This window comes from Lactuca serriola, chromosome 7, assembly GCF_051521515.1.
Source record: "Lactuca serriola cultivar US96UC23 chromosome 7, Lser_US96UC23_V15, whole genome shotgun sequence".
NCBI classification, from domain to species: Eukaryota; Viridiplantae; Streptophyta; class Magnoliopsida; order Asterales; family Asteraceae; genus Lactuca; species Lactuca serriola.
Genome location: NC_136414.1, coordinates 31,344,902 through 31,489,080, shown reverse-complemented (window position 1 = coordinate 31,489,080; position 144,179 = coordinate 31,344,902). Strand labels below are relative to the sequence as shown.

Sequence of the window (144,179 nt, the reverse complement as noted above, 5' to 3'; positions counted from 1 at the left end):
AACATACTTTTAGATGAAAACTATAGAGCCAAAGTAACGGATTTTGGAATTTCAAGGTTTCTGACAACCTATCAAACCCACTTGACTACCCAGGTGAATGGGACGGTTGGTTACATGGATCCACACTACTAGCAAACTGGCCGCTTCACAGAAAAAAGTGATGTGTATAGTTTTGCGGTGGTTTTATTGGAAATATTGACAAGAAAGAAGGCAGTTATGACTATACCTGATAGTTAATCTAGAAGTTTAGATACATAATTTGTAAACCTACATATATTTGGAAAATATTGTGTTGTGCATTATATTTTTTGGAATGATTTGCCATCGTCGATTATCAATTTAGGCCCTGTAATTAAGGCATAAGTTTAGTCCTATAAATGTGTATTTCCTTTTTTACCCTTGTATCTCTCTTATATATATATACTCATAATAAAGACACAGGAAGACACGCTGGGTTTTCTGTTTTTCAACCTTCTTCTCCAATCTTTCTTGTTCCCTGTTTCACTTTATATTGTTTGCTGTTGTTCTACACAGTCTTTCATGGTATCATGATATCAGAGCTGACCATGGACTCTGAATCTTCCATGACTACCGATTCTGGTTCATCTTCCATGATTAAATCATATTCTCTCCCAATCTTCTATAACCCTAACGCCATCATGGCTCATACTCATCTTACCAAAGATAATTATGTAAACTGGAGTACACTTTTCAAAACTCTTCTTCGTGCTCACCAGCTATTGTTTGTCATTGATCCTACCCCACCTCCTAAAATCCTTGCTGATGGCAAAAATAACCCAGATCATGAAACATGGCATAAGGCTACAGATTTGATCTGTTGTTGGATAAAAGGAACCGTCACCCTAGCAATTTAACCGTACTTGAACTCATGTGACACAGCCCCAACAGCGTGGAGTGTCTTGGCTAAACGATTTGGCTCCACATCAACAATCAAATTGAAAACCTACAAGATCGTCTTCACAATCTCAAGAAACCAACGGACCTCTCTGTGTCAGACTATCTTCTCCAAGCCAAAACCATATCCGACTCACTGACCGCTGTAGGAAAACCACTTGAAGACTCAGAACTCATTCAACGTATCCTTGGTGGTCTTGGTGCCGAATTCAAAGAATTTCTCACATCTACTGCTTCATCTCATGTAAGACAATCCCTTAATCTTGAGGAATTGACAGAATTCCTTCTTAAAGAAGAGATGTTACAACAAAAGTTTGCAATCCCAATTGAGCAATCCACAGCCCTAGATGCTACCTAAACCTCTCCCGCTCAACCTAACCCATCTTCACGTTCCAACAACAACAATGGAAATCGGGGTGGCCGAGGTCGTGGTAATAATAACACAAGTAGAGGTGGAAATCAAGGCAGAGGTAATTGGGGGAGTCAACAGTGGAGCAACAATTATAATCGTAATAACAGAGGTGGTCGTGGCAATAGTCGTACACATTTAGAGGAGGAAACTCCAATGGTAGGGGAATTCTACCTACACCCTCTCATATGGGTCAGTTTTTTGACCCGAATACTACATGCCAACTGTGTTACCAATATGGACATAATGCCAGAGTATGCACACAACGAAACAATGCAGTTTACTTCTCACATTTTGAACCATATGTCTTGGACTCGGGTGCAACAAACCACATGACATCAGACCCCACCAACCTAACTGAGTATTCTTCATATAGAAGTAAAAATGCAGTGATTTTTGGTAATGGCACAAGCTTGCCTATTTCTCGAGTTGGTAAATTTTTTTTTCATCATAAAAATTGATCTTTTCAACTGAACAATGTTCCTGTTTATTCCTAAGTTGCAAAACCTCTATTATCCATTCGTCAATTCTCTAAGGATAATAATTGTTTCTTTGAACTTGACTCGTGTGGTTTTTGTGTTACGGACATTCAAACGCGGGAGACTCTTCTTTCTGGCAATAGCAGTGGAGGTCTTTATCAAGTATCATTTAATCCAAAGACATCTCATAGCCCAGTTGCTCTCTTACACGAACGGTCAACTCCTGATACTTGGCATGCTCGCTTAGGACATCCTTCTCCTAATATTCTTAGAGTTCTTTGCAGCAAGTTTAAGTTACCAATAAATGGCAAATTTTCAGAAAAACGGTGTTTCCATGTTTGTCCTATGGGAAAATCATCCAAATTAGCATTTGTTCCTAGAAAATTTAATGCTTTACATCCTCTTGACATGCTTCACCTTGATGTTTGGGGCCCTACCCCGGTTTATTCTACGAATGTTCATCGTTTTTACGTATCTATAGTTGATGATGGCGTTATGTGTGGCTTTTCCCATTATTTCATAAGTCTGATGTTACTAATGTCTTTTCTACCTTCAAAACTCAAATTGAAAATCAATTATCTCGGAAAATTGCAGCGGTGCATTCTGTTAAAGCGGTCCAAACTGATGGTGGTGGTGAATTCACTAGTCGTCATTTTACAGCTTTTTCTCCAAATATGGAATTAAACATCAATTCACGTATCCCTACACACCACAACAAAACGGCGTCATAGAACGAAAACATAGACACATTGTTCAAATGGGTCTATGTCTTATGGAAAAATCAACACACCTTTCAAGTTTTGGCTCGAAGCCTTTAATACTGATGTGTACCTGATAAACAGATTGCCCATGCGTCAACTCAATTATCTCTCTCCTTATCAAAAAATTCTGTTGCGTGACCCTGACTATCATTTCCTTAAAGTCTTTGGTTGTTCTTGTTTCCCGTACATTCAATCATACAACTCTCACAAGCTTATGCCAAAATCAGTTCAGTGTATTTTCCTTGGTTATGATAATTCACGTAAAGGTTATCGATGCTTGGATTTAAAGAATGGTCGAGTTTACATTTCTCGACATGTTGTTTTTGATGAGTTGGATTTTCCCTTGAGAAATAATATTGCAGGTTCTTGACTCGGGCAATCACAACCAAAGAATGTTGACCACGTCATAAACCAAATTTCTGGGGAGGTCTATTTGCAGCCAAACATTACCATAAATCAAAGAGAGGTCCAAAGGTCAACTGTTGGGCAGCCACCATGCACGCCCAACCCTCTGCCACCACCTACTCCTAAAACTCCTACCAGACCTATCAAGAATCGAACTCATCATCAACACCCTGTAATTAGTTCAAATAACCAAGTACTTTTCTCTCCTGGTGATGTTACAGAATCTTCAATAGCCACCCCTGAGGCTTTTCCCTCTTCACCCCCACTCCTGGTGTTTCTTCACCTGCCAACCCTGTACTTTCAGAACCGACCACTCCATCCTCTGAAAGTCCAAATGATTTAAATCCAGTTCTCAAGGTTAAATCTTTAGCTGATATTTATCAACAACACCACACTCACTCCCACATGGTTTGATGGCAACTAAATCCGATGAATTATTTTGTGAACCTCGGACTTTTAAACAAGCCTCCAAGTTACCTCATTGGCAATGTGCAATGCAAGAGGAAATTACATCCCTACACAAAAACAACACATGGCATCTGGTTCCACCTCAACAAGAAATGAATGTTGTTGGATGTAAATGGATATTTAAAGTCAAACGCAAATCAGATGGGTCTCTTGAACAGCACAAAGCTCGTTTGGTGGCACAAGGGTTCACCCAACAGGAAGGTCTTGATTATGCAGAGACATTCAGTCCGATGGTTAAACCATCAACCATACGTACTGTTCTTTCAATCGCTCATGCTCAAAGGTGGGATATCAAACAACAAGATGACAGAAATGCTTTTCTTAATGGCATACTTCATGAAGACGTTTACATGAAACAGCCACCAGGTTTTGTTTCTAACTCCTTTCCTAATCATGTGTGCAAGCTAGATCGTGCACTCTATGGTCTCAAGCAAAGTCCTTGGGCATGGTTTCAACGTCTTCATGACTTTCTTTTACGTTTGGGCTTCTTTAACAATCAATCTGATTCATCTCTCTTCATCAGACACACTAAAGAGGCTACTACAGTTCGTCTAGTCTATGTCGATGACTTAATTGTCACGGGATCATCTCCTTCGATGGTGGCTAGTGTGATTGATGCAATATGTGAGACTTTTGACAGTCGTCGTCTTGGTGACTTACACTATTTTCTTGGCATAGAAGCCACACGTAATGCTCATACTTGACATCTACGACAAACCAAATATGCTCTGGATCTTTTGGAAAGGTTCAACATGACTGGATGCAAGCCAGCCACCACTCCCAGTGCTCCTAATTCCCGACTTTCATATCATGATGGTGATCTTCTTTCAGATGCTACCAGTATCCTAGCATGGTTGGTGGATTACAATATCTTACACTAACCAGGCCAGACATCACATTTTCAGTCAATCAAGTATGCCAATTCATGCACCAACCTCGCACCTCTCATCTGCAGGCTACTAAACACATCCTAAGGTTCATTAAAGGCACAATACAAGAAGGGTTATCTTTCTACCCTTCAAACACTTTTGACCTCTGAGCTTACTCTGATTCTGATTGGGCAGGGGACCCTAATGATCGTAGGTCTACGACAGGTGCTTGCGTATATATTGGTCCAAATCTCGTCTCTTGGACTGCCAAGAAACAATCAACGTTTTCATGGTCCAGCAGTGAAGCTGAATATCGTGCACTAGCAACTACTACTGCAAAACTTCGGTGGTTTTCCTACTTGTTTCATGAGCTGAATATTTTTCTTCATCCTCCCTCTCTCTTTTGTGACAATCTATCAACATTACATATGGCACGCAATCCAGTCTTCCATGCCTGCACCCGCCATAAGATCGACTATCATTTCATACGGGAATTGGTTACTTGTGGTTTTTTATCTCTACACTACATTTCAACAGATGATCAGTTAGCGGATTTGTTCACAAAGGGTCTGCCTAAAGTCAGATTCAATTCCATATCAGTCAAGTTGCGTCTTCCATACGGACGTCTTACATGAGGGGGGGGGGGGGGGGGGGGGGGGTAAACGTACATATATTTGGAAAATATTGTGTTGTGCATTATATTCTTTGGAATGATTTCCCATCGTCAATTATCAATTTAGGCCCTGTAATTAAGGCAAGTTTAGTCCTGTAAATGTGTATTTCCTGTTTTACCCTTGTATCTCTCTTATATATATACTCATAATAAAGACACAGGTAGACACGCTGGGTTTTCTGTTTTTCAACCTTCTTCTCCAATCTTTCTTCTTCCCTGTTCCAGTTTATATTGTTTGCTGTTGTTCTACACAGTGTTTCAGAATTTATGTTGGCCATGAATAAAGATCGCGCCATGGATATGTTCGATGCAGAAATTGTCAACGAGGGTTCTATAGATGAGTTAGAAGCCATATCAAAGTTGGCAAACCAATGCCTTGATTTTAGTATAAACAATAGACCTTGAATGCTAGAGGTTTTCAGTGAGTTAGAAGCCATTCAATTGTTACCTGTGGCTCACTAGAGGAATAGGCGATTTTCTTCCTGGTGGTTTTATCAATTCAATGTTATAAAAGTTTATTTTTTTCCTTTTACGCTGTACTGCTTTGATGCTAATTTATGTTCTAGCTAGTTCTTGGTTTTTATTTTTTAACTTTGACTAATCAGTCCAACAAATAGCTTTTATATTTTATATAAATGAAAGAAGATATTTTGTCATTATCACGTTTTACTTCTTTTCAACAGAAAATATAGAAATAGTAGAAAATATATTTTCTAAATATCACTTTATAATTTTATTGGTCCAAAGATTCAAAAAGTAGCAACGTACTTCTATTTGTTCATGTGTTGTAGCATTCTACTTTCAAGAAGTTGCTATCAAGTCATGGTAGTTTTAACAATACAGCCATACAAAACATTTAAAAGTAGTACATAATGTGCTTATTTTTAATATAGTAAAAAAAAAAATACATTTTGTTGGTTTCTGCACACCTGTAGCATGCTTATGGTTGCATCTGAAATATATCTTATAAGATATATTGAATAATCTGAAAGGTAAGAAGTGAGGAAGTGCTCTTTTATCTTAGTGATGCTTTTATTTAATAATTAGGATGAAGGGGACATGGGGTTGAATACTGAAGGTGAAGATATGGTGGAAGGTCATGGGGGAGCGGAGGTGGGTAGTGATACTGATGGTGTAGCCCTCTTCCAAGTTGAGGTAAAAAGTTGATACCTGTTTTATTTTTATTTTTTTTGTAGCTAAATCCCTTTAAATTGATTAGTGTTTAGTTTTCTTTTTAGCTGTGTTTTGGGGTGTTAATGTTTGTTAGGTGCATGCTGCTTAACACCAAGCAGATTATCGAAAAGGCTGTTGATGGAGATAAGGATTATCTAAAACATGCTCTTTTGCTTTTTCTCAACTTTATTTCTGCTTCTGATCATTTTATTTTCATCATGGTGAGTTTCGTTCCACTTTATTTGTTCGTTTTCTTTGAGCTATTGTGTATTGGATTTAACATTTACATGGTGTTATTGTGTGTTTCGCTGTTGAAGGTTTTGGCACAAATGGCACTGAGGATGAGAAAGAGCATGGTGTAGTTTATGATCGGAAATTGAATTCCTGGGTTGAGTGTTCGACATGGCACAAGAAAGAGAAATGATTTTGAAGTTTTGCTGTCTAGTGGTTTAAGCCAGATAGAGATAATATGAAGGAGGATTAGAGGATCGACATAATGGAGGATAATGATGTTGCGGAGTCGATCAGTGTGGGAGAAACCACTATCAACAAAAAAAAGGATGATATGGGCAATTATTCTTTTATTATTCATCTTTGGTTATCGATTATTTAATCATTTTTTTTTTTAATTTAAACAATAAATTAACCACATCGTATATCACCGGTTATTGATTTAAGATGTCCAGAATTAGTATATTCCAAAGAAAACTGATTTCAATGTTTATTATGTAAATATGGAAACTAATACTTATGTTTCTATCTTGACATCACAGTTTCCGGTGGCAGAGCAAAAACAAAAGCTAGCATGTGTATTACTGTTAAATTCTTATACTAAGTAATATTATTTAAATAATCAGTATAAAATCATATATAAAATAATATTTTCCAAAAAAATAGATTTGAAAAGTCATTTTGAAATTTCACGCCCATCTATAGATTCTTTTTAGGACGCCATTGCTAATCTTTTTATTTATGAAAGCAAAAGGTTGTGTTTTAAGTTTTATTGTTAATCCCATTAGAGATGACACCAGTTTTATATTTGTTATAATTTTGACAAGTGCAATGCCATCACAACCACCTACGAATATTTCACTTGGCCCATACGATTGTGAGACTATCGCAGACTGCAAAAAATTTTGTTCAAATTGGCAAGGGTCTCTTCCGATATGAGTGAACCGTATTTGCGGCTGTATCGAACTATCAAGTAACGGAGTTGCCAAAAAACCACTTACACACTCACAGCTTTGTACAACTTATTAGATCGATAAATGATTAAATGGAGATTAATTTAATTTTTCATCTTTCATCCTTAACAAATGTTTTAGTAATTGGTTTTTTTGTTTGATGCTAGCAAAATTATATTTTATCACAAAATAAAATTTGTTTATTATTTAACAACATACAAATATCAATGAGAACACACACACACGCATATATATATATATATATATATATATATATATATATATATATATATATATATATATATATATATATATTAAAATTAGAATACTTTTAATACTCTAAATAGCTGTCATTCTGCCAATATGACTTGGTTGATGAATACACCCGCTCTTGTTCTTGCAAGAGATCAATTACTTGAGTTTGAATATAACAAAACAAATTCAGAATGTAACACTATTACAAGAGATCAATTACTTGAATATGTTATAAATAACCTTACAGATGTCGAAGATTAGTGATATTCAATTTTATTTTTTTTATCAACGGATCGACAATACTTATTTATAGGTTTCAAACTAATTTGTTTGTATCTTGGGATGAGAAAATAGACATACGAAGTTCAAACAATCATTTAAAATATGTTTTGTTTTTGAATTATATAAAAAAACACTAAAAGAACCCTATCAAGGAGCTAAACACCAAGACAAAGTTTTACATCAGAACGTTTAGAATTAAGCTTTGAAGCCATAATTGAGCATTGAAGCCATAATTTCAAACATATGCGGAATCATGTAAAATAAGTTGCCATTATAGTAGTAATATTATGGAAACTGATAACGGATATCAAATTTGTTAAAACGGAATCCAACAACTTAGGCATTACAACCTAGCATTAGGATAATTGTTTTAGAGGTAAGAAATCCGAACCACCTACATATTTATAAATGTAATCACTACATTTTTATAAATGTAATTACATATGATTTATTTTATTTTATATTTTTTATTCTATAATAGGCTAACAAAACACAAGGTTTTTGGAAGAATTTCATATATATTTTTTTATTAAACATCAAAATATCTTCGACCTACACTACAAGAAAAAAGGTCTTTTACGACGCGCAAAATACGACGCTCATTGATCTATGTTACGCAAAGGAGAGTGACATTAGAAAAATGTCATCTCTTCAAAAAATTTAAGGATAGAAGACACGCATTATTGCGCGCCCTTAAATTAGTGTCTAAAAAAAACACGGAGGGCACCTATAATAAAATGCACGTCGTCTACGGATGTCGCTTTATATTTTTTAATGGAACGCGCGTTCCATCCTTTAATAGTGGGGGAAAGGGGGAAATGAAATTCTGAAAAAATTAAAAACCCCGCCATGCTCTCCTCTTCCTTCTTTCAATCGTTCTTCTCTCTCTCTCTCTCTCTCTCTCTCTCTCTCTCTCTCCCTCACCATTGTCGGTCCTCACACGTCAGACGACCGCACCGCCACCATTAGACCCACTTACCACTCCAAATCGTCATTGTTGCTCCTCTCTTAAACCACTGCAACCACCCTTCTCTCTCTCTTTCTAAAATGCTCATTTATGACCACCATCACACCAGCCACTACACCATCACCATTAGCAATGCACACCGCACCACCACTACCGTTCCTCTTTCTCCATTTGAAAAAACCCTAATTTGTATGTGCTTACAGGTTTTAAAAATTAAAATGAGAGTGCATTGAAATAGGTGACCTAAAAGATGAATGCACATGAAAATCCATCGTTGGAGGTAGGTTTTTCTCACTAATCTTTACTCTTCCTCAATGTTCTTTGAAATTTTACATTATATATTTCTCATCTGTACATGTACCAGAAGTTGTTTTCTATTTTCCATTTAATTTCACCCAACTCGTTTCTTAAAGGAGTTTTTTCCTAATCTTGTGGTCAATTTGTTTTCTATTTGGAATCACACCTGTTCATGTAGTTTACAGAAGAATGATTTGCATGAGAGGGATGATGGGGAGCTTGAAAGAACAGGTCAACCGTTCCAGCAAAAACCCCTGAACCTTCATTTTTTGAGAAATTCCCTTGATGCCCCTGACTCGAAAACTGTTTTTCCCCCCTGTAGCTTCTTTTGAAAACAAATTTCCATTATTTCCTTTGGTTTTCTTCACCACATCAACAAACCCATCATTTTGTTCCTTAACTTCTTTAGTGTTGGCAAGAAGCACTTGCATAAGATCCACAGTAGCTCCTTCTTTTCCTTTCTCTGTTTTACTTCTCTCCTCTTCTTCTTTCATCTGAATAGCAGTAACATCAATCGAGATTAGTGGAAATTGGTTTTTATTTTTTATAGTTGATACTTGAGAAAACCTTATATGTTTTTTTTTATTTTGTGAAAATTAATTCCAGATGATGGTTTATAAAGAAGATATAGTAAACTACACTTCTGGCCCTGAGTGCAGCTAGTTTTTTTTTTAGTTTGGTCCCAAAATGTCCTCTTTCACTTGCTAAAGATTTAGGCTTCCAGCTACTCTCTGATGATATTGATATCAGACATTCAAGGAATGGTAAGGCGTAGATGGCATTTGTATTTTCATTTCGTATAACTTTCTGTTTAGCTCCTTTTACCTGTTTACTTTTTTTTCTATCCACTCATTGGTTTTTATTCTTCTTTTACCCAGTTCCAATGATCTACATGATGGATTGCACAGAAAATGACTGTAGTTCACTACTCAAGTCATCAACTAAGGTACTTGATATCCCTTGATTTTGGCTAGTGTATGTATTTGTAAATTCAATTAAAAGTTTTGATATGTGTATATCATGTTCCATGTTAGAGGCATGGGATATCATGTTTACATCTATGAAATGTTGACTACATGTTCATCTCAATGGTTTACTTAGATTTCATGTCTTGTATCTGTATCAGTTCTTAGTAGAACTTTTTTTTTAACAATGGAGAAGGATGGATAAGCCAAAAAGGAATCACGGGTGGCTATGATTCTGTTTTCCATCAGATCTATAGTCATATTGTAAAAATCATACCTTGAGCTATAGAACTCAAACGAACCCCAAACCAGTTCCCAAAGTTCACAAATTGAGTTGGCTAACTTTCTTAAGCAGCCCAACTTCACTGGTAAGGACTTTATCTATGTGCAAGAATGGAATCTTTGCTGTTAGGTCTGATCCGGGTCTGTTCTGATATGTCATTTTGTTTTCATCATTTATAAGGCTTGGAAAAGGATCCAGAGTGATTCCAAGTTTTTATATGTTCCTGATATTATGAATTTAAGATCTGGAGCAGATGGGGTGTTATTTCCAATTATAAATTGGTTAGAATTGATCCAGACTCCAGATCAGTGGGCAGTCACCAGCTTTTACTAGTGTTGTGATTGTCCACAATGTGAATTTTATATCCGGAGCTTGGGAAATGCTTTTCATTCAATTCCAACTCTGAGACTTTCATTTGTATGTCCTTTACTTCTCTAAATTTTGGTATGGACGAATTCTACTCACAAGTTGGGTAGAATTGGCCAACCTCACTTGACTATCTTGTTGGAGATAGAAGTGATACACCTTTTTGTAAAATTCATATTTAATTCATCCTTTGGAGTTAGAAGGAGTTCTTTATAGTTCTGGAATCCTGAAAAATCATAGTTTTCTATAAAATTTAGTTAAAGCTATGTTTCTGTTTTAGATTTTGGAGTAAATCCGTTTTGAACAGCAGGTCTGTTTTAGAGACCTTGCTGTGATTACTCTTTTCTCAACTCATAGCTTCATTACTTCTCCTTTCTAACCTTTAGTCCTTCTAAGATGGGTTTTAAAAGTTTAAAATTTTTGCAAGTGTGCTATTGAAAATGAATAGCTGTACAGCTCTTTGTTGTATCTCAGTATCAATGCATGTTTCATATCTGTCAATGTGTGTGAAATTAAATATTATCAAATTTTGCATATACAAAAGAAAAAGTGTAGCTCCTATTTATTATAAACTCACTTGCTGAATATTGCCCAGATCTGGTTTTGTAATTCGGGATCTGGTGGTTGAGAGTGCATCAAAATCTTTGCGTATGTTGAGAGAAGAATGGATATTGTTGGAGTCCTGTAGAAACAAAAAAAAAATAGATGATGATCACAAAAGAAAACATAGATGTATAGAAATAGAAATACTCACGATACAGTAGGAAGCTTCTCATGTATAATGACAAAAATGTCCTTTGGGCTACACCCAGGTCGTCTGGCCAAAAGATGGCTGTATTCTCCAAGCAGATAAGCGCTAACCTGCATAATGACATCAGCATACAGTTGTCTATATTTGTGTAGGAAATATAAGATATAATCTACATACCTTCACCATTGTCTCATGTATTGCAGGCTTATCAAGATATTCTCTAGCTTTGAGAGCTGCATAAGGCTAATGATTAAAAAAAGAAAAGTGAGTCAGTAGTAAGTCCTATGAACTTTAATAATGCAGATACCAATCTACATTCTACAATACCAAATTAATTAGAATATTCATGAATCAGAATGGAGATTCTAAAGATCATCATCCAAATGCACCAAAATTTAGAGTAAGATCGAACCACTATTAATGAAGGTATTCTACTGGGCTAGGATGCTTGTTGTTTGGATATGGAGCCATGGAAGAACTTGGACCCTTCCGTGTTAACAGTGATGGAAAAACACTCTACCCCAACCACTATGCATGGAACAATGGTAACAAAAATTCCTTTAATTACTATGTCCCATTCACATCACTTATAATCTTAGTCCCTGTCTTGCTGGTGCATGCCTAACCCTATAAAACCTTTGCTTTTGAGGTACTAACTGTTTTCTCCTGGAATTTTTTTTGCCTGAGATTTTTTGCTGCCAGCTATCCCTTCGGGACCACTCTTATGTATTATGTTAAAAGCACCAATTCAGAAATTTGTTGATTATGTAAGTCAGCTTTCCTCTTCCTTTTTGCTTTTTATTATTTATGCACCCTTATGCCACAAATCTCTTTATTTATCATACTAAATATGCAACCATCCCTTATTTTACTCCTAACTTGTTGTATAATTCATTCATGTCAGCTGCATATATGTTGCATAAAATAAATTGGTAAAAGTAGACATGTGAATTATGCATCTGTTATCTCAAATCTTACATTTATTTTTATTTCTGTTATTGTTTTTTCCAGCTTTTAGGTGTTGGTGTCAAGCTTGTTGGCAATACAGTGTGGAGTACCCTCTTTCATCAATTCTTAATAGTGATGTCACGTGAGAAATCATTTTTCTTTTTGTTAAACAAGTCTTTATTATCATGTATTAGGTCATACCATGGGTAAAAACAGCCTTGCCCCTGGTTCCGGGGTTGTCACAAAATACTTGACTTTTTAACTTTGTTTGTGGTTTCATTTAGTAATAATCCTTCTGAGGGGGTGTTTGTTGGGCTGCTTCTTTCAATGTCATTAACAATAGTGGTAAGTAAAATCTTACTACTATGAACCTCTTTTGCTTAAACCTACCTTATTGACCTGTAGCTGATTAAACATTAAATTAATTATGCAGGTTTTGAAGTTTTTGATGGAAAAGAATAGTGTTAATGCTCTTCATAGAAAAGTATGTTGGTATTTTAGGAAATTTGGCTAATAATTTAGTTAATTATATAAAAAATGTTGAAATTTTACATTTGTCTACTATTGGAATGATTATTTGTAGTATTACATTTGTCTACTATTCGAATGATTATTTGTATAACATTAACTTTTGTGCAATGCATTGTATTATTTGTATATGGTATTTTATTTTCCATTATGTGACATAAAATGCAAATTTAATATGAAAATAAGTAAATCCATAAATAATTTTTTTTTTAATTTAAAATTACGATACGCAAAAATGTGTGTCATCTTCATTTATGACATGGCCTTTCTTGACAGGGGCTTTCTTGATACGCATTGCGTGTCATTAACACGCGCGTCGTAAGGTTACGACACGCGAATGCGTGTCGTCTTCCTTTATGACAGGGCCTTCCTTGATACGCATTGCGTGTCGTAACCGCGCGTCGTAAATGCGTGTCGTAAATGCGCGTCGTCTATCTTTATGACATGGCCTTCCTTGACACGCATTTGCGCGTCGTCTGAGCCATTTACGACGTGCAATGAGCGTCGTAAAAGGCCTTTTTTCTTGTAGTGCTAATTTCTAAATATTATATCTATCATTTATAAACTTTAAAATATCATATTTTTCAAGCCTAACTTTCAATATATATATATATATATATATATATATATATATATATATATATATATATATATATATATATATATAATTAAATGCTTGTAATATGTATATTTTAATAGTTCATTTTCTTTAAATTAATTTTATTTCTTTAATCTGAATAACATTTTCTTTTAATTTCTAATTATTGCAATTGCCAAAATGGTTGCAATTTGTCACACCCCAAAACCGATAACGGCGGAATAGGTTTCAGGGTGGAGGACGTCATGCACAGTATCATCACAATTTCATAATAGTAAAAACAAGAAACATACAACCATTTCATTACATAGTGAGTTTAATTCCAAGTGTGTTCTGTAAAGTTTCAATAGACACCAAAAGTAATACAAAAATAAGAGGTGGATCTTGTATGCTCCATTTTCTCCAAAATGTTGCACCTGTACATGTCTATCTTTGACCTCAGGATACAAGTTATTTTGAAAACGAGTATCAACATAAAGCTGGTGAGTTCATAGGAATTTAGTGTGAATTTGGTATAAAATGTATTAGAACATATAGTGTGAAAAACTGCAATTTACATTTATATGTAGTAGAAAACCCTAGAAAATCCTATATTTTCCAGAAAATACGTCATAAGAGAAAAACTCTAAGTTGCATGTAAGTTTTATCATTGAAAACTATTTGTTGTAAAAGTGTGGTACTAAATCTCCAGTTTGTAGTGTAGATAGAGGAAAAGTTATGCCTGTTGACAGTGATAGTGGTGTGAACTTCCATTAGTAATAGATACTTATTTACTTCAGGATATTAACTGAGACTTTAGTCTTAGTATTTTAGTGTGGATATAGTGTATTCCTTTTATGTGACCAATAGTGTGAGCAATAGAGGATCCCATGACCTTCCCGGTCATACATAGTGTAGTGAAGTAGTGCCATCCCTGGGCCTGCTCGGCTCGGACTGAAGTTAACAGTCGGGATATAATAGTGTCTGCCCCGTATAGATCTATACATGTAGCGTCGCCTTCCTTCCGGAAAGCTCTGGTCACAATATGTGGCGCGTAGAGTATCTTACAGAGAGTTAGTGTGTTATCTTCCGGATTAGTGCTTTCTCTTGTAATATAGTGTAGTAGTCTTCTATGTAGTTCATAGTGTGTTCTCTTATTCATGTATCGTTTTGTAATAGTATGACTTATAGTATGTATAGTAGTAGCGGTAACGAGTAGTAGTAACCTTAAATATACATATTATAGTTAACTTAGTGTGTATGGTTCTTGGCAATTATGTAATATAGGCATCGAATGAGATGAAAATACTCGTATCTAACACCAATATACATGATATATAACTAAGAAATCAACGACAGTCGGACGGATAACAAATACCCTAAGCCCACATCAAACAAGAACAGGAAATAAGGCGAGCTATCGGTCCTAAGTCCTTCAAGTCTTACTTATATAAATATATTATTGTAGATACATTTTATAAGAAAAGTAATTAAATAAAAATCTTGACCAACGAAAGCATTTAGAAAATAGTTTATTTTTCCAAAGTAGTTTTGAAAGGGTAAAGTTCTTTTATAAAACATAATGATAAATCACATGTGATTTGAACTACGAATAGTAAATCACCTGTGATTGATTTCCATAAAAATGTATATTTGACTTGTATCTGTTGGATTAATGTCTAAGTCCATAACTATAATTGGTAAGACTTGACCCGACCTGGCATGGTCCATTTGGGTGGCATGGCATCATGCACTTGGATAGACTAAATGAGAGAAATAAGACACTTATGGTTATTAATATATTATAAGTTCTACTATATTAATAATATGAATAATAAGATTATTTAATTGGTATTGATCAAGAATTAATCTAGGATTAATTAAGTGATCAAAAGAAGACTAATTAAATATATGGGTTGATTGTGCAAATCATCCATACTTATATAGTGGGCTAATGCTCCATGGATTATCTAGTTGGGCTAAAACCCATATGATGCTCCATGGTGTTTTTGTACCCATGGATCATGGAAATGAAAGCCCATGTCAATTAGGGTTTACATGGTGTAACCCTAACAATATAAGCATCTTATTCTTGACCAAAATCGGCCACTAGAGAGTGAGAAAAGAAAGGGCTAGCCGATTTTCATGAGTGTAGAATTCTCTCAAGTTATTCCAAGTGTATTTGGTTTTGTGTGAACCATTTGACTCGCCGAGTACAAGGCAAAAAGCATCCAACTCGCCGAGTTGGTTCGTGCACTCGATGAGTTGGACCCCCAGACAGCATAAATTTGACTTTTTGGCTGGATTTGGACTATGAACATTACCCTAAGATGTTTTTGGACTTATAAACTTGTTTTTGATGTGGTATGGTTCATGCTAATCCAATTTCAAAGATAATTGTCAATAGATTCATGTTTTGTATTAGTTTAAGGTTTAGACTAATTACATGAAAAAAGTTTGATTTGAATTATCTTGTTCTTATGAGTTGCTTAGATTAATAGAAAGTTGAGTGAAATAGTTGTTTTCAATCCAAATTAATCTAAGAGTTGATTCTAAAATGTGTTTTTGTAACTTGTCCTCAAGTTATATGAAAATTCACATTTAAGTTTCATAAAACTCATAATAGTTGACAAAGGTTACAAAAAATGAAGAGTCTAGTACTAATTAAATGGTTTTATGACTCCATAATTTGTCCTCAAGTTATAGAGGACCAAGAGTCTCTTCATTAAATAAATAAATAAATAAAGTGTAACCTTAATTAATTCCATAAGTTATAAGATAAAGAAAAGTTAATTCTTTTATTAGTTTAAAGTCTTCCATAACTTGTCCTCAAGTTATGGAACTTGAAGAGTTTTTGGATTAAAACTACTTTAAACACATAAGTTATGAAATTAATTAGTTTTGAATAGTTTCAAAACTTGCCCTCAAGTTTTGGAATTTGAAAAGTTTTCACTTATGAATACTTTAATTCCAAGTTAGCCCTTAGAATTTTAAAGAGTTAAAATTCAACCCTTATACTTTATAATATTATAAGTTAATAATATATATATATATATATATATATATATATATATGTATAAGAGTAAACTCAGTCTTACCGCTAGTACGCCTCATTCACGAAGCCGGTCTATAAGGTGGGTATAAGGTTGTTGCCTATAAAATGGCAACTTAATGGGTGTCCACTCTCACCCACCGCTTGCTTGACTGTTGGAGGGTCGTTAGCCGAACGGGTTTGACAGGACTATAATTCTCCCTTCATTAAAAGTATTAATGATAAATACTAAGTAACTAAACTCTTAATAGTACCCAATCTTAGTTACTTAGGAAAATGTAAATAAGGCACTAATCCATGAAATTACACTTTGCACTTTGTTTAAGTCGGTTAGTGGAGCGTGTGTGGTTAACCGGCACACTAACTCGTATTTAACAAGGTAGGTAAAGGTTAACTTAATGTTTATCATAGTATCGATGGAGCGTGTGTGGTTAACCGGCACATCGATTGAGGGGTAAACACTTAAGGGTACCAAGTAATTTGCATGGTTACTTCACACCTTGTTTTGTGATCCTCGGCATCCCTGTCACAAAACCTGAAGGGCACACTCGAGATTGAAACATGCCATTGAACAGTTCAATGAATCTCAAAGATCTAGGAGTTTCAAAACCAATTAAAAACTAATAATACATTTCGTTTATCTTGGTGGAAATTGGTGAATCGTCATTCACCTACCTTCAAATATTTTATATCTTGGATTACGGCATCCCTCTTCTAAGTTATAAAATAGTTTGTTGGGTCCTAGCCTTAATATGTCATATTGGGTGTCATATTAAGGACTTTAAATCAACTATCTTGAATATCTCCCAAAAACATGTCTGGTTTAGACATTTATGATCTTCCCAAATCTCCTGAAACAAGCTTTCCTAAATGAAGATGTCCCTTGGAAATCATACTTCATTCACCTCCTCCAATTATTCTCCCCAACCCACAAGTTCTTGAAAAGTTTAAGGTCATTCAAGCCCAATTGGCAAGGCAAGGTCTAGGTGTGGTCACATCTTGGAGATGTAGTCACATATTGAAAAGTCGGGAGAGTTGGGTGTCAAAGTCTTGAGAAAGTTGGTGGTTTAATCACTTTCTAAGTCACATAGTGAGTTCCTTTGGGACACCTATGAAACAGACTATGACAAGACCCTTAATGATCTTATCAATTTGATAAGATCAACTTCCTAAAACTTTATGGAAATTGACAATGATGACATTGGATATCTAGTAAAGCTCTCTCTTCCCAATGGAAAGGGATCGACCATAGTCAACTCGGTTGACCAAATGGTAAAGAGAAAAGCTAAGTCTGTGATAGTCCCGTGTACCATTATCAAAGGGTCCATATGTTTATATTGCCAAAGGAAGTGGCATTGGTTGCGAAGCTGCCAAATTTACCTAAGGATGGTAAAGTCAATAAGTTTGACTCTACTTCAGGTAAAGTCCACTATCTAACTCTGTTAAGTTTCTGTTCTGAGATTCTTGATACATGATGTGACTGGGTCACATGGTGATGTTTTAAGAATCAAAGAAAAGTGAAGAAACTTAAAGAAAGAATAAGCTGAATCTGATTGCATAGATGGATTTCTATCGCGTAGTTTGAAGATCGGATTCTTGAGCTACTTCTTAGGAGTTATGAAATATTGCTTAGGAATAGATAACAACAAGTTTTCATATGGACTGTAAGGATAAGTTTTTCCGCAAAGTTTTAAAATAAAAGAAAATTTTTTGATTTTATTTATTTTAAAATATCCTTACAATGGCATTTGAGGAAAAAAAATTGTTGCTTATATGATTCCATTAATAGCAAGAGTGGAAATATGAAATTGATTCTTTCATTTGTGGTAATGTCAAAATTTACCAAATAAGGAAAGATTCTCATCATCCAAGTTTCATTTGGACCGGGACTTGGAATCATGTAAGGGGTATAGCATGATGAATGAGAACTTTCAAGTATTGGAAAATTAAGACGAATTACTTCTCACATGGATGTGTGAGTCATGTGAAGGACTAAGGGATTGAGTACACATTCTTGTGCACTGGTCAAGTCCACCACAAAAGATCGATAAGACTATTCGTCCTGATTTACTAAAGCTCAGTAAATATGATTATGCTTACAAGCTTAAGTGTAACTCTGAGACATTGGAAAAGGTTTCAATGTAAGGCAGAGCGAATAAGAAGAATCAAATTAGGCAGAAGGATAAAAGTTTCTCAAATCTGAAAAAATGGGAGAGTACTTTAGTATCAGTTTTGTGATCATCTTAATGATTTAGAGACCTTATCACAATTCATCCTCTAAGAGCCTTCTTATAGCTAAGAAGAGGAACTTGAATTGTTGAAGTGGTTAAATCAAGAAGATGATTCATACTTCGTTCCAAAAACAAGTCTTAGAGTCATACTCCAAGATTGTAACTTGAGTGACATGTCTTAAAGAAGGTTTAAAACACTTGTCAAATGTAAGAGTAAAAGTTTCCTACTCTTGTACATTTGAAATTGGTAAGTTGTGATGTTTTGGATAAAACAAAGACCAACTAAGGCCAATTGTGTGAAGTGTTTGTCTTGATTAGAATCCACACTATCTCTTGGATGTTTGACAAGGGAGTCTTATAGGTCAAGAGGACAGTGGGAGTCTTAAAAGTCTTGAAAGTCTCAAGAACTAATCAAGAATAAAACCTGAAGTTCTTCACTAGCACACGACTTGAGGTTTATAACCTATCGTGTTGACATATTTTGTGTCCATTCCAATTAAAGTTGGCTTTGCATATGAGTTCTTAGAGTTCTCAATTTGTTGCACAACAACTTGGAAGCAATGGCAGGCCCTTGAGCTGCCAGGTGGCAAGAAATTAAGATTAAGTTCAGTCCATATGAGTTTGGATTTCTCATTATCCTTGTCTTGTGACTATGGTTTTGACAATTCACATGGATAAGAACACATACACCATTAAATCTAAGTGTCGTAAGGTTTCTCTCCGATTCATGAAAATGATGGTGAGAAAACACTTTCACTAAGTAGATTTTAGCTAGATAGCAATTGTTATATTTGCATTCTCAAAGTCGTTAGTGGAGCGTGTGTGGTTTACCGGCACACTAACCTGGACTTGTGAGAAGTGGCAAAAAGGTCTAACCATTATGATTACGGCATCCCTCTTCATAATTGTTTAGACACACAAGTGTGCTATCTAAGGGAAGGTGTATGATTTTGATAAAGTCTTATCAAAACAATCTAGTATCAGAAATCTGAACTTTGGTAAGAAAGTCAGCTGATTTCTGAGTACATGTCAAAGCTAGTGGGAGCATAAGTGTTATGCTAATAATCATCATGTTAGTGGGAGCATGATAATTATGATAAGTATTGCAAGCTAGCAATGTTAATTATAGAAAACAAAAGTTTCAATTGGGAAAGAGTTGTTTTGCTATAATCAAGGGAGAGGAAATTATACTTCATCTCAAATCTATAAGCTTAGATCGTGAGGTTTTAATCATTTAGTCAAGGATATATATATATATATATATATATATATATATATATATATATATATATATATATGAATTTCATGTTGGAATGGCTCAACATAAGGAAATTCTGTATATGGGTCCATTATTTGCGTTCTAAAATTCGATTATGATTACGGCATCCCTTTTCATAATCTGAATTATGAGAACTTGGCAAATAGAAATGGAAATATTATAGCAAAAGACTGGTTTAGTCTTTATGTGAGACATCATGAATCGTGTCCCATATGCTTCGAATATAGGATCGATTACATGTGCTATATTCATCCTTTCTAAAATTTTCCAAATGCCTAGGTCATTAAGAAGGGAAAAGGTTTAGAACTGGATATGACTAAAAGGATTAAACAATTGTCGAGGACAATCTAAGGTTTACCAACGATTGGTTGCTCAAGGACAGTTGGAAGTATAGTGATAATTCTGGAAGGACCATATTGACATAATCTGTAAGGAGGCAACTCTTGTTCAGAAATGATAGTCAAAATGGAATTTGGAAATGTTTCAAAGTTAGAATTTTCAATCTGTTTAAGATTAGGAAACTTAGTGCAAGAAGGATGTTTCCAAGGAGCTGATCTCCTTTGGAATACTCTGTAATGATTGTTGTCAAGTATTTCTGACTTTGTGCATAATCATTACAAGATGATCAATGCATATAAGTTTAGAATCTAACAGATTTCAGTAAATGACATGAATTTGGAATTCTTGTATTTGCAGTAAGGATTTGGGAGTGTGAAAAGAGAATCATTGAAGTTATGTTCAATGGATCTAGTTCACAAAGTAAAGATCATAGACAAACATAGTATGCATACTTGGTGTGTGGCATGACTACTGTTTAGAAAACATAGTGTACATGCTTGCAGCATGGAACAACTATTGTTTTAAATTCAAGAATAAAGTTGATAGATGAAACAGTATACAATAAATAATGTGGAATCATATGGTGATAAATAAAAGGTGTTTTATTTATGTTCATAGGTTTTGATACCATATTGGATTAAATTATTATTGTGTTTCACTTTGCATGTTTTGACTTCCCGAATAAACTGGGTTATTCTTCCGAAATGACTAAGTTATTCAAACCATCCACAGTCGGTCATATGTTGGAAGTAGATATGAATTAAGACTGTCATGGGTTAGCTTGTAGAGGTCTAAGGTGTTGGACAAAGGGCTACAACACTCATGAGTGCTCATAAGTTCCGAGTATTGGATTCAACCCGCGCTCATTGGAATCACTTCATGGATTTTATCACGAGTGATCATGAGACGATAATATCTTATATTCTTCAAACCTAGAGATATGAGTTGTTACTATGAGTTGGTTGTACATTGATAGCACGAAAACGCATTCGGTAACTCGGTGCTATAAAACGTGTCTTTGTGTATGATTCAACAAGTAGTAGAACAATCCATATGAGTCGAAGTTTATCCATTCCTTTTACCTTCAGGATAAAAGCGATATCTGTGGGCCCCTCGATGATTTGTTGATGACAAATGGAAGTGCTCGGCCGGGCCAGGACTGATTTGATTTGTTCAATTAGTCAGTCGTCATAAATCGGAAATCGGGAAACAACAAATGGACAGAGAGAATGATTATAATCCATGTCTCAGTCCATATGATATCTAGAATGGAGGAATATATGATCCCTTATCTAATGGACAAGTCATTGACAAAGGTCAGAGTTCATCTACAAGGTCAGAGTTCGACAGAAGCTTTTGAGAGCTACGATTGCCGGTCGGTTCCTGAAGTCATAAGCAATAATAGTTTTAGACTTATCCAAGTGGGAGACTGTTGGATTAATGTCTAAGTCCATAACTATAATTGGTAAGACTTGACCCAACCGGGCATGGTCCATTTGGGTTGCATGGCATCATGCACTTAGATAGACTAAATGAGAGAAATAAGACACTTATGGTTATTAATATATTATAAGTTCTACTATATTAATAATATGAATAATAAGATTATTTAATTGGTATTGATCAAGAATTAATCTAGGATTAATTAAGTGATCAAAAGAAGACTAATTAAATATATGGGTTGATTGTGCAAATCATCCATACTTATATAGTGGGCTAATGCTCCATGGATTATCTAGTTGGGCTAAAACCCATATGATGCTCCATGGTGTTTTTGTACCCATGGATCATGGAAATGAAAGCCCATGTCAGTTAGGGTTTACGTGGTGTAACTCTAACTATATAAGCATCTTATTCTTGACCAAAATCGGCCACTAGAGAGTGAGAAAAGAAAGGGCTAGCCGATTTTCATGAGTGTAGAATTCTCTCAAGTTATTCCAAGTATATTTGGTGTTGTGTGAACCATTTGAGGTGTCACACTTGGGGCACTAGGCACTCAAGCTTCATGAAGACATTCTACATCAAAGAGGTATGTATTCTATCTTGTTATATTGATAGTTTTGTATGCTAGATTAGGATAATACCTTGGATGTTCATATTTGCATGTATAATAGAGAAAACATAGATCCAAGGTATTTAGGGTTGCATGTACACTTAGGAGTGTTAGAATGCTCATAACCCAACAGTATCCCCCCCCCCCCCCCCCTTAAAACATATGAAAACATTAGAAAGGTTCATTAAGGGGTATGAACTCACAATTTACTGTAGGGTTCAAGTTTACGATTCGTATAAGTGCTGAGTGTCAAGGATGTTCTGAACGCAAGTAGCCCCGATTAATCATACGGTGACACATATATAAGTTAGGGCTAGGGTGTTTCATGACTAAACATGATGCGAAATCACCCTAAGGGATTGAAATTACTAAGACTAAGCGTCCCATGTTCTATACCCAATGATCTATGCAAGATTAAGGCCAAATATGAGTATTAGGGTGTGTGTATGGCCATAAAGGTGAGTGTGCGGCTGGGGTATGCAGCCAGACTTGTGAGTGAGTTTGCACACTAGAGTGTGCGGACGTACAGGGTGTGTGTGCAGCCGTACACAGGGGTGTGCGGCCGTACACTCCTTGTTCGAGTCCCATGTGTCGATTATGTGGCCTTACGCTCACTTTGGAGGGTATTATGAGTGTGTGCGGCCACCTGATGAAGGTGTGTGGCCGCACTCCTTCATAGGATGAAGAACATGAAGAACATTATGAGTTTGAGGCTTGGATTTAAGTGTTTCACCTCTATGACAAGTAAAATGATGGTGTTCTTCACGTTTTTGGGAGTCTTCTAGGTGTTCTTGGGTGGTTTTCTAGAGACAGAAAGTATAGAAAGAGAAAGGATGCAGCCAAAAGTGAATGGAAGGGGGTCCTCTACTTTATATAGGGTTGAGTGTCAGGCTGGAGGGGTTTGCTGCTGGGTGTGCGGCTGGCTTGGCCGCACAAACTAGTGTGCAGCCGCACACACCTCTCTTGGTGTGTTTGGCTGGATTTTGTGATGCAACACCCTTCCTAATCCTTCCTAAAGTCCATATCTATGATATACTAAGCCTGAAACACTAGCGCGGACTCAATACACTATTAAAAGATGCTAAATTCAAGTGAATTATAGATATATGGATTGATTGCTAAGTGTAAAAGTATCAGGTTGTCACACAATTTCTAAATACTTTTAAAAAATAATAATAGTTATTTTAATATTTGATTATGTTTTAAAAAGAATTATCGCTAAAATTATTTCTATTTTGGTCAAACCTAATCACTTACTATGTTATAAAGAGAATGAATTATACAAATATAGAATTTTATATAATATGGTAAAAAGTAACATTTATATTAATTATTCAATCTTCAAATGTTACTTAGATATCATTAAAGTCATCGTTATACATCCATTATGGACTCCTACATATAACTTCCTACATATAAGAATAAAACATAAGAAACCTACCTTTGAAAAATGGAGAGGATTTCATTCACAATAATATGGGCAATTATTCTTTTATTATTCATCTCAAGTAAATGTTATTGAGTTTATAATCATTTTGTTAAAATTCAAACAATGAATTAACCACATCGTATATCACCGGTTATTGGTTTAAGATGTCCAAAATTAGTATATTCTAAAGAAAAATGATTTCAACGTTTATTATGTAAATATGGAATCTAATACTTATGTTTCTATCTTGACATCACAGTTTTAGGCGGCGGAGCAAAAAAAAAAAAAACTAGCAGGTGTTGTACTCTTAAATTCTTATACTACGTAATATTATTTAAATATTTAATATAAAATCATATATAAAATAATATTTAAAAAAAAAATAGATTTGAACAAGTCATTTTGAAACTTCACACCCATCTATAGAAATTTATTTTTATTTAACAACATACAAATATCAATGATAACACACACACACACACACACATATATATATATATATATATATATATATATATATATATATATATATATATATATATATATATATCTTAATAATATTTTAAAATTAGAATACTTTTAATACTTTAATACTTTAAATAGCTGTCATTCTGCCAATCTGATTTGGTTAGTGAAGACACCCGGTCTTGTTCTTGCAAGAGAGGAATTACTTGAGTTTGAATATAACAAAAGAATTTCAGAATGTAACACCATTACAAGAGATCAATTACTTGAATATGTTATAAATAAACTAAAAGATGTCGAAGATTAGCGATATTCAGTTATATTTTTTTTCTCAACGGATCGACAATACTTATTTAAAGGTTTCAAACTAATTTGTTTGTATTTTGGGATGAGAAAATAGACATACCAAGTTCAAACAATCATGTAAAACATGTTTTGTTTTTGAATTATATAAAAAACACTAAAGGAACCCTATCAAGGAGCTCAACACCAAGACAAAGTTTTTACATCAGAACATTTAGAATTAAGTTTTGAGGCCATAATTGATCATTGAAGCCATAATTTCAAAAACATGCGGAATCATGTAAAATAAGTTGCCATTACAGTAGTAATATTATGGAAACTGGTAACGGATATCAAATTTGTTAAAACGGAATCCAACAACTTAGGCATTACTACCTAGCATTAGGATAATTGTTTTAGAGGTAAGAAATCCCAACCACCTACCTTTTATAAATGTAATCACTACATATTTGTAAATGTAATTACATATGATTTATTTTATTTTATTTTATTTTTATTCTATAATAGTGTAACATAACACAAAGTTTTTGGAAGAATTTCATATATTTTTTTATTAAACATCAAAATATCTTCGACCTAATTTCTAAATATTATACCTATCATTTATAAACATTAAAATATCATATTTTTCAAACCTAACTTTGAAAAAATATATATATATAAATTAAATTCTTGTAATATGTATTTTTTAATAGTTCGTTTTCTTTAAATTAATTTTATTTCTTTAATCTGAATAACATTTTTTTTTATTTCTAATTATTGAAGTTGCCAAAATGGTTGCAATTTCTAAATACTTTAAAAAGAATAATAGTTATTTTAATATTTGATTATGATTTAAAAAGAATTATCACTAAAATTATTTCTATTTTGGTCAAACCTAATCACTTACAATGTTATAAAGAGAATGAATTATACAAATATAGAATTTTATGTAAAATGGTAAAACATAGCATTTATATTAATTATTCAATCTTCAAATGTTAATTAGATATCATTAATGTCATCGTTATACATCCATTATGGACTCCTATATATAACTTCCTACATATAAGAATAAAACATAAGAAACCTACCTTTGAAAAACGAAGAGGATTTCATTCACAATAATACGGGCAATTATTCTTTTATTATTCATCTCAGGTAAATGTTATTGAGTTTTTAATCATTTCGTTAAAATTTAAACAATAAATTAACCACATCATATATCACCGGTTTTTGGTTTACGATGTCAAAAATTAGTATATTCCAAAGAAAATTGATTTCAACGTTTATTATGTAAATATGGAATCTAATACTTATGTTTCTATCTTGACATCACAGTTTTAGGTAGCGGAGCAAAAAAAAAAGCTAGCAGGTGTTGTACTCTTAAATTTTTATATTACGTAATATTATTTAAATATTCAGTATAAAATCATATATAAAATAATATTTTCAAAAAAAAAAATAGATTTGAACAAGTCATTTTGAATCTTCACATCCATCTATAGATTCTTTTTACGACGCCATTGCTAATCATTTTATTTATGAAACCAAAAGGTTGTGTTTTAAGTTTTACTGATAATCCCATTAGAGGTAACACAAGTTTTATATTGATTATAATTTCGACAGGTGCTGTGGAATCACAACCACCTACAAATATTTCACTTGGCCCGATTGTGAAACTATTGCGGACTGCAAAAAATTTTGTGAAAATTTTCCGGGGTCGCTTCCGATATGTGTGAAACATATCAGCGGCTGTGTGGGACTATCAAGTAACGGAGTTGCCAAAAAAACACTTACACACTAATAGCTTTGTACAACTTATTATATCGATAAATGATTAAATGGGGATTAATTTAATTTTTTGCATCTTTCATCCTTAACAAATGTTTTAGTAATTGGTTTTTTTCTTTGATGCTAGCAAAGTTATATTTTATCACAAAATGAAATTTATTTATTATTTAACAACATACAAATATCAACCATAACACACACACACACTCACACACACACACACACATATATATATATATATATATATATATATATATATATATATAATATTTTAAAATTAGAATACTTTTAATACATTAAATAGCTGCCATTCTGCTAATCTGATTTGGTTAATGAAGACACCCACTCTTGTTCTTGTAAGAAAGCAATTACTTGAGTTTGAATACAACAAAAACAATTTCAGAATGTAACACTATTACAAGAGATCAATTACTTGAATATGTTATAAATAACCTAAAAGATGTCGAAGATTAGCGATATTCAATTTTTTTTCTCAACGGATCGACAATACATATTTAAAGTTTTCAAACTAATTTGTTTGTATTTTGGGATGAGAAAATAGACATACCAAGTTCAAACAATCATGTAAAATATGTTTTGTTTTTGAATTATATAAAAAACACTAAAAGAAGCCTATCAAGGAGCTAAACACCAAGACAAAGTTTTACATCAGAACGTTTAGAATTAAGTTTTGAAGCCATAATTGAGCATTGAAGCCATAATTTCAAACATATGCGGAATCACGTAAAATAAGTTGCCATTATAGTAGTAATATTATGGAAACTGGTAACGGATATCAAATTTGTTAAAACGGAATCCAACAACTTAGGCATTACAACCTAGCATTAGGATAATTGTTTTAGAGGTAAGAAATCCCAACCACCTACCTATTTATAAATGTAATCACTACATATTTATAAATGTAATTACATATGATTTATTTTGTTTTTATTTCATATATTTTATTATTAAACATCAAAATATCGTCGACCTAATTTCAAAATATTATATCTATCATTTATAAACATTAAAAGATCATATTTTTCAAGCCTAACTTTCAAAAAATATATATAAAAATTAAATGCTTGTAATATGTATTTTTTAATAGTTCGTTTTCTTTAAATTAATTTTATTTCTTTAATCTGAATAACATTTTTTTTAATTTCTAATTATAGCAATTGCCAAAATGGTTGCAATTACTAAATACTTTTAAAAAAAATAATAGTTATTTTAATATTTGATTATGTTTTAAAAAGAATTAATGCTAAAATTATTTCTATTTTGGTCAAACTTAGTCACTTACTATGTTATAAAGAGAATGAATTATACAAATATAGAATTTTATATAAAATGGTAAAATATAACATTTTTATTAATTATTCAATCTTCAAATGTTAATTAGATGTCATTAAATTCAGTGTTATACATCCATTTTGGACTCCTATATATAACTTCCTACATATAAGAATAAAACATAAGAAACCTACCTTTGAAAAATGAAGAGGATTTCATTCACAATAATATGGGCAATTATTCTTTTATTATTCATCTAAGGTAAATGTTATTGAGTTTTTAATCATTTCGTTAAAATTTAAACTATAAATTAACCACATCGTATATCACCGGTCGTTGGTTTAAGATGTCAAAAATTAATATATTCCAAAGAAAAATGATTTCAACGTTTATTGTGTAAATATGGAATCTAATACTTATGTTTCTATCTTGACATCTCAGTTTCCGGTGGCGGAGCAAAAAAAAACCTAGCAGGTGTACTACTCTTAATTTCTTATATTAAGTAATATTATTTATAAATTCAGTATAAAATCATATATAAAATAATCTTTTCCAAAACAATAGATTTTAACAAGTCATTTTGAAACTTCACACCCATCTATAGATTCTTTTTACAAAGCCATTGCTAATCTTTTTATTTATGAAAGCAAAAGGTTGTGTTTTAAGTTTTACTGTTAATCCCATTAGAGGTAACACAAGTTTGATATTGATTATAATTTTGACAGGTGCAATGGAATCACAACCACCTACAAATATTTCACTTGGCCCGTACGATTGTAAAACTATTGCGGACTGCAAAAAAATTTGTGAAAATTTTCCAAGGTCTCTTCCGATATGTATGAAACATATTTGCGGCTGTGTCGGACTATCAAGTAACGGAGTTGCCAAAAAAGCACTTACACATTGATAGCTTTGTACAACTTATTAGATCGACAAATGATTAAATGGAGATTAATTTAAATTTTCATCTTTCATCCTTAACAAATGTTTTAGTAATTGGTTTTTTTCTTTGATGCTAGAAAAATTATATTTTATCACAAAATAAAATATATTTATTATTTAACAACATACAAACATCAATGATAATATATATATATATATATATATATATATATATATATATATATATATATATATATATATATATATATATATATATATATAATATTTTAAAATTTGAATACTTTTAATACTTTATATAGCTGGCAATATGATTTGGTTAATGAAGACAACCGCTCTTGTTCTTGCAAGAGATGAATTACTTGAATTTGAATATAACAAAACAATTTTAGAATGTAAAACTATTACTAGAGATAAATTACTTGAATCAAATAACCTAAAATATGTCGAAGATTAGTGATATTCGTTATTTTTTTATCAACGGATTGACAATACTTCTTTACCGGTTTCAAACTAATTTGTTTGTATTTTGGGTTGAGAAAATAGACATACCAAGTTCAAACAATAATGTAAAGTTGTAAACTATGTTTTATTTTTGAATTACAAAAAAAAAAAAAAAAAAAAAAAAAAAAAAAAAAAAGCTAGCAAGGAGCGAAACACCAAGATAAAGATTTACATTAGAACGTTTAGTATTAGGTTTTGAAGCCATAATTGAGCATTGAAGCCATAAATTTAAACATATGCAGAATCATGTAAAATAAGTAGCGATGTAAAATAAGTAGCGATTATAGTAGCAATATTATGGAAACTGGTAATGGATATCAAATTTGTTAAAACGAAATCGAACAACTTAGTAATTACAACCTAGTATTAGGATTATCGTTTTAGAGGTAAGAAATACTAACTACCTACATATTTATAATTATAGGGTAATAACACATGTCTTACACTATTTAGAAAACAAATTATATTACATAATAAGATATACAATTTTTTTAATAATACCGTTGCAAACAAATATTAATATATAATATTTGATGTATATTGGTATGTTATAATGATTATTTATAAATAATATTTAAAATGGTTAGGAAAATTAAAGAATTGCATTTAATTTATCATTAACAAACACATCAGAAAATATAGCAAAGTTATATGCACACAAAAGGAAATTTAAGTTTCAACTAAAAAAACATGGGAATCAACCCCATGGTCCCCCATAATCCACCCAAGGATAATTGATAAGTACTTGGTATTGTTTGTTTGTTTTCTAAGTTATGGTATTTAGTATTGTTTGTTTGTTTTGTTGGTGCTTACTTTTTATGGTATTTGGACCATGAAATGGAATGTGTCAAAGTTTGTATGTGGGACATTTTTGGTGTATTTTGTATGGTATTTGGGATAAATGGAATTGAATATGGTATTTGACAAAAAAAATGGATATTTTTAAATTTTTAAAATTTTATTTTTCAATAAAAAAAAAATTCGTTAAGGAAAAACGACAAAAATCCATCGCTAAATAGGTTCATAGGTATTCCGTAGGTAAAAAGTCAATTTTTGTCAAGCTGGAATTTCACTACTAATTCCTAGGAAATCCGTAGCTAAACGTTAGGTATTCTATAGGAAAAAAATCAATTTTAGTCAAACTTGATTCCCATTGGTAATCTCTAGGAAATTCGGAACTATATATTTGTTTCTTTAGCTATTATATAGGAAAAAAGTCAAATTTAACTCAGGTCGGTAATCCATAGCAATTCTATTTCGTAGGAATTGTACCTATGGAAAAAGTTGTATTTATTGCGTAGATAATCGGTCACCAATTTTTATCCATAGGTAAAACTTATCCACGAGTGTTTATGCTACATGCCTTTTTCCATATCATCTTCGTTCGTGTAACAACTGTAAAAATTAGGTCGATGTCTGTGGGTTGATAACCGCAAACAAATTTTAACATAAGACCTAATGAACGAGATATTCTTACAATTATAAATGTATATTCTAATACTAAGGATTGTTTTATGTAAATTATTATTCGTATATAACTTTATATATGCAAATAAAATCATTAATATGTGTACATGCATGTTAATGTAATAAAGGAGTCGGTTCATGAAAATACTTATATCTATGCATGTATTATATGTATATACAAGTTATGGATGGACCTTATAATCATATGACAAAGGGTATAACAAAAAAAATGAAACATAAAATACATATGTATACCTAAATAGGTAGCAATACTCGAAAAATGCAACATGTATACACCAGAACTACTTCTTCACTTTCCACTTCTTTTAAATACTAGTTGCACTTATACCACTTCAAATTACCACCAAGTTAGGGGCTAAAACCAAAGACAACACCTATGGGTACTTTCCCTCTTCCCTCACACGAATTCTAGTCCTTTCCCTAGTGATTTTCATGCACAAGTATACTTATAGTATAAGTATTATATATGAAGGGTTGGTTGCATTGCCTTTATTAGTAAACAAAGAAGTACTCAAATGATGAAAATAAGGACAAATGGAGTACTTAAAATGGCTCACACGCTGTTTCTCACACTCCCTCACAATCCCTCGGCAATGCAGAACTCCAAACCTTTAGTAGAGAACTCAGCCAAGAAACAATCCTCTGTCTTCCTTCTCTCTTTCTGCCATCAAATTGAAGCAAAAACACCTCACCGGAGGTGTTTTGTTGGTTGTTTCCGGTGAGAAAAGGGCAGCACCCCTCCGGTTTTCTTCCCGGTTTCGCATCGAGCCAGCCAAACCCTCTGTAGTCGTCGTTTTCTTCTGCCCACCTGTTTCTCTCGCCTGCAGTCACTGAAGCAGGAAGAAGTAGGGGCGAGAAGGCTGACGGAGCGACCTCCTGCCACCCTGTTGCCATCGACAGCAACCTGGGTTGTTTTGGGTGAAACAACCGGGTCTTGAGTGAAGCAAAGATTCTTCTGAACTCTCCCTCTAAACTTGAGAATCACGCACCAAACGTGAGTCTTTATGGCCCACTTTTTATGTTTTCAATCACTTTGGGGGAGATACATACTTGAATTTTTATGTTAAAAATTGATGTTAAGGAGTTCATAATATGAATGTATGTGTAGTTAGTGTCACAGATTACAAATCACAATGGTTATATATGTCACAAATAACTGTCAAAAATATAAGGATATGCTAAAAACCATATATTTTGTATCCGTTAAGTTAATAGGTCTTATATATCATGAGATATCAAGATAAGACTTGTAAAAAAAATTATGATTTGGAAAAGAGTTCAAGTTTTTCTATGAAAACCGGTATAAAATGATGTATTTTAGTAAATCAAATACATTACAGGATACCAAAAACGATAAAGCATTTTAGTGGGCAAAATGACAATTTGACATATTAGCTTTAGTTGGGAAATGATCAAATAAAAGTATACATAAATCGTATAAGCTCATATTTTGGGTAAGAAAACAACTCACAAGTATATATATATATATATATATATATATATATATATATATATATATATATATATATATATATATATATATATATATATATACTAAAGTATAATACGAATTCCTATCGTATATGTATAATTTTCTATGATTAAGGTTCCTTCCGAAGGAAAATAAAATAATTTTGACAAAAATAAAGTTAAAATATAACAAAATTGAGTTAGCGTGATAAACGGTCAATAGTCGCATTGCCGGTATATTTGAGTTAATCGATTATGTGAGTGGAATGATCTCAGGATCGATTGAAATATGAAACCACTCAAATTACAACCGACACAATATTTGAACGCTACGTTAAATTCACTATTTAACTATTTTCACTAAGTTCTAAAAGTCTTAATAATCTAAGATTCGAGTTAATGACCATAGCAAACAACCGATTGGTTGTCCGATGAAAAGTGTCATGGAGTTTGGGGGTTAGATCACGTGTGTGTGTGTGAGGATTTTCGAAAGGGGTGAAAGAGGGAGTTTTATGTTGGGGTGTTTTCGTCCCTTAGGATCAAAATCCTAGAATCAATCCCTACACTATAACTGTTAATCTAGGAGGGTCTTATACTATAAATCTATGCACATTGTATAGATTTATAATAAAGAACTTTGCTGTTGATTTATTATGTATCTAAAGATTTATGCGGGTCGATATTCCTCGTCTGTGGTTGCTAGCTACAACTTCGTTTGACGAGACAACAGGCGTCAAGTATTTCTTTCTTTGTTACTTTACGGCTATTTTGAAACGTTAGTAATGATCCTGATTCCTCTTTTAATTGTGCCCTTGTGGTCTGGAACGCCAATAGTGTCGGTTATAGGATAATTTTAGATTGGAGAGACATATTGTGGAGAAACATAAGACTATGGTGAGATAATCCTCTCAATTTGGACCGGATGTCTAAGATTGTTTAAATTAGTAACTAAATCTTTATTATGACATAACTCTTCGTAAGCGGATAGGGTCCAAACAATAAATTTTTTAGGAAAAACTAAACCTAGTCGTTGAAATCATATGAGTAGTAAAAAAATATTTTTATAACTTACCGGTTGTTAAAAAGTATTTCGATTTATTAAAAATACATGGAGTCAAAAGAAAACCTATAAAGCTCACGAGCATTGTTGACTCACCAACATTGTTGACGTATTTTCAAACGACTAAACTGCACAAATGGTCCTTGTGGTTTGCTTAAAATTGTCAATTTGATCCAAAAAGGTTTTGACTAGCACTATAGGTCCAAAGTTTTCATTTTGTTGCTAGTTTTGTCCAGTTTGCTTTGAACTTTTTCATAATAATGATTTTGCCCTTACTTTTTTTCTTTTTTAGTTTTTTATTTATTTAAATATTTTCCTATTTAAAGGAAAAATAAAAAAAATTGCATTTTCTATTTTATTTTTTATAATTTTTTTATAAAGTAATAAAAATAAATAAATAAAATTCTCTCTCTCTCTCTCTCTCTCTCTCTCTCTCTCTCATAAGAGCACAATTCCTCTTCTTTCATCGTAACAAAAAAAATTACTTATCTAAAGAAAATAATTAATCACCATAGCAAGTCCTAAATTCCACCCTTCCATACATCGATTCTTCACAAGTTCATCATCCACATCTACGTTTTGCTTTTTTGCAGCCCCTGCTTGTAATTTCTATTGGTTTAGACCAAAAGACTTCAAAAATCACCCCCTTTCCCCTTCGATTTTGGGTTTCAGGGCTAAATGAGAAGACTACATGGAATCAAAGATGGAGAGATGGGGTTGTTGTGCGCCGATCGAACAAACCCACACACATGAGGGTTTTTGTGTGTTGGTGATTAAATGAAACATACTTGTTGTTGTTCAAAATCGATCTTCCGGTGAAAGGAAAAGGGCATTAGCGGTGAAGAAGGCGCTTGGCCTCAGATTTGTGCAGATGACGAACTTTCGATCTGCTGATTGGTCTTCGATCTTCTAATTCGTCTTACCACCTCCCTATTATCATATATGTTAGAGAGATAACGCTCCAACTTAGATGTGTGAGAGATAAAGAGAAGAAAAATGGTGTTACTGTCGGATCTAGGATGACGACATGGTTTTACTGATGTAGGTGTTGACCGGTGTTGGCGGTAGTTGTTATGTTTGCAAGTGGTTGTATTGGTTACTGATAAGTGTGTGTAAAAGATGAAACAAATCCGGAAGATAAGAGAGAAAAATAGATCGACTGAGAAAGTAATGGTGACGGAGAGAACGATGGCTGACAGTTGTGATGACAGTGGTTGACGGTGGTATGTTAGCGTTCATATCTTCCGACAAATGGTGGTGCATCGGTGTTTATACGAGAATGGAAGATGGGGTTGTAGATTTTAGGAGAGAGAGAGAGAGAGAGAGAGAGAGAGAGAGAGAGAGAGAATATTTTATTTTTATTTTTATTTTTTATTTTTTTAATTGTTGTAATAAAAGAAAATTGAAAATTTAAATACCAAGGGGCAAAATCATCTTTATAAAAAAGGTCAAACCAAATCGGACCAAACCCGCAATAAAATGAAAAGTTTGGACCTCTGGTGCTAGTCCAAACTTTTTTGGACCAAAGTGGCAATTTTGAGCAAACCATAGGGACCATTTGTGCAGTTTAGTCTTTTCAAAATGTATGTATCTCTGGGTATTCAAAGTGGCCTAAAGAACACCTACCCGATGTGAGAATGAAGGATTTGGTTTCGAAAATAAATAGTCGGCTCTATGGTAGCCTTTTGTCTCTTATGTTCCTTGCAGGAACTTATATTTCGCGTATAACGCTTATGGATTTATTAAACAATGGAGTTATATAAATATTGGTATTATTTCAATATATGTTGTTTACTGTGATTCAATATGTTGAGTCTCAACCCCGACGTTTCCGTCGTTGGTTAGGGTGTGATAGATTGGTATCAGAGCTAACGATTATAGCGAATTAGTACTTTCATTAAAAGATCACAACTACAGTCTAAGGACATAATCTAATAGGTATAAGTATTCCTAAACCTATATCATCTTGCTAATGGACTTACCCTTATAAGTATACAATGTAGTATGCGTAGATTCTCTCCCTAGAATTACGATTCTATAATCAGGATTATTCCTATAAACCTACAAGTAATATGTATAAATTATTAATATATAAACAAATTAAAAATCTAGAGAAATAATACAAAATTTTAAAGGTGAATAATCAATTAGGTTCTCTAGTATATAGGTGGTACCACAACTGAACCTAGTTGTGCACCTAAGTTTTATTATGATAAGATTGTATGCACTATTGAAACTAATTGAATTAGTTGATTTGTTAAACGATTGGGAAAATGTAAATAGAATGAAAAATTAACTTATAAACACTTAAATCTATGTAAAATATCTGTAATATATATATATATATATATATATATATATATATATATATATATATATATATATATATATATATATATATATATATAATACTAATGACAAATAAATTTCTTTATAGGAGGAATTGCCAAGAGTGGAATGAGAACGAGCAAGAGTTGGACTCGCCATACCATCTGTCGGGGGATCCCTATTTCCCTACTCCACATGTCGAGAGGATGTTGATACTGATTGATGATAGCGAGCCCGAGGAGGACCCTAGCGAGGATCCAGAGGAGATGGAACAGGATCCTGACGAGGACCCTAGAGAGGATCCAGAGGAGATGGAATATGAACCCGAAGAAGAAACGAAGTCTGAAGCATACGAGTCTGTAGGGGATGTGACCCTTATAAAAGCAGAACCTGTTGCGTCACGACCACCTATCTCTTACTACCTGGGCTCAAGGATACCTCGTAATTGGAAACACGCACATAAGACCATTTCCATGTGTGGAGGCATTAAGAAGAAACCTAGGATGCGAGTTCCCAGATTTCAGAGTCTCACAGGGAACTTTCACCCATACCACATTGCCCCTGTCAAACCTACATGGAACCTTGTGCCCCAAGTCTCTCGTGAAACATAAGAGAGGAGGATCGATGATCCCGCTTGGATAGCTGATGTAGTGAATGAATGGGCCAGAGATCAGGGGGGACCCATCAGTTTGAGGTAGGGCAATGTTCGGGGACAAAACCCCCAACCACCACCGAGGAGGATATTTTGTCGCTCTTATTTAACCATACCATGCAGCTGGGCCACAAGGTCGAGTCCATGGGTGACGAGATGTATACTATCGGAGGCAACAATGTCCTACGAGCCAGACAGATAGAGGAGATGAGAGCTCAGGGGCGACGAGACCAAGAGGACATGAAGAGAGATTGACCCAGAACTCAGTTTATGTATGACTTTATGGTTACTGAGGAGATTCGTAGGATGGAGACTAAGGGACAGATCCAGGTGGCTCTAGAATGGGCCGTCGAGGCGGACGCTGGAGCTAGAGGAGTGGCGGAACATCTAGGGACTGTGGAGGAACAGATCCAAGCGATCTTGCATGTGTTGTCCCGCAACTTTGGTTTGGGATAGTCTGGTTTGAAGCGAAGGTCGGTTAGTGAAGGCTTTTGGGCAAGTCATGGGTGATTGCCAATTTTGATATAAAGATTCGGATATGTAATACGAAAATAGGTCGCTTAATGACCCTCAGATAATATAAATTACGAGGTAAGGGAGAAGGGATAGCAGGGATTCTTTGAAGTCTTGGAAATTTTCATGTTATTGAATTGTTGTAGACATGTTAAAGTTGTCGTCCTTAGCATGTAGTTATTTTGTTGTAATGCAAATGAATGTAAACCACTAGAACGGTTATGTGAATATAATGAAGCATATATTATTATTATATTTTGTGTTGTATTATTGTGCCAATTGTTTGATTGCATTTCGAAAATAATTGTAACCTATTGTAAATAATTGGAAATATGAACGATGGAACACTTACATTCGAAATGATCAAATAGATCAACACCATGCCACCAAGAAAGAAGAGCGAACGGTTGAAAAAGCGACCCCAATTCGCAAGGTTGGAAGCAACGGTTCCACCCACGACATCTCGACCCAAGAGAAGCTGACCCAACATGAGGCCAACAGAAATTCCGGTTATTGAAACGCCCACTAGCGATGCACCACCACCATCAACACCTCCTAAGGCAGGAATCCCTCAAACAACAGCGGAACTGGAGCAACCAATCTCAAACCGCCTTGTGATTGCTATGGCAAACACATGGAGCGCAAACGCAAGAACTCCCATTGTAGAAATTGAAGAACTCTAGACTAGGCTAGGAAGTAGTTCAAACATTAACCTAAGGGAAGCTTGAAGGGTCTGCACTTATAAGGACTTCATAAACTGCAAGCCCAAGTACTATTAGGGAAATGAAGGTGTAATCAGTCTTACCAGGTGGTTCGAAAGGATGGAGTCTGTATTTCAGATCAGTTACTACGCTGAAGACAGCAAGGTGCGCTTTGCTGCTTGTACTTTCATGGATGCATCACTGTCTTGGTCGAATGAACAAGTTAAGACACTGGGCATCATCCCTTCCAACTCCCTGTCTTGGGGAGAAATGAAAACCTTGATGATAGAAGAGTACTATCCCAAAGACACAATTCAAAATCTGGAAAATGAGCTATAGAACCTAAAGATGAAAGGCTCAGACATTAAAGCCTACACAACCAGATTAAATGACCTTGTTCTATAGTGCCCATTGTTGCTAACCCTAAAACATGTGAATATTGAATGCTATATTTGGGGCATGTCTCTCAATATTAAGGATATGGTCATGTCTTTAAGACCTACAATCTTTGAGAGCATTAAGAATATGGCCAAACGACGGAATAACAATGGAGTCAGTCAGGGAAACATAGAAGCCAGAGTTGAAACCCCAAAGTCTGAACCAAGCAAGAAAAAAAAATTCTAAAGGAAAACTAGTTCCATACAAGAAACCAAGAAGGTCTATACGACAACTCCAACAGTAACAACAACACTTCTACCACAAAGGAACCATGTAAACAAATACCCAAAGTGTAACATTTGTGATAGAAACCACCTTGGAGAGTGTTACCATTGCACCCAGTGTAACAGGAAGAGCATACTATAAACTTCTGTAGGAACCTTACGAGCAAAGAAGGAAATCAAAATTTTTTGGAACCAGATCTGGCAATGGGGAAAAAAGAGTATGTTATGAGTGTGGAGAGAAAAGTCACCTCGCACAAAACTGCTCGAAAATGAAGAACAAAGGTGGAAATGCTCGTGGGAGAGCATTTGTGATAGGGAACAGGGACGCTATTCAGGATCTGTATGTGGTGTCTGGTACGTTCCTTAATAGTAACTTGTATGCTACAATACTTTTGACTCTTGTGCCGATAAAATTTTTATAACTCCGTCTTTTCAACAACTTTTAAATCACGACTCTAGTAAATTAGAAGCAACATATGAAGTAGAAGTAGCAAACCGCCAGATAGAAACCATTACTAAAATCCTAAGGGATTGCTTGTTAACCCTAAATGACCACACTTTCCATATAGATCTCATGACTATTCCTATAGGAAGTTTTGAAATTATCATAGGAATGGATTGGCTTGCTCCTCACCACACTGAGATTTTGTGTTATGAGAAGGTCATACAATTAACCTTACGCAACGGAGAAATCATGACCATTTACGGGGATAAGTCTAGAAAAAACCTTAAACTCATTTCTTGCACAAAGGCACAGAAATATCTACATAAGAAATGTTACGCCTTTCTGGCTCACATAGTGGATACGAAGAGTGAAACAAAAGAATTAAAGGACATACCATAGGTATGTGATTTTCCCGGTGTTTTTCCCAAGGATCTATTTGGATTACCCCCAAACCGGCATGTCGAGTTTAGAATCGACCTAATCCCAGGCGCCACACCACTAGCTAAGTCACCCTACAGATTGGATCCCTCCGAGATGCAAGAACTTTCAAGCCAGTTGCAGGAACTTATGGACAAGGGTTTCATAAAACCAAGTTTCTCACCGTGGGGAGCCCCAGTCCTGTTCGTCAAGAAGAAGGATGGATCATTCTGAATGTGTATCGATTATCGAGAATTAAATAATTTTACGATAAATAATCGACACCCACTCCCTAGAATCGATGATTGATTTGATCAGTTGCAAGGGTGTAGCTACTACTCCAAGATTGACCTGAGGTCTGGATATCACCAACTCAAGGTATTGGAAGCATATATACCAAAGACCACATTTAGAACTCGGTGTGGTCACTATGAGTTTCTTGTCATGCCCTTCGGCCTAACGAATGCCCCAGTAGTGTTCATGGATCTCATGAACCGTGTTTGCAAGCCTTACTTGGATAAGTTCGTGATTTCATTCATTGACGACATCTTGATATACTCACAAACAAAGGAGGAACACGACCAACATTTACGATTAATTTTGGAACTGTTGAGAAAGGAGAAGTTGTATGTCAAGTTTTCCAAATGTGAATTTTGGATAAAAGAAGTGCATTTCTTAGGGCATGTCGTTAGAAATAAAGGAATACATATGGATCCCACAAAATTGAAGCAATCAATAATTGGGAGACACTAAGGACGCCAACTGAAGTGCGCCAATTTCTAGGCTATGTTGGCTATTATCAGAGGTTTATTGAAAATTTCTCCAAAACAGCCAAACCTCTCACTGCACTAACACATAAGGATGTGAAGTTTAACTGAGAAGACAAGTAGGAAGCTGCATTCTAGAAATTAAAACATATGTTGTGCAGTGCACCGATCCTGTCATTCCCTAATGGAACAGAAGATTTTGTCGTCTACTGTGACGCATCTCATCAAGGACTGGGTTGTGTACTAATGTAGAAAGGCAAGGTGATTTCTTACGCTTCGCGATAACTAAAATGCACGAGGTTAACTACACTACTCATGACCTTGAGCTAGGAGTTGTGGTATTCGACCTAAAGATCTGGAGACACTACTTGTATGGTACCAAATGTATAATTTTTATAGATTAAAAGACCCTCCAACATATCTTCGATCAAAAAGAACTCAATATGAGACAACGAAGATGGGTCGAACTACTAAATCATTACGACTGTGAAATTCGTTATCATCCAGGAAAGGCTAACATAGTGGCGAACGCTCTGAGTCATAAACAACATATGAAACCTAGGCGTGTACGTGCACTAACCATGACCATTCATTCCAATCAAAGCACGCAAATACGAGAAGCTCAACTCGAAGTTGTAAAAGAAGAAAACATAACAAACGAAGCCCTGTAAGGAATGGATAAACAATTCGGGCTTAAGGATGACGGGGCGCGATATTTCATGGACCGAATCTGGACACCCAAGTTCTGAGAAATCAGGAGTATAGTCATGGACAATGCTCACAAAACAAGATATTATGTCCATCCCGGCTCTGGCAAGATGTACCAGGATCTAAAGAGGTATTGGTGGCTGAACATGAATGCAGAAATTGCTACGTACATAAGCAAGTGCTTGACCTGCTCAAAGGTCATGGTCGAGTATCAAAAGCCCTTATGATTAATCCAAAAACCAGAGATACCAGAGTGGAAATGGGAAATGATTACTATGGACTTTATCACTAAACTGCCTAAAAATTGAGTGGTTTTGACACGATTTTGGTAGTTGTGGATAGATTGACCAAGTCCACCCGTTTACTACCAATCAAAGAGACGGATAAGCTGAAAATCTGACTTAAACCTACCTTAAGAAAATCGTCAAACTTCACGAGGTGCTAATCTCTATCATTTCTGACAGAGATAGTAGATTCACCTCATGATTTTCGCAGTCCCTACAAAAGTCCTTGGTTACGTGTTTAGACATGAGTATGGATTATCACCATGATGGTCAGAGTGAACGAACCACAAAAACCCTAGAAGATATGCTCTGATCCTGTGTATTAGATTTCAGAAACTCATGGGATATCCATTTACCCTTGATTGAGTTTTCTTATAACAACAACTATCACTCCACCATAAAAGTCGCACCATTTGAGGCTTTATGCGAAAGGAAATGTCATTCACTATTATGTTGGGCAGAGGTTGGAGATACTTAATTGGGCAGAAAACTTTATGGAGATACTCTATGGACCGGACCTGAAATAATCCACGAGATGACTGAGAAGATGGTGAAAATCAAAGAGCGATTGAAAACTAGACGTAGTCGTCAGGAAAATTATGCGGACGTAAGGCGTAAGCCTTTGGAATTCCAGGTGCGAGACAGAGTTATGTTAAAGGTTTCACCTTAGAAAAGAATGATTAGGTTTAGAAATAGGGGTAAACTAAACCCACGATACATAAGGCCCTTCGACATTCTTTAAAGATTTGGCCTTGTGGCTTACCGCCTCAAATTATCTCAGCTGGAGAAAGTACACGATCTATTTCATGTCTCAAATTTCAAAAAGTGTCTGGCTGACGACACACTTGTCATTCCTCTCGATGAGATCTAGTTAAACACCGAACTGCATTTCATTGAAGAATCGGTTGATATTATGGAGCGTGAGATCAAGAAATTGAGACAAATTCGCATTCCTATCGTGAAAGTGTGTTGGAACTCTAAAAGGGGACCAAAATTCACTTGGAGTGTGAAGACCAAATGAGGAAGAAATAACCCCAATTTTTCGAAGATGTTTCACCTAGCAGTTGAATTTCGGGACAGAATTCTTCTAACGGGGGAGATTGTAACAACTATAAAAATTAGGTTGATGTCTGTCGGTTGATGACCGCAAACAAATTTTCATATAAGACCTAATGCACGATATTCTCACAATTATAAATGTATATTCTAATAATAAGGATTGTTTTATGTAACTTATTATTTGTATATAACTTTATATATGCAAATAAAGTCATTAATATGTGTACAAGCATGTTTATGTAATGAAGGAGTCGATTCATGAAAATACTTAAATCTATGCATTTATTATACATAGATACAAGACATGGATGGACCTTATAATCATATGAAAAAGGGTATAACAAATAAATGAAACATAAAATACAAATGTATACCCAAATAGGTAGCAATACTCGAAAAATGCAACATGTATACACCAAAACTACTTCTTTTCACTTTCCACTTCTTTTAAATACTAGTTGCACTTATACCACTTCAAATTACCACCAATTTAGGAGATAAAACTAAAATCAACCCTTATGGGTACATTCCTTCTTCCCTCACACAAATTCTAGTCCTTTCCCTAGTGATTTTACTGCACAAGTATACTTATATTACACGTATTACCAACGGTGGTGATGAAGATCGGAGACGTAACAACTGGGGCGGGTATGGTGGTTCATAACGGATGAGTGGTCATCAGTTTTCGGAGCTCCAAGAAATCTGAGCTCTCTTTTTCCTATTGTTGGCAGAAGAAAAACTAAACCTCACTGCCTTCTTCATTTGCCTGATTTGCTCATTATCGATGTTACGACATCTCCCCATCAATTAATGTTGGTGGTTTTAGTGTCACCATGTCACTTTAAGTAACTGGAACTAACATGTGAGCTAAGGGGCTTCATAATTTGTACTCTAATATATGTACGGGGTTGTGCGGAGTGCACGCATGTATAAGATCGAACTAGAAGCCGGTTCGACGACTAGTCGGGGTCCGAGGGCAGTGCCCCTAGGTCTGAGGTTTCCAAAGGGTAGCGCCCCTTTGGCGGGGTCTAGGGGCGGCAGACCTTGCGGGGTCCAAGGGGCAGAGCCCCTGGCTGGGGTCCCACTGGGTGATTATGGTAAAACTAACGAAACTCGTTAGTTTTTGTAACCCTAAATCCTCATTAGATCCGGATTATTCTGAATTGCTTCCAAAGCAATGCTTCCAAAGCAACTAATGACGGCCCAACCCTAATGAAACCCTATTCTTGTTTAATATATATAAACGGTTCTTTCTTCTCAGAAGAAGGTTACGAATTTTAGCTCTCATTTTCATCAAAACTCTCATAGAATCTCTCTAGCTAATTGGCTTACGATTTCTGTGCCTAGAATCGTAAGTGTCCACTTGGATTATCCTAAGTTGAATTTCTTGCAACCGAGGTATAGAGTAGAAATATCAGTTCGGAAAGTGTTCTCACGATCCAAGTTGGTATCCAGATCTCTACTACAAACCCAAGATTTCTTACATTTTAACTTGCAAAATCCATATGAAGAATGGGGAAGAAGAGAGAAAGAGGGAGATTTTTATTTTTATTTTCTTGTTTTTTAGAGAGAGAGAGAGATAGAGAGAGAGAGAGAGAGAGAGAAATTTTTATTTTTATTTTTATTTTTATTTTCTTTTTTTTAATCTGCAAATCAGAAAAACAAATAAGAAAAAAGATAAAATCATATTAATAAGGGTTGATCCGTCATTTTGAAAAAAAAATTAGAACAGACAGGACCAAAGTGACAATTTTCGACATACCACAAGGACCATTCTTGCAGTTTAGTCTCTCTTTTGGTGTAGCGAAAGTTCGAACTTGGATGGTCAAAGTGGGTTTAGAGGGTGTTTGGATAAATTAGCTTATTGCTTATTAGCTTAGAGCGGTGCGAGAAAGCAGCTTTTGCAAAAGTGTTTGGATTAGAAATAAGCTATAAGTTATAAGCAAGGAGGGGATGATTTTTAAAATTAGCTTATTTGGCTTATCCCACCACAATAAGCTGATTTTTAATGTTTCCTATCAAAACACTTAAACTTTGCATATAGCTGTGGGGATAAACAATAAGCTATAAGCACTCTCTTTTTTCCCTATCCAAACACCCTCTTAATCGGATATATGGGTGTTTTTCTCAAGTTTTGTGTTAGGATTCATAAATTGTATCAGCATTTGCTTTTGCTATTATCATTTATCAAGACATCATCACACATGTGTATTATGTTTTCATCAGAGGAAATTGTGAATGACGGTTGGATTTCCTTATTGCTTCTTATAGGGTTAATTTATCGTACATTAAAAGTGTGCTTATGTTGCTTGTGTTATTCACTGTGTACCGGTGTAAACCTCTCCTTTCAAATTCAAGTTTTAATCAATACTGGTATTTTTATTGATAAACGTGCAGGGATAAATATAAGCAGCCACAGAGTTGGGAGAATGTTAGTCATGTGAAGGTTTGAGTGGTATTGTTTGTATTCTTAAATCTTGGCAACATGTTGGACGGATGGACTAACTGTCTATTTCGGTAAAAACTAAAATCTTCTAAACAAACTCCTTCATTTCATCATGAATGTTTCAAGTGCTTTAAATATAAATTGCAAATATAAAACCAACTTCATCTTTTGTTGTTACGTTCTCCGTTCAATCTCGTAGATTTACATCTATGTATAAAATAGAAACGTAAATATAAAAAGAGTAAAATACAGTTTTGGTCCCTGTGGTTTGAATGATATGATACCCAAATGAACATTGCTATTTCTTGCATTTGTCCTATTTAGGAATAAAATGAAAATATGACATTGTGGTTTTGATATACAAATATCTTCATTTAATCAAATAAAACAATATAAATATTGGATATTTTTCATTCTTCTTCTTAGGGCTCCTTAACTACCTCTCCAACCCAGAACGTCGCACCCCAAGCCTCCATTGTGCTCATTCAAGCTTTTAGCCATTTTTGAGTGGTTTTAAGGAAGAAGAAGAAGTGGGAATCTTTGAAGCATCAAGGAGTCGCCTTGGATCCGAAGTTTGGGGAACATTTCTGAGCATTTGAAGGTATTAAGTCATTCCTCTCCTTTAGATCTTCTTTGGTTATGAGTTTTGGGGCTTTTAAGCCATGTCTAAGATCAATCTCGAGCTTGAGGTCCAAATCTGAGGTTGCTACCTCAGATCCATGCTTGTTTTGGTTTAGAATCCCGTAAAGTATCAGCCATTGAATGGATTTTGGAGCCCCTTGGCCTTAAACCCTAGTTTATGGTGCATTTTTCCTAGATCTCCATTTCTACACGTAAAGTTTGCAACTTTACGTGGGGGATAGGCTTGGGAAGGGTAGATCTACAGTTTGGAGTCCATGCATGACTCGAAAGTCCTCTGCATGTATGTAGATCTGAATGGACTTGGCGAGTCCTTCGAGTGGACTCGACGAGTGGGATGAACAGCTCGTCGAGTCGGATGAAGATGGGCATGAACTCGGCGAGTTGGATGAACAACTCGGCGAGTTGGATGAAGATTGCTTTGTGCTCGGCGAGTCTGTTCTTAGACTCGGCGAGTCAGGTCACTTAGTCCCAAACCCTTCGAGTTAAGACTCGAGTCAGCGAGTCGAGCAAGGACTCAGTGAGTTGGTCAGGACAGGATTCAGGAATCTGTAGACTCGGTGAGTCAGGTTCTGACTCGGCGAGTCAAGTCGTGATTGGAAGGAATTTGAGCATAAGAACTCGGTGAGTCAGTAAGTGGACTCGACGAGTAGGGTTGACCTGGAAGGTTGACTTTGACCAGGACTTTGACTTTGGCAAGGGTAGACTTGGTTGACCTTTGAAGGTCAGTTAGACTAAGTAATGTGTTGATATTGGTAGCTCGGGGAGCTAGTGGAGCAGCAGTTCAGAGTCAGTGGTCGGGTAGCGGTCAAAGGGATTAGCAGCAGCAGTTCAGCAGTATCAGGTGAGTTTCCCTTTGTATGAATGGGTCTACGGCCACAATGCCGGCCCATGTAGTTATGAGTAGAAGACCCGGGGGTTAGCCCTAGGCACAGTATGCTAGTATGGTATTCGGACGAGGTCCAATGATAGAGGGCGGGTGCCCAAGGAGTGGTTTATGTGATAGTTTATACTTGTTGTCTGTGTGATACTTGTATGTGCCTGGTAGGGAGGTGAGTGGGGGCGAGGTCCCGTATCTCACTAATAGCAGAGTGTGGATGGTGTTCCACATCTCAGTAGTAGCAGTCCAGGGGCGAGGCCCAAGTTAGGAAAGGAGTGGGGACGGGTGGGGCCCGTATCTCACTATCAGCAGGAGTATGGACGAGGTTCCATGACTCATCAGTAGCAGGACACGGGCGGGGCCCGGAGATAGGCGAGGCCTTAGAGCAAGAGTTGTTAGTGTATGTTTAGCTTATGTGATGTTATGTGATATATGTATGTGTTATTATATGTTAGTGGGCGGGGCTCTGTGACAGGCGAGGCCTAAGTGAAACAGATCTGTATCTGAGCGGGGCTCGAAGCCAGGCGGGGCCTGGAGCGGCGGGGCCGTTGTAGCGGGCGAGGCCCGAAGTAGGGGGCGAGTCCCCGGATAGCGGGCGTGGCCCAGTATGTACAGTATGTGCACTACTAGAAAAGAGCCCTTTAATGACGCGCAAACAATGACACGCAGTGATTTACTATACGCAAAAGCGTGCGCCCTAAAAATAATGTCATCTCTTCTAAAATTTGAAGGATAAAGGACACGCATTTATGCGTGCCCTAAAATTAATGTCAGAAAAAAAAAACACGGAGGGCGCATAATTAAAATGGGTGTCATCTAAGCGTGTCGTTTTATAATTTTTAATGAAACGCGCTTGTTAATAGCCAAGGCAGTAAATCAAATCCAAAATAATTAAAACCCCGCCTGTTCGATCCTCTCTCATTATCCCTTGTTCCCCTTAGCATCCGAAAACAACCCTAAAGTCCCCCACACGATTACTAGGGTTTTTTCACTCCAACATTCTCCATACGATCAATCTAGAGTACGTCTGCAACGCTTCATCTCACCGGCCGACGACCTCATCAGGCGCACCTCGGTGATCACTTCACCAGCGGCTGTGACTCATCAGTGTCACCATGTCAGAGACTGCTTCTCGACCCTAGTTTCCATCTACATCTGCCTCCTAAAAGATATGACGATACCTTGTTTGATCCTCTATCGAGAAGCTTGATGTTGAATCCCTAAGGTCCCCCACACGATAACTAGGGTTTTTTCACTTCAACATTCTCCATACGATCGATCTAGAGTACGGCTGCAACGCTTCATCTCACCGGCCGACCACCTCATCAAGCGCGCCTCAGTGATCACTTCATCGGCGGTTGTGACTCATCAGTGTCACCGTGTTGGAGACTGCTTCCCGACCCTACTTTCCATCTACATCTGCCTCTTAAAGCCTCCTAAAATATATGAGGATACCTTGTTTGATCCTCTATCGAGAAGCTTGATGTTGAATCCCTTGTAATTTGTAAGTATCAATTTACATAGTTGTTTAGGTCGAATATCTTTCTTATACGAGGGTGATTTCTTCTGATTTGTTTTGATCAATTTAAGTGAATATGAATTGTACACTTCCAGAAACAGTTGGACATGATTGTCAAATATGTTGGAACTTAGATCATTACCTTGAAGAAGATGTTCCTGCTGCGGTGAGGTGATATTAATATATAATTTCCCATTTTACCCTTCCATATCATCAATTAGACAAGAACAAGCTAGAAGAGCAAATCCAAGCACAATGTAGACAAATAGAAAGAGAAAAGGCTTAAATTGAAAGAGAAACAATTAGGATTAGGGTTAAGGCTGAAGCAGAAGCAAGAGCCCATGAGGCTAAATTAGCAAAGATGTGAATAAATGAATGCTCATAGAATGTGCAAATGCAGAAAGAGAAAAATGGGTTTCTGCCATTAACATTACCTTTAAGCACATTTGAGGTAGTGAAAAAATCTTGGTTTTTATTTCTTATATATTTTGAATGGATAAAAGTATAAAACCTTTTAAATCATGTCTGTTTTGTAAGAGGATTGCGTGCAATATTAACTGATCAAAACAAGATGGTTGTGGCTGTTGGGGGTGTCACAGTCCTTGCTGCAGGGATCTACACAACAAGGTATAGTTTTTCACTTTGATATACAAAGTGTAATTAGTTATGATAATTGATTAGGTGTTATTTCTTTTTGAGTTAATGGACTTAGTGTGTACATCTCTTAATGTATATAGGAGTAACTCCATATACACAACACTTCACCCACTCAGGAGTTAATAAGAATAAAAAAAGCAACATGCCCTTAATCTTTATAGTTTTAATAAGATAAATAAAAACAACTATTTGTATTATAGAGAAGGTGCTAGGGTGGTGTGGAGCTATGTGGACAGAGTCTTGGGACAAACATCTTTGATCTGGGAATCTTCTAGAGGAAAATATCCATGGTCAGGCTTTTTTTCCTGTGGGCTGAGCAGCCTGTCACGTGGTGGTGGTGGAGTTGCCACTCAAAATGGGAAGAATGTTGTAAACATTTTTCTACTTCACCTCTTCAAGGCTATGTTTTAAATTTGAAGCTTATAATTTTTTGTTTACAGATACGGAAATCGGATGACTCTGAGTTTCGAAATGCCTTATCTCAAGGATACATACGTGTATGGTTTCAATTAATATGCCAAGTATATATATTCATGGGTTATAAAGTATGTGTTTAATCTACTTATATGCGAAGGAATATGATTCAAGTCATTCTAGGATCCGGAGTCGCGATCGAAGCAAAAGCAGGAGCTATAGCAGGAGTCGCAGCAGGAGCATAAGGTTGAAACTTGAAACATTTTCTTGTTGCATCATTTATTTGAAATGTTTCAAACTCACATGAAAAATGAAATTAACAAACATAAGTTCAATTCTGATGCAGCAAGTCCCCAAAAGTAAAAGCTAAAGCTTCAAGATCTGTCTCACCTCGTTCTGGATCTAAATCAAGGCATGCCTCTTTTCTCCCTTGTAATATTTTTTGTTTTGCTTATTTTGACTTCAGATTCTATTTTTTTATGATGACATGAACAAGTCTTATTCTACCATGCCAATACTATTTAGTTACTATGTTGCTTATCTTATTTCCAATGCTTTTGGATAAATGATGTCTAAAAAATACTTGAGAAAATTCATGCACACATTGGGGAGTTGAGTTGGAAGAATTTTTTTTTTCAACATTTAGATATGGGTATATGGGATTATGATGGGATATGGTGCAATTGCCTATAACACTTTTGGTTGTTAAGGTATTGTGGTTTGTAGATGCGAATTTTGGAATTCCTTGTGGTGTTCTTAAATAAGCATATTGGGAAGAAGAAGATTGATGGAAATGGATTTGCAATGGTAAAGATGGAATGTGAATATACAGTAAAAAATAATTTGGACCATCTGATTGCCACATATAATACATGGCTTAATAAATTTTATTATAATTTATTTTTGGTTACCTCCTAATTGATTAGATCTTGTACGTGGTTGGTATATTGGTATCTGTTGGGCTGCTAAACATGTGGATTTTGCGTTGATTAATATTATTGATTATGGACATGGGCATCAAGGCTCTCTCCCAATCTCTCCCTCCCTCTCTCTCTCTCTCTTGGATCAGAGGAACATGTGGATATTAAACTAGCTTGTTTCTGGAACTTTTGCATATCTCCTATAAGATCCAGATCTCCCCAACCTTCTGTAAGTCAAACTCAAATTTTGATTTATTTGTTTATTTATAGCATCTTATTTTTTTGATTTATTTGTAAATATAACAGTGTTGTATGTGACAATGGAGTTCAGCGCCCTAAGCGGGTAAGGAAAAGCCCAAAAGACGCAGTCCTAGCAAGAGCCCTAGCAGAAGCCGGAGCAAGAGTTTATCTCGGTATAATTTTTATCCCCCCCTCTCTAATATATAGGGTATGACATGAGTTTGGTGGTAGTTTCTGCTCTATTGGAACAACTTGTTCTTGTTTTTCATGTATATTTTTGGGACTAATTTTTCATTTTTTATTTTTAAACAACTATTGGTGATCCTCTTGGAGGCTGTTGTATTACACCACATGGTTTTTCTATATGGTTGAAGAAGGTTAGCACCATGTTCTGAAAAATAAATCATAAAATTGTCTTTCACTAATTGGACTCAAATTCAGAGAAGTAACCTGAAAAAAACGATATCAACTATGCTTAAATTTCTGTAAGTTCAAATCACTTTGTCGGATGTTGATGATATCTTTCTCTGTCTCTTGTTAATATGTCGTCTGGATGAGGAAAATCTGTTGCAGCATATTTAAAATTGAAACCAATAAAACATTTTGTTTCCTATTAAGTCTTTCTGTGAGGATAAAGTGTTGTATACACAAAGTCTTTCTTTACTAGACTAAATAAACCATATGAATCATACTAAATGACCATTTTATCCTTAAATTCCAAAAACAAGATCAAAATATTCATCAATTTTAACATGAGAGACGTTTGTAGGAAAAGGGTTAGTATCTCAATACATTAAGTCGGGTATTTATGTCTTTTTGCAACAGGTGGCCCCTTATTGTTCTTCAAACAATCCAAATCCTTTCACAAGTACTGGAAGACACCGAGGAGGACACACTACTGGGGGTGGGGGTGGGTCCCTCACCAGAACCATGCGAATTCCACTTGTCCCGGATGTTGACTTGTCAAACATAATCGCCATGGCTGGAACTGTTCGTGAAGTCCTTCCCCATGTCCCTGATGAATTAATATTACAGGTACCTATCCTCTCTCTCTCTCTCTCTCAATTCCTTTTTATTTAATTTGTTGAATTGGACATGGACATGAACATGATATGATCAAAAGAAAGGCAAGGGTCAGTGGTCATTGGAGGGAGGTTGTGTGCTGACGTCAACCACCCAACCACACATAGTGTCCTGTAAGATTTGAGAGCTATAGTTTTTTTTGTATATAGGAAAAAATAAGTTAGACAAAAATGTTGATCAAACTATATCCCCCCCTCCCTCCACCTGATTGAGCTTTTAGGGAAAAATGAAAAACAAATTTGTTGTATGTATTATTGATTGAGATTATGCATGTGGCTGATTAACTGGTTTGTGTTTCTTGTTTTGAAGTAATAATTAATTTAATTTAATTTAATGAAAGGGGTCTATTATGTGGGACAGGGATAGGGACAGTGGAGGTGGTCAAGTGAGATCCCGTTGCTTTTATTAGGGTCTAGTGTTTATATTTGGGACTTGATAATAAGTAGGAAAATGGTTGGTTGTACTGTATATCTTCAACCCATCTGGCTTCGAATGGCAGAAGTATGCTTCCAATTATTTTATTTTCTTTTTCCAAATTCATGAATCTATCTTATAAGATTTTGATGATTGGGATGTGATGTGAACAGAGCTATGGAAGGTTTTGATCATTGGACTAATTGGCTTATGTATAAAGGTGGAGTTGGAGTGAAAGGAGACAATAGTTGGAAATCCTGGTGGGATGAAGAACAGGCACATATCCAGAAAATCAAAGGGTGTGTACTTGAAACTATATTGTGCTTGAGGTTCTTCATATTGCTGGAACATATCAAGTAATTGAAGCTAGTGCTGACTCATTGTTTGATGGTAGAAGCTGTAAGTTCTTCTCAACTTTTTTCTTTATTATTATATTTTGATTACTATAAACTGAAACTATGGATAGGTAAATGAAACTAATTGCTAATTCTTGCGTTTAAACTTTTAATATTGTGTTTTTTTCTTTGTTTAAAATTTGTTAAGAGTTTTTTTTTAATAGATTTTAGCCTCGGAATCCATACGAGACACTGGAGCAGTTGCAAGTTCTTGGGCTGCGCATGCTGAAATTGGGCTTGATATTCTAGCACAAACAATCCAGGTGTCACCTAGTTATTAAAGTTATATTTGTAAACATGTATATAAATACAAGGGCATTTCGGTCATTATACCCCCATAAAAGTTTTTAAAAAAGATAGGTAACTATTTTTTGCGCTTAATTTATGGATTGATAACATTAAAAAAATCACATCTCATGTATTTTCAAATATACATTTCTCCTTTTGTCTTACAATTGTTATATTGAATGTTCAGGATGATTTAGATAACATAACTCGTTTTCTAATCCCAGGAATTGACAAGCCCCATAAGGTAAAAAAAAGATAATTTATTTTATTGTATTTTAAATCAAATTATCAAATCATATATAAACTACCCAAACAATATTCAAATTTTATTTTATCGCCTCAATTCTGCAGACGAGCATTGTGTTTACATTAGAAGAAGGCCCTAGGGTCTTGTTCAATGCTTTAGCTGTGTTTGCTTTAAGGGAGATCAACTTATCAAAAGTAAGTTATTTTTTTCACCCTTTTATTTAATATTTTTGTGATCGAATGAAAGTCTTAATGAAAGTAATTGACAACCCTTTTTCTGTAAATGATGTGGTGATTGTGGGAGAAGTGTTGTGTTTTTCTCTATTGCTAGGTAGCCTTCTCAACAACAGCATTCTACTTAAGCAGGTGAGTAATCAAGATTAAGAGAGACTTGTAATCATGTTTGGCATTCCTTTCTAGTAAGAAACAGAGTTGTATGATTATTTGTTAGTTTTATAGGAATGTATAACCCATGTTAGCAATGTATTATTTTTGTTTAACATTTGAATGATTCTTTGTATGACATTATAATTTGTGCAATTTATTTTATTTTTTGAGTATGAAATTTTAATTTATATTATGCAATGGATTGTATTTTTTGTATATGATATTTTATTTCTATTATTAGAAATTAAATGCAAATTTAATTTACAAATTAATAAATATATAAATTTATTTTTTTTAAACATTTAAGCTTACGATACACAAAAATGTGTGTCATCTTCATTTATGACATGGCTTTTCTTGACAGGGGCTTTCTTGATACGCATTGTGTGTCATTAACACGTGCGTCGTAAGGTTACGACACGCGAATGCGTGTCGTCTTTCTTTATGACAGGGCCTTTCTTGATACACGTTGCGTGTCGTAAACGCGCGTCGTAATTGCGCATCGTAAATGAGCGTCGTAAATGCGCGTCGTCTCTCTTTATGACAGGGCCTTCCTTGACGCGCATTTGCGCGTCGTCTGAGCCTTTTACGACGCGCAATGAGCGTCGTAAAAGGCTGTTTTTCTAGTAGTGGTGGTTATGCATGGTATGTGGTAAGGTGGGGAACTCACTAAGCTTCGTGCTTACGGTTTTCAGTTTTGTTTTCAGATACTTCCGGTAGCGGAGGGAGGAGCTCGGGGTGATCGCATGGCACACACCATAGATTAGTCAGCCTGGGAATGTTTACTCTGATAATGAATATGTGTTTTGAAAACTTATACTCAAATTATGTTTTGAAATGATGACTTTGTTTAAAGCAATGTTTTATTAAAAGAAATTTTTGGGTAGTATTTTTGGGTCGTTACACATAAGATTGGCTACCCTTCTTGACTCTTCTATAACTAGTAACACCATATTATCAGGTTTTGGTTTGCTACCTTTTTCATACACATAATACCATTTTCCATTGTTTTTACCTGAAAAAGCCATGTCATTTAAACACATGAATGAAAGACAACACGAAAATGAAAATTAGTAAATTACCATTTTGCCCATTTTTAGTAAGAAGGTCAACTATAGGAGAAATGAAAGTGCGATCAGGAAAAGCAGTGGCGAATTCTTTTGACACAACAACTGCTAAATCATATCCTGTCAAGTCTTCAAAGTATCATCTAATTCTCAATTAACCTGTTAAATTCAACTAGCATAAAAACAATGTCTATTCACCAAAAGATATACAAAAACAGTGTCTATTCTTATATGATCAGCAAAAGATATTAAAAAAAACATAACAGAGCAGAGCGTACCAGCTGATCTACACCACTTTCACTAAGAAAAAGAGGCTGTAAATGTCCAAAACTCATAAAGATCAGCAAAAGCTTTTTAAAAGATTAGGAAAATTTTGGAAGTAATAGAAGTTTGGAAGCAAAAACACTTACAATCGTGAGCCCAATCGATTCTTTGTTGATTTAAGGCAGGAAACTTGAGCATTCGCTGTTTAAAGGAAAGGAACTCGGTGTGTATTAAGTATGCAAGGTCTTAAATTGTTAGAAGAATTTCTACCCATTTAACTTGGGGAATTCAGATTTGATACTGGAATTGCAATGGCTTGAAACTGTGGGTAATACACATATTAATTGGAAGACATAAGTGATGAAATTTCTAATATAAAATTATCATTACTATTAAGTGATTTACATGTCAAAAACCCATCCCCAAAATCAAATACAAATTTCACACATCAAGGGCTCAAGGACACCTTAAAGTTCAAATTTAGGTACCCATCTTTATCTTTCAGACAACATAGATCAGGACATACCATCAGGATAGAAATCAAGAATATTCGAATCATCACTTGTCATGAGTGATTGATATGGAGGTGGAAGTGTGTGGGCACTACATGAGCACGTATATATATTAGATAATACCATGAACAAAAACCAATCAACCAACATAACCATGTTTCTAAAAGGAAATTTAAGAGCATACCTAGTACGAGGGAGAACAGACATAAGATGATCGAATGGTTTAAAAGGTGATCCTATCTGAAACATAACTTTAGTACTTGAAAGACCTTTAAAATCTGATGCAAATGGCCCATAATGGAATGGGTAAAACCATGTCCATACGCAACCCCGGAGAAGTAATATAGCAAAACCCAACACAAGCCTTCAGTGTATTTTTCGACCTACAAGGAATGAAAAGAACACGTATGAAATAAAGCAGATCCAATCTTTGATAATAAATGCACTTAGTAAAATAAAATAGTTGATGTGGCATATATATATATATACATACCACTTCTTTCCTCGTATTTTCCATATCCACTTCCGTTTCAGCAGAAAACTTGTATTTGTAATACCGTTTTCTCCACCCAGGAGTACCCAGTTTCACCTGACAAAATTTAGTTTAACCGCTGCTTAGTTGTGGTAATCTACAGCCTGAAAAGAAGGAAAGCTCACAACAACGGTGCATACCATGTCTGAAAGAAGACCGTTTCTGAAAACATCCGATATCTCACGATAGTAAGATTTTAATTGTTCATTCAATGCTTTTGTCTTCTCGATCATCTGAGCAGCTTTTGTATTCTCGGCCATCTGAGCAAACAAGAAAAAGACATGTCATATAGCTCAAATATTATTTGGAAAGATACAAAAATGATAGAGAAAGAAAGTAGGGATCAACAATACATCATACTTGCACATCATGATCAGGTAATTTTTCGGTGTATGGTGAACAAACATCAGAACCAACAGACGAACCCTTCTGATTATGAGTACTTATCACAGGAAACAACTCCTCTTCTCTATTACCACTCTAGACAAAAGATTAATTGCAAAAGTATATTTATGAATTTGTAAGGAAATTAAAAATAAAGAAATCGTCGAAGTTTGCTTTTTTCACGGATTGCTGATCTCTTCTTGAAAATCTGATCTTCGTATGCGCCCACTGCAAGGATGAACTTTTCAACCCTTTTTAGTTTGATGTACCCTCCTTTCTTATCATACACCTGTTTCCATTTTTCAACAATTCAAAACCATAGAAACTAATGCTATATACATCGTCAAGAATGAGTCTTATAGATCAAAAATAGACTCTTCTAGGGTCATGGATGAGAAACTAAAGTTTTTATTTACATTAATTCCACCACTAATTACCTTTTCCATATTCACAAGATACCCTCCAAGGTTCTTGAACTCTTGCTTGTACACATGAATCAATAAATTAATACCACCCTGATCAAGAATGATAAAATTTAGAATTGGGATTTTCGACCACAAAAGCCACAATGATTTAGTTGTTTCATGAACATTTCAATACACTTTTTTGGTAAACCCTTAGAAAATTTTCATCTTTGTACTTTTTCATCATCACAAAATTTCTTGAAACCGAACTAAAAGGAAAAAGCATTCAAACCTCATGAATTTCCAAGGTTGGCATATGCGGAAGAAAATCATTTCCACCGAAAAAGCATATGAATATGAAATCGTCAATCAGTCGTTCAATATCATATTCAAATGTTTCAGGCACATTTGTGGATCTCAAATCAAGGTTAAGATATTCTCTCAGTATCCAAACATGAAGAAACTGCAGTAAAAAGACACAATAAAACTAACATTAGAACTACATACAACATAGATACCAATTCCTAGCTCATGTTTAATCCATCATGCACATTTGACTCCTTAATTACCTGATGCGGCTTCCTCACAAACCACTTTGGCTTTCCAGCAGCTGTAATATCAAGGCTGTTCATCTGTTGACTTATATCAACTTTATCACGGTTCAGGTCAAACTAGCAGAAGCACAGGAAAAACGGATTAGCCTGTATTAACAAGGAATTAAAAGAAAGTAAAATGTTAATATATAGTCAACTGCCTGTTTGAACCATCCTCTACATTTCATCACATTGGTTTCGAAATTTACAGCTAGAAACAACACAGATGAGTGACTTGTTTTTGACTTATCTTCTGCAAGAACATTTTGACAATACAAGAACTTAGAATTATTAGAATTGATTGTCAGAAAGTACTGCGCTAGAAATTAACAAATAAGCACAATTTTACAAGAAGTTAAACAAGAACCTCTCGCAAAATGGAAAAATGGAGTTCATGTGTAGCCAAAGCGAGCATAATAAGGTCTGCATCCTACAAACAAGAGCAGATAATGTAAGAAACTCTTATAAAGTCTAGAAATTAACAAATAAGCATAATCTAATCTGGGATGGAAATCCTCAAAGGCTGCAAAAAAGACGACTAATCTTTTACAAACAAGTGATTGTCTAGGAGCAGAAACTCTTATAAAGTCGATTAAAAAGTCAAGAATTACTCAAGAAGCCATGATGTAGACATTTCAACCTTTTTATCTTGTTTTTTCATGTGGTGTTAACTTATAAGTTTTTTTACTGATGGCGTACGCCAAATTTGATGCAGATTAAAAAGTCGATTACTGTGGGTGTAGTTGGCGTGCCTAATGTATGCAAGAGCAGTCTAATTAATAGCTTGAAAAGATGTCATGTTGCCAATGTTGGGGCTACACCAGGTCTAACAAGAACAATGCAAGAAGTTCAAGTAGACAAGAATATCAAATTGTTGGATTGTCCTGGTGTTGTGATGATTAAATCTGGGGAGAATGAAGCTGCTGTAGCTCTTCGGAATTGCATGAAAATTGAGAAACTAGATGAATCAAGCCCTAACTCAAGTTCTAATTCTAAGTGTCTATTCTTATATAGATGCAATCGATGGTATCCCTAACACAATAACCAGAAAGTTTCAAGGTAAATTAAACTCTAACGAAGTATATTGTGAAATTGAACTAAAACTAACCTAAGAGGGATGAGATTTACCTGAACCGGAAGGTAAATTAAACCCTAACGAAGGTAAATTAAGAATACTTTCAGATTTAAAGATGTGGAGGTTGTCGGAATCGGGTGAGTAGTGTCGTCATCTGTTCGAACAGAGATGGTGAGATAAAGCAGAACCGGAACAGAGATGAAGGGAACTTACTCCAGAGTCAAGAGTGATAAAGCTGGAGGGAAGGAAAGTTACACCACCTTCGTGAAGATGGAACTGGGTTGTGCCAGTTTCAGCGCGAGCGATTGGCGATAGAAAAAACAAAATGTGTGTATCCTAAATTTTTTTTTCTGTCATCGTTCTCTCGCTAAACGGGTACCAGATGGTACAATTTTTTTATCCCTCGTTGAACCCTAGCTAAGCACCTTCATTTTTCGAGTGATTAGCAAGGAATAGTGGTGCATCGTTAAATCCTTGCGAGATCCGTAGCTGATCCCTCGGTAAATCCTCACTAATATTCCATATGTAAATAAGTAAAATATTTATCAAAAACATGGTAGATCTGTTGTATTTCCCTAGCTATAAGTCTAAATTTTGCTAGAGAATAACTCCGTAGCAAAATCCGTAGCTGAAACTCAAGTTTCTAGTAGTGTTACTACACTGAGTTTCAACTAAGTATATCGTAATATTCCTATTTGTCATAAAAAAATCCAATTGAGTTTTTCAGGTTACCTATATATTTCTTATCTTAATTAATATATAACTTGATGATATTAATTTGGGTAGACATGCCCTATTTGTGTTTACAAAAGCGTATTTCACAAAAGGATTAAAAAATCTTATCCTAAAAACTATAAGGCAGTTTACTACGGAATAAAACTGAAAATATGTTGTTATTATTGGTTAAACAGAAATAGGATGCTATTACTTTCAAAAGTCTTACATAGGCGGTATTTTGTTACAAATCAAGGACTGTTAAGTACATTGTTATTCATTTCTTTAATTTCCATTTGATACCCTTTAATGGTATGGAACATCTAACATTTTCTATTAATTTCAAATCTCTTACATTCAATTACATGACTTTTATGTCTATAATAACCAAAACAAGTATTTCACTACTTCGGAATCATGAATCTCAATTCAAATACATAATGGAAACTATAAGGTTCTCAATCCTGAGATTCCATCATCAATTTCAATGTGTATTAACACTCTCGGAATTAATTTAGAAAAATAAATAAATAAAAAGAGATTGTGGAGTTCCATATATCTTAAACAACAGCTACACAAACATTTATTTGTGAAATAAAGCTTCTTTGGTGTTTAACCTAACCTTCAATGACCAGTCCCATTGTTTATAAATAGTTTAAGGATCCCAATATAAATTATCAATTCTAGTAGGTATAAATATATATTTATTTCCAATAAGAACATATTGTGTACATATAAATATAAAAATACCTATTTATATGGTTTATATTGTATAAAAGATAAAATTATATGTATTTGTACATATGACTAAGTATTAGTATGCATTTTCTATGTACATGACATGCATTTATGCATATTTATATTGGTGCTTGCTTACTTTGGTTCGTTTTTAATGTATAAAATTCATTTTTAAATGTATACATATATTCTCAAATGTGTGTGTGTGTATATATATATATATATATATATATATATATATATATATATATGTTTTTATACCTGTATAGAATCGTTTTATTATATGATTCTACATTTATAATGACGATTTTAAACATTTTAAAGACATTTCTATACGTTTATAAGGTCATTTGATACATATAAAAAACGTATTTATGCATATAAAAATTGTATTTATAAAAAAGCATATTATGTATTTATGGAGGTATATATGATAACATTTGTGTAAAACATTTATAAATAAGTGGTTTATACAATATTATGCCATACAAATAAGTGGTATATATGATAACATTTGTGTAAAACATGTATAAATAAGTGGTTTATACAATATTGTGTCATATAAATCAGTGGTATATATGATAACATTTGTGTAAAACATGTATAAAAAACATATTATACATATTATTTCTTTATAGAGGTATATATGATAATGTTTGTGTAAACCAAAAAAATAGGTGTTTTTATATTTATATCATATGCATTTAAATATGCTTATTCATACGCCTATAAAAATGTATTTGTCATATACTTATTCTTATATGCATACGCATATGCATTTACATAAGCATAATCATATGTATTTATTTGCCTTGTGTATATATTTATTCTTATGCATATGCATATATTTATTATTATGCATCTGTCTATGCTTATTCATATGCATATGCATATACTTATTCTTATGCATATACATATACTTATGAATATGCATGTACATATTTATTCATATGCATATGAATATGTAAATGTCATATACTTATTCCTATGCATATACATAAGCATAATCATACGTATTTGATTTCTTATGCGTATACTTATTCTTATGTATATACTTATCCATATGCATGTGCATGTATTTATTCTTAGGCATATACTTATTATGAATATGCATGTCATATATTTCTTCTTATGCATATGCATATGTATATACATAAGCATAATCATATGTATTTAATTCCTTATATGTATATACTTATTTTTGTACATATACTTATTCATATGCATATGCAAGTACTTATTTTTATGTATATGCATATACATATAATTATTCATATACATATGCATATACTTATGAATAGACATATACTTATTCTTAAACATATATCATATTATGCATATTCATATGCATATAGTTATTCTTATATGAATATGTATGTCATATATTTATTTTTATTCATATATATAAGCATAATCATATGTATATAATTACCTAATGTATATATTTATTTTTATGTATATGTATATACTGGTTCATATGCATACGTAACATCCGAAATTCCAAGTATATTAATTATGTGTTTGTTTTGAGAGTTATTAGGGCGACTCGACGAGTTGTGAGTCTAACTCGTCGAGCAGAGTCGCGGATGGCCATGTGGGATTAGTAGTCTAGTCGACGAGTCCAAGAGTCTACTCGCCGAGTAGACGCTGAGTGGGAAACCCTAAATCCCCAGGTCTGGGGACTATTTAAGGGAACTTATATCCCCATTTGCGGCTCACCAGTTATCCTACACCCCTGAGAGCAAACCCTAATCACCATTAGAGCTAGAGAGTGAGTGAGGAGCTAATTTGAGTGGTTTTATACATCCTTTGAAGGAGATTTGGAAAGCTTGGTGTGTTTGATCAAGGAGGGGCTGTAGATCCAGAGTTCTCTAGTGGTTAGCTTCAGTGGAAATGTAAAAACCTCCTATCTTGACCTTTCCTTTTCTGAGATCTTACTTTAGGGAGATTTTGAGGGTTTTCTCCTATCCATTCTTGGCAATGAGTTATTTAAGCATATCATGAGGTTGAAACCTCATATCTGGACTGTAGAAGGACTTGAGAGACCAAGGATCCAAGCTTTATTGGGCTAGAGTATAGCTTTTGTGCATCTAGCCCTTGTGGGAGCATGTTTTGGCATTATGAGTCTTAAATGTCATGTTTAAACGTAAAGCTTGCAGCTTTACGTGACAACCGACCCTTAGGATGGTAGATTGTTGAGGTGTTGATTATGATGGCATGTGCGGAATTAGGAAAGATCTAGTGATTCATCATACAAATTCAAGAACACAAGGAGTAAATAAATCTTTTTTAAGCTCTTATTAGATCTAGAAAGATTATACAAATGGGTTTGTATAAAATTTCTCTCTCTAGTCTAACACTCCAAAATGGACTCTTTTATAATGGGAGTCACTCACTTCCTATTTATAGGAAAGACTCAACCCACTTACACATACAAAGCGGAAAACCTAAAACACTACATCCAAGCATGACTTTGCACCCCTAACATTCTCCCCCTCAAAGTTAGGATTGGATGTCCGGCTTCAATCTCCAACGAGCTAGCGCGATCAAGACCAAACTCCCCCTCGAAGTAACACCGGTCTTCAAATCCGCAAATGAATATTCGATAAACCCGAGAAGCTTCGAATACCCATCATTCTCCCCTTTTTTATAATCAAAAAATGATTATAAAAGCCACTAAGGATGAGAAGCGCCCGAGGAATAGTCTTCATAATACTCCCCCTTGATGTGTACCAAAAATGAATCACCAAAAATCTTGCACGGAAAAACAATCACGAAAAAGCCATAAAAATTTTCAATTTACGAAAAATTTTGACTTTTTGGGTGAAAGTTGCAAGATTTTTCAAAAACTGGGTAGAAATTGTCACTTTCTGAAACTTGTAGGGACCTTTTGCGCCAAAAACAGTCAAATATGCGAAATTCTCCCCCATTTGCGAAACTGGGTAGAAAATATAAATTCGCACAAACTACAAGGATCAGAACTGTAAAATTCTTCAATTTCTCAGCTTTTTACTGCAAATTCGAAGTTGGGTATTTTCTGCCAACTTCTCGAAACTGTAGGGACTCACTTCGAAAATTCTGTATTCTCATCAAGTTTTGCTCCAAATTCGAATATGGACCAATTTTGCCATGTTTTCGAAATTGCAGGGTCCAATTTTGAAACATTTTTGTTTCTTCCCCAATTTCACGGAAACGAAGACTTGAACACGTACTAAGACTTTTTCTGACTTGAACCAGTAACTTACGAAGACTTTTTTTTTCTCAACCCTTCGTACGAAGACTCTTTCTTTCTCCCCTTCGAAAAAAACCTAGTAACCCTTCGTTCAAATCCAAAACAACTTTGTACCCTTCGAATCTGGACTCCAAAATCTTCGTTTTTCAATTCATCCATATACCCTTCGAATTTTAATCCAAAACTTCCCAGTCTTCGTGAATCAACATCACTGAAAATCGATTCCCAAATCTTCGTTTTTCAGTCAACAACACAAATCAAGAGATCATTTCCTCAAAATCAATCCATAACCCAAACTTTCGAAATAGACAAACACCAAATCATCAATTTCTCAAAATCGGCACCAAATACGATTGATTTTCATCCAAAACAGTCGACGACTTCAAAAGCGAATTCCAATATATAAACAAACATCGATTTCTAGCTACTCGTTAGCGAATTCAAGCAAATCATCCCGTTATCAAGCATCGAATAACAACTGAAGTCATCCCATTCTTCATCCCATCTTCATCTGTTCTTCAGTTCATTTTCAATTAACCATTGAAACATACTCAATCCGACATCAAACCTTCAAATCCAAAATCAAACTCTATCATTGATTTCCAAACTAACGAACATAGACACCAATCTTTCGAAATCAACATCACAACCAACCATTCCTCAGTCAAATAACCTTCGATCCTATAGATAAAACTTCCAAAATCTTCATTCGATTTGAAATTCCTTTACTGTCGAAAACTCAAATCGACTGTCGACTTCATACAATCGACATTTGATAATCCGATTTCAATTTATTTCATAGCAAAGGCTGTTTAACCTTCAAACCAATCGACGACATCAATAATCTCAATTTCAAAACTTCAATATTGACTATACGACTTTCAATTCCCTGAATCGACAATTTGAAAGTCTAATTTTGACTTTTTTTTTGGATACTCGATTGACTATTATTGATTAAAATCGGCATCAAGAATCAAGAGTATTTGGTCTCCAGATGGATACATGAATAGTGTCTGAATTTGTTGTATTGGGCTCAATGAACAGTTGCCACTCACATGAATGGACCAAAATATGAATTGTTGAACAATACATATTGATTTGGTAGCTTTGGGTTCGAACATACACAAATGAACAATAATGGATTATTATTTTGGGCTCAAACATTTGGATTAATGAACAGTGAACAATTTTTAGAAAATGACTTTTATTTTGTGATTTGATCTAAAAAAAATAATTGGATCAAACAAAGGGGTTAAAACGAATTTCGATCCAATGAGACAAATCGATCAAAAACGAAGAACGCGAAACACGAATCGAATTCATGGACGTTTTGGAATCCATTTGAGAATTTGAGATACCTTTTTGACGAATCGAGATCCGTTTTCAACGAACGAATCAAATTTGGAAGATCTTGGTTCTTTTGTCAGAATGAGAAAATCTCCAAATCGAACATTGTACCACCCACCAAGCGAGATGTACAACTCGTTCTTCGTGTTCTTTGTGTTCTTCAACGATCCAAGAACATCTTCAAAAGAACCACCAACACTTTTGGGTTTTGACTTCAAATTCAATGCAACCTTTGGAGATTGTTGCTTTGGAACCAAAATTTGCTTCTCGGATTTTGGCTTCACAGCATATGACGATTTTTGTGAGTAAACCCGCATATTCTTCCGATTCATCTTCTTCTTCTTTTTCTTTCTCATCTTTTTGCATCTTGAAGACTTGACTTCATGAACAAACCCACTTTCAACAACATTAACATTTTGAGTTTGAATCAAATCTTTTGGAGTTTGATATTTGTGAATTTCTTGAATCACCGGCTTCCGATAAGGAATCATTCCTTCAAACGAATCACAAGAACACAAAATATCATCGGTTTGAACTCCAATCGAGCAAAAAACTTTTTCATCATGAAAATCAACTTGAACTCCTTTTTCTTGAACATCAAGAACATCACATTGAACTTCATTGTCAAGACCTTCAACAAACTTAAGTGCACGAAGATCATCCGGGTTTTCAATTAGAGAAATGTATTTCTTATTGAACAAATCTCTTTCTTCTCCTTCTTTTTGATTTCTACTACGAACTAATATGGACAAGGCAATTTTATTCAACCATGCAATCTTACAAAGTGGTAGAAATACCAAGCTTCCATGATCATCCTTCAAACCTCCATAAGAAACCAAATTACCCCATGAAATCAATTTGCTTAACAACCCATAAAATTGATCTTCATTGACTTTGTATTTCACATCTTTAATGATCACAATCCAAGAATCATATGGCAAACCCACCATGATTACAAAAACTTGAAGAATTCTAGAGAGAGAAAGTGATTTTGAATGGGTTTTCTAGAGAGATAAAGTGATACAAACAAGTATTCTAGAGAGAGAAAGTCGAATTATGGATCAAATCAAAGAAAAATTCGACTTCTAGAACAGAAAACACTCTCTAAACACGAAGATCAATGAATAATAAGAATCACCAAATCAAAATAGCCATCAAGGATCAATTCTTGATGAAAATCAAGAACACCCGCTCTGATACCAATTGTTGAGGTGTTGATTATGATGGCATGTGCGGAATTAAATCGTCTGAATGGATCTGCCTTAAATCGTCTGAATGGGGAATCTGATCGAAGGGACTCGTCGAGTCCATGGCCTGACTCGACCAGTCGGTGAGGGTTTGTCTTGATGGGTTGATTGTGCGATAACTCGGCGAGTTGGGGGTCAACTCGACGAGTTGAGCTGGACTTTTTGAGACTTCTGAGGATACGATGGGACTCGACGAGTCGCAAGAGTGCACTCGAAGAGTAGGGTTAAACATTGACTGTTGACTCGAGTTTGACTTCTATTGACTTTGGGGTTTTGGTGAACATGAGTAATAGAGACCATGGAGGGGTAAAATCGCCTTTTATCCACATCAAAGAGTTAAAGAGAAAAAGCATAGCCTTTGGTTATTTGAGTCGTGAAAAGACTATTAATTAGAGATATTCATCCGTTGTGTTAGGCGGAGGCTAGTTCGAGATTCGAGCACGAGGTTAATTGCTCACCTGCTTGCGAGGTGAGTCTTCTCACTATACTTTACCTAGAGTGGTATTTATGTGTGACCAAAAGGTCTTATGTGCTTACTTGAGTCGTGCATTTATCTGTGTGATATATATGCTATACAATGTGTTACTGAGACCGGACCGGAGGGTCTAACGAGTTATGGGACTAGAGGGTCCCAACCAGACCGGACCAGAGGGTCCAACGAGCTATGGGACAAGAGAGTCCCAAACAGACCGGACCAGAGGGTCCAACAAGTCGTGGGACTGGAGGGTCCCACTAAGACACATAGACCGGAGGGTCTTACAGTGTTATAGCCTCGAGTGGCTAATGTGTTGTATGTGGTATATTGGAGAACTCACTAAGCTTCGTTCTTACTGTGTTGTGTGTTATGTGTTTCAGGTTCTTATCAGGATCGCGGGAAGGCGTCAACTTTATTGTATACACATCCGAGTTGGAGATATGTATTTGGAGGATCCTGGATTATTGATAAACATTTTTTAAAATGTGTTGATAATTTGTTACTTGTGAGTTTTAAGAAAATGTGATAGGTGGTTTATTGCGTTTTAAAAATGAAAATTTTGGTTGAAAATTTACATCATTACAAGTTGGTATCAGAGCCTTGGTTTGAGGGATTCGGATACACCTTCAGGTGTGTTTGGACTCAAACTGAGGATTTGAGAAAGATTTTCAAAAGAGATAAATTTTTCTAAAATGAGAAAGAGTTTAAGAGAAAACGAGTTGGAGCAGTGTGTACAATCAGCCAGAGCCCGAACGGTGATTTCCCAAAATACCATTACTTTTGTGTTATGAGATATTATGCATGCTAGAAATAGGCTAGGTATTACTTATTTTAGGACTAGAGTTGCCTGATTTGTGATGCCTTAGCCTAGGATTTGCTGCTATTTGTGATGTGCTGAGTAGAGTAGTTAGATACCTCGAGAGGTAGGATTGACTGAGTCAGCAATGTCTTTTGAGTTGGGAATATTTAAGTCCCTAAAATGCCAGTGTATCAATCAGATCCGTTTGATGGTGCGGAATCCCAATCAAACGGATGATGTCAGATCAAATAGAAGAGAATGAGAAGAAGAATAATATGAATCTCTGTATGAATTGATTAGAATTAAAGTTCCAGATACAAAAGATTCACACACACAAAATGCTCTCTAGTTTCTCTCTTCTCTCGTTCATCAATCAGTTCCTCACACCCTAACACCTATATTTATACAAGGGGAACATGGGCTTGGTGGACATGGGCCGTAAATGGGTTTACGGTCGTAAACCTGTTTACGGCCGTAAACTCAACCGTAAACCCCACCTGACCGTAAACTAGACTGAAATCTCATAAAATATTACATAAAAATATAATTGCCCAGAAAAGCAAAGCATAAACCATATTTTGACCCAACAATCTCCCCTTTGGTTTATAGCTTTCTTTTCTTAATTGACCCAACAAGCTCCCCTTAAAAAGTAGCTGGCTCTTCTTGTTAATCTTCATTGGGAGATTGGCTTCAGCATTTATCTTCAAATTCTTCACAACTTCAAGATGAACTTGATGAATCTTCAATGAATGACTTCATCTTGAGCACTTGAACTTTTCTTCAAGATGTGACTCTGAATGCACATTGGGTGAGGAGGCTTGACGTACTGATTCTTGAAAGATAGCGCTTTCAGCTTGAGAATCTTTAGAGAGAACATTAGAGAGAACAAATCTTCTGGATCACTTCAGCAGGTTTAAGTTAGCAGCAGACTGATTGAGGAGGCTTCAATGCAATCTGTCACATAATCTTCAATTTTAGCTTCACCTTTCTTCTGGGGTTGAAAGATTGAATTTGAAAGAATAATCTTCATTTCTTGCTCCTTCGAATGAGAATTTTTCGATGCTCACGGACGAAGCCTTTGGCTCAGAAATCTTCGACACAAACTCCATGAATTTCATCTTCACCTGAAATCACTTTTCAAGACAAAACTAAACTAAACGAAAACTTAGAACAAATTAAAACATTAACAAAAATATTTTTGGATTTTTTTTTATTTTTCTGAACAAGAAATAAAGCTTTTTTTTTTTTAATTTTCTGATTTTTGTTTGGTTTTTAAAATTTTTAATTCTCCCCTAATATTTAAATTAGAAGAACACTATGAACCAACTTAACAAAAATAAAATGATATCTAACTTTAAGAGTGATTTGGGATCAAAGTTGTTAGACAACCTTATTACACTTGTCGGTACCCTTATCTTCACATCTTGGTCTGATCGATCACCAGTATTGTGGTCCACTTAAACACGAAAAATTTGTGACAATTTTGGACAATATACCAATGACATGATACATGCATATATATAATTGTAACTTTATTATCATGATTGGCCCTAATTATTAAATAAAATTTTCTTATGACCATTTAACTGACTACAACCAGGGATATTGTTGTCCACCTAAATCGAGCAACGGGATCTACAAACAAACTGCATGTGTTCAATTTTAATTGTACTAGAACGTGTTTCCCGCTTCCTGATATGCTCCAACCATCAAGGACTTCCAGAATACTCTTTACACCGGGTGAGCAGACAATTATTAAGAGAGAAGATAGATTTAGAATGCATATGTTGTACATCAAGGTCGGATCTCTTCCAATCACGCAAAGGATGAAACATATGACTAACTGAGGTTTTTAGAGGGATTGAGAAGAGAATCGTGCATATACTGTGTACCAGGTCGGATTGTGAGTCACGCAGAGGAGACAGTATATGGCTAACAGATAGAAAGAATTGCATAGATAGAAGATGCAGAGAGATAGAGTTGCATATGTTACAGTCCAGGTCGGATCTCCCGATCATGCAGAGGAGGCAACATATGACTAACAGATAGAAAGAAAGAAAATAACCTTCTACAGACCTAGTTTATCGGAATTCCCCAGTCACCCCATCCAATCGGAATTAAGGACAGAATCCGCACATCAAGGAAAAGTGAATCCACAGTTCTAGATACGGGTTATTTAATGTGACCGATAGATTCCCATGTATATCTCCCTGCTCAACCTATCTGAGCGTCCTGAAGTCAGGTTAAACGGATCTAACTAGGTCAAAGTTTGTCAAGTCCTTAAATTCATTAGGTTCAACTTTTCCTAGTCAAGTCCCTTTAAAATCTTTCGTGCCTACCAGCGCATCGAACACAGAGCGTAGACGATTCAACTTAGGTACGTTACGCCGATTCAGATTGCCCGTTATCACTTGCTAATTTCATTTCCCAAAACATCTCCCTCAAGCACATTCCATTAACACCATATTTTTTTATTTTTTAATGTTTTTGGATTTTTTTTTAAAATTTTCTAATTTTTGTTTTGTTTTTATTTCTCCCCCTAAATTTGTGCATAGGAGAGAAACGAAAGTAAATGCGCAAATTTAAACTATCCTAAAACAAAAATTAGTCTTTAAAGCGAATCAGCTTAAGAAAAACTCAGGAGTATGGAGAAGAAAATTCAAACCGTAAGTCACCGATTGAATTTGCATCCAGAAGGTCTGAGAACAGCACACGTAATCTCAAAACAGGTCCGAAAATTCTTCATATTATTAAGCACTAACCCCATTTATGATCTCTTCCTTTCTTCATTTCCAGCAAAAGGACACATCCTCTCAAACAAAGGTTTGAATGTTTACAATTGAGAGATGTCCCCTATCATGTGCTAGGAACAGCCACTACTAACAAACCGAAGTCTGATGATATGCCTCCATAGCTGCTCTGACATAGAGCGGTATTAGTTGGTCTTTGGAACCTAGTCCATTTTGAAACTGAGTCGACCTTTTTCATCCTTGCAGGGTACTCTCTCCATGACATATCCTGCTTATCACAAACAGAAGACGATGAAATATTATAGTCATTAGAAGATTTGGGAGTTTTCACCTTTGGTACCCATCTATATTCGGGTTTAACCCATTTCTTGTTCGATCCGATGGGTACCTCGACACTTGATTTCGAACTTGAAGCCGACTGCCGAGATGACTTTGGCCTAAGCGGTCTTGGCTTCACAGGAGCATCTCTTGAACTGGGCTTGTTGGCTGACATTTCCTTCTTGCCCTTGGGATTCAGATGCTTGGCCTTGGAAGTTGGATGCTTGGCCCTGGGAGTTGAATTATTGGCCTTCATGTCATTCCATTTGGCATTGTCTGAACGTGACCTTGAGGGGTTTCCTTTGAAAAATCTCCCTCTTGGCGCGTTCTGCCAGCCTTGTGCATAGTAGGGAACGTATGTGCGATTTGGACAATGTCTGGCAATGTGTCCAGGTGTTCCACAGTGAAAACATGTCTTTTTCTTCACTGTAAAGTTGTTTCTTCCTGCCCCTGGTGGCGTAGCCATGCCTTGTCTCTTATTGATCCCAGATGCACACTTGCAATAGGCACTCTGTTGCGCTGGAATTGGAGGCCTGTATTTCTCAACAGCAGGTTTGTTAGGAGTAACAGAATTCAAAGCAACAGACTCCGAGTTCAAGGAATCATTGGTTTGTTCAATAGTGTTCTCTTTGTTCGCATCTTCTACTACTTTACCTACACATGTAACAGAAACATCAGTATTTTCAACCTGAATACCTCCTGACACAAATCCAGCTGGTTTTCCATATTTAAGATGTGCCTCCCTGTTAATTTATTCCTGTGTCATAGGGATGGGTGTGTAGTCATGATTGAAAGGTGGAGGAACACTATCATACCCTAGACCTTTGTTTTGATTATCTTTGAATTTTAATTGGGTTTCAAACAAGGACTCGACTGTCTGACTTGACGTAGTATAATTTTTAAAACTAACATTTGTTTTTCCACACTTAATTTTCAAAATGTCAAGTTCTTCAGTTACAGCGGCAAGTTGTCTCTTAATATAGTCATAATTTTCACACTTGTTGCTATACTCTTCCTGAAGCTTCCTAAAGTCTTTGATTTTTGCTTCTAATTCAGCCTTCAGGGGTTTCTGTCCTTTCTTGAGTTGATATCCTTCATATCCCAGGTCCTCAACTTCTCTTTTTAATAAATCAATTTGTTCCTGAAGAAATTTAATCGTAGTTTCACAAGCTGGAGTACATGTAACTTCAGTGACCGGAATGTTTTCAGAACTCATTGTTTTTCTACACTTCAAAGCATCAAGTTCTACAATTACATCAGCAAGACTAAGATGATTGAGATCTTTTGTCTTCTTGATGATAGCCACGTTCATATCCCACGATTTCGGAAGTGAATTCAGTAGCTTTTTGTTTATCTCAAACTTAGACAAGAAGATACCAGCTATATTCATCTCAGTAGTAAGTGTAGTAAATCGTTGCAACTGAGTTTCGAGGGTTTCTCCAGGGATATAATTGAAAATGTTAAAATTTTGTCTTAACATATCCTGACGACTCTTTTTCATGTTTCAACTCCCACGTAGACCTTAAAATCAATTAAAAAGCGCAACTAGAAGCCAAAATCAAACTTAAAAGTCAAACCCTTTGATTATAAAAGTCAACCTTAAAAGTCAAATTTAAAAAGTTAAACTCAAAAGTCAAACTTGAAAAGTCAAACTTACAAGTCAAAATTTAAGATCAAAAGTTAAAAAATAAAAATCAAAAATCAAAATATAATTTTATTTTTTAATTTTAATTTAATTTAATTATTTGTTATTATTATTATTATTATTATTATTTTGATGAAAAAGGAATTTAAAATTAAAAAGGAATTGAATTTTGAGTTAAAAGTGACAAAATAGGAAAACTTGCTGCGAGAAAGACGAGTTATAGTTTAAATTTCGAAGGAAATGAACAAGGATTCGGCTAGTTGAGTTGGATAAGGCGCTGATTTGATGACTTGGAGGTCGCGGGTTTGAAACCCCGCACCCTCAAAAACACGCCCCTTTTTTTATTGAAGCGCTGTGAGGCTTGCTGCTGCTTAGTTGGCTTCCCTAGCCGCGATCCGAGCCGATCCGAAATCCGAGTGTAATACCATGTTTATTTATTTGATATATAAATAAATTAATGAACAAATGGTAGCCCTAAAATTAATAATTATATAATAAGAGTTGGTCTCGAGGAGTTACTGGGCATAATTGACAAGTTAAGGGTTGCTTAGTAAATTACAGAGTTGTTTTGAGAAGAATTTTAGATGTCGGGGTCTAAAGGGTAATTATTGGATTAATCTTGAAAAGATCCCAAGGGGAGGGACCAAGTGTGTAATTATGGGAAAGTTGTAATAAATTCGGGTATATATATGTTGCGATGACATCGAAGAACCCTAACCCTAAGTATATGGCAGCCGACATTCTTTCTTCTCCCATTACCGACGCCGCACCAGCCTTGAGGTCATCCTCACCACCGGCCACCACCGTGGCTATTGGAGTTGGTGGGACCGCCGCCACCTTAATAATAGTTTCCCGACCAGTCAAACCACCCATTCGGAGCCTCCTGGTAACCGCCATCACCATGGGAGCTCCCCCCCCCCTGCTCGGCCGCCGGTGCAGCAACGAGTCCGCCAGCTCGGTTCCAACACCGCTCTATCGTCATCTTTGAGCCTCCTTGTCTCCGGCAACATTGAACACTGACGAGGGGTAGAGGGTAGCCTCCAGGCGCTGCTACTTCACCTTTGCTGCCGACGTGTGATGCTGTCACCGCCTTCTTCTTCCCTTTTTCTTCTCCTTCTTGTTGTTCGCCACCTCCATCGTCAGGATCGATCGCCGCCGCCTTGTATCGTTGTTGTTGAAGCCGAAGCCATATTTTGTCGCTGCTCAAATTGGTCGCTAAGGGTGCTGCCGACCCCTAGGACCGTCAAACTGCCCTTCACCGTCACTTGGTGTTCGTGTAGATGCGTATTTTCTTGGGGTCCGGTCTCTATTTTGGAGTTTGTGCGCGTGTTTAGGTGTCTTGCCGGAGTTCATGGAAGAGCCACTGCCACCACCGTGAGGTGGTGGCTGCCACCATGTGTGGGTGTGTTTTCTTTTGTGTGTGTGTGTGATTTCGGATATTGAGTTGTAATTGTAACATGAATGGTATAATGAAAAGAAATTGAAAACCACCACCATAGGGTGGTGGCTGCCGCCACCGGCCGCCGTGTCGGGTGGCAGTGCGCTTTGCCTCTTGTGATAGACTCGGTTGGGATGCTAGACACCCTAATGGGCCTTGTTAGCCTAATGGGCCCAATGAAGTCAAATGGGCTTAGTGAAAACCCTAATGAGTCTAATAGACTCTAATTGACCCAATAAAACACTAATGGGCTCTATGATATTCCAGTGGGCTTGATAGGCCCAATAAAGCCCTAAATAACCTAAAAGTCCAACATATTAATAATGGGCTAGTATTTGTGTTGGAAAACCCTAATGCCAATAAATCTTAATGTGGGGAATTAAGCGGGACAAATGAGAATTATTTAATAACTTGGAATATTAAATAATAATCATTGGCGAAATTAATCTAAGTAATATTGGACTTAATGGATTAAGTCCTTAGTGGATTAAGTCCTTAATGGGTTAAGTAGGAAACTTAAGCCTACTCATCATTTTATGTGAAACTCTAATTTCACTTGGGTTTATTGTTGGGCCTTTCTATTGGGCCTTGATGATTTGTGTTATTAAATGGGCTATCCAAGATCAAGCAAATGGTCTAGAGTAATTTAATGGACCTAGGTTAAGGCTCATGTAAGGGGCTTGGGCCCAATTTGGAAAATTGGGCCATAGTTTGGGCTTAAATGATTATATGATGTTGGGCCTTAGAATGAGACCATGTATGGGCCTAGGCCCAATTTGGAAAATTAGGCCATTTGTTGGGTTTTGATTCCTAATTGACTTTGGGCCTACGGATTGGGCCTTGGGCTTGATTAAGGCTAAGGATCTAGGAGGATGCCTTATATGCCTATTGTATGTGCTTGTAGACTTGCATGCAAGTACTGATCAGTCAGTGATAGGATAGCCTATTTAGGTTATGCCTGATTGTGTGAGCCTTTAAATTGCATGTACAGATTCCTGATTAGAGGATAGAATGATCTGATTGGAATATGATGGTTAGATTTTCAATTGTCTGAATGCTGCTTGCTTTCTGCTTTGAGGGACCCTTAGTAATGTGAGCTAACTATTAAGTGAATATGCTAAGTCACATGAGCACAGGCTGGATAATCTCAGAGTGATAAATTTAACCCTATTGCGCAGCTCTCGTTTGAGTCTAACTGTTCTAGGGATGAGTATTTTACTCGAAGGATTATCTGATCTCTATTGCATGTGGCTATATTCATGAGTCAGCTAGTTGACATTATTAGGAATCTTTCAGCAGCAGAGGATTGGGTGAGTTCGGGAACCTAGGAAATCCTAGGATACGTTTCAGTGGGTTAGTAGTGAGGCTCAGTGAGGCTTTGGTGTACCAGTTTGAGGAAGTGACTTAGAGGATTCGGGAGGATTGCTGAGGAAAGTATGGATAGATGTGGAAAGTAGTATTAGGCCTGTACTACTGAAAGCATAGGATCAATACTCGAATCGGTGAGAGTCTTGGAGAATCTAAGAAGCTTCAGGGAAGAGTTTGGGGACAGAGGATGTTCCAGTTGTTGCAGCTTAGCCATTGGCAAGCGAGCTAGTGAGCGTGACAGGGTGTCAGACCCTGAAGGATATGATTTCCAAGAGTTGCAGATGCGAGACCAATTTGGAGCACCCTGGAAAGAGAGGGTTATGCCAGGTGTGTATAGTAGAGGGTCCCATGAAGAGACCCATGACTTCTGATCATCGGGTGAAAGGCCAGTAGGGCCGGAGACGGTGCAACGGGTATGAGAAAGTGCACGAGGGAGTTTGTTACTCCAAGGGTTTAGGCTGCTACAGGGTAGCGAGGTTGGTCATGTCAGCAGAAGGGGATCAGTATTCCTCCAGATGTTGCGGGTATGTCATCTCCTATTGCTATTAGGTGGATGTTTGGAATACATATCGCTTTGGAATTGTGAGTGAGTTTGGATAAATCAGATCTCGGGTCGGTTTTCTGCTAGTGTTTGGGTTACCAAGGATCATATATGTCATCCTGCATGCCGAAAGGTCCTTGATGAACCCAAAGAGGGACGCATCTTGCGGAGTGGGTTCCGCGCACATCGTTATCATTTCGGATCTTTGTTAGGATCTATGCAGGAGTATTATTTTAAGGATACTCGATCAGGGTTGGAGTGATTGTTCTCCAATGAAGTCAGCGTTTAGAGGTTCTATCATTGATCAGGTATGGTCGGTAATTGTTTATGGACGAACTTTGGAGTTCAAGGCAGTACCGTTACTAAGACAGAACTGGTGACATGAAAAGGGTAGTGTCAGTCGCGGGTGTTAGATGTATAAGTGGTTGGTCATCGCATGTTCAGGATAACTGTGTTTTCGCATGGGCTGTGTTCGGTTAGAGTTCAGTGGTACTGCAAGATTGGAAACGAGAACGAGGATTCGTCAACCAGAGTGAAGATTGGGATGTTCAATTTACAACATGATAGATGGATCGAGGTGTCAGACTGGATCAAATTCCAAGAGTACTCATCGAGATTTCTGAGGATGGGAGATCTCAGGGTTTAATCGGCGATTAAGCGCTAGCATTGGCAGGCACAGGATGTCATCAGTGGGATATTAGAAAGCGAGAAGGATCGGGTATCCTTCAATTCTCATGTAATGTGAAGACTTAGTCGAATCTAAGTGGGGGAGAGACTTTTTATAAAGTTCTCCAATTGTGATTTCTGGTTGCGCGGGGTGCAATCTCTTGGGCACCCTGTCAACCAGAAGGGTATTCTAGTCGATCCGGCCAATATAGAGGTCGTGATTCAGTGGAAGATTCCGAGGTCTCCATCTGAGATTCGGAGTTTCCTGGGTCTAGCAGGTTATTACCGGAGATTTATACGAGACTTCTCTGAGATTGAGGTTCCTTTGATCCGACCTTCGTTGGGGCCCTGAGCAGCAGGCAGCCTTTGAGACTCTCAGACATCGGTTGTCTAAGGCACTCATTCTCACCTTGCCAGAGGGTGTTGATGATTTCGTGGTTTGCTGTGAGGCTTTGATCACGGGCATAGGTACGGTACTGATACAATGGGTCACGTGATAACAGGTTTCAGGAACCGGATTTGAGTCCCGGTTAGGACTCAAGTTCAGTTGTGTGTTAGGTCGAGTGCGTGTTCGACCCAATATGGAAAGTGTTGTAAGACTGCGGGGGTATCCGTAGCATTCACTAACAGTCAGTTATCATGGGAAGTGTTGTAAGACTACGGGGGCAGCCGTAGCATTCACTAGCAGCAGATCGTGTGAGGGGTGTTGTAAGTCTGCGGTTGTAGCCGTAGCATTCACTAGGTTGGTAGATGGCATGAGCGTGTTGTTAGAATGCGAAAGGAACAGTAGTACCCACCAGTTCGGATGCGGCAGTGAGGATATGGAAATCCCCATATTGGATTTCGGTATTACCCAGATGGATTAGATCTGGTTGAGCCAGTGATAAGACTGTAGGAACGCCACTACAGTTGTGAGATCAGGGAAGTAATGGACTGCGTAAGGGCGTTGGTGATGTAAGGCTACCATTGGTTAGGTAGCGATCACTTTTATTCTTGGATTGGATGATGACAGGATGCGATGCATGGACCCGATCGGTTAGATCAGAAAGTCATTAGAGTCAAAGTGGCATGATAACTAGTGGCAACTAGTTCCAGAGAAGGATTTCATTCAGAAGTCGTGTGAGGCGACTAAGTAGGAATTCCTTTGGCTCCGCAGTCGTGTGGAAACCCAGTATTTCAGAGGATTGGCAAGCGAATTAAGACCCAGGAGGTCCTGGTAGCTTTTGGTAAGCAGCTATGTAGCAGCGTATGCTGCTTCAGGCGGTTCAGTGTTCGAGCAGTTTCAACATTTGGGCAGTGATAGTATGTGTGTTTTAGTTGCATATGCGCACGGAATAGCCGGTTTATTGGGGAGTGACAAGTCACCCACAGTGGGATTAGCTGAACCTTAGCCGAGAGTAAGTGATCTGCAAAGGTAATTGGGTTTGTCACCTAGGTTTATGGCGGGAACCACATGCTATCAGAAGTTAAGTAGTAAGTTGAGGGATGAACAGACTAGATTCATCGATAATTATTTAGTATGAGTGGTTTGTCAGGGATTCAGACCATCCCGAGACAGCAGATTTCGGACAGAGTACATGTGGTCTTGTTGCAAGGAATTCGGCACCTGCGTATTTTAGGGCTTTACAAGGATTGGTCGTGGCTAGCCTAGGAAAGCTAGGGCGTGCCTAGATTGGTGACCATGCTACTAGAGTGGTTGGGCGAGTAAGGAATGGTAAGGAATAATTTCAAAGACGAAATCTAATTTAAGTGGGGGAGAGTTGTAATACCCTGTTTATTTATTTGATAAATAAATAAATTAATGAACAAATGGTAGCCCTAAAATTAATAATTATATAATAAGAGTTGGTCTCGAGGAGTTACTGGGCATAATTGACAAGTTAAGGGTTGCTTAGTAAATTACGGAGTTGTTTTGAGAAGAATTTTAGATGTCGGTGTCTAAAGGGTAAGTATTGGATTAATCTTGAAAAGATCCCAAGGGGAGGGACCATGTGTGTAATTATGGGAAAGTTGTAATAAATTCGGGTATATATATGTTGCGATGACATCGAAGAACCCTAACCCTAAGTATATGGCAGCCGACATTCTTTCTTCTCCCATTACCGGCGCCGCACTAGCCTTGAGGTTAGAGGTGTTCGTTTGGATGGATCGGTTTGATCCGATCCAATCAAGTAAATCCAAATTGATTTCGGTTTTCAAAACATGGATCCGAATTGTCCAAACTAAATTCAAATCCGATCCGATCCGATCCATTTACAATTCGGTTGGATCGGTTTTTATAATTCGGTTTTCAAAAACCGAAACATTTTAAAACGACATATAATTATAATATTAACCAACTTTACACAAGAAGCAAAAACAAATAATTTAGTTGTGAATTTAAATTTATAAACAACTAATAAGAAGATATATTATAGTTAAATATTTTATAGATACAAAACTTTCGGGAGAAAATGCATATTAATGTTTTTTTTATCGGGATGAACGTTTTGATCCTATTTGAAAAAATAAATTACAAAATTAATACATAATTATAGATATATATTATAAATAGATAAATAATAAATGTTTATTCGGTTTTTTTGGACTATTCGGTTCTTATTTTATAAACCAAAACCAATCCGAAATCCAAAATAATAATTCGGTTTTGTTCAAAAACCAATCCAAAAATCCGAATATCCGAACCAAATAGTCCAATCCAAATTGTCCAATTGGATAATTCGGTTTTATCCAAATAGTGAACAGCCCTACTTGAGGTCATCCTCACCACCGACGACCACCGTGGCTGTTGGAGTTGGTGGGACCGCCGCCATCTTAATAATAGTTTCCCGACCAGTCAAACCACCCATTCGGAGCCTCCTGGTAACCGCCATCACTATGGGAGCTCCCCCCACCCCCCCCCCCCCCCCGCCCGCTTGGCCGCCGGTGCAGCAACGAGTCCGCCAGCTCGGTTCCGACACCGCTCTATCGTCATCTTTGAGCCTCCTTGTCTCTGGCAACATTGAACACTGACGAGGGGTAGAGGGCAGCCTCCAGGCGCTGCTACTTCACCTTTGTTGCCGACGTGTGATGCTGTCACCGCCTTCTTCTTCCCTTTTTCTTCTCCTTCTTGCTGTTCGCCACCTCCATCGTCAGGATCGATCGCCACCGCCTTGTATCGTTGTTATTGAAGCCGAAGCCGTATTTTGTCGCCGCTCAAATTGGTCGCTAAGGGTGCTGCCGACTCCTAGGACCGTCAAACTGCCCTTCACCGTCGCTTGGTGTTCGTGTAGATACGTATTTTCTTGGGGTCCGGTCTCTATTTTGGAGTTTGTGTGCGTGTTTGGGTGTCTTGCCGGAGTTCATGGAAGAGCCACTGCCACCATGTATGGGTGTGTTTTCTTTTGTGTGTGTGTGATTTCGGATCTTGAGTTGTAATTGTAACATGAATGGTATAATGAAAAGAAATTGAAAACCACCACCTTAGGGTGGTGGCTGCCGCCACCGGCCGCCGTGTCGGGTGGCGGTGCGCTTTGCCTCTTGTGATAGACTCGGTTGGGGATGCTAGACACCCTAATGGGCCTTGTTAGCCTAATGGGCCCAATGAAGTCAAATGGGCTTAGTGAAAACCCTAATGAGTCTAATAGACTCTAATTGACCCAATAAAACACTAATGGGCTCTATGATATTCCAGTGGGCTTGATAGGCCCAATAAAGCCCTAAATAACCTAAAAGTCCAACATATTAATAATGGGCTAGTATTTGTGTTGGAAAACCCTAATGCCAATAAATCTTAATTTGGGGAATTAAGCGGGACAAATGAGAATTATTTAATAACTTGGAATATTAAATAATAATCATTGGCGAAATTAATCTAAGCAATATTGGACTTAATGGATTAAGTCCTTAGTGGATTAAGTCCTTAATGGGTTAAGTAGGAAACTTAAGCCTACTCATCATTTTATGTGAAACTCTAATTTCACTTGGGTTTATTGTTGGGCCTTTCTATTGGGCCTTGATGATTTGTGTTATTAAATGGGCTATCCAAGATCAAGCAAATGGTCTAGAGTAATTTAATGGGCCTAGGTTAAGGCTCATGTAAGGGGCTTGGGCCCAATTTGGAAAATTGGGCCATAGTTTGGGCTTAAATGATTATATGATGTTGGGCCTTAGAATGAGACCATGTATGGGCCTAGGCCCAATTTGGAAAATTAGGCCATTTGTTGGGCTTTGATTCCTAATTGACTTTGGGCCTACGGATTGGGCCTTGGGCTTGATTAAGCCAAGCTTGGGGTAACGTAATTATCCAAAGTAAGTGTTTATGGTTATGTAGTGGGACCCAATTATTAATTGGGTGATGTATTGATATTGACAGATCGGGAATCTGTCATCCAGCAGTTGGGGTTGAGTCTGCGGGACTTCAGCAGTGTGGGATTGTGTATACGGGACTTTAGCAGTGTGAGGTGAGTTACCTTCCAGTACAGGTGGGTCTACGGCCACAATGCCGGCCCACCAGTAGGAGTTGTTGTTAGATGATTGTCTTTGTGAAAATTGTCTATGTTTGCTACTACCTGTTATGTTTATGTGCTAGCATGATATGATGTTATGTGATAGTGGTAGTAGGGGTGAAATAGTCCCCGGTTACCGGTCGATAGGGCCGAATGGGTAGATTAGTACCCAACTATGCTAGATAGATTATGATATATGTGATATGATATTATGTGGTAGTAGTAGGGGGTGAAATAGTCCCCACTTACCAGTCGACAAGACCGAAGGGGCAGGCCAGCACCCAGATATGCTAGGCAGTATATGACTTATGTGTTTATGCTATGCTTTTATGTGGTAGTGTCAGGGGTGAAATAGTCCCCGGTTACCAGTTGAAAGATACCGAAGGGGAGGCCAACACCCAGATATGCTAGGCAGTATCCGGTCGAGAGGACCAAAGGGGAGCCCAGCACCCAGATATGCTAGGGAGTATCCGGTCGAGAGGACCGAAGGGGAGCCCAGTACCCAAGTATGCTAGGCAGTATCCGGTCGAGAGGACCGAAGGGGAGGCTAGCACCCAGATATGCTAGGTAGTATCCGGTCGAGAGGACCGAAGGGGTAGGTCGGGCACCCAGATATGCCTGAGAGTATATGTAGGTTATATGATTGTGTGGTATGTGGTATGATGGAAGAACTCACTAAGCTATGTGCTTACGGTTTACAGTTTTGGTTTCAGGTACTCGTTTTCAAAGGAAAGGAGTCGGCTTGATCGCAGCGCATCGTACTATGTTTTCCGCACATGAGATCTTTGGGATTACACTCTGATATGGTTTTATGATAATATGTTTCTATTATTGACACTTTGGTTCTGACATGAGATATTATTATGAATGTTTTTATACTGATGGTTTTATATAATAATGTATTTAAAAATGAAATTTTTGGCCTTGAATTTTGGGATGTTACACCGAGTCGAGGCCGCAAACTCCGGCCGCAAACCTCCGGTGACCGTGAATAATTTTCGGCCGCAAACTCCGGCCGTGAACTCCGAAACCCTAGCCGCCGGCCGCAAACTCCGCCACACCCTCGCAGATTTCGACCAAAAACACCAATTTTTCGACTTTGAAGCTCCAAAACTCGATCGAAAACCTTTTTTTATGAAAAACACAAAAAACAAACCCCCTTACTTTTCAGAGATCTATCCAAAAACGCAAAAAGATTTCGAAAATAAGATCAAATAATGCCCCAAATCTGACAAAATGGACTGATACAACCAAGCTCTGATACCAATTGTAAGTCCCTAAAATGCCTGTGTATCAATCAGATCCATTTGATGGTGCGGAATCCCAATCAAACGGATGATGTCAGATCAAATAGAAGAGAAGGAGAAGAATAATAATATGAATCTCTGTATGAATTGATTAAAATTAAAGTTCCAGATATAAAAGATCCACACACACAAAATGCTCTCTGGTTTCTCTCTTCTCTCGTTCATCAATTAGTTCCTCAAACCCTAACACCTATATTTATACAAGGGGAACATGGGCTTGGTGGACATGGGTCGTAAATGGGTTTACGGCCGTAAACCCAACCGTAAACCCCACCTAACCGTAAACTAGACTGAAAGCTCATAAAATATTACATAAAAATATAATTGCCCAGAAAAGCAAAGTATAAACCATATTTTGACCCAACAAAATAGAGCAAGAGGAAGTATATGCCAGAGTCGCTCTATGTGTTAGTGGGGGTCTTTCGATGCCCGAATGCTGCTTGCTTCGTGCTTTATGGAACTCTTGATGATGGGAGACAACTACTAAGTGAATATGATGATATTTAGGAGGTAGATGGCTGGCATCATGAGGAGTTCTTCAGCAGCTGATGGCAGGGAAGTGTGAGAACCTAGGAAGAGCCTAGGGAGTGAACTTAGTCAGATGAGTACGCTGACGGTGGAGAGTATTCGCTGGAGGGCGAACTTGCATAACGGGATTGATGATCGAGAAGGTTGAACAACTACTTAAGAAATCTGGGACGATCCGTGTGGAAAGTATGGGTAGATGTGGTAGGTAGTATGGGTCCGTACTATTGAAAGCAGAGGACCATACTCGAAATAAGGAGAATTCCAAAAGTTCTAAGTAGCGGATTGAGAAGAGAGAACATGGTTCGAGTACCATGATTCGTAGCGGATTGAGAAGAGAGAACATGGTTTGAGTACCATGATTCGTAGCGGATTGAGAAGAGAGAACATGGTTCGAGTACCATGATTCATAGCAGAGTGAGAAGAGAGAACATGGTTCGAGTACCATGATTCATAGCGGATTGAGAAGAAAGAACATGGTTCGAACAATGTTTTAAAACCCGTGATTTTAGTTGACCTGGTGTGATGATCAGTTCACGGTTCAACCGGTTGAACCGCTGGGTCCACTGGTTGAACCGCCGAGTCAACGCGGTTTATGGTCTTTTTCTATTTTTATATATTTTTACTTTCATGCATTAATGCATAAACATATAAAACCAATAATTTGATGTCCACAAAGTTTAAACATTGAAAAACATTGAAGAAAGCACAAACAGCTCGTTGTTTTGGCGTTCGCTACTTGTATCCAACTATCCAAGCCATATTAAAATGGGTTAATCTGGTTTAACCGGTTCAACATAAGCGGTCGAACTGCGGTTTAGGGGAAACCCGACCGGTTCGATCCGGTTCGTATTTTTACAAAAAACCGGTCTCAATTAACCCACCTTCTACCCCGGGTCACAACCCAACCGGTTGAACTGGCCGGGTCGAACCGGGTTTTAAAACATTGGGTTTGAGTACCATGATTCGTAGTGGATTGAGAAGAGAGAACATGGTTCGAGTACCATGATTCGTAGCGGGTTGAGAAGAGAGAACATGGTTTGGGTACCATGATTCATAGCAGATCGAAAGGTGGCCACGCGATTCGAGTACCATGACTCGTGGCGGTTAGTGCTTATGGTTTGCAAGTTATTCCATTGTGATTGGTTAGAATGAGATCAGATGTGAAAGAGTATGGGGCCAGAGGGCCTTGTTGAACGAGTTTCAATGAAGCATACCTTGAGAGGGAAATTGAGTTAGTTTCCGAGGGATTTTTGGGTGAGATGCTAGTTGGAGTTGCAAGACTCATGGATTAGTAGAAGATGGTGATTTATGGAGGATTACAGTCTGAATTAAGCAATCGGCCGATATAGTAGATGTCACTTTTTGTGACTAGAGTTGTGTTATTTCCGTTTCCCGCGAGAATCAGAAGAGATATTGAGACTTCTGAGCTTGGGGGTAAACCCTGTGGGGTAGCATTGCTTGCGATCTTTCACCAGAGTATATGGGCAGTATGTCTACCGCAACGTAGTATTATAGTAAGAGAGACTCATAAGTGGTGACTGAGATGATCAAGGACAGTGATATACCCTATGTGAGTATAATAGGGCATGTGTTAGCAGCAATGTCAGGTAATCAAGAGGAGCATTTTTGGGGTGGTGGCTTTTGTTGTCTAAGTTATGTATCGACTATGAGAGTGAGGTCTCTTGCTTTTATGATTATTCCCGTGTTGGGAGGCAGATCGAGGAGTCGGTGACGAAGTGTGTGATAGTACATTATTTCCGGACCGAGAATCAGGATTAACTCAGAACAGTGAGGTACCTGGCGGTGTGTCGGTTTGAGGCTTCAAGATGACTAGAGGCAATCACGTTGGGAGGATTTCGAGATTTTTGGTCAGAGATAGGATATTTGGAGATTGCTTGGTTCCATTTGGAAGGTCCTTGAGTGATTGCGTAGTACGTTTCAAGAGTTAAGTGTGACATACCTGGTGAAACAGTCTATGGAATAGATTATTGGCATGCCAATCGGTGATGATTCGAACCCTGAGTGGGGGAGAATTAGGTATTCTATTGAGGGGGTCAGCGATCCGTTCAAGTGCGGTTAGAGAAATGGTTATGAAGATCTACGGTGCGGACACATGAGGCCAGGTCTATTGGTGGTCGAGGCGAGGGCAGAGCGAGATAATGCATGTTGTATGTGTTAAGGAAATGATGAGTGTCTCCACGGCAGGTGGCCGTCGGTCGAAGACCATGTGGTTGCTCGTAAGGATATTTTCGACGGTTGAGAATTTCTAGTTCAATGTATGGGTTGTTATATGCACCTTGGGAAGGGTAGAAGTTAAATGGACAACTAGTTTCCGGTTTGGTATGGGTATTCTTGCATGGGATTTTGAGCAATAGAGGAGGGAGTTTCGGATGTTCGTCAACGTGTTTTGAGTCATTGATGATTCCTCCGTGTTTCAAATTGAGAGTTTGAATTTTTTGAAGTTATGAGTTATGCGAGAGGTAGATCAATTGTGAGATTCTGAGAGGGTGCATTGCAGTATCTGAGTATGATGTCATGAGTAGGAGATCGGTGGTTGAGGCAAGACATCGTGGGGTTCTGTGATGGTGTGCCAAGGTATCCGAGTATGATGTCCTAAATTTCGGATTATTTTGAGACTTGAGTTATGAGATGGCGAGTGGTGCACCAAGTGTCTATGGTTCCGGTGGGAGCCCTTCAGCTAATTGACATCAAGTGGAATTATCTGGGAATCTGAATTGCATCGAGAAAAAGTCTTTTTTCATGACGGGGGTCGTCAGGAGTAGTGATGCTTAGCCTGGGTGGGTGTGTGTATCTATATATGTTGGGCCGTGAAGCGTGAGTAGTGAACGCAGTGAGGTGATGACCTGAGAATGAGAGTGTGGGGTGATATTAGAAAGTGTTGTGACACTGTGGGGAGTCGTAGTACTCACTAGTCAGCAAGAGGGTGTTGTGATACTGCGGGGAGCCGTAGTACTCACTAGTTAGAGAAGGTTTTATGATACTGCGGGGAGCCATAATACTCACTAGTCAGAGAAGGTGTTATGATACTGCGGGGAGCCGTAGTACTTACTAGTCAGCGAGAGGGTGTTGTGATACTGCGGGGAGTCGTAGTACTCACTAGTCAGAGAGGGTGTTGTGATATTGCGGGGAGTCGTAGTACTCACTAGTCAGAGAGGGTGTTATGATATTGCAGGGAGCCGTAGTATTCACTAGTCAGCGAGAGGGTGTTGTGATACTGCGGGGAGCCATAGTACTCACTAGTCAGCGAGAGGGTGTTGTGATATTGTGGAGAGCCATAGCATTCACAGGTCAGTAAGAGGGAATCATGGGCCTGCGGGAGGCCGTAGCCTTCATAAGTTAAAGAAAGAGAATGTTGTGATACTACAGGGAGCTGTGTTATTCGTTAGTGAGAGCATGATACAGTATAGTTCTTAGGCTTGGGTATCCTTATTAATTGAGTCTTCGAGAACACGGTGGCCAGACCAGGGGAGAGGCAGAGGTCTCCATAATGGTTGAGAATCATTATATTTTGAGTTAAGGTGTGGTTGTCGCAATCGGAAGGCGTCGAGAAGTGATGTACGCGTGGGTTGCAGGTTATGGGACGCGAATTGAGTGTTTTGTTGGGACGAGTGGTTCAAATTCTGTGCCGGACCAGACTCTTGAGTTGAGTTTGATTCTAGTGGTCTATTGAGTAGGCGGAATGAGATTCCGGATTCATAGATGGATTTCATTTTGAGGGGTATTGTTTTTCATCTGATGTTTTAGACCTGAGTGGGTCAGTTCGTTGGTATGGGGAAAAACCGCGAGATGTATGGAACCAATGAGTAGTAGACGACAGAGGTCGAGTGTGAGACGATTTCAATTGGGATTGTGGTATACGCTTGGGGTAAAGCGAGCTTCGGGACTTGTGTGTCACAATGGACCGAGGTAGTTATTGTGAGAAGGAAGCTAGTGAGATGTCTTCAGGTATGCAATGAGTAATCTTTGGAGGTTCGACTGTTGGGTTGGGAGTTGACCTAGTGCTCAAGTGTGGAAGGGAATAATTGAGAGGAAGCTAGGTTTATGATTATTAGACGTCATAGGATATTTCTAAGTGAGCAAGATTATTTTCTTGTTTATGGGGACAGGGTGTTGAGAGTCTATTGTTCCGATGGGTTCTGATAGCAGTACAGTGGATGGGTCCCTAAGGAGATGTGACCCATTCATTCCTTGGAAGTATGTGTTGGGCCGATTGGTATATCTGGTACGAGAGATCAGTGACTGATTTTTGGTCAATGACTTGATTCTACCAGTTGTAGCAAGAGAATTAGAGGGACAGTGAGTTATTTGGGTCTGTTACTCGAAGAACGATTAGCATGGTGATATCTTCTAAGGGCAGTCTGACAAGGAGACAGACCACTAGAGTTTTCCACTTCTGGAGAGCCAGAATAGGTATCGTAACGACAGAAGGTTCTGTCCTTTTTGGTATAGGGAGTTCCTGTTAGGATTCAGGTGCCCCTGGGGGAAGGTAGTTGTGTCTTATGAGAATCCTTTCGGTGGTGATGTTCGAGTCATTGGGGTCGATCTATGTGATGAAGAGGAGCGATTTCGAGGGCGAAATCTAATTCAAGTGGGGGACAATTGTAACATTCGGAATTCCAGGTATATTAATTATGTGTTTATTTTGAGAGTTATTAGGGCCACTCGACGAGTTGTTAGTCTAACTCGTCGAGTAGAGTCGCGGATGGCTATGTGGGATTAGTAGTCTACTCGACGAGTCCAAGAGTCGACTTGCAGAGTAGACGCTGAGTGAGAAACCCTAAATCCCCGGGTTTGCGGGCTATTTAAGGGCACTTATAGCCCCATCTGTGGCTCACCAGTTACCCTACACCCCGGAGAGCAAACCCTAATCGCCATTAGAGCTGGAGAGTGAGTGAGGAGCTAATTTGAGTGGTTTTGTGCATCCTTTAAAGGAGATTTGGAGAGCTTGGTGTGTTCGATCAAGGAGGGGTTGTAGATCCAGAGTTCTCCAGTGGTTAGCTTCAGTGCAAAGGTAAAAAGCTCCTATCTTGACCTTTCCTTTGTGAGATCTTAGTTTAGGGAGATTTTGAGGGTTTTCTCCCATCCATTCTTGGCAATGAGTTATTTGAGCATATCATGAAGTTGAAACCTCAGATCTGGACTGTAGAAGGACTTGAGAGACCAAAGATTCGAGCTTTGTTGTGCATCTAGCCATTGTGGGAGCATGTTTTGGCATTATGAGTCTTATATGTCATGTTTAAACGTAAAGCTTGCAGCTTTACGTGACAACCGACCCTTAGGATGGTAGATCTAGTGTTTGGAGTGATGGATCTGCCTTAAATCGTCTGAATGAGGAATCTGATCGTAGGGACTCGCCGAGTCCATGGCCTGACTCGACGAGTCGGTGAGGGTTTGTCCTGATGGGTTGATTGTGCGACAATTCAGCGAGTTGGGGGTCAACTCGACGAGTTGAGCTGGACTTTTTGAGACTTCTGAGGATACGATGGGACTCGACGAGTCACAAGAGCGCAATCGACGAGTAGGGTCAAACATTGACTGTTGACTCGAGTTTGACTTCATTTGACTTTGGGGTTTTGGTCAACATGAGTAATAGAGACCATGGAGGGGTAAAATCGCATTTTATCCACTTCAAAGAGTTATAGAGAGAAAGAATAGCCTTCGTTTATTTGAGTCGTGAGAAGAGTACTATTTAGAGATATTCATCCTTTGTGTTAGGCGGAGGCTAGTTCGAGATCCGAGCAAGAGGTTAATTGCTCACCTGCTTGCGAGGTGAGTCTTCTCACTATACTTTACCTAGAGTGGTATTTATGTGTGACCGGAAGGTCTTATGTACTTACTTGAGTCGTGCATTTATCCGTGTGATATATATGCTATACTATGTATTATTGAGACTGGACCGTAGGGTCCAACGAGATATTGGACTGGAGGGTCCCAACCAGACCGGACCAGAGGGTCCAACGAGCTATGGGACTGGAGGGTCCCAACCAGACCGGACCAGAGGGTCCAACAAGCCGTGAGACTGGAGGGTCCCACTAAGACACATAGACCGGAGGGTCTTACAGTGTTATAGCCTCGAGTGGCTAATGTGTTGTATGTGGTATATTGGAGAACTCACTAAGCTTCGTGCTTACCATGTTGTGTGTTTTGTGTTTCAGGTTCTTATCAGGATCGCGGGAAGGCGCCAGCTTGATTGTACACACATCCAAGTTAGAGATATGTCTTTGGAGGATCCTGGATTTGTGATAAACTTTTTTAAAATGTGTTGATAATTTGTTACTTGTGAGTTTTAAGAAAATGTGATAGGTGGTTTATTGTGTTTTAAAAATGAAAATTATGGTTATAACAAAGAAGTTATGACCCATTGAAGTTTCGCGACAAAACCAGCACAGTGCCGAATGACGTAAAAAGTAAGTTTTTGATAAACTACTTTTTAGCCTTAGTGATCTAAATGAAAGTCGTAGTGTTCGTTAAAAAGAGGGTATGCATAAAAAGAACGTCCAAATCTGACTCCATATGAGGAAGTTATGATTTTCCTAAGTTTCAGCTTAGCTGTAGACAGCCAAAAAAACTCGAATTTTAGATCGAGTGATTTTTAGCCAACACAACCTAAACGAGAATTGAAGGTCTCGTCAATAGTAGTACAACGGTAAAAAGATAGACGAAAACGGACGTCGGATGAAGTTATGATATTTTAACGGATTTCCGGTCCCGGTCTGTTAAAAATTATAATATAAAAATTAAATTCAAAATTAGCCAACGAAGTCTAAACAAAAGTTGTAGAGCGTAATTTTACCTACGCGTGCATATAAAGAACGTCAAAAACGGAGCCCGTATGCGAAAGTTATGGATTTTAGAAGTTCGGGACACAAAAATCGAGAAAATCCCAAAATCCAAGAAATTACGCATGGTCATGCTTCGGCCATGTCATCCTCGCTCATAGCACGCCACGTGTCCGATTTGCTCAGTCATCCGAGGCCACCTGGCGAGGCATGTCACGTTCTTCTCGAGTCCGAGGTTCGGTCCAATCAGAAGCTGCCTCGTGTCTGACCCGCGTGTCGCAACCCTCGCATCTGAAGCACAGGTCCAATCCGAAGTCGAGGCGTGTCTTCGCATGTCCGAGCCTCGCACGAGCCACCTGGAGCCTCGCATGCGAGCCATCTGGAGCCACCTACCCTCCTCGGTCTGAAGCCTCTCCCTATAAATAGAAGGGTGTGAACCCTCTCGGGTAACTTTGGAAATTTGCCATTTTCACCCCTAATTTCATATTTTAGCTATTTCAACTTCCCCCGAAGCCCCGGGATAAATTCCAACGCCCGAAACACGCCCCGAAGTTCCCGAGAAGCCCGAAAAATTTATCTTTTCGGTTTTGAAGTCCAACCCTCGCTAAGCTCGGTTTCTCAATAAAACTCCCGGTTTTATTAGAAACGATTGTTTCAGGAAACGACGTGTTGCCCGATTATCGTTAAATCAAGTGAGTGTATAGTCACTTTCATCTTACACATAGATATGAAATATTTTATATAAAATACATGCTATGTGTATATATGTTGTTTGTTTATTTGAGATGGATGTTGAATGAACGTTATATACATGTTTAAAATGATTTAAAATGTGTACATATATATATATATATATATATATATATATATATATATATATTATCTTCAAATATGTTGGGTAAAACATGGTAGATAAAGAATGAGGGATAAAAGTACGGTATAGATGTATGTTAGTAGCTATGAATTTAGTACAGTATACATGTATGTTGGTAGCTATGGATTTAGTACGTTGGAAGCTATGGACTTAGTGCCTGTTGTATAAACCTTGGCGACGATGTGAGTTCGTGCCTATTTGCCATAAATTGTTGAAGGAAAGCAATATTGTCACCCTGATGTTTGCCTTATTTGACATAAATTGTGGAGGAAAGCAATGTTGTCACCACATTGGTTGTCTTGTTTGACATAAATTGCTGAGGAAAGCAATGTTGTCACCCTATTGGTTGTCTTGTTTGACATAAATTGCTGAGGAAAGCAATGTTGTCACCCCATTGGTCGCCTTATTTGACATAAATTGTTGAGTAAAGCAGTGTTGTCACCCCGATGGTTGCCTTATTTGACATAAATTGTTGAGGAACCCCCGAAGCAATGTTGTCCCCCTAATGAAAATCCTTAGGCTAGGTCCCTTGTGATAGTTGTTTTAGGGACGTAAAGTGAGGATAACGAGAATGGGTAATTAGGGTTAATTTTGGTTGATGAAATTAATAAATTTATGGTTGATTGATGAACTTAGTAAGTTCATTATTTATTGTGGGTTGAAAACCCTATATGATCACCAAGCTTCCAAGCCTGACCTACTTAGCTTTTTATATTAAATGTAGTGGACCCCAAGCATAGTCGGATGATGATGAGAGATTTTTGGATTATAGGCCAGTAGTTGTAAATAACTGTTGTAAGGCTTATAATTTCTTGTTTTATGCTTTTGATCTGTATCGGAACATGACATCTCTAGGTTTTGATATAAAATGAAAATATATATATTTCTTAAATAAAGGTTTTGATAAATTTTATCATGTTTTGTTTTCGGGACAAATTCTGCAACATCTTTTAAAAGGATTACACTGACCTTATTTTAAAAGAATAAATTAAATCGGTCATTTCTGGCCGAGAAATTAGGGGATTTCATAGTTGGTATCAGAGCATTAGTTTAAGCGAACTAGGAATTTGTAGGATTTCTAGACTTAAACTTAGAATGCTAAGTGATGATTGTGAGATGAGTGTCTACCATATTTTGGACACGAGCACTAGTTTATTTTAGGAAAGATGCCTAAAATGCTTTATGTGCTAAATGTTATATGTTTGCCATATATGCCATTATTTGTTCGGATCTTTGGTCTGTTGCCGACCGGATCTGAAAAGCTTATGTGTGTAGGATTCTAAGTGTACGATTATGATATTAGAACTAACATGTAAAGGTTTCGGAGTGATAAGGAGAATTTAAATATCTATCGAGGAGATAGATCTAAATTTGCCTTATTTGGCATATAGATCGAAATGACAAGAACTTGAAGTGGAGCTGGAAATTCAAACAGAAACCAGCAACCTCAACCCCAAGTGATGGAATAGGTGCCTATAGCAAGAGCTGCACCATAACCCATCACCATGGCTGGAGTACAAGCCATGATTTAGACAATGATGGTTGAACAAAGGGAGGAAATGAGGCAAATATTGCTGAACAACATGATTGAACCTTCAATGTTTGTTAAACAATCTGAACTCAATGATGATCAGTCTGAGGAAGGAAATTATAGTGGATTTGTTGGTTAAACTAAACCGCTTGTGGTTAGGAAGAATAACCACGATGATGGAGTGAAGAGAAATGGATGCAAGTATAAAGACTTTATGACTTGAAAGCCATCAACCTTCACTGGAAAAGAAGATCCCGTCGGAGTAATGGATTGGATCTCGGAAATGGAATGGCTTTCATGACATGTGGTTGCCAAGGCAAGTTACAAACCACATTTGTAGTGCGTCAATTCAGAGGTAGTGCTGCTCGTTGGTGGAACACTTTGGGGAAGACTCTAAGCCTTAATGAGCCACTACAACTGACTTGGGCAGAGTTCTTGGTGCAATTCAAGCGCAAGTACTGCTCGGCCCAAAATGTGTTTGAGCTAGAAAACCAATTCCTGACGTTGAAGAAGGGAAGTATAACCATTGATGAATACACCAATAACTTCACAGAAAAAATGGAGTTTGCTTTGCGTATTGTCCCAGATGAGCTAACGAAAATAGACAGGTAAGCAAAGGGACTTCCATGGGAGTATGCAGTGCCAGTGCGTCAAGCACTTACTTTGGAGGCAGCTATCTGGGCTGCCAAGTCTATTGAAGATATGATTAAGGGAAGAGCCACCAACAAGATTGAAGTTGGCGAGAAAAGAAAGTTTGAAGGAACTTCAGGGTCCAACGAGAAAAGAAAATTATCGAAGTCTGGAGGAGGAGGAGGCGAAGCAAAATGGTGCGAGAAGTGAAAAAAGAAGAGCTTCGGGAAATGTAGCGAAGAGGTGACCTGCTACAAGTGTGGGAAGATTGGGCATTATGCCAACGAGTGTCCGTCCAACAAGAGGATGTGCTATGGATGTAACGAGGAAGGGCACATTTTGAAAGACTGCCCAAATAAGAAAGAGGCAGCAAGGCCCAATGTTCCACTATAACCAAAACCAAAGCCATTCCAAATGATCCTTAATGAAGCAGATGGAAATACAAGGGATCAGGAGTAAGGACCTTATATTCCCAAAACCAAGATATAAAGTAGCCATGCAGTTAGTAACATGTGGTGTAGCCTATTAGAGGCGTAGTATAGGTTAAACTTGAACCTCTGTCTAATTATTTCATGAAATAATATAAACCCTAGTTTTGTTATCTGAGGTATCGAATGACTATGTGAAATCCATGTATGGTGACCTGGAGAACTGCGAGACAATACTTGGGACGAGTATGAGTAGGTGTGAATGGTAGTAGACGCCTATACTACCGGAAGCACAGGACTCATACTTGGATCAAGGAAAGTCACAAGGTTACCAAGAAGCTAGAAATTGATTCCGTTTTTGTTCGAGTATTTCATTACCTTCGTTTCGGTAATGACTAAAAAGATGATTGTTATTCCGACCCTAGAGGTCATATCAAATTGAGTCCGACTAAGATAGGTATGTTACGTGGTTCGAGAAAGTTGAGTCCAAGGTTTATTAGACGTTTAAAGATTCTTTAGAGGATCGGGAAATCAAGCTTACAAGCTAGAATTACCAGAAGAACTAGATGATATTCATCACACCTTTCATGTGTGTTATTTGAGGAAGTTCACGGGAGATGTACCCGACATAATTCCAATCTCTGAATTATGGTTGGATGCAAACAAGAGGTTAATTGAAGAACAAGAGGCAATCATTGACCGTAAGACTAAGATGTTGCGACGCAAGATGGTCGATTTAGTGCTTGTGCGATGGAAACATACGAATGGGCCAAATCTCACCTGGGAAACGGAGAGTGACATGATGAGTCGCTACCTGCATTTGCTTGCTAATCTGTGATTCGGGGGACGAAATCATCCCAAGGGGGAGAGAATTGTTGCGCCCGTGTTTCTAGGCTAGGCATTAATATTGACGTAATAGTCTAGGTTAACCTATGTAACTTATTTTGAAGAAAGGAAGAGGAATTATGTGCTTATTATGTGAATTATGTGTTTTATGCTTAATTATTACGATTTAATTAATTAAGAATAAAAATGAGCGTCGAAAATAAATATTAGATAAAGGTGATATCTATTAAGAACGTTGTAGTGGTCGTGACAAGGATTTTGGATATATAAAGAATACCGAAATCCGAGTTATAACAAAGAAGTTATGACCAGTTGAAGTTTCGTGACAAAACCAACACAGTGCCGAATGACATAAAAAGTAAGTTTTTGATAAACTACTTTTTAGCCTTAGCGATCTAAATGAAAGTCGTAGTGTTTGTTAAAAAGAGAGTATGCATAAAAAGAACGCCCAAATCTGACTTCGTATGAGGATGTTATGATTTTTCTAAGTTTCAGCTTAGCAGTAGACAGCTAAAAAACTCGAATTTTAGATCGAGTGATTTTTAGCCAACACAACCTAAACGAGAATCGAAGGTCTCGTCAATAGTAGTACAACGGTAAAAAGACAGACAAAAACTAACGTCGGATGAAGAAGTTAAGAATTTTTAACGGATTTCATGTCCCGGTCTATTAAAAATAATAATATAAAAATTAAAGTCAAAATTAGTCGACGAAGTCTAAACGAAGGTTGTAGAGCGTAATTTTACCTATGTGTGAATATAAAGAACGTCAAAAACGGAGCCCGTATGCGAAAGTTGTGGATTTTAGAAGTTCGGGGCACAAAAATCGAGAAAATCCCAAAATCCGAGAAATTTTGCATGGTCATGCTTCGGCCACGTCACCATCGCTCGTAGCACGCCACGTGTCCAATATGCTAATTCATCCGAGGCCACCTGGCGAGGCGTTTCGTGTTCATCTCGAGTCCGAGGTTCGGTCCAATCAGAAGCTGCCCCATGTCCGACCTGCATGTCGCAACCCTCACATCCGAAGCGCAGGTCCAATCTGAAGTCGACGCGTGTTCGACCCTCGCACGAGCCACCTGGAGCCTCACATGCGAGCCATCTAGAGCCACCTGCCCTTCACTGTTGCTGCCACCTGCCCCCTCGTTCCAAAGCCTCTCCCTATAAATTGAAGGGTGCGAACCCTCCCGGGTAACTTTGGAAATTTGCCATTTTCACCCCTAATTTCATATTTTAGCTATTTCAACTTCCCCTGAAGCCCCAGGATTAATTCCAACGCCCGAAACACGCCTTGAAGTTCCCGAGAAGTATGAAAAAAATTATCTTTTCGGTTTTGAAGTCCGACCCTCGCAGAGCCCAGTTTCTCAATAAAACTCTCGGTTTTATTAGAAACGATTGTTTCAGGAAACGAAGTGCTGCCCGATTATCGTTAAATCAAGTGAGTGTATAGTCACTTTCATCTTACACATAGATATGAATTATTTTATATACAATACGTGCTATGTGTATATATGTTGTTTGTTTATTTGAGATGGATGTTGAATGAATGTTTTATACATGTTTAAAATGATTTAAAATGTATATATATTTTATCTTCAAATATGTTGGGTAAAACATGGGTAGATAAAGAATGAGGGATAAAAATACGGAATAGATGAACGTTAGTAGCTATGAATTTAGTACAATATAGATGTACGTTGGCAGCTATGGATTTAGCACGTTGGCGGCTATGGATTTAGTGCATGTTGTATAAACTTTGGCGATGATGTGACTTCATGCCTATTTGACATAAATTGTTGAGGGAAAGCAATGTTGTCACCCGATGTTTGCCTTATTTGACATAAATTGCGGAGGAAAGCAATGTTGTCACCACATTGGTTGTCTTGTTTGACATAAATTGTTGAGGAAAACAATGTTGTCACCCTATTGGTTTTCTTGTTTGACATAAATTGCTGAGGAAAGCAATGTTGTCACCCCATTGGTCACCTTATTTGACATAAATTGTTGAGTAAAGAAGTGTTGTCACCCCGATGGTTGCCTTATTTGACATAAATTGTTGAGGAACCCCCGAATCAATGTTGCCCCCCTAATGAAAATCCTTAGGCTAGGTCCCTTGTGATAGTTGTTTTAGGGACGTAAAGTGAGGATAACGAGAATGGGTAATTAGGGTTATTTTTGGTTAATGAAATTAATAAATTTATGGTTGATTGATGAACTTAGTAAGTTTATTATTTATCGTGGGTTGAAAACCCTATATGCTCACCAGGCTCCCAAGCCTGACCCACTCAACTTTTTATATTACATGTAGTGGACCCCGGGCAGAGTCGGATGATGATGAGAGACTTTTGGATTATAGGCCAGTAGTTGTAAATAACTGTTGTAAGGCTTATAATGTCTTGTTTATGCATTTGATTTGTATCGGAACATGACATCTCTAGGTTTTGATATAAAATGAAAATATATATATATTTCTTAAAGAAAGGTTTTGATAAATTTTATCATGTTTTGTTTTCGGGGCAAATTCCGCAACATCTTTTAAAAGGATTACACTGACCTTATTTTAAAAGCATAAATTAAATCGGACTTTTCTGGCCAAGAAATTAGGGATGTCATAGTTGGCATCAGAGCATTACTTTAAGCGAAGTAGGAATTTGTAGGATTTATAGACATAAACTTAGAATGCTAAGTGATGATTGTGAGATGCGTGTCTGCCATATTTTGGACACGAGCACTAGTTTATTTTAGGAAAGATGTCTAAAATGATTTTATGTGCTAAATGTTACATGTTTGCCATATATGCCATTATTTGTTCGGATCTATGGTTTGTTGCCGACCGGATCTGGAAACCTTATGTGTGTAGGATTCTAAGTGTACGATTACGATATTAGAACTAACATGTAAACATTTTGGAGTGATAAAGAGAATTTAAATATCTATCGAGGAGAATGATCTAAATTCGCCTTATTTGGCATATAGATCGAAATGGCAAGAACTCGAAGTGGAGCTGGAAATGCAAACAGAACCCAACAACCTCAACCCTAAGTGATGGAACAGGTGCCTATGGCAGGAGCTGCACCAGAACCCATCACCATGGCTGGAGTACAAGCCATGATTCAGACAATGATGGCTGAACAAAGGGAGGAAATGAGGCAAATATTGCTGATTTATGGAGGATTACGGTCTGAATTGAGCAATCGACCGATAGAGGAGATGTCACTTTCTGTGACCAGAGTTGTGCTGTTTCCGTTTCCTGTGAGAAGCAGAAGAAATATTGAGACTTCTAAGCTTGGGGGTAAACCATGTGGGGTAGCATTGGTTGCGATCTTTCACAACAGTATCTGGGCAGTATGTCTACCGCAAGGTAGTATTATAGTAAGAGAGGATCATCAGTGGTGACTGAGATGATCAAGGACAATGATATACCCTATTTGAGTATAGTAGGGCATGTGTTAGCTGCAATGTCAGGTAATCAAGAGGAGCATTTTTTGGGTGGTGGCTTTCGTTGTCTAAGTTATGTATCGGCTATGAGAGCGAGGTCTCTTGCTTTTATGATTATTCCCGCATTGGGAGGCTGGTCGAGGAGTCGGTGACTAAGTGCGTGATAGTGCATTATTTTCGGACCGAGAATCAGGACTAACTCAGAATAGTGAGGTACCCAACGGTGTGTCGATCCGAGGCTTCTAGATGACTAGAGGCAGTCACGTTGGGAGGATTTCGAGATTTTTGGTCAGAGACAAGATATTGTGAGATTGCTTGGTTCCATTGGGAAGGTCCTTGAGTGATTACGTAGTACGTTTCAAGAGTTAAGTGTGACATACCTGGTGAAACAGTCTATGAAATAGATTGTTGGCATGCCAATCGGTGATGGTTCGGACCCTGAGTGGGGGAGAATTAGGTATTCTATTGAGGGGATCAGCGATCCATTCAAGTGCGGTTAGAGAATTGGTTATGGAGATCTACGGTGCAGACACATGAGGCCAGGGCTATTGGTGGTCGAGGCGAGGGCAGAGCGAGATAATGCATGTTGTATGTGTTAAGGAAAGGATGAGTGTCTCCACGACAAGAGGGTCTGACAGTGTTATACCCTCGAGTGGCTAATGTGTTGTATGTGGTATATTGAGGAACTCACTAAGCTTCGTGCTTACCGTGTTGTGTGTTACGTGTTTCAGGTTTTTATCAGAATCGCGGGAGGGCGTCTGCTTAATTGTACACACATCCAAGTTGGAGATATGTCTTTGGAGGATCCTGGATTTGTGATAAACATTTTTTAAAATGTGTTGATAATTTGTTACTTGTGAGTTTTAAGAAAATGTGACATGTGGTTTATTGTGTTTTAAAAATGAAAATTTTGGTTGAAAATTTACGTCGTTACAACATATGCATATATGATTATTTTTATGCATATAAAGCATTAAAAATGTTTTTTAAAATGTGAATGTGCACATGAACATATTTTTTTCAAATGCACATATACACAAAAAATATGAATATGTATTAAAAATTTATTTTTTTGAATATAAATTTAAATATTAATTTCAAAATATAAGGAATAATTTCAGTGATTTGAAAAAAATATATATATTTCTTATTTTTAATTTTTTTTTCAAATCAACTAAACTATTCCTTATTTTTCAAAATCAATTTTAAAAAAATGTATTTTTGATGCATATTCATATTTTTTTGTTCATATGCACATTTAAAAAAAATGCCGATATTGTCCATGCATATAAATTCCTTTTTTTTAAATTCCTTTTAAAAAAAAATGCTGATATTTCTCGTAGATATGCATATGTCATGAAATTTGGTACCCAAAATCATTGCACATAAAAAAGTTTGTTGGTTTCTGTAATTTAGTTCTCCATTGATCTTGCATGTATATATAAATAAAGAGAGTTAATGAACATTATTTTGCTTTATGTTTGTAAAAGGAAGTCTGGTATCATTGTTTTATTATTTATAGTACATACTTAATTCTTTTATTTTTGTTATTTAAGTTGTTTATATATAGTACATACTTCAACGAAACCGGGGTTGACTGTAATTAACCTCGAATCACACCCCCTTCAACGAAACCGCTCTTTGATACCAAGTTTAAAAAATAAACTAGAAAATTTTCTAGTGTATAGAGGAGAAACAAAACAAAGAATAAAATAGGTGAAGAAGTTATTGACTTGCACACAAACTTTTTATTAAAAGGTAAGTACTTAAATTGAAAATAAAACTAATGACCCTTGACACCTATTTTATACTAGAAAGAATTTGAAACCTACTCAAACTTCTAAAACAATAAAATAAAAGACTTGACTCCTAATCTAAAACTAATAAAAAGGCAACTTTCCTATACCAAAACTGATTAACCCAACAAACTTTTTATAGCTACAATTCTTCCATTAGTTAGCAAACTTTTATAAACTAAACATTGGACTCCTCGATCAAGAACTCTACCTACATTAAAATTGTCGATGACCTTCTCCAATTCGTCAGCAGTGATAAGAATGGTTTTGTGAGCAGTTAAACCAATAATTTTTTCTTGTTGAACGAGCAATATACTTTAATATGTCTGTAAATAAATATGATTACAATAATCTGGTCTAGGATAGGAATCTTGTCCTAAAGACCGGCCATGGCAAAATTCCCTACATATTTTCCGGATTCCAATAACATGTTCTTTGAGGGGTGTGGCAGTGTTGCTATTATGGAAAATAGGATTGTTGTCGCTTGATGTGTTACAACTTGTGCCAATGACTCTATAAACAACAGTGGTGTTATTGGAGATATGAACTTGGTTATGACCTTAAGTCATTTACCTTCGATCTAACAGGGTCGGAGAGGCAAGAAAATAGATATAAAATTTGTAGGCATGCCTTCTTGGTAGATAAATATTACGTCACAAGTTTTCTAGCCCGTCTATTTTCAAGGACGACACAAATGTTCTGATATCACTTACGTGGAGTTGCAACTATACGTGTAGTGAGGTCTTGATTCCATTCTCTTTTGGTATTGAAAAATGTTTTGCTTGAACTGAGTGCTTTATTGTTGATTGTCACTCGCTAAGAGTTTATCTCTACCTGCTTTCAACCACTTTAAGGTGTTGAGTTTCAACTCAAGCGAACATACAATTATTGTTAATGTCCCCAAGCCTTCTAATTGCCAAAATACAATCAATCCAGAATAGCAAGCTTCTCCTAAGCAAAACTTCTTTCTGTTTTACTAGTTTGTACAGCATATTCGTAATTGAGTGGTGTGGCAATGTTGCCATCATGGAGAAGGAGGGGACGATTATTCAACTTGCGATAATGGCAATGACACTGCTAGCAACACAAAAAAATGATTTGGCATCGTATGTTGCCAAACTATGATTCCTTATAATCGCAACTCATTTACTTTACATCTAACAAGCTTGAAAAGGCAAGCAGATGGAACTTGTTGGTTACGACAAAACTTGTGTGGACACGCAACCTTGATTTTGAAGTTCCAGTAGACTACCAAATTTGTAAAGCAAGTAGGGGCACTATTATTACGCCTACCAAGGTTAGGTATTGGATTGTCAAATTAATAGAAGAAAAATATCACTAGGTGTTATTCTAGGCACGCAATTTTGGACTGCATTCTGTTGTTGAACAACCATTGATAATAGTCCCATCATTCTCGATGATGGCAGCATTGACACACCCTCAACCACATATATGTTATACAAAATGGAAAAACGAAAAGGAGTATTCCTTAGGAGAAGCTTGTTATTTTGGATTGTATTCTGACAATCAGAAGTCTTGGGTACATTAACAATGATTGTATGTCCGCTTGAGTTGAAACTCCAACACCTCCTAGTGGTTGACAGCAGATGGATAAACTCTTAACGAGTTACAGTCAACAATAAATCACTCGGTCCAAGCACAATATTTTCCAATACTGAAAGGGAATGGAATCAATACCGTACAACACATATAGTTGCATATGCACATAAGTGATCAGAACATTTTTGTGGTCCTTGACAATAGATGATGGGTTAGAAAAACTTACGGCGTAATCTTTATTTACCAAGAAGATATGCCTACAATTTCTATCTCCATTTTTTTGCCTCTCAAACCCTATTAGATTGGAGGTAAGCAACTCAAGGTCATGACGAAGTGTAGATTGGCAACAACCACTATTGTTTATAGTGACATTGCTTCAAGTTGGTACATAGTCAGCAATAATGGTCCTAGTTTCCATAATAACAATACCGCCGCACCTTTATAGACCAATGTTATTGGGTCAAAAAAATATGTAGGACTTTAGCCATAGATTATCCATAGGACAAGATTCATGTCCTAGACTGGATTTCTTGCAATCAGTTTTAATTATAGACATATTAAAAGATATTGCTCCTTCAACAACAAAAAAAAATATTGGTTTAGTTGGTCACAAAATTATTCTTTTCACTACCGAGGAATTAGAGAAGGCCACAAACAATTTCAATGTGCATAGAATTCTTGGTCAAGGAGGCCAATGTATGGTGTATAAAGGAATGTTAACTAATGGGAGGACTGTAGCCATTAAAAAGTCCAAAGTTTTTGATCTACGCCATAGAGATTTCATGAATGAAATGGTAATCCTCTCACAAGTGAACCGCATAAATGTAAAAATGTGGCCACACTACTAGGATGTTGCTTAGAGACAGATCCCACTACTCGTCTTTGAGTTCATCTCAAATGGTAGTTTCAGTGATCTCATTCATAATACAACTGATGAGTTCTAATTCTCGTTAAACCTACGACTACAAAAAGCTACAAAGGTTGCTAGAGCAACTTATTTATTCGGCAACCTCATTCATATATATCATATGGATATGATGTCTTCTAACATTCGGACGAAAACTATAAAGCTAAAGTTATTCAGGTTTATATCAACATATCAAACTCACTTAAATATCCAAGTTAAAGAGACAGTTGGTTACATTGATACAGATTACTACCAAACGGTCTGATTCACAGAAAATTGTGATGTTTATAGTTTTACGGTTGTTTTATTGGAACTGTTGACAAGAAAAAATACAGTTTTGGCTATATCTGATTTTGAATCTAGAAGTTTAGTTATAGAATTTATGTCGTAAATGAAGATATCGTAATGTTTATGTTTGATGCACAAGTTGTTGATAGGGGGTTTTGTAAGTGAGTTGGAAGCTATTTAAAAGTTAGCACGGCGATGCTTCGATATTAGTGCAAGCATTAAGCCTAAAATGTATGAAATTTTTAATGAGTTGGAAGCAATGCGGTTGTTGCATGTGGCTCGCTAGAGGAACGAGTGATTTTTAGAGGGAACAAGGATCGGCTATGCAATTCGACTAGCTTCTTCCTAGTCAAGTTTGTTTTTTCCTTTTCCATTATAATGCTTTAATGCAATTTTTTCTTCTAACTAGTTCCTAGTTTTTATTTTTTAATATAGTTGTTTCAAGGGAAAAAAACCGAAACAATACCGAGTAAAGAAAAGGCAAGTACAATTTTAGGCGAAATCGACCTTTCCATAGTAAAATGTTTTAAGTTTCAAGATATGTAATAAGTTTTGTGCATATGCGTGCATGTATCTTTTGCGTAATATTTTTAGATTATAATTTTTTCCCCTAGACAATGATTTAAATATTTTGTTGGTTATTTTTTCACTTTGACTAATAGATCTTTTGTCATTATCACTCTCTCTCTCTCTCTCTCTCTCTCTCTCTCTCTCTCTCTATATATATATATATATATATATATATATATATATATATATATATATATAATCAAAAGTACATTGTTATTTGTGGCATTTATCCACATTTGGGTGGTAAATGCATGAATTACCAATGTACTGAATTGATTACTAACAAATACCATTCTACATTGAATGCGCACCTATTTGTTTCTGTTTGTTGCAATTTATTTTTATTTTTTAACAAAAAAAACATTGGTATTTGTGGCATTTATCCACATTTGGATGGTAAATGCATGCAATAGCAATATACTTTTAAACTGAACCTACCATAATTATAAATAGCTCAAATGTCACAATTATTTGTCTCCTACTCTCCTGTCATTTTATTTAATAGAACCCTATTTGTTTTTTTTTTCTTTTTTTTTTCTTGTAAACATACACAAAAAATGTTATTTGTACCATTTATCTATCTTTAGGTGTTACATGCATGAAATAGCAATGTACTTTCATGATTACTAACAAATACCATTCGACATTGAAATAGCAATGTACTTTCGATTTGCCTATAATTCAAAGTGATCTTATGTATTTATTTTTTTACCAAACTTTAACTTAAATAACAACGTACTTTTAATTTACCAATAATTCAAATTGATCATTATTATTTGTGGGATTTTTCCACATTTTGGTGTTAAATGCACTAAATAGCAATGTCCTTTTTGATTTGCCTATAATTCAATTTGATCTTATTTATTTTCTTTTTGCCACACTTAAACTAATATTCTTTTCTATAATGTAAGTATCATGCTAATAGACAAAAATGGGAAGTAAATTGCAAGTTTTTACAATTACCCAAATAATGGAAAAAATACAAAATATAGAAGTATACTTTCATTTTTTTTTTCTAATATACTACTATCATTCTTTTCATTTTGTTATTTTTTTAGTTATGCATTTACCCCTTTTTCATCCATTTCTGTAATTTCATGTACTAAGGACCTTTAATGCATTTTTTTTTAAAATGTACACAAAAAAACACCATGATAGAAACATACTTTCATTTTTATTTTTATTTTAATTAAAACATCATTGTTAATTAAAAGCAACATACTTTCAAGTATGATGTAAAGTCAAAAAAATGTTTTAGAAAAGGCAACTTTACTTGAAAGTAAATTGTTATTTATTGCATTTACCCCAATCACGGAAATGCAAAAAAATAGCAATCTACTTTCATTTTTTTGGTTAATTATAATATAATTGTTTTCATTTTTCCATATTTTCTTGTGTGTATTCTTCTATATTACATGTGTGTTATGTTATTGTGAAGACAAAATTGCAAGAATCGTCCATGTGGTATGTCAAAACTAGCAAGTTTGGACTCGCAAGGGTGGTCCAGAAGTTTCATTTTGTTGCGAGTTTAGTCCAAAATTTTCAAAACTTTTATTAGAAATCATAAGCATACTTTCATAGCAACATTTCAGAAAAACAACCAATCAAAAAATACTTCATTTGCTGTTGCTGGAAAGAAGAGAAACAAGAGAAACAGCAAAAAACAAGATTTCACATCAATGTTTTTCACATATTTCAGCAACATTTCACAATAAAAACGAAGTGAAACAAGAAATCAGCAAGATTTCAGAAAAAACATAGAGAAACAAGATTTCACAGCAAAAAAAAACACGAGATTTGATTTCAGAAAAAAGAAAAGAAAAAAACAAGTTTTCTATGAAATCACTGAATTCAGTGAAACATAAACTTGCAAAAATCAACAGTTTCAAAAAACGATAACATCTGAGTAATCACTGATTTCAAAAGTCGTTCGTGTGTGTGCATCGATGAGAATAAAAGAGTGGAGGCGTTATTACCTGTAGAAGTCGTCGGATGTAGAGGCGGAGGTACTGTGGCGTAGAAGTCGGAGCTAGAGGCGGAGAGGACGCCGGCGATGGCTGGGATGGAACAGCAGCAGATCGATGGAGGTTTGTGTGTGTGCGTCGATGAGAAGAAAGGAAGTGATTTCAAGGAAGAAAAGCGAGGACGAGGGCAGTTTGTTTTTTGTTTTTGTTTTTGTTTTTTTTTTCCCGATGTTGAGTGAAGTCATTTTTGTTGGTTAGAAAGCCTCAAATCTCACTCTCTAAACTCTCGTGTGTATATATATAAACTTGGAGAAGAGAATAAAAATTTTAATATGAAATATAACCGGTGTACTTTTGCAGAAAAACTTACTGTATTCATATCAAATAAAGCCTTTATATAGGCTTACATGCATACATCACGTGGGACAGCTAAAACAGAAAAATACTAATCTAATCCTAAAGAAAAGGTACATGGTATGACTTCTTCTAAACCCAAACGTGTAAAACCCCAACGTACATATCATTGAAACAGTCAAACCCCTTTACCCATTTTCCTTTATTCAAACTTTAAATGACTTAAACCAATGATAAACTATTAACTAAAAACCTTAAACTTATTAAACTAGCAGCCATGCATCTAAACCTGTGAATAAAACCTGATTAATCCCAACAATCACCCCCTTAATCATGTTTTTTTCAGTAGATCACAGCAATGCCGGCTCCTCCTCCATGATCAAATTTGCTTCTTTTTCCCACTTTGGACATTCGTTGTTGTAATGACCGAATTCACCACATTTGTAGCATTTTACGTGACTCTTGTCCCGAACACGTTCCTTACCATCTTGACTCCTCCCGGACCCACGACCTCTTCCCCGACCACGTCCAAAGCCATCCCGATGCGAACCGCCACTGCCACAATGCATACAACCATCCGACTTTTCTTCTCTTGACAACAACAACCCACCATGAACGTCCTCCACCTTCTCGGATCCTTTGATGCGCTCCTCATATGCCTTTAGTCTACCGACGGCTTCATCAAAAAGCATCGTACCCAACTCAAAGCATTGCTCAATCGACGCCACGATTTGAAGAAAGGACTTAGGCATAGAATCAAGTAACCTTTTCACCAAGTCAACTTCTACAAGTTCATGTCCGAGACTCCGTGCTTTCGAAGCTAAACCACTCAACTTGGCTGCAAAATCATCAACGGTTTCTCCCTCCTTCATACGCAAGCTTTCTAGTTCCCTCTTCAAAGTTGCTAATCGAGCCGTTCTTACCCGATCCACACCCAAATACCGAGTTTTTAATCCTTCCCAAACCCTTTTTGGATCGGTGTAATCGGACATTTGCAACACCATCTCTTCTGGTATTGCTTGAAACAAGAAAGCAAGAGCTTGTTTCTTCTTCTTTGGATCCGATTCTCCACCCGATGGCTTTGCTTCAACAGTCTCCCATATGCCATGTGCATCCATGATGGACTTTACTTTGACTGCCCATACTGGATAGTTGGTTGGGGTCAAAACCGGAATCTGATATGACATTGAACCACCATCTTTTACTGCCAACGCCATTTTCCCTTTCTTGTGACAGCCCCAACCTCTTCCGATCTCACCTGTTCCAGGAGCTTTTTCCACCGGTCAAGAAAACAAAGATTCTGCCTATCACGTTTTCTTTTACCCAACAAGCAAGCCAAACCAAAATCCCACCCGTTTTGATTTTTTCTGCTTGTCTCTTCCGCTTCTGGTTAGGCTCCTCTAACACTGAACAGATGGATCAAGGATGGAGGCTGCAATTTTTTCAGCCTGCTAACAGAAACGGGTTACACCCCCTTCACCAGGACCGTGGGGCTCTGATACCAAATGTTGGTTAGAAAGCCTCAACTCTCACTCTCTAAACTCTTGTGTGTATATATATAAACTTGGAGAAGAGAATAAAAATTTTAATATGAAATATAGCTGGTGTACTTTTGCAGAAAAACTTACTGTATTCATATCAAATAAAGCCTTTATATAGGCTTACATGCATACATCACGTGGGACAGCTAAAACAGAAAAATACTAATCTAATCCTAAAGAAAAGGTACATGGTATGACTTCTTCTAAACCCAAACGTGTAAAACCCCAACGTACATATCATTGAAACAGTCAAACCCCTTTACCTATTTTCCTTTATTCAAACTTTAAATGACTTAAACCAATGATAAACTATTAACTAAAAACCTTAAACTTATTAAACTAGCAGCCATGCATCTAAACGTGTGAATAAAACCTGATTAATCCCAACAATTTTTAAGAGGCATTCTACTATATGTGGGGAGAAATTAAATATCCTCCTACCTTTTGATCCTACCAGTCCTCCTACCTATTTAAATGATGACATGTGTCATATTAGTATGATGTATATTATATGAGGGTACAAAAAGGTAGAATTTTTAAGAGGTTCTTTTAATTTTTCAATTAAGAGGTAATAATAAGGGGCCTAAAAAAGCGGAGAATCAATTCATACCCAACCTCATCCACATAATCAAGCATTATTGCTTGTTCTTGGTCAATTATGTCACAAAACATCCAAATTAAGGTGCGAAATTGATTGTTATTATTCATTAAAGTTAAATTCTTGTTGTTCATCATAGTACCAAATTGATTTTGTGTTGGATTTCCCTTTTTTTTTTTTTGCTGTTCCTCATGTTACTCTTTTTATTGTTTGTTGTTCATCATGTACCAAATTGAAAATTATGCCCATGTTCTTTGTTGGCTTGTTGGTAGTTTGGTTGTTTTAAGTGTGTGTATCTTGCTTAGTTTGCTGAAGTTTTGTAGGCATTTTCCTGTGTTGGGGCTTTTTTGTATGGTTCCTGTTTATTTTGACCATTATGCTCCTGATTGGTTTCTTATTCGGTGGCTGCCATTGTGGTCTATTAGAGTTTGCTATAGTGTTGTGTGCGAAAACTTTGCCCCTATTCTTTGTTGGCTCGTTGGTGCTTTGCTAAGCTTGTTTCTAGATCATGGTTTCAAAGCCATTTCACCATTTCAAAGGCTTTTTTGCTCCTCAGGTGTTATTTTTAAGTTGATTGTTATTTTTTGAAGTAGTCTCACAAGTTGGTTGCTTTATTGCGTGTCTGGTGCTTTGGTGTTGCTTTAGTTCTCCTGTTATTCATTTCATTGTTTGTTTTCTAGTGGTCCTCTTTAGTTGTCTCAACTCTCTTGTATTTGGTCCAGTTTCTTGCTAGTTTTGTTTTATCTTTAAATCAAAATCTTTGCCGTTAAAAAAAATAGAAATTGAAAATAACAAAGTGTAACGACCCGTGTCCAGTATGGTAATTCCTTGGTATTTATTTTGTAGTTTTGCAAGAGGGACTCGGCGAGTTCATAGCCTGACTCGCCGAGTAGGGTCGCGACTTCGAGCACGTGTGAGCCGGGGACTCGGCGAGTCCATATCCCTGACTCGGCGAGTCCATCCGTCTGGGTGAAACCCTAAATCCCCGGGTTGCCCACTATTTAAGTCACCTTATAGCCCCATTCTCGCCTCCCTCACCCTGAGAACACTGTGAGAAAGAACCCTAATCCACCCTTGTGTGAGCTAAGTGTTTTGTGCCATTTTGTGAAGGTTTGAAGAAGGAGAAGAAGCAAGGAGCAAGGAGAAGAGGTGTAGTGCAAAGATCCAAGGGCAAATCTGAGTTGTTTGAGGTATTTTCGGATTTCCCCTCTTGTTGTATGCTTTAAACCTCCATTAGAGCCCTCTTAGGATCTAGTTGATGCTTGTTCCAAACCTTATGTTGCATGAATGCCTTAATAAGTCGAGATATCTTTAGATCTGAATGATTGGGGGTTGTAGAGCCCAGATCTACTGCCTTTTTGGAGTTACTTTGCATAATAACCATAGATCTACCCATTTTGTGCATCTTTTAGCCTTATCTCCCTTATTCATGAGGTTGTACACGTAAAGTTGGAAACTTTACGTGGTAAATCAGCTTATTGGACCCAGATCTATCAATTTTATGTGTTGGATTCAAACAAAATCGAGTAAAAATCAGTTGCATGGCGGCAACTCGGCGAGTCGGGAAGAACGACTCGGCGAGTTGGGTCGCGAGTCCCCGATTCCTTCGTTTTTATCAGTATCGAGTGGATCCAGTGAGTTAGAGAGTAGACTCAGCGAGTTGAGAGTAGACTCAGTGATGGAGTGACTCGGCGAGTTGTTCATACAACTCGGCGAGTCCAAGGCAATCTTCTTAAGCTCAAGAACAACTCGTCGAGTTGTTCATAGGACTCGGCGAGTCGGATGAAGATTGTCTAAGTTCTTGGATCGGGAGAGTACTCGTCGAGTCGATGCCATACTCGACGAGTAGCAGCGAGTTGAGTCGAGGTGTGAGAATAGGGACTCGGCGAGTTGGCGGCCCAACTCGGCGAGTCAGGTCAACTATGGGTTGACTTTGACCGAGAGTTGACTTTGACCTGGGGTAAAAGAGTCATTTTACCCAGTGCAGTGTTTAGTATTTGATTGAGTATGTTTATGGACTTGTAGTCGGGGAGATACCGGAGCAGCAGCAGTTAGCCCTCAGAGCTATTCACTCAGCAGCCAATTCACGAGGTGAGTTCCTTTTCAGTAGGAGCGGGTCTAAGGCCACAATGTCGGCCCGTTTAGCTAGCAGTAGTATCCAGATCTTTATCCGACGCAGTAGTTAGCATGTTTGAAGCCTTCGTGGCTCAGACAGGATTATGTGTGTTCATGCTAAGTGATACGTTATGTTATGATCAGTTAGCTTCGGACTCAGGTTCGATGTAGGGGACAAGGTCCCGGTCAGCTTCGGACTCCAGTTCGATGTCAGCTTCGGACTCAGGTTCGATGTAGGGGACAAGGTCCCGGTCAGCTTCGGACTCCGGTTCGATGTCAGCTTCGGACTCAGGTTCGATGTAGGGGACAGGGTCCCAGTCAGCTTCAGACTCGGTCTGATGTGAGCTTCGGATTGCGGTCCGATGTAGGGGACAAGGTCCCGGTCAGTCAGCTTCGGACATCAGTCCGATGGAAGGGGGGGCAAGGCCCCAGTATGTGCTTGATATATAAATATTATTGTATGGTATGTGGTAATTTGGGGGAGCTCACTAAGCTTCGTGCTTACAGTTTCAGTTTTGGTTTCAGGTACTTCCGCTAGCAGAGGGAGGAGCTCGGGTTGATGGCATTGCACACACCACAGCTTCAGCTTTCATCCTGGGGGTTGATTTAGTTCCTGATTTTTATATGTCATGGATATGATACAGTATTTCGTACCGTAGTTTATTATTTTGAGATGCATTATGTATGGTTTTATGATATGACACTCAAATTATGGTTTTTGGTTATGTTGAAAAACGAAATTTTTGGGTCGTATTTTTGGGTCGTTTCAAGTTGGTATCAGAGCCCTGGTTTGAGGGATTCGAATACACTTCCGGGTGTATCTGAACTCAAACTAAGGGGAAATAAAAAGATTTAAAAAAAAAAAAAAAAAAAAAAAAAAAAGAAAAAGTTTTCTAAAAGAATTTTGAAAGCACTTAGAAAGGAAGAAATTTTTAACAAAATAAGGGTGTGGTGCATGCAATCAGCCGAGCTCAAGTAAGTACTCCCAAATTACCCATACAAGTTATTTGTTCAGTTTCAATTCAATAGAACAACATGCTAGTATAGGACTAAGGATCTAGGAGGATGCCTTATGTGCCTGCTTTATGTGTTACATCTTTATGAGTATTGCATGCTAGTAATGAGTAGACAGCAGTAGGATAGCCTGTATAGGTTATGCCTGATAGTATGAGCTTAGCACTGTATGCTAGATCAGTTTTTCGTTTTGAGAATAGTTTTGCCTGAGTATGTTTCCTTATTCCGAATGCTGCTTGCTTCGTGCTTTGTGGGAGTTCTGAGTGATGGAAGTTAGCCATTAGGTGAACACGTTACACCACATGTGATCAGGGTTGAATAATCCCAGAGTGCTGGAACTGGCCCTATTGCGCAGCTCTTGTTTGAGTCCAACCGTTATAGGGACGGGTCTTTTACTTGAAGGATTATTTGATCTTCGTCACATGTGATGGTGTTCAGGTGATGGTTAATTAGCATTATAAGGAGACCTGCAGCAGCTGAGGACTAGTTGAGTGAGTTTGAGGTTTCCCTGGGGCAAGCCTAGGATGAGAGTAGCAGAGACCAGTAGTAGTAGAAGTGACTTGGTGGAGTCAGGGCAGTTCTTGAAGAAAGTACGGATAGATGTGGAAGGTAGTATGGGCCCGTACTACTGGAAGCAGAGGATCCGTACTCGAATCAAGAAAGGCTGAGACAAGACCAGGAAGCTAGTTGTAGTATCAATGATCCCTCAAGATATTTCTGTTTTCTGATGTAGTTGTGGTGTGTTTCAGAATGGTGGTTCTGCGTTCGAGACCAGCAGCCGGCAGTAGAGGTGCCGGGGAGGGATCAGGTTCAGGTTCGGGGGATGAGCGCATGGATGAGCAGACCCGAGAGTTTCTTTCTTCGGAGATTACGCGCATCATTATAGAGCAGACTCCTGTGATCTTCGGTTCGATCAAGGAGGGGATTCTAGAGCTGATGGATGAGAGACTGGGCACCTTCCGTGCCGAGGTGGCGGCCATGATGGGGTCGCGCACCCTTACTTTCAGGGAGTTCAGGGCATGTGGAGCTCCGGACTATCATGGGGCGCGAGACCCCATAGCGAGCAGCAGATGGTTGGCGGATGTGGCCAACGCTTTCCGCACTAGCAGATGTCCCGAGGGGGACAAGGTCAGATTGGCGTCCTGTCTTCTGAAGGACAGGGCACGAGATTGGTGGGAGGAGGTCGGGCATGCCATCGGGGATGATGCAGCATTGGACGCCATGACCTGGGCTGATTTCTCTACCAGGTTTAGGGTGGAGTTTGCACCGGTCATTGAGGTGCAACAGCTAGCTAGGGAATTTCAGGACCTCACCCAGACTACAGAGACAGTGGCGGAGATCACCGCCAAGTTCAGGGAGAGGGCTCTTCTCGTTCCTCAGTATGTAGCCGATGAGGAAATGAAGAAGGCCCGTTATCATGAGATGTTGCGGAGCGATATCCGCCAGTTTGTGAGCCGGTCCAGCTGTAAAACGCTGGAAGATATGATTGCTAGAGCTCGGGAGAGGGAGATTGATCTTGAGATGGAGAAGAAGAGGAAACCGGAGGCGGTTTCGGGTTCAGGCGGTTCGGGCAAAAAGCCCAGGGTTTCAGATCACAGGTCCAGGGGACAGCCGAGCCACGGTCGATGTGGTAGGTGTGGGAAGATGCACGAAGGAGCGTGCAAGGCAGGGAGTTCCGGCTACTTCAAGTGCGGTCGGATTGGACATTTGAGTAGGGATTGTACGGCTCTTGCTACTGCCGTTGCAGCATCAAATCTGATTTGCTTCCAGTGTAATCAGAGGGGACATAAAAGGTCCCAGTGCCCGGGTTTAGCTGCAGCAGGGAAGGTGGCTGCACCTGCCCCTGCTACTTTGAGGATTACCGATGGCCGGCAGGGCCGAGCTGATGCGCCAGTGGCGAAGAGTAGGGCGTTTCAGATGACAGCAGAGGAGGCGCGAGCGACTCCTGATGTGGTGACGGGTATGTATCTTCCCTTTATCTCTTTATTATTATTGATTGAATATTGCTTATGATTGTATGTTTTATTTAGGGTCGTTCTCGGTGAACGGCATCTCTGCTATGGTATTATTCGATTCGGGGGCTACCCGATCATTCGTATCACTTGCGCTCAGCAAGAGATTCAGTAGAGCTCCAGGGGAGCTGGATTGTCCATTAGAGATTGAGATAGCGGATGATAGGACCGTGAGGGTCGGCAGAGTGCATAGAGGGTGTTCTCTTCAGTTATTTGATGAGCAGTTTTCAGTGGATCTGGTACCTATTCCCCTGCGAGGGAATAAGGTTATTGTGGGTATGGATTGGCTAAGCCCCAATGGGGCGGTGATTGATTGTGAGCTTCAGCTAGTGAAGGTTCGCACTCCCAGTAGGGGAGAGTTGGTGATTCAGGGCGAGAGGCCACAGCGAGGACCGACCTTTTGTTCCACCGCAAGGGCGAGGCGCTATGTTCAGCAGGGTTGCGCCGGTTTCGTAGCTTACGTTTTGGATGCCCGGGAGAAGGGCAAGTCGACAGTTGACGATGTTCCTATTGTTCGAGACTACCCGGACGTGTTTCCTGAGGATTTGTCGGGGATACCTCCTGAGAGACAGGTTGAGTTCAGGATCGACCTCATCCCTGGTGCGGCTCCGATAGCCAAGGCACCGTATCGACTAGCTCCCCCTGAGATGCAGGAGTTGTCTACACAGCTGCAGGAGCTGTTAGACAAGGGTTTCATTCGGCCGAGCAGTTCGCCTTGGGGAGCGCCGATCCTGTTTGTGAGGAAGAAGGATGGGTCGCATCGTATGTGTATAGATTACCGGGAGTTGAATAAGGTAACGGTGAAGAACCGTTACCCACTCCCGAGGATAGATGATTTGTTTGATCAGCTTCAGGGAGCGTCTTGGTTCTCCAAGATCGATCTACGCTCCGGATATCATCAGATGCGGGTTAGAGATGAGGATGTATCGAAGACTGCTTTCAGGACCAGGTATGGTCATTACGAGTTTGTGGTGATGCCGTTTGGGCTCACCAATGCTCCAGCCGCGTTCATGGATCTCATGAACCGCGTGTGTAGGCCGATGCTGGATCGGTCAGTGATAGTGTTCATAGATGACATCTTGGTATATTCCAAGACGCAGGAGCAGCACGAGGAGCACCTGCGGGAGGTGCTGGAGGTTTTGAGGAGGGAGAAACTTTTCGCAAAGTTCTCCAAATGTGAGTTCTGGTTGCGCGAGGTGCAGTTCCTTGGTCACCTCGTCAACCAGAAGGGTATTCTGGTAGATCCGGCCAAGATAGAGGCCGTGATGCAGTGGGAGGTCCCGAAGTCTCCATCTGAGATTCGGAGCTTCCTAGGGTTGGCAGGGTATTATCGGAGATTTATTCAGGATTTCTCCAAGATAGCAGTGCCGCTCACCCGACTGACCAAGAAGTCAGTGGTATTTCGTTGGGGTCCGGAGCAGCAGACAGCATTCGAGACCCTCAGGCAGAGATTGTGCGAGGCTCCGATCCTTACCTTGCCAGAGGGAGTAGAGGACTTTGTAGTCTATTGTGATGCCTCGATCACAGGTTTGGGAGCAGTTCTGATGCAGCGAGGCCATGTGATAGCTTATGCCTCGAGGCTAATTATCCTACCCATGATTTGGAGCTGGGGGCAGTTGTGTTTGCCCTCAAGATTTGGAGGCATTACCTTTATGGGGTCCGTTGTACTATTTACACGGATCACAAGAGTTTGAGGTATCTTATGGATCAGCCGAGTCTGAATATGAGGCAGAGGAGGTGGTTGGATGTGCTAAAGGATTACGACTGTGAGATCCTATACCATCCAGGGAAGGCTAATGTGGTGGCCGATGCCCTGAGCCGCAAGGTGTCGGCGGCCCCTATCAGGGATCTATGTTTGAGGATGACAGTGATCACTCCGTTGTTGGAGCGGATCAAGGAGGCTCAGGTAGAGGGTCTCAAGGAGGAGAGATAGAAGTGTGAGAGGATCGTGGGCCGAGTAGCTTCTTTTGATTACGACAGTCGGGGTTTGTTGACGCTTCATGGTAGAGTATGGGTACCGTACTGGGGTGGGGTACGGCAGGTATTGATGGACGAGGCTCATAAGTCTCGATTTTCTATCCACCCAGGAGCGACGAAGATGTATCGAGATCTTCGACCTGATTATTGGTGGCCCTGCATGAAGCGGGACGTCGCCTGGTACGTCGAGAGATGCCTGACCTGCCGGAAGGTCAAGGCGGAGCACCAGAGGCCTCACGGCAGGATGCAGCCGTTAGACATTCCCGTGTGGAAATGGGAGGACATTACCATGGATTTTGTCACCAAGCTTCCCCGGACCGCACGTGGAGTGGATTCGATATGGGTAGTAGTGGATTGGTTGACGAAGAGTGCCCATTTTATCCCGATCCAGGAGAGTATATCGGCGGAGAAGTTAGCCGATATCTATGTACGTGAGATTGTGGCACGTCATGGAGTGCCGGTATCGGTGGTGTCAGACCGTGATGTCCGTTTCACATCCAGGTTCTGGAAGCGGTTCCACGACGAGATGGGTACTCGTCTCCATTTCAGCACCGCTTTCCACCCTCAGACAGACGGGCAAAGCGAGAGGACGATTCAGACTCTCGAGGATATGCTTAGGGCATGTGTCCTAGATTTCGGTGGCAGTTGGGATATGTACCTTCCGTTAGCGGAATTCTCGTATAACAACAGTTATCATGCGAGCATTGACCGACCTCCCTTTGAGATGCTGTATGGGAGGAAGTGTAGGACCCCGATTTGTTGGGGCGAGGTCGGTCAGCGGGTCATCGGGAGCACGGAGGTGGTGCTCAAGACGACTGAGTTGATCCAGCAGGTCCGTAGTAGACTGCAGACTGCTCAGAGTTGGCAGAAGAGCTACGCCGATAGGAGGCGTTCGGACTTGGAGTTCCAGGTGGGGGATATGGTCCTTCTGAAAGTCTCACCTTGGAAGGGTGTCATCTGGTTCCGGAAGAGGGGCAAGCTGGGCCCCAGATTTATTGGCCCTTTCAGGGTTTTGGCCCGGGTGGGTCGGGTTGCTTATCGGATAGATCTTCCTGAGGAGCTTAGTCAGATCCACAACACTTTCCATGTGTCTCAGTTGAGGAAGTGTTTGGTGGATGAATCAGCAGTCGTTCCCCTGGAGGATATTCAGGTTGATAGTAGCCTGAATTATATTGAGAGACCGGTCGCGATTCTGGACCGGAAGACCAAGACCTTGAGGAACAAGGAAATTCAGTTAGTAAAGGTGCAGTGGCGTCATCGGAAGGGGTCTGAGTGGACGTGGGAGGCTGAGGAGGAGATGAGGGAGCACTACCCAGAGCTATTTGCAGATTCAGCCGTAGCAGACTTCGAGGACGAAGTCTGAGATAAGTGGAGGAGAATTGTAACGACCCGTGTCCGGTATGGTAATTCCTTGGTATTTATTTTGTAGTTTTGCAAGAGGGACTCGGCGAGTTCATAGCCTGACTCGCCGAGTAGGGTCGCGACTTCGAGCACGTGTGAGCCGGGGACTCGGCGAGTCCATATCCCTGACTCGGCGAGTCCATCCGTCTGGGTGAAACCCTAAATCCCCGGGTTGCCCACTATTTAAGTCACCTTATAGCCCCATTCTCGCCTCCCTCACCCTGAGAACACTGTGAGAAAGAACCCTAATCCACCCTTGTGTGAGCTAAGTGTTTTGTGCCATTTTGTGAAGGTTTGAAGAAGGAGAAGAAGCAAGGAGCAAGGAGAAGAGGTGTAGTGCAAAGATCCAAGGGCAAATCTGAGTTGTTTGAGGTATTTTCGGATTTCCCCTCTTGTTGTATGCTTTAAACCTCCATTAGAGCCCTCCTAGGATCTAGTTGATGCTTGTTCCAAACCTTATGTTGCATGAATGCCTTAATAAGTCGAGATATCTTTAGATCTGAATGATTGGGGGTTGTAGAGCCCAGATCTACTGCCTTTTTGGAGTTACTTTGCATAATAACCATAGATCTACCCATTTTGTGCATCTTTTAGCCTTATCTCCCTTATTCATGAGGTTGTACACGTAAAGTTGGAAACTTTACGTGGTAAATCAGCTTATTGGACCCAGATCTATCAATTGTATGTGTTGGATTCAAACAAAATCAAGTAAAAATCAGTTGCATGGCGGCAACTCGGCGAGTCGGGAAGAACGACTCGGCGAGTTGGGTCGCGAGTCCCCGATTCCTTCGTTTTTATCAGTATCGAGTGGATCCAGTGAGTTAGAGAGTAGACTCAGCGAGTTGAGAGTAGACTCAGTGATGGAGTGACTCGGCGAGTTGTTCATACAACTCGGCGAGTCCAAGGCAATCTTCTTAAGCTCAAGAACAACTCGTCGAGTTGTTCATAGGACTCGGCGAGTCGGATGAAGATTGTCTGAGTTCTTGGATCGGGAGAGTACTCGTCGAGTCGATGCCATACTCGACGAGTAGCAGCGAGTTGAGTCGAGGTGTGAGAATAGGGACTCGGCGAGTTGGCGGCCCAACTCGGCGAGTCAGGTCAACTATGGGTTGACTTTGACCGAGAGTTGACTTTGACCTGGGGTAAAAGAGTCATTTTACCCAGTGCAGTGTTTAGTATTTGATTAAGTATGTTTATGGACTTGTAGTCGGGGAGATACCGGAGCAGCAGCAGTTAGCCCTCAGAGCTATTCACTCAGCAGCCAATTCACGAGGTGAGTTCCTTTTCAGTAGGAGCGGGTCTAAGGCCACAATGCCGGCCCGTTTAGCTAGCAGTAGTATCCAGATCTTTATCCGACGCAGTAGTTAGCATGTTTGAAGCCTTCGTGGCTCAGACAGGATTATGTGTGTTCATGCTAAGTGATACGTTATGTTATGATCAGTTAGCTTCGGACTCAGGTTCGATGTAGGGGACAAGGTCCCGGTCAGCTTCGGACTCCGGTTCGATGTCAGCTTCGGACTCAGGTTCGATGTAGGGGACAAGGTCCCGGTCAGCTTCGGACTCCGATTCGATGTCAGCTTCGGACTCAGGTTCGATGTAGGGGACAGGGTCCCAGTCAGCTTCAGACTCGGTCTGATGTGAGCTTCGGATTGCGGTCCGATGTAGGGGACAAGGTCCCGGTCAGTCAGCTTCGGACATCAGTCCGATGGAAGGGGGGCAAGGCCCCAGTATGTGCTTGATATATAAATATTATTGTATGGTATGTGGTAATTTGGGGGAGCTCACTAAGCTTCGTGCTTACAGTTTCAGTTTTGGTTTCAGGTACTTCCGCTAGCAGAGGGAGGAGCTCGGGTTGATGGCATTGCACACACCACAGCTTCAGCTTTCATCCTGGGGGTTGATTTAGTTCCTGATTTTTATATGTCATGGATATGATACAGTATTCCGTACCGTAGTTTATTATTTTGAGATGCATTATGTATGGTTTTATGATATGACACTCAAATTATGGTTTTTGGTTATGTTGAAAAACGAAATTTTTGGGTCGTATTTTTGGGTCGTTTCACAAAGTGTGATAAATTAATATGCAAATCATAATGTAATATTATATTGTTGTTTGAGAAAAAAAAACATGGTAGAAAAAAATATTTACATTTCCTTGTTTGTTACAACCAAAATTTGTGTGAGGAAGGAGGTTGTGAACGTAATAGAGGCGATGTGAAGGAGGGTTATAATTTTGAGGGTGTATAGGTCATTTTAACTTCAATAAGTTAAAAAACTCTTATAAAAGTCAGGTCACCTTATTTATCAAAAGCTTCTGTTTTTACGTGTTACAAAAAGTCATTTTAAAAAGTGCTAATTTGATATTAAAAAAAAGGCTTGATAACTCAATAAGTTATTTCCAAAAGCAATCCCAAACACCATCTATCATCATGTATTTGTTGAAATGCTTGAAGCCTAACCGATTCTATCCCTGTGATTTTGATTACAATTGTTCAGGTTAAGGTTGATATTCTAGTATGAGTGAAAAACTTGGTATGTATTTAAAAGTTTTATTGTCATGTAGCAATGGAAACTAATTCATGTCCTTGGTATGTTCGATTTGGAAGTGTGCTTAGACCATCCCGAATGTATACCACGAAGGGTTTTGTGGACTAGGTGGCCATGACCGTGGGCACACTAGCTTGAACCTTCATGGTTCCGCGTGCTCGTGGTCCATTGTGATGGTAACCATGGATTAAAACGGCCAATCAAAATGTCCTCGGCCTTTGACTTCCCTTGACCACCATTAACAGCTTGTTTCAATATTTTTTTATTTTTTGCCTAATATTTACCTATTAATATCACCACACACCTTTATATATTTCACACAACACCTTCTTATATATCACACAATCCTTCTCTCTTTTTATTCACATTCACACATGTGTGTTGTTTGATCTTTCAAAAACCATGGCTCCCAGATAGATGAATTCGTCGGAAGAAGAAGAAGAGAACTTAGCACAAGCATAGGTGTTAGTTTCGAAAAGACGAAGATAGTCAAATGTCTAGATATTTTTGGGGAAATGTTCAAAGCGTTTTCTATGGATTAATGGGTTGTCAAAGTTGAACTGGTTAATGTGGCCATGAATCAATACGAAAACATAAACCACATACGTTTTGCACATCTCAAAACTTAGCAAAAGTTAAAGAATTTCCCAAAATGGAAAAACATTGTTTAAAAAAATAGGGTTAAGGGTAGTTGTTTGTTTTTGCATTTTTTATGTTTTTTTGTATTTTTTTAAGTTGTCGTTTTTTTTAATTAATGTAATGTCTTTTTTTATTGAATAAAAAACTAGTTTAAAAAAATATATATGTTTTTATTGTATAGTTCATTGTATTTTTGAATAAAAAACTAGTTTAAAAAAATGATATTGATACTACAGAGAAGCTTGGGGCCCAAAACTTTTCACCTTCTGTTACATCTTTTGCTAGTGTTGACATGGCAGTGAGACAACGGCCACATCAGAAGAAGTATAAGCTGAGAACTGGTCGTGTTAATGTGACCCATTCTCATAAACCTGGTAACAGGGAGCACACAAAGGCTACAGATCAAGAAACATGTGACAGTTGGTAAAAAAAGTGTTGTTTTAGCCCCCCCCCCCCCCCCCCCCTTCTGATATTTTACATTTGTATAAACCTAATATGCTTTTGATTTCTGAAATAAATTGATTTGTGCAGGGGAAACGAGGCTTATAAGATTGGAGATTTATCAGAAGCTGAAGTATGTTATTCAAAGGATATTAGTCCAATACAACATATAGAGACACCATTTGTATACAACCTTTTCTTTTGTGTTATAGCAATCGTGCAGCTATACGCATGGCTCTTGGAAGAATGAGGGAATGTCTAAACGACTGTAGAACGGTTGTTGCATTAGATCCCAATTTCATGAAGGTCAACTTAAGATCTGCAAAGTAAGATTTTTATCTGTCAGTTACTTATGGGATAGGAAAAATCATAATCTAATTATCTTTTTACATCCTATTTTTAGTTGTCATTTACTTCAAGGAGAGGTCGATGATGCATCATACTATGATAACAAATGCTTGGAGTTTGAGGAGATCGTTTGCTTGGATAGGAGAATCATAATTGAAGCTGCAGAAGGCCTGCAAAAGGCACAGGTAACTAACTACATGGTTCAAGTAGCTTTGATGCATGTTTTGCCTTTGAAACTAATTTCCCAAATTGCCCTTAGCAGAAAGTCTCAAATTATCTGAAGTTGGCTGCAGAGATTCCTGAACAGAAAACGCATGAGTCAGCAACCAATGCATTGGGAACTATCACTGATGCTTTGTCAATAAGCTCATATTCATAGAAACTACTTAATATGAAAGGAGAGGCTCTTCTCGTGGGTACATAATCCTAAATTATTTTTAATTTTTAATTTTTACTCACTTGTAGTTCTTGAAGAATAATGTTTTCTATCCATTACTCCTGGTTTACAAGGAGCATATATTTACTAAATTTGTAGTCAAACTCGTACCACTCCATGACTTAATTTCATCTCTCTTACTTTATGAAGGCATTTAGAAGGAGCATATATTTACTACATTTGTAGTCAAACTGTTACATGACTTAATTTCATTTCTCTTACTTTATGAAGGCAAGAATGGAAGATTTTCAGGTGGATTTGACATCAATGTTTTTCAAAAAGCTCACAAGACTGGTATGACTTCATTATCCATCATATATGCAAGAAGCTACTAATCTATTATGTTCCTCAAATCCATGTTGAAACTTTAACCATTGTCATTTCAGGAGACATTTCTCAACTACCTGATGTATCTGTTGCCCTTGTGACCAACACAATTGAAGGTTTTTACTTTCAATTTATCTTATAGTTTTTGTATTTATGTCTACATTTCTTGACACAATTTCTTTTTTTTCTTTTTTTGGGTACACCTAGATGCCAAGAAACCTATAGTTGTTGTTGTACAAGGACTTGCACTCGGGGGTGGCTTAGAACTTGCAATGGTTTGTAGTTTTTATGAGTCAAATTATTTAAAAAAAAATAGTTATTGTAAATGTGCTTTAATGTATTTGATTAATGTAGGGATGCCATGCGTGTGTTGCAGCTCCAAGAGCTCAACTTGGCTTACCTGAATTCTCTCTTGGAGTTATGCCAGGCTTTGGAGGTATATCTGAATGAATCAAGTTTAAAAATATCTGAGAAATACAAAACACATTTGAGGAAAAAGGAAAAGGAAAAAAATAAATGAGGGGATGAGGGCAAAGTTGTAAAAAGGTTGAAACTTGACATGAATAGCCTTCTTTTTCTAACTTTCTTTGTTAAGTCATTCTTTTTTGCATCAAGTCAAAAAGAAATACATATTTCTTTTTTCCCCTATTAAGTCCTATGTTGATAAAACATTATATATGCAAAGACAGATTCTTTTTTAGACTAAATCAATTATTCAAACCTGATTAATTGACCATTTTAGCCTTTCTGTTTAGAAATGATGGTAAATAACAACACAACACCTTAGTTAATATGATTATACAAATGGGATTTCACTAAATAATGGAAAATATGGTTTTCAAGGTATCCAAAGACTTCCTAGGCTTTTGGGATTATCAAAGGCAATTGATATGATGTTGGTGAGCACATCTTTCCTCTCTCCTCTCTCCTTGAATACTATTTAGTATTTACTGATTATGAATATTTAAACAAATCGATGATATTAATTTATGAATCTTGTTTGTAGATATCTAAACCAAGACTCTCTGAGGAAGGGGAAAAGTTAGGTCTCATTGACGCTATTTTCCCTCCTCAAGAATTGTTGAAAGTGGCTAAGAAATGGGCATTAGACATTGCTGAGGCCCGGAAACCGTAGGCCCACTCTTTTCATCGCATAGACAAAATCGGGTCCCTTTTAGAAGCACGTGAGATTATTAAAGCTGCTAGACAACATGTCAAACGTACATTTCCCAATTTGCCCCAACATCAAGCTTGCCTTGATGTGATTGAGGAAGGTATTTTTCATGGAGGGTATGCAGGCGTTTTGAAGGAATTTTTATTACTTCTTTTTTGTGTTTGGATTTGTATTTTGAAAGTGATAAGTGATTTGATACTAGTTGTTACTTATATACCCTGATTCTATCTAGAGTAAATTACAAAATGGTTCTTGTACTTTCTGATTAAAAAATAACCTAGTATACTCAAAACGTGAAACCCTTTTCAATGTTGATTCTTTTTTCAAGGTTTTGGTCCTTGGAACCTTTGAAATAAGGACCAAAATGAAGAAAGATTTCATTTTTGGACGAAACGCGGTTAAATCAGAAATCACAGGGACCATTTTTGTAATTAACTTGTTTATCAATTACTTCTAATAATGCAAACATTTTGTTCCTCAGGAGGTGAAGGTGTTCAATGAGCTTGTTGTTTCAGACACATCGAAAGGTCCTGTTCATATATTCTTTGCACAATGTGCAATCTCAAAGGTAATTTAAACCTTTTTCTCTTATTTTTTTTTCTGAAATATCAAAATTTCTACAAATCTAAACTTGTTTTTTTGATTTTACATTTACATGTACCTAAAGTTACGGATGTTGGTCTAAAGCTAAGAAGTGTGAAGAAAGTCGATGTGATTGGTGTAGGTTTAATGGGGTCTGGAATAGCAACTGCCCTTATCCTTGGTAATATAAAAGTTGTTCTCAAGGAAGTCAACTCTGAGTATCTTTAAAAGGGAATAAAAAAATAGAAGGTAGTTAATTATCTCTTATATTTTGTAGCCAATTTATTATGTAACTTATTGGTTATATATTTGATGACTTTTTCAGCAAATGTTAAATGATTGGTTGCAAGGAGGAAGCTACCACACGGTCAAGGTGAAAAGGCATTGTCATTGGTTAATGGGGTTTTGGATTACTCACAATTTAAAGATGTAGATATGGTTATAGAGGTATGATCTTTAAAAGCACATAAAATGTAAACTTTATAAAAGACATAATTTGGAAACTCTATTTGTGAATACAGGCTGTAATTGAGAACATTCTTTTAAAGCAAAAGATCTTCAGTGAAATTGAAAACATTTGTCCCCCTCATTGCATTTTAGCAACCAACACATCCACCATTGACCTCAATTTAATTGGAGCAAAAATAAAATCTCAAGATCGAGTTATTGGGGCACATTTCATCAGGTTACATGACAAAATCCATATGTCTACATCTTATAGGCAATTTTGAACTCATATTAACTTTTTTTTTAATTTTTTTCTTATTAAATGATTACAGTCCAGCTCACATGATGCCTTTACTGGAGATAGTTAGAACAGAAAAGACAATATAGAGAGAAATTACTTTCCAGCCACGCCCGGTGGTCAGCCACCCATGACACCAAGTTCAACATTTTTACGTGGTACACCAGCTAGCAAACCAATGACATGAAGGATTAGGTTATATAGTTAGGGATGTAGTGTCAAGTTATATAGTTAGGGCAAACCCTTTAATAACAATGTACTATCAGATTAATATCAATGTATTTCAATTTTTGATAACTTGTTTGACATGATGGTATTGGATCAAATTGATTATTTTGGTATATATTTGTTTCCATATTTTTGTATGCGTAAATGAATATCGTAAAGGCACGTCGTAAATGCATATCGTAAATGGCTGTTGAAGTTTATGACACACAAATGTGTGTCATCTTCATTTATGACAGGGGCTTTAATGATACGTAATGCGTGTCATAAACGTGCGTCGTAATGTTATGACACGCAAATGTGTGTCGTCTTCCATTATGACAGGGGCTTCCTTGATACGCATTGCGCTTTGTAAATGTGGGTCGTAAATGCGGGTCGTAAATGCGCGTCGTAAATGTGCGTCGTCTCTCGTTATGACAGGGCCTTCCTTGACACACATTTGCGCGTCGTCTGAGCGTTTTACGACACGCATTGCGCGTCGTAAAATTTTGTTTTTCTAGTAGTGGGCAAACTTGGGTATATTTGAGTATTTGAAAAAGGATTGGTCTCGGTTTGGTTTTAGAAAGTTTGGGTTGGTTGTTCTGATGATGAGGTAGTTGATGGGCTGCTGTTGAGTAATTCAGGTGAGTTGGCTCACTATATTGTAGGACACTACAGATTGTATGTGCTTGTAGTCTTTGTGACTCCTGCTATATGCATGTATGTATGTGTGCCTGCTTCCTAAATGTATGTGGGGTGAAATATACTTTTACGGTTGAAAAATATCGATTGAGTTGAAATAGAATCGAGGGTGAAATAGACCCGAGGGAGAAATAGACATGGTACAACCTTGTGCTGACATATAAGTTGAAATGGACTTGGGGGTGAAATAGACCTGGTACAGTCTTGAGCTGACGTATATGTATTGTACACGATATTTTGGGGATCTCACTAAGCTTTGTGCTTACACTTTATGTTTAAAATATTTTCAAGTACTTCTGCTTTCAAGATGAAGGGTCGGCTTGATCGCACGGCATCCCCTAGAGAATTATTATGCTTTGACTGCTTATGATTTTTACTTTGATATTTTAAGAATACTTTGACTCTAATCGTCTTTTGGAATAATGCATGAATGATTTTGACTTATTTAAAATAGAAAATTTTAATCGGTATTTTTAGGACGTTTCATGAATCATATTATATGAGTTTCTAGTTGTTATTCTCTCTAGAAAATATTATTTTCATAAATAATAATTTCCCAGTTATGTAACAGCCCGGATTCCCAGGTATTATTCATGTATTTATTTTTTTGGTAATTTGTGAGGAGACTCGGTGAGTTGGAGCCTAGACTCGCCGAGTATGATCGCGGATTTGGACGCGGGTTCGCGTCCGGACTCGGCGAGTCCACGCTGTTTAATGAAACCCTAATTTCCTGGCACTGAGCCCTATTTAAAGGACCTTATAACCCTTCATTGCGGCTACCTTCGACCTTGAGAGCACCAGAGCACCTGAGAGTCCTTGTGAGTGAGAAAAGAGGCCATTATTCACCATCCTTGTGTGTGTTAGCAAGAAGGGAAGCTATTTGAGGTAATATTCAAAGCTTATTCTCGTGTTTTTATTGATATGGTCAAATCTAGGGTTTCTTCATGCCTTGTTTACCTTGTAATTGGAGTGTGAGAGGTCCCATGGGGAAATGGTACCTAGATCTGGACCTTAGTAGGTCCAGAGAGTCCCAAATGCTCTACTTTATGCCTTTCCTTTTGAGTTGGGGTCTTAGGTTACCATTTTAGATGTCATTTCACCAAAAAAAAGCCTTGTAGGCGTCGCATGGTAGCCAAGATAGTGACTTTACGTGATGAATGAACTTGGAAGGACTGGATCTATGAGTCATTGGGACGGATCTGACCTCAGGAGCGAGTTTGAGTTGATGCATGACATGGACTCGCCGAGTCTGAAGAACAGACTCAGCGAGTAGCATGAAGATTGTCCTTAACCACTCAGCGAGTGGTCTTGCCGAGTTAAGGGGTTGACTCAGTGAGTCAGAGAGGGTTCTCGAGTGGACTCAGTCAAGCTGGAACTCGCCGAGTTGTTCTTGAGACTCGGCGAGTTGAGTCATGGTGGCCCCGCGATTCATGCCAGGTGGAACTCGTCGAGTCAGGGAAGTACTCGACGTGTCAAGAGAGGATCCTAGGGAGTTAGTGAACACGTATAGATTCGCCGAGTCGCTCTAGTGCACTCGCCGAGTCCGGTCAAAGTTGACCATTGACCGTTGACCAGAGTTGACCAGTGTTGACTTGATAGGGGTAGTCAACCTTAGTTGTAAAAGTGTTAATTAGAGATATATGGTGTTATAGGAGAATTATAGCTCGGAGGATCGAGCGCGAGTGATTTCCGGGATTTGCGAGTTATCGAGATACGCGAGGTGAGTCTTCTCACTATACTTTACCTTGAGTAGGTAATCAGAGTTATGTGACAGAGTATTTGTATGCTATATGTATGTTATGTGTTGTACTGCATTATTTCTATGTGATTTATGCTGTGCATGTTTATTGAGTTGGAACCGGAAGGTTCCCAGAGTTAGAACCAGAGGGTTCACAGAGTAGGGTCTACGGGCCCACAAAGTTATAGCCTCGAGTGGCTAATATGTGTTATGTGTGATATTTTGGGGAACTCACTAAGCTTTGTGCTTACAGTGTTGGTGTTATTTGTTTCAGGTACTAGTGATGACCGTGGGAAGGCGCCGGCTTGATCAGTACACACACATGGGATTTTTATGTTATGTGATCTTGGGATTCTTTGTATGACATGGATTGGAGTTTCAAACATTGATGTTTTTATGAAAATTTAAATGAATATGCTTTTATATTATGCGAAAAATTATTTTGAAATTCACGGTGTTACAAGTTGGTATCAGAGCCTTGGTTTGAGGGATTCGAGTACACCTTCGGGCGTATTTGAACTCAAACTGAGGATTTGAGAAGTATTTTCAAAAAGAATAAAAGATTTTTTTGGAAGAACGCAGAGCAGAGTTGTGTGTACGAGCAGTCCGCGCCCCAACGGTGATTTCCCAAAATACCCTCATGTTATGTGATATTGATATTGATATGATGTATTCTCATGCTAGAGTAGGCTAGGTACTCCTATTAGGACTAGAGTGGCCTGATTTGTGATGCCTTGGCCTAGGGAGAGGTGAGCTGCTATGAGATGCTTGAGAGTGAGTAGGTAGCAGCGAGGGGCTTATAAGAGATTTGTTAGAGAGTGGATTGTGCATGATAGAGTACTTGGAATTTAGGATCCGAAGAGGAGGACTTGGGGTGTATTCTGATATGGTGCGGACAGTAGTATTGGGCCCGTACTACTGAAAGCACCGGAGCGGTGTACAGCCCAAGTAGGAATCTTTGGAATACCAAGGATCAAGGAGGTATGAGTTGTCGAGTGTGAGTATACTCGAATGGATTCTAATTTATCGTATGTTGTATTTCAGAGGTAGATCATGGTGAGGACACGTCTGATGCCTGAGAGCAGTGAGACCAGTGATGAGGAGATCCGCCGGATCATCCATGAGGAGGTGGTTGCGGCCATCAGGCAGAGATACCAGAGATGTTCGGGTCTATTAAGACCACGTTGATTGAGACCTTCGACGAGCATTATGCCGCTCTTTCTGAGGCTGTTGTTGCAGCGGCCACCGCAGCTATTGCTGCCGCGAGGCCGCAGGGTGGTGATGCGTTGCTGTTCCGAGAGTTCAGCAACACAAAACCACCAGAGTTTGATGGGACCCAGGACCCGGTGGCGGCTATGAGATGGATTTATGACATGGAGGGGTGTTTCTTCACTTGCTCAACTCCTGAGCATTTGAAGGTTTGGTTTGCACTGAACCAGCTTCGCTTGGGAGCAAAGGACTGGTGGAAGTTTGTGACGGCGCACTTTATGCCTGCTGAGCTTGCGGCAGTGACCTAGGAGAGGTTCACTGCCATGTTCCGAGATGAGTATGTTCCCCAGGTGGAGAGGGAGCGTTTGGCCCAAGAGTTTCTGACCCTCAAGCAGGGTACTGAGTCTGTTATGGTGATTACCAGGATGTTCCATGAGAGGGCGATGTTCTGCCCTGAGCACGTGTCCACTGAGCAGGCACGTATGAGCCGATATTTGAGTATCTTGAGGCGAGACATTCGGGAGTTCGCGGCGAACTCCTCGTACCGGACATTTGCCGAGCTTCAGGAAAATGCCCGGAAGAGGGAGATTGAGCTAGAGACTCAGGCCAGAGAGGAGGCGGAGTCTCAGGGGAGGGATCGGCGGCCGGTGCAGTCTCAGCCGACAGCCAAGCGGGCCAAGCCCGCTGATCCCAAACCAGGGAGCCAGAAAGGCCACACTTATGGGAAGTGTGGCAAGGGTCATGATGGAGTCTGTAGAGCGGGATCTTGCTACAAGTGTGGCAAGGAGGGGCACATGGCCAAGGACTGCCCCAAGGGGTTTGCGATGTGTTTTCACTGCAACCAGACCGGACACCGGAAGGCAGAGTGTCCGCAATTGCGAGGATCATCTCAGGGAGCACCTCAAGGATCTGCCCCTACCGCCATCAGAGCTACCGAGAGTTGGCCAATGAAGGCCGAGGCGCCGAGAGCATGAGAGAGAGCTTTTCAGTTGACCGCGGAGGAGGTCTGCGCAGCACCTGATGTCGTGGCTGGTATGTATTCTTTCGTGTATTTATTTTGATGTTGAGATATTATGCTTATATTATGTTATGCGTAGGTACTTTTCTTATGAATTTTGTACCTGCCTTGGTGTTATTTGACTCGGGTGCGAGTCGGTATTTTGTATCTTTGGCTTTTAGTCGGCATATCAGTGTTAGTCGCGAGGCGTTGAGTCGGCCTCTGAGAGTTTCCATAGCTGACGAGAGGGTGATATATGCCACGGAGGTTCTCCGAGGGTGCATATTCGAGATTTTCGGTGTTGATTTCCCGATTGATCTGGTTCCTATTGCGATGGGTGATGTCTGTGTCATTGTGGGCATGGACTGGTTGAGCAGATTCGGTGCGGTTATTGACTGCGAGCGACAGATGGTGACCATACGAGACCCTAGTGGGGGAGTTCTTATGGTGTACGGCGAGGGTACACGTTCTGGATCAGCGTTTTGTTCGGCCGCTAGGGCAAGGCAGCGTCTACAGCAGGGTTGTAAGGGTTTTGTGGCGTATGTGATGGATACGCGGGTGGATTCCGAGAGACCGAGGTCTGTTGAGGAGGTTCCGATAGTGCGTGAGTTCCCTGATGTATTTCCTGAGGAGTTGTCGGGTGTGCCTCCTGTGAGGCAAGTGGAGTTCAGTATCGATTTGGTTCCGGGGGCCGCGCCTATCGCTAAGGTGCCTTATCGCCTTGCACCTCCAGAGATGCAAGAGTTATCCTCGCAGCTTCAGGAGCTACTGGGGAAGGGGTTTATTCGGCCGAGCAGCTCGCCGTGGGGAGCGCCTATCCTGTTCGTCAAGAAGAAGGATGGTTCACACCGGATGTGCATTGATTACCGGGAGTTGAACAAGCTGACGGTCAAGAACCGTTACCCGTTGTCGAGGATCGACGATTTGTTCGATCAGTTGCAGGGAGCATCTTGGTTCTCCAAGATCGATTTGAGGTCTGTATATCATCAGGTGAGGGTGCGGGATGAGGACGTCCAGAAGACAGCGTTCAGGACGCGTTATGGGCATTACGAGTTTGTGGTGATGCCTTTTGGGCTCACCAATGCCCCGGCAGTGTTCATGGATCTCATGAACCGAGTGTGCAGGCCGATGCTGGATCGGTCGGTGATTGTATTTATCGATGACATTTTGGTATATTCGAGATCTAGAGAGCAGCATGAGGAGCATTTGAGAGAGGTTCTCGGAGTTCTGAGATCGGAGAGGCTTTATGCCAAATTCTCCAAGTGTGATTTCTGGTTGCGGGAGGTCCAGTTCTTAGGACATCTCGTTAACCAGAAAGGGATATTGGTCGACCCGGCCAAAGTTGAGGCGGTGATGAGTTGGGAGGTGCCGAGGTCACCCTCCGAGATCAGGAGTTTCCTAGGGTTGGCAGGGTATTATCGGAGATTTATCAAGGATTTCTCTAAAATCGCAGTGCCACTCACTAGGTTGACCCGGAAGGGTGTTGCTTTTTCATGGGGCCCCAAGCAGCAGGCCTCCTTTGAGACACTTCGCCAAAGGTTATGCGAAGCCCCGGTGTTAGCCTTCCCGGAAGGGATGGAGGACTTTGTGCTATACTGTGACACATCAATTTTGGGGTTGGGGGCGGTGCTGATGCAGAGAGGGCATGTGATAGCATATGCATTGAGGCAGCTGAATCCTCATGAGATGAAATATCCCACCCATGATCTAGAGTTGGGGGCAGTGGTGTTCGCCCTGAAGATTTGGCGTCACTACCTGTATGGGGTTCGGTGTACGATATACATGGACCATAAGAGTTTGAAATATTTGATGGATCAGCCCAACCTAAATATGCGACAGAGAAGGTGGTTGGATGTGGTCAAGGATTATGATTGTGATATCCTGTACCACCCGGGCAAGGCTAATGTTGTAGCCGATGCACTGAGCCGCAGGGCGGAGAGCACCCCGCTGCGGGATGTATGTTTGAGATTGACCGTGATAGCTCCAGTGTTGGACGCCATTCGTGGGGCACAAGCCGAGGCTGTGCAACCTGAGATGCAGAAGAAAGAGCGGGTTGTTGGTTTGGTTTCAGAGTTCATTACCGATGGTCGGGGGCTTATGACATTTCAGGGGCGTATCTGGGTGCCGTACGTGGGAGGAACGCGTACAATTTTGATGGAAGAGGCTCATCGGTCAAAATTTTCGATCCATTCTGGGGCCACTAAGATGTATTTGGACCTGAGGAAGGAGTATTGGTGGCCCTGTATGAAGAGGGATGTTGTGTGGTTTGTTGAGAGGTGCTTGACCTGTCGTAGGGTTAAGGTCGAGCACCAGAGGCCGCATGGTAAGTTGCAACCGTTGGAGGTTCCCGAATGGAAGTGGGAATAGATCACCATGGATTTTATCACCAAATTGCCAAGGACTGCCAGGGGAGTTGATGCAATTTGGGTGATTGTGGACAGGTTGACGAAGAGCACTCACTTTCTTGCTATCAGCGAGAGTTCTTCAGCAGAGAAATTGGCAAAGGTGTACGTGAAGGAAGTGGTATCTCGGCATGGGGTGCCGATCTTGATTGTTTCAGACCGAGATGTGCGTTTCACTTCCAGATTCTGGAAGAAGTTTCATGAGGAGTTGGGTACTAGGCTACATTTTAGTACCGCATATCATCCCCAGACAGACAGACAAAGTGAGCGGACGATTCAGACGCTCGAGGACATGCTCCGGGCATGTGTGTTGGATTTCGGGGGGAGTTGGGATACGTACTTGCCCTTTGCAGAGTTTTCCTACAACAATAGCCAGCATTCGAGCATTGGTATGCCGCCCTTTGAGCTGTTGTCTGGGAGGAGGTGTCGGACCCCCATTTGTTGGGAAGAGGTTGGACAGCGTGTGATGGGCAGTACAGAGATCGTGCTTCATACGACAGAGCAGATCCAGCAGGTTAGACAGAGGTTGTCGACCGCTCAGAGTCGTCAGAAGAGCTATGCAGACAAACGCCAGTCCGAGCTTGAGTTTCAGGTTGGCGACCTTGTACTCTTGAAGGTCTCTCCTTGGAAAGGAGTGATTCGATTTAGGAAGAGGGGCAAGTTGGGGCCCCGATATATTGGTCCTTTCCTAGTGATCGCGAGGGTAGGCCGGGTAGCCTATCGTTTGGATTTGCCAGCAGAGTTGGGGAAGATTCACGACACTTTTCATGTGTCGCAGCTGAGGAAGTGTATAGCCGACAGTGGTTCCATTAGAGGATATTCAGGTGGATGCGAGCCTGAATTATGCTGAGAGACCAGTGGCAATCAGAGATCGGAAAATCAAGGTTCTAAGGAACAAGGAGGTACCCCTAGTTTTGGTTCAGTGGCAGCATCGAAAGGGGTCCGAGATGACTTGGGAACCGAAGCGTGAGATGCGTGAGCAGCATCCAGAGTTATTTGCAGAGCGAGACTTCGAGGGCGAAGTCTAGTTCTAGTGGGGGAGAATTGTAACAGCCCAGATTCCCAAGTATAATTCATGTATTTATTTTTTTGGTAATTTGTGAGGAGACTCGAAGAGTTGGAGCCTAGACTCGCCGAGTATGATCGCGGATTTGGACGCGGGTTCGCGTCCGGACTCGGCGAGTCCACGCTGTTTAATGAAACCCTAATTTCCCGGCTCTGAGCCCTATTTAAAGGACCTTATAACCCTTCATTGCGGCTACCTTCGACCTTGAGAGCACCAGAGCATCTGAGAGTCCTTATGAGTGAGAAAAGAGGCCATTATTCACCATCCTTGTGTGTGTTAGCAAGAAGGGAAGAAGAAGGCCAAGCTAAGAGAGTTGGGGAGCTTGGATCTACTTCCATTTCGGCAGAGGAAGCTATTTGAGGTAATATTCAGAGCTTATTCTCGTGTTTTTATTGATATGATCAAATCTAGGGTTTCTTCATGCCTTGTTTACCTTGTAATTGGAGTGTGAGAGGTCCCATGGGGAAATGGTACCTAGATCTGGACCTTATTAGGTCCAGAGAGTCCCAAATGCTCTACTTTATGCCTTTCCTTTTGAGTTGGGGACTTAGGTTACCATTTTAGATGTCATTTCACCGAAAGAAGCCTTGTAGGCGTCGCATGGTAGCCAAGATAGTGACTTTACGTGATGAATGAACTTGGAAGGACTGGATCTATGAGTCATTGGGACGGATCTGAACTCAGAAGCGAGTTTGAGTTGATGCATGGCATGGACTCGCCGAGTCTGAAGAACAGACTCGGCGAGTAGCATGAAGATTGTCCTTAACCACTCAGCGAGTGGTCTTGCCGAGTTAAGGGGTTGACTCAGTGAGTCAGAGAGGGTTGTCGAGTGGACTGAGTCAAGCTGGAACTCATTGAGTTGTTCTTGAGACTCGGCGAGTTGAGTCATGGTGGCCCCGTGATTCATGCCAGGTGGAACTCGTCGAGTCAGGGAAGTACTCGACGTGTCAAGAGAGGATCGTAGGGAGTTTGTGAACACGTATAGACTCGCCGAGTCGCTCTAGTGCACTCGCCGAGTCCGGTCAAAGTTGACCATTGACCGTTGACCAGAGTTGACCAGTGTTGACTTGATAGGGGTAGTCAACCTTAGTTGTAAAAGTGTTAATTAGAGATATATGGTGTTATAGGAGGATTATAGCACGGAGGATCGAGCGCGAGTGATTTCCGGGATTTGCGAGTTATTGAGATACGTGAGGTGAGTCTTCTCACTATACTCTACCTTGAGTAGGTAATCAGAGTTATGTGACAGAGTATTTGTATGCTATATGTATGTTATGTGTTGTACTGCATTATTTCTATGTGATTTATGTTGTGCATGTTTATAGAGTTGGAACTGGAAGGTTCCCAGAGTTAGAACCAGAGGGTTCACAGAGTAGGGTATACGGGCTCACAGAGTTATAGCCTCGAGTGGCTAATATGTGTTATGTGTGGTATTTTGGGGAACTCACTAATCTTTGTGCTTACAGTGTTGGTGTTATTTGTTTCAGGTACTAATGATGACAGTGGGAAGGCGTCGGCTTGATCAGTACACACACATGGGATTTTTATGTTATGTGATCTTGGGATTCTTTGTATGACATGGATTGGAGTTTCAAACATTGATGTTTTTATGAAAATTAAATGAATATGCTTTTATATTATGCGAAAATTTATTTTGAAATTCACGGTGTTACAAGTTAGTTGTTAAAATATTATTTTCATATAATAATAAAATTTTCAATTAAATACAAGTGTTGATATAATTTATTATTAATCAAATTGTAATAAATAATCAATAAGCAGTAACTTGCTATAAGTTGTGACCCTATAGATTGTCAACCAATTGAAGATAAATCTATTGTGAAGATGAGTAATGTTGCAACTGAACCAATCAAAGGATTAGGAGTTTTTTTTTTACTTAATTTTACTTTTGGAAAATGTTACCATTTAGAAAAAGTGTTGTATGTACCACAGAACAAAAGAATCTCTTATCTGAAGTCTTGATGAATAAGTGTGATTATAAACGGTTGTTTCAAAGTGACAATTATATCTTGTCAATACATGGTACTTTTGGATTTGGTTATGAATGTAATGGTATGATTAGGTTGAATATTAATTATCCTTCTTATTACGATTCAATTTGCATTATTACACTTAGTACTAGCAATAACTTAAGTAAGTCTGAATTATGGCATTCCAAACTAAGACAAGTTCAGTATAAAAGGTTAAAATATATGTTTAAAATGAGCTTAATACCTATTTTTCACATGAAAAATGAAAAGTGTAAAACTTGCATGTTAACAAAGATCACTAGACAACCTTTTAAGGATGTTAACACAGAGAGCATGTAACATCCAGTTTTTGATTTCGGGTTAGCATATCATAATTGGATCGAATAAAGGTCTTGGGCTTCAAGGGAAGAGAGTTTAGACCCTATTTTGATGTTGATAATGTTGTTTAAGTGATTTAAGCGCTTGAATGGTGCTTTGGAGCCAAAGGGCAAAATGGGAAAAGTGAGATTTAAGACTTCTTGCATGAATTAATGAATTTAGTTCGGTATGTTTTAAGTTAAAGATAATTATATAGAATTTTGGGGCTTATTAATACCTTTGTGTATATATATATATATATATATATATATATATATATATATATATATATATATATCACCAAAACCGAAGTTGGAACGAAGAAGTTATGGTTGCATAATATTGAATGAAATGGGTGAAAACCCGTCACCACAGTGTGGTGAGAAGTTCATCACAGCTTGGCGTACTGTTTGGCCTAAGCCCATTAAATTAGGGATTTTCTCCATATTTAAAGGCATGATTCTGGATTTTAGATCATTTTGGCATCCTCCATTCTCTAAGATCAGCTCTTTCCCAAACCCTATCCTCCCCTCTCTCCTCTCATCCATTTTGTGGGTTTTTGGTGGCTTTTGGAAGAAATATTCTTGCAAGATGGAATTTTGGAACTTTGCATCAAGATATATTAGCTCTCATCTACCTTCTGAACCTTGGGTATGATTCAAGTTTCCATATTTATGCTTATAAGTTGTTAGATCTGGATTCTAAGTTTGTATTGGTACATTGAATGGAGATTATGCTATTATATGTGATAAAGTTTGCAACTTTACCCTTCCATATTGTCCCAAGAGTGTTTTGGTTTATGGATATAATATTTCGTGATCTTTGGACACCATGCTTGGAGTTAGGATCTTATTTTTGGTCATTTTGACCTAGGACATACATGTCCATAAAGTTACGAGTTTTATGAACAATAAGAATGTATTAAGGCCTTCTGGAGAGTATGAGACTTGAACTTGTCGAATTAAGCGTTTAATAGATTAAGTGATTTTATTCGGGACCACAGTGTGGCATAAGCCTGGCCACGATGTGTTGGCTAAGAATCATCACGATCCGATGTATGGACAACGACACAGTGAAGGGTTTAGCTACGGCGTGGTGGTCAGTGCGGGTTGACCGTAGACATTGACCAATTGACTTTTAGTCAAACCTTGGTAGAAGTGAGTGTTTATCTAAGGACTAGTTATTTTAGGTAGCTTGATTTAATTGTTTCTATTGTTAAGGTTGTTGTTGAGCGTCTGTTGTTTAGTTCAAGTGAGTTTTCAAATTGTGTTACCTGTGACATCCCCATTTTCACGGCCAGAAAAGATCGATTTTGTTTATGCTTTATAAAAATCAGATTACTTATTTTATTAAAAATGTTGTGGAATTTGTTTCCAGAAAAACATGATAAATACGTTATCAAAGCATTTTCGAAAAAATGTATTTTTATTCATTTTTAAACATTTGGGATGTCATCGTCAATACAGAAACAAGCATAAACATAACTTACATTCATTTACACTAGCGATCTACATCTCTTTAATCTCTCAGTGTAATGTAACTTCATATCGACACCTGTGATACAAATAAGCTGGAGTGGGTCAGGTTGGGAAACCTGATGAGTACATAGGATTTTCAACCCACAATAATATAATGATTATGTTTATTCATCAAACAATTAACCCAATTACCCATCTCCATTATCGTATTTACTCTTAAGGATCTACCCTAAGTATCATGTATTCCTCGTTCATTCATTCCTCATGATCATCCTAAGGAATCGGCATGAAATCCATCGTCACCGGGTTTAGGCACTAAGTCTGCATAGTCGCCAGGGTTTATACAATAGGCACTAAGTGCGCATAGTCGCCAGGCTTTAAGTACTAAGTCTGCATAATCACCAGAGTTTAGGCACTAAGTCTGCATAGTCGCCAGGATTCGGGCACTAAGTCTGCATAGCCGCCCGGGTTTATCTCGTTTATTGAAAGTATTGTTTTCGAGAGTCCACTCGCAATACATGTCAATGGGTTTTTAGAGTACACCAGGTGAACACATCGTTCACAACACCTACAGGTTGCGAGTCTGCTAGTGTTTCACTGGACTATCTAGAATAGTTCGTGGTTGTCATCCATACTCTGCTAGATGACGAGGACAACGCTTGGGTAAAAGGCTTCTCTCATTGTTCACCTCTCACCCTTATCTCATGGTCTATATCACCTCTCAACTCATTATCCAACTCATATTTCATCTACCCATGTGTTTACCCAACATATTATGTAGATATAAATACATACACAATTTAGATAATTTAAAACTTGTATAAAATCGTTCATCCAACATAAATAGCAAGTATACAGATAATATGCACACATAGCACATATTTTATATAAAATATTTCATATCTATGTGTAAGATGAAAGTAACTATGCACTCACTTGTTAAGGTGGTGATTCCAAACTCAGACAACGCTTCGCTTCTTAAAAATAATTTTCTTCAACGAAACCTAGTATTATTACCACTAGATTTTAGTCTAATATTTACCGTGACTTATTATTAATTTATTATTATTATTATTACATAAGCATTTAAACAATATTTTCCAACCACTATATACAGATATGGGCCAGACATAAAACGCCGGAGGGCATGACCATTTTGGCATATAGCACTTCTGAAATTTAACAACCCTATGAGGCCCTTTAAACCAAATTCCCCATACCATGAGTAGTTAAAAAAAGATATTATAACGACACTTATATAAGTCATAATAATAGCCCAAATATATATTATAAGTTCATAATAACAATACTAATTTTAAATATAAGCTATATTTAAAATAGGGTAAGCATAAATTACTTACAATGGGGTTTTAGCTAGGAGCCGAGCTCTGTAGGGGCAGAACTTTGTCGCTGAATCTTTCTAAGAAAGATTCGTGCAGCGCTTCAGCGCTCACCTTACCATATTAAAACTACAGAAAGAGAAGTCGAATGACGAGGGACCGAAATGCTCGGGGGATAAGAAGAGAAAGACTCTTGAATCAAGAGAATGGTGCAAGAAATATGAAAGCCCAAGGCTCTTATTTATAGTAATTGAATTTTCAAAAACTACCATCATAGTTACTTAAAGACCTTATAGTTATATAAACAACTAAACACCCCTTTATAATACTATTTTAAATAGATTTAACGATATTTGTACCAAACTAATGTCGAAAGTATTCAACACTAGTCTTATAATGACCGCATCGTCGATACCTTTCTAATGATATATACATATGTATATATATGTGTACGTATATATGATTTATACTTTATTTTAATACGTAAATATGCTATTATAATTTGTAACTCGTTCATACGAACTCCGTTTTTGACGTTCTTTATATCCACGCGTAGGTGGAGACGTACTCAACAACTTTCATTTACAATCCGTCGGCTAATTTTAACTTTATTTTTAAAGTTGTATTTTTAATAGGCCGGGACAGGAAAAGTCCGTTAAAAATTCATAACTTCTTCATCCGACGTCCGTTTTCGTCTGTCTTTTTACTGTTGTGATACTATTAATGAGATCTTCAATTCTCATTTAGGTTGCGTTGGCCAAAAATCGATTGATCTAAAATTCGAATTTCGGGTTGTGCACTGTTATGCTAAATTTTAGAAAAATCATAACTTCCTCATACGAGATCAGATTTTGACGTTCTTTTTATGCACACTCTTGGTTTAATGTATATTACAACTTTAATTTAGATATCTAAGGCTGAAAATAATTTTATCAAAAAAATTCACTTTTTACGTTACGCGGTGTCGTGTCGATTTCGCCGTAAAACTTCGACGAGCCATAACTTCTTCGTTATAACTCGGATTTCGGCGTTCTTTATATGTACGGAACCCTTGTAACATATACTATAACTTGGTTAAGATTAATCCTTCTAAATAATCTTCCATCGAAAACTCATTTTTGATGCTTGTTGTCTCTAAATTGACTAGCCCAGATCTATGAGCGTTACATTACCTATATCATATGTTGTATGTGAGATACTGATAGCTTGGGGTTGTGGATAATCTAATTTTCTATATGTGAGTTGTTGATATCTTGGGGTTGCTAATAACCCAATTTAAAGCAATTGATCGTATCACGATCTATTTTATAAGCCTACTTTGGTATTGAGTATTTATTGTAAATAACCCAAGTTGCTGCATCTGACTTGCTAATAGCTCGGGGTTGTTGATAACCCAAATTATTGCATTTGAGTGGTTGATAACTCAGGTCTGTTGATAGTCCATATGGTTGTTGATAACCCATAATTGTTATATATGTTTTGATATGTGTGTGTTGTATGCGATACTTTAGGGAACTCACTAAACTTTGTGTTTACAGTTGTGAATTCAGTGTTTTCAAGTACTACCTATAAAAGCATGAAGTTTAGTCGATTCAAGAAGTTTGGGACTTAGATTTGATATGCCTATTGAAGGATAGGACACATGCTATTAAATATAGTGTTAACTTAAAACATATGAGTATGTAAACTATTGTGTGTATTATCTTCGTATATTCACTATGAATAGAAAGTGTTCAATCCTTAGTAATACCATGATATTTAAATGTTTGGAATGAGTAATATACTAATATGAAATTCAATCATCACGACATTTTAGTTATGCATCAATTTGTTATTTGTTATGACTTTGCTTTAAGTTAATCAAGATTACACTTAAGTGGGGGAGGATTGTTGATGATTTGTATCACCAATATTATTTAAGTATAATGGGATGAACTTGTTGACCAATGTAATCTTAATAAATATTGAACAAGTAAGGGTGGTGCGAGTGCACACTTGTTTGAGTTTATTATGATGTAAAGTACACTAGTATTCATGGGCGTAGCCACTAAACCACGGGGTCTGGGGGCAACGCCCTTGTAACGAGGTCCAAGGGGCAGATCCCTTGGCTGGGTTTTTTGACCCTAATTTTAGACCATATTTTATAACAGTTGTACGTGGTTATGTAACTTGATACGCTAGTTTTCGGCAATTTCAAACCCTGGGTTATCTTCCTATTTTTGGTCATTCTGGAATCAGGTACAAGAATCATAACTCTCCATTCTCTTTGTCAAATACTGAGTTTTATCTAATTGAAATTTCGATTGTACCATCGAAATATTTCAATCTAAAAGTATATCACGACTCTTAGTGAATCCAAACAATCGAAACACATAGATTTCTAACATGATGTAGCTCTCGTACCATTCTTCTTTTTACCTCTGTCCATTAAAATTGGGAAATAACTTCATTTCACTTACCATATATGAAAGTAAAATGTTCCCACATTAAGTAGTTTGGACAAACATTCATTTTATTCACAACATTTTGGTCACTCACATCAATAACCGGTTAATTGCTTTTGTTATCAACATCAATATCAGTTCATCCCTTAAATTCAGATATCGGTTCTCTTTACTCGTTGCTTCCATCTAAGAAAACAACAGTAACACAAGTACACAACAAACAACACGAATAGATTACTTGTTTCTTCGGTTGATGTAAGCCAAATTAAATACAAACGATATATCATAATTAATCGATTACTAAAGGGAATTTCTACTAAATATGATTTCGACGTCTATGATGAATTTAGTATTAGAATAACAATCCTACTTCCAGTTTATAGACCGAAATGATGTTTAAAGACGTTATGGAGGTTTTATTAAATTGTTTCAATGAATCATTATGTCATTTTAGGCTCTGCTCTCACAGAAGCCATGGTTGACTTGTTGTGGCTAACCATTTGCTTTTAATAAAGAACTGTGCCCATTGATATTATTGCATTCAGACATTAAAGCGAGTATTGGTACATTATCACTAGATATCAAATTTAATCGGTTAACCAAAAAATATATATTTGCGTTTTAATAATGTTCGGTTATTAGGTTAGACGGAGTGGATTCAACGAACGCACACCGCAACCTCTATTCAGCATGCTGAGTTTAGAGGCTTGACTCGGCAATGGTCACCCGATGAGAGAGAAAAGTGAATAAAGTGCTATTTTTCATGTTTTAATGTTTCATATGTTTTAATTTTAAGTGTCTTGGGTTTTATTTAATTTCAAGTCTATTTGTCTTTTTAATTTTAATAAAAAATTTAGTTTTATATCATTTAATTAGTTTTATATAATTTAATTTTAGTTTTATTAAAAGAAAAAATCCTGTGCCAAACTACCCATTGGGAAGACCGGAGATAGAACAATCATGATGTGATATCTATGTAACAACAAAAAGAATGTAAAATTTGCACCATTTCATCTACTTTATAAGTAATATATATATATTTTTTTAATTATTTTTGGCTCAATTGGATTTTTAAATTACTATTGTTGCCGGATATTCGCTTAAATGGATTAAAAATATGTATCGCTTTACTTGATCATTTTTTCCTTTGCTTAAGTTAATAGTATTGTTTTGAAATCTAACCATTTTTAATATTCTAAAATTTTAATATAAAGCAATTAGAAAGCAAACTGATTTTTTGACTCAATAATTTCATTCTTTTATTCTGAAACCCTGTTTCACTGCTTCAGTTTGATCCGATTCAAATTCGATGAACGACCCTACGACATCAATGCTGTAATAGTTAATAATAATGAAATAGCACGATTAATAAATATACTACACCAACAAGATTTGCATTTATTTCTAGACATTCCAATAAATGTATTTCATTTGAAAATACTCAATCTTTTTATGAATATTTCAAATTTTGAACTTCGTGATTATATATTATAATCTAATATTAATAAAAAAAATATATATATAAAATATTATATGTGCTGTATATGCGTAAGTCTTCTTATTTATTTATCATACATCTAAAATCATAACTGTTTGAAGTGGAGAGTTTGACTGTTTTAGAGACAATTATATGATTATTTTGAAGTATTTTTTAAAAAGTTGTTTTTAATATTTAGTTTTAGATCATGTATAATTAAGAATTTGAATTTTAATATCTTAATTTAGCACTTCTTTCTTAAAAACTACATGCGACTTTATCTTACCAAGACATAAAAGAATAGAAAGATCAAAATAGAAAATAAATGGTAAAGATGGTTATTGATGATAAGCAAATAAAAAATGAGTACTTTATCTAAAATATATATGAGGAAACATATTTTAACCTTTGTAAACAACAATAATAATAATGATACTTTGAAAGCAAATATAAATGCCAAACTTGTATATTTCCTAACTCATTACATAATTCACCTTACAAACCAAAACTCATTATCCCTCCCCACACCAAAACCCAACTCCTACCCTCTTTCATGCTTCCATTGATTGTACCGTACAACTCGTCCATGCACTAAAAACCAAACGATTTACAACAAAAGAGACCCGGCCCACAACCCGTTTTCAACATCCATAACCGAAAACCAATCTCCCGAAACAACCGCACGACAACTTGCACCGTACAACTCATCACTGCATCAAGAAACAGATCAATCCCACAAGACTTCAAACAACACTACCGTGATCCGACACATCATCATAATAATATGGCGTTAATTTCCCGTCTTTTGACCCAAATTTCATAGGATTTACCGACCCGATTTCTTGCAACATTTTCACAACTCTTCTCATTGATGGGCGATTAATAGGAAGTGGGCTTGTACATAAGAGCCCAATATTCAACACTTTGCATATTTCTTCCTTGAAACATGAATCAAGTTTTGGGTCGAGCACCACGTCCAGACCTTTTTGGTCTAACGTTGTGCAGACCCACTTGACCAGGTCTTTTTCTCCGAACTCTGGATCAACCGGAAGTTTTCCAGTTACCAGTTCGAGAATTACAACACCAAAGCTATAGATATCGCTCTTTTCGTTCACCCGTAATGTATATGCATATTCTGTAAACACAAAAGTTTAAAAAAAGATTAGCAATCATATTTTACCAAGTTGTACAATATGCTACACTAGCTTGTACCCTATGCATTAAAGTTCAAAGTTTTCAAATCCAAAACAGTTTTGGATATAGTTAACAATAAATGCCTTTGTTTGGATACAAGATCCCATGCATTATCCAACTGTACATTTTGCACTGAAAGTTGTACATTTGTGATAGGTCCTTATTGGTAAAGTGGACCATCTAACATTCCCTAGAGATAAAGGAAAGTACAAGCTATTTTGATAAGATAATCCGATGGGCTTGTGCATGGTTAACTTGTACATGATGCATTAAAAGTTATACACTAGTGAATAAGCAAAAGTATGAAATTACCTGGAGCGATATAACCACATGAGCCCGCAATAACCGACATTGATTTTCCTGCTTTATCGTTCCCATCAACAACCTTAGCAACTCCAAAATCAGCGACACGTGCTCCAAAATCAGCATCCAACAAAATATTATTCGATTTAATATCCCGATGAACGATCGCCGGAACACAATCATGGTGCAAATACGCCAGCCCCTCGCCGGCGTCCACCGCAATCTTATACCTCACCGGCCAATCAAGCAACCCACTTTTACTACTATGTAACAAATCCCCCAAACTACCATTCACCATATACTCATAAACCAAAAGCTTACAATTTCTTGTAGAACAACAACACCATAATCGAACAATATTCTTATGTCGAATCTTTCCCAATGTTTCCACTTCAGCTTCATACCCGTTATCATGACCCGGACCCGAGAACCCGTTTTCAACATCCTCATCGTCAAACCCACCCGGTTTTGAACCGGCCCAAAGCTTTTTAACCGCGACAGTTTCACCATTGCTTAACCCGACTTTGTAAACTTTTCCGGACGCTCCGGTTCCGATCACGTTGTCTTCATCTAAAGCTCCCAAGATTTCGTATTCGCTGAAACTTAGCTTGTGAAATGACATTAATGTCCATTTTGATTTATCGATTGTGGTTGCTTCTTTGTTGGATTTGAAGGTTTTGTAACGAAAGTAGAACCAACAAAGACCGAAGATTAGAAGGATACCAGTGAGGGCAAAAATGGAACGGAGTAACCAAATGTAACCGGTGTTGTTAGTGACGTTTTTTCCGTCGCATAAACCTTCGATGTCGCCACAAAGACCTGGGTTGCCTAAGAAGCTGTTGATATAGATTTTTTTGGCGTATACTGGTGGGATGTCTCCGGTGAGACTGTTGCTTGATAGATTGAGTTGATTTAGCCGGAGGTTTTGTAATCCAGTTGGGATTTTGCCGGAGATTTGGTTGCCGGAGAGGTCGAGGTAGTTTAAGACGGATAATTCGCCGATTTTGTCTGGGATGTTGCCGGAGAATTTGTTGTTTGCTAGATTTAGTTCGTTTAGTTTTCTCAAAGAATTGATTCCGGTTGGGATTCGACCTGAGAATCCATTGTTGTGGAGGTCGAGCTTGGTTAACTGGTGAATGTTAACAATGGTGGCAGGTAAAGAGCCGGAGAATTGGTTGTTACTACCGGAGAATTCGATTAAATTGTTGAGAAACCCGATCTCATCTGGTAAATCGCCGGAGAATTTGTTGTTGGCGATGTTCAGGGTTGACAAGTTCCCTGCTGCGGCGATGGTTTTTCCGATTGTGCCTGAGAAGGAGTTTTCAGCGAGCTCGAGTAATGACACCATGGGAAGACCCCAGAAACCTGCGGGAACTTCGCCGGAAATCTTGTTGTATCCTAAACGGACACGTTTCAAGCTCCGACATTTGCTCAAACTCGACGGAAGTTCACCGGAAAACGAGTTGTGTATCATTAGAAGCTCTTCTAAAGCACCCTTTTCACATAAGGTTGCAGGAATTTCACCGGTAAAAAGATTGTTAGACACATCTAGCCATGTAAGAGGTGAGTTTTTTCCAAGGTTTTTCGGCAGGCTGCCGGAAAATCGGTTTCCGAACAATCTTAACTCATAAAGATTACTAGAGTTCGATATGATTTCAGGAAAGTTACCTCCGAGTTCGTTTTCATAAACATTAAGCGATTCAAGCTGCAAAGAGCATAGCTCCTCCGGCACCGACCCAGTGAATAAGTTCATCGAAATATCAAGCAGCCGCAATGCCGTCATCTTCGACCACCCCACCGCCGGTAACTCACCGGTGAAGGAGTTGTTGTAAAGCTCAATCTGGACAACATTTGAGAGGTCGGTAATTGAAATGGGTACCGGACCGGACAGTTTATTAATAGCAAGGTCAAGATCCACGAGTTTACTGAGTCGACTCAGAGAGTCGGGAATCGGTCCGATAAGGTTGCAGCCGCTGAGCCATAACACCTCGAGGTTCGTAAGGTTTCCGAGCTCCGGCGGGATCTGACCGGGAGAAAACAGGTTGTATGATAAATTAAGCTGCTTTAACGTCGAAATGTTACCGAGCTCAGCTGGAATCTTCCCGTCGATGAGGTTATCGACTAAAGAAATCACTTCAAGCTTCTGAAACAACCCGAAGCTCGCCGGAATGTTGCCGGAAAAGTTGTTTCCTGTTAAATCAAGGTACTTCAGCTCTGGAAGCTCGGGCAAGCTGTGCGGGAGTGTACCAGTGAGCAGGTTCTGAGCAAGATTAAGATGAACAAGACTCCGACAAGTCGACAGATCGTCGGAAAGTGTGCCGTTGATGGAGTTATTGTAAAGAGAGATAAACTTCAGGCCTGAAAGACGGCAGAGAACAGACGGAAAAGGACCGGCGACATTGGCATTTGATAAATCAACAGAGACAACAGACCGAGTTCCTGATTCAGAACAAGTAACGCCGGTCCAATAACAAGGGGTATCGCCGGCGGAATCATTCCAGTCGGAGAAAAACCCATCTGGGTCATCAAATCCAAGCTTCAGCTGTTCCAGATAACGCCCTTCTTGATTCAAACAAAGACCAAAACGCATCAAGAACAAGAAAAACGAAACAAAACAAAGAGAGCGTGACATTTCTCTCAGGTGGTTGAATTCTTCCGAAACGAATGATTCAAAAACAAACCTCTAAAACACAAACTCACAAGAAAATTGTGAAATAAACACCCGAACCCACATCATATCATGAAATTACTCCACCAAGTGAATAAAAAACAGAAAAGAGTGAATGTATATATGAAAATGGGGACAGACACAGTGGTCCATGAAAGAGACGGAGGTACAAATCACGAGGAGTGAGGAGTTAATTATGATTAGATGGTGCTTTATTGAGCGAACTTAATTGGATGTTGGATGAAGAACAGAGAAGAAAAAGGTGTGAAAAGGGCAGCCGACAGTGGGTTTTCTACGGGGAAAAGGAAGCGCCTGCGACGGAGGCTTCAGTTACACAGAGATGGTAAAGAGAGAGTGTGTGATTATGTGTGTTTGTGTGTGTTTTTTTGGGGAGTGGGAAGTGGGGTGGGTGGGGGTGGGGGTTGGGGTTGATTACGATGATGATGATATGGTGCAAAAGAGGAGAAACATGAATTTGGATTTTGTATTCAATTCTATATATTCCCCTTTTTTGTTGTTTGTTTAATAATATTCCTTTTCTATCTATTATTTAGTATATTTTTATTCAAAGAAAAGAAAACACTCGATAACTATAAACATAATAATATGGTTTTATTTAAAGCAAGATTTGGGAAAGCTATGGATCCATGTCGATATTGTCGATATTATGTAGTGCTTGATAATAAAAACATGCAAATTGGGATTTAATATGCGTTTTGGCATATATATAATGGTGTCGTTTATATGAATTCAAATGCATATTTTGACTTATAAATTTTCCTAAATGTCGTGTAAATAGTACATTGATGTTGAATGATATATAATTGTATTTCAACTGCACATATAATTTTAGTTTAAAATTTGCAGTTTGTAAAATCAAGTATATTTTTTTATGTTTAAGTTATTATCAAACCAAGAGTTGGTAAAAAAATCGGTCAAAAGACAGTTGCATGGCAATGACATGTAACATGTGCCCGAAATAATGGTCTCGCGAGTGGATGAAAGATTTGTCTCAACGACTAGGTGATCATAAACAAAGCCTTACAACTGGTTCTTACTTATGATTTGGCCAATAGTCAGAGGATGACATAAAGGCCAAAAAAACAGTCTCTAAATTGCTATCTTTGGGTTGTCATCAAAACAAGAAGAAGTGGGCATGGGTTTCCTGAAACTTGAAGATGGTAGATTAACAACATTCTTAAATGTCTAAAAAAGTATTTACGTATTTATTTGATGGCAATTAGTATGAAAATGTGTTAATAACTAATCTTTTATATTGTTTGTCATCGTCTGAGAAATAATTATTCATTCCAAGATCTTTTAAGAATCTGTTATCAAATCAACACATTCTCATAGTGAAACTTTTGTAACATGTACACATTCGTTTTGAGTTGTTATGTGTACACATTTATTTCGATAAATGTGATTTTTTTCATGAACGATTTGAAATATTTTACAATCATTTTGTATAGATTACCAAATAACACATGATTTGCATACAATCTGTAACATCCCAAAAATTAAGGTAAAATTTTCATTTTTCAAAACCAAACCACAAACCATAAATGTTTACAAAATTTAGTTTCCAAAAGTCAAAATCACAAATCAGAGTATCCCAAAATCATATCTCATAAAAACTAAAGGATGTGCACGATCAAGTTTTCGCTTTGCTCCGATCATCTGAAGTACCTGAAACATAAAACTTAAACTGTAAGTCAAAGCTTAGTGAGTTCCCCCAGAGTACCACACACAACCGAATAGATACCAACATGCAAATATGACCCTTCTGCCTGATTGGACCGCCTCACAGAGCCTACAGCCTTTCTGGACCGCTCTCAGGGCCTTCGGCCTGACTGGACCGCCTCGGGGGCCTTCAGTCTATCCGGACTGCCCCTGGTATCTTGGCCTTCAGTACAAAGCAAGACCGCCTCAACCCAATAAACCATAACATGTCGACATATACAATAACAATCAATAACCAACAACACATGTAATCATACAATTCTACCAATATAACGCATACTCAGTGAACATA

General features: G+C 38.0%; 2 protein-coding genes and 1 pseudogene across 8 annotated transcripts; 1 reads left to right on the top strand and 2 right to left on the bottom strand.

Moving 5' to 3' along the window:
- Nucleotides 1-52,934: 52,934 nt before the first annotated feature.
- Nucleotides 52,935-102,512, bottom strand: LOC145063499 (5'-3' exoribonuclease 3-like). 6 transcript variants are annotated; one of them, XM_079011091.1, is made up of 15 exons: nt 57,303-57,438; nt 56,382-56,444; nt 56,173-56,267; nt 55,991-56,092; nt 55,714-55,884; nt 55,455-55,532; nt 54,994-55,113; nt 54,774-54,893; nt 54,595-54,690; nt 54,286-54,484; nt 54,116-54,192; nt 53,736-53,790; nt 53,604-53,639; nt 53,341-53,497; nt 52,937-53,273 (listed from the first exon to the last, which is right to left on the bottom strand). In XM_079011091.1, the coding sequence occupies exons 3-10, from the start codon at nt 56,200-56,202 to the stop codon at nt 54,338-54,340; spliced, it is 864 nt and encodes a 287-aa protein (XP_078867217.1). In that variant the 5' UTR covers nt 56,203-56,267; nt 56,382-56,444; nt 57,303-57,438; the 3' UTR covers nt 52,937-53,273; nt 53,341-53,497; nt 53,604-53,639; nt 53,736-53,790; nt 54,116-54,192; nt 54,286-54,337. The 6 variants fall into 6 exon arrangements, with proteins under 6 accessions (XP_078867222.1, XP_078867219.1, XP_078867216.1 ...); XM_079011093.1 differs by lacking the exon at nt 57,303-57,438 and adding an exon at nt 102,333-102,512 and having other exon boundaries at nt 52,936-53,497; XM_079011090.1 differs by having other exon boundaries at nt 52,936-53,497.
- Nucleotides 102,513-117,044: 14,532 nt separating this feature from the next.
- LOC145061754 (peroxisomal fatty acid beta-oxidation multifunctional protein AIM1-like) lies at nt 117,045-119,492 on the top strand (annotated as a pseudogene). Its single transcript, XR_013687304.1, has 8 exons — nt 117,045-117,288; nt 117,366-117,495; nt 117,573-117,726; nt 117,978-118,040; nt 118,133-118,348; nt 118,428-118,509; nt 118,917-118,972; nt 119,080-119,492. The product of XR_013687304.1 is annotated as a peroxisomal fatty acid beta-oxidation multifunctional protein AIM1-like (transcript).
- An 18,923-nt stretch (nt 119,493-138,415) lies between these two features.
- Nucleotides 138,416-142,555, bottom strand: LOC145064963 (HAESA-like 1). Its single transcript, XM_079012321.1, has 2 exons — nt 139,486-142,555; nt 138,416-139,114 (listed from the first exon to the last, which is right to left on the bottom strand). Exons 1-2 carry the CDS (start codon nt 142,106-142,108, stop codon nt 138,723-138,725), a joined length of 3,015 nt encoding a protein of 1,004 aa, XP_078868447.1. The 5' UTR covers nt 142,109-142,555; the 3' UTR covers nt 138,416-138,722.
- Between the last annotated feature and the right edge of the window lie 1,624 nt (nt 142,556-144,179).

What these genes read in the sequence shown, in the direction of transcription:
- LOC145064963 (XM_079012321.1), bottom strand. Translation starts at nt 142,108, where the DNA reads ATGTCACGCTCTCTTTGTTTTGTTTCGTTTTTCTTGTTCTTGATGCGT. An exon ending in ATGTGGTTATATCGCTCCAG is followed by an intron (nt 139,115 to 139,485) that starts GTAATTTCATAC and finishes TTGTGTTTACAG; the next exon opens with AATATGCATATACATTACGG.
- LOC145063499 (XM_079011093.1), bottom strand. Translation starts at nt 56,202, where the DNA reads ATGAAATGTAGAGGATGGTTCAAACAGGCA. An exon ending in GAGGATGGTTCAAACAGGCA is followed by an intron (nt 56,093 to 56,172) that starts GTTGACTATATA and finishes TGCTTCTGCTAG; the next exon opens with TTTGACCTGAACCGTGATAA. An exon ending in AAAATACGAGGAAAGAAGTG is followed by an intron (nt 54,485 to 54,594) that starts GTATGTATATAT and finishes CATTCCTTGTAG; the next exon opens with GTCGAAAAATACACTGAAGG.